The sequence below is a fragment of the Salmo salar genome, chromosome 02 (assembly GCF_965601325.2).
Source record: "Salmo salar chromosome 02, fSalSal1, whole genome shotgun sequence".
In the NCBI taxonomy this organism is placed as follows: domain Eukaryota; kingdom Metazoa; phylum Chordata; class Actinopteri; order Salmoniformes; family Salmonidae; genus Salmo; species Salmo salar.
In genome coordinates this window covers 27,280,649-27,424,827 of record NC_138292.1, presented here as the reverse complement: position 1 = coordinate 27,424,827, position 144,179 = coordinate 27,280,649, and the positions used below count along the sequence as shown (strand labels likewise).

The 144,179-nt window shown below is 43.4% G+C and overlaps 7 protein-coding genes across 9 annotated transcripts in view; 2 read left to right on the top strand and 5 right to left on the bottom strand.

The window, feature by feature from the left end:
• Positions 1-2,415, bottom strand: part of LOC106578513 (G protein-activated inward rectifier potassium channel 4) — a 21,040-nt gene extending 18,625 nt beyond the window's left edge. Inside the window, exons 1-2 of the mRNA XM_014157405.3 lie at positions 2,175-2,415; positions 1,902-2,027 (exon numbers count right to left, since the gene is read on the bottom strand). The gene's annotated coding sequence lies outside the window, so the exon portion shown is untranslated. The remainder of the gene's footprint in view (positions 1-1,901; positions 2,028-2,174) is intronic.
• Positions 2,416-23,500: 21,085 nt separating this feature from the next.
• ppox (protoporphyrinogen oxidase) lies at positions 23,501-31,219 on the bottom strand. Its single transcript, NM_001173888.1, is given in 13 exon segments — positions 23,501-24,649; positions 24,805-24,847; positions 25,908-26,057; positions 27,114-27,227; positions 27,344-27,462; positions 27,607-27,667; positions 27,815-28,008; positions 28,407-28,551; positions 28,642-28,774; positions 28,919-29,034; positions 29,122-29,256; positions 29,426-29,531; positions 31,163-31,219. Coding segments are annotated over 12 exon segments (1,431 nt in total). The 5' UTR covers positions 29,513-29,531; positions 31,163-31,219; the 3' UTR covers positions 23,501-24,515.
• Positions 31,220-31,429: 210 nt separating this feature from the next.
• zmp:0000000951 (uncharacterized) lies at positions 31,430-34,951 on the bottom strand. The gene is made up of 3 exons (XM_014157378.3): positions 34,781-34,951; positions 32,956-33,841; positions 31,430-32,713 (listed from the first exon to the last, which is right to left on the bottom strand). Exons 2-3 carry the CDS (start codon positions 33,822-33,824, stop codon positions 31,903-31,905), a joined length of 1,680 nt encoding a protein of 559 aa, XP_014012853.1. The 5' UTR covers positions 33,825-33,841; positions 34,781-34,951; the 3' UTR covers positions 31,430-31,902.
• A 1,486-nt stretch (positions 34,952-36,437) lies between these two features.
• On the top strand, positions 36,438-38,815 carry LOC106578597 (uroplakin-1a-like). The gene is made up of 7 exons (XM_014157594.3): positions 36,438-36,485; positions 36,760-36,960; positions 37,136-37,210; positions 37,344-37,451; positions 38,020-38,196; positions 38,491-38,574; positions 38,771-38,815. The coding sequence occupies exons 1-7, from the start codon at positions 36,438-36,440 to the stop codon at positions 38,813-38,815; spliced, it is 738 nt and encodes a 245-aa protein (XP_014013069.1).
• Positions 38,816-41,753: 2,938 nt separating this feature from the next.
• arhgap33 (Rho GTPase activating protein 33) lies at positions 41,754-87,249 on the bottom strand. Its single transcript, XM_082961460.1, has 23 exons — positions 86,735-87,249; positions 70,938-71,029; positions 69,770-69,854; positions 65,461-65,547; positions 65,055-65,192; positions 64,611-64,703; positions 63,989-64,111; positions 62,917-62,994; positions 62,353-62,419; positions 60,634-60,690; positions 59,241-59,390; positions 58,789-58,891; positions 58,490-58,634; positions 58,302-58,384; positions 57,904-58,011; positions 57,575-57,723; positions 53,662-53,818; positions 53,394-53,533; positions 53,118-53,192; positions 52,041-52,795; positions 51,735-51,921; positions 51,231-51,577; positions 41,754-50,819 (listed from the first exon to the last, which is right to left on the bottom strand). Exons 1-23 carry the CDS (start codon positions 86,738-86,740, stop codon positions 48,390-48,392), a joined length of 5,655 nt encoding a protein of 1,884 aa, XP_082817586.1. The 5' UTR covers positions 86,741-87,249; the 3' UTR covers positions 41,754-48,389.
• Positions 87,250-88,047: 798 nt separating this feature from the next.
• On the bottom strand, positions 88,048-99,334 carry rbm42 (RNA binding motif protein 42). The gene is made up of 11 exons (XM_014157419.3): positions 99,196-99,334; positions 98,880-98,940; positions 98,565-98,700; positions 98,343-98,412; positions 96,470-96,541; positions 96,167-96,333; positions 94,333-94,509; positions 93,989-94,135; positions 93,670-93,787; positions 90,136-90,330; positions 88,048-88,747 (listed from the first exon to the last, which is right to left on the bottom strand). The coding sequence occupies exons 2-11, from the start codon at positions 98,933-98,935 to the stop codon at positions 88,635-88,637; spliced, it is 1,251 nt and encodes a 416-aa protein (XP_014012894.1). The 5' UTR covers positions 98,936-98,940; positions 99,196-99,334; the 3' UTR covers positions 88,048-88,634.
• A 22,376-nt stretch (positions 99,335-121,710) lies between these two features.
• On the top strand, positions 121,711-125,125 carry LOC106578554 (V-set domain containing T-cell activation inhibitor 1). Of its 3 annotated transcripts, none has more exons than XM_014157534.3 (5): positions 121,711-121,794; positions 121,906-121,937; positions 123,433-123,774; positions 123,952-124,134; positions 124,493-125,125. In XM_014157534.3, exons 1-5 carry the CDS (start codon positions 121,772-121,774, stop codon positions 124,630-124,632), a joined length of 720 nt encoding a protein of 239 aa, XP_014013009.1. In that variant the 5' UTR covers positions 121,711-121,771; the 3' UTR covers positions 124,633-125,125. The 3 variants fall into 3 exon arrangements, with proteins under 3 accessions (XP_014013009.1, XP_014012988.1, XP_014012999.1); XM_014157513.3 differs by having other exon boundaries at positions 121,720-121,794; positions 123,862-124,134; XM_014157524.3 differs by lacking the exon at positions 121,906-121,937 and having other exon boundaries at positions 121,764-121,850; positions 123,862-124,134.
• Positions 125,126-144,179: the final 19,054 nt, after the last annotated feature.

The following is a 144,179-nucleotide window of genomic DNA, read 5'->3' as shown; positions in this document are numbered from 1 at the left end:
AGCTGCTTGTGAAAGCAAAGGTTGAAACGAAAATATTATTGGCATTGTTGAATTGGATTTTCATAATGGCAAGCTAGGGTTAGCTAAACCAGCAAGTCTATTTGTTTGGTCACTACTGTAGCTACCTAGTAGACTTGCTAGCTACTTCAGTGGATGGTGAAGGGATAATAAACTCGGGGCACTATATGTTCTCTGGAAAAGAATCCAACTCCACAGAAGGTCAGTTCCAGTCTGCTAGCGCGTCATGACTTGTGGAACACTTTCCACATCCTTCATTATTTTCCATAGAACGGCATAGCCCCTTAGGTGTAGGCATGCATGCCAAGTAATTTAATTAAATTAGCAAATAGAATACAAATCACAATGCTGTAAAACAAAGACACAAAAGAAAATTGATTGGAAAGGTATACATCCCTAGAATAAAACAGCGGCTATTTCTGCACTGGCCAGAAAATATTATGACTGAAATGGCCTTGAAGAAACAACAGAAACGTAACATGTTCAGAGCTCATATATACTTCTTGGGAGTTTCCTAATGCATTTAACCTTAAAGTTCTTGATAGAATTATTAAACACACATTCACTTTTGGAATATCATATTTTATGAACTAAAACAGTATATTAAACGTTGTTAAAACATACTGAAAATAAGTTATCCAATATGTTCAAGGTTAATTTCATCAACAATTACATCAAGGCTTTTAATTTCAACCCATTACAAAGCCTTGGTAGATGAACACCCCACTGACCTTAGAGTCATCTTCAGAGCCATGAATAGTGGTTAAGCTGGGTAGGCAGAAGCATGTCAATTGCTCTTGAGCAGCCATGCCCTCCTTTTACAATTTCAAGAATACTTTATGTAAAAAATATAACCAATTTGACAACGTGTGAATAGTTATAGAAAATCTATTCTAAACATCTTTGACATGGATTACAGGATGTGTTGAACACATAGTCGCAGTTGACTGTTAGTTCTGGAATTATGATTTATTCAGAACGTGAATCGTTGATGACAAACAGCAGCAAGGCGCGTTAATAATGGGGTAAGAAATAATGCACGAATACTTCACATGCTGTGCAGGTGGGAAGAGTGGGGCTGTTTTAAATTGTAGCTTACAAGTGGGTACTAGGTAGGCTAAAGAATTGGACTAGCTGTCAAAATTCTAGGTGAGCGTGAAACGCGTTGGAGCATAAGAGGAACATATGGGCACGTTTTCACTCGCTGAAAAACAACATGAAAACAGGGCGATAACGCAACACACTAAAAGCCGCCGAGAGAATAAAAACGGGAGTGGAGAAGAGAGAGAGAGCGGGGAAGAGAGTGAAAGAAAGAGCGTAGACACATTGAGGATGGATGAATGAGGATAAGAAAATAAATACACTATAAATGAACAATGTATTACAATATTTTAAATTGTTCATTGGCGTCAACATTGTATCTGTAATTAGTCAAATTTTATACCCAAATTTAAGTGGATTTCTTTCGCAATCATTTGTTGAAATGTTTTATGCTAGGCTTCTAGTTGCCTACTAGTTACTGTTCAAATGTATTCATTTTAAGATCCTAACTGGCTGACATGGTTAGGTTAGCTCACATTACCCGCTGATTTGAATTAAAACCACAAAAAATGGAAACCTCAATAAACGAAGTTGTCTGCATGTTGACTTTATCTAGTTTAATAGACACATAGCCTAACAACCCGGCGTCATAAAGGCTACGCAAAACTGAGGCAAATAAAGTTTCCCCCCCTAACAGACCCTGAGCATACATGAACCCAGTTTGGTTGTCTAATAGCCTTGTCTGTTCAGTCATATAGGCTACTACGGACATTTAAACAGCGTTGTCATGGTTACTAATGTATTAAGCGTTTAATAATTCGGTAGTTAATAAAATACCTCACCTCGGTTCTACAACGGTGCTTGGTTCGACGCGTTTGTGCGACCAGTACCTGTCGAAGGTAGGCTTCATCAGACACGGCAACCGAGCGCGCCGCCAGTGCGTGTCCACATATCAACACATGTTATTCCTGTAAATTGACAGAAAACGGAATTAATAAAACTAACAAGTTGCATTTACTATCACTATAGTAGTTTGGAATTAACACGTCTGGTTATTTTGGCTCGGTGGTTATCCATGAGTGGGGCAAGGCATCCTCTGTTTGCGCTGTGCTTACCTTCTTTCCGAACTGGATTTGAGAGTCCCATGATCGCTGCCATAGCAGATCAGGTGGCGGGTTTAAAACTGTAGGTAAGACCACCACAGTAAACTGCCACTTCTTTTGTTCCTCCTGTAGCCCAGCCTGGTCTCATAGACTAGACTATACGTAACAGCCAGCTGTAGCCTACAGTTCATTGTGCGCGAAGGAACGGACTAGACTTGCCACTCCTACGAGTAATGCAAAACTCCCCTCCCCCTCATCCGCCCCCTGTACTTTACAGACTACTAAGCTTTTCTCATTATGTACGATCTAATATATGCGCTTCCGTGCTGTGTTTAGTGCTCAGTATGATAACATTACTATTCGGCTTTGACTGCCCTCTGCACGGTGGCATCAGTAGTCCCATTTGATTCCGTGCAAACCATTCCCTCTGATCTACTGTTCAAATCAAATCAACGTTTATTTCTCACGTGCACCGAATACAACAGGTGTAGACCTTACAGTGAAATGCTTATTTACAGGCTCAAACCAATAGTGCAAAAAAGGTATGTGTGTGTGTAGGTAAGTAAAACAACAGTAAAAAGACATTTGAAAATAAGAGTAGCAAGGCTATATACAGACACCAGTTAGTCAGGCTGATTGAGGTAGTATGTACATGTACATATGGTTAAAGTGACTATGCATATATGATGAACAGAGAGTAGCAGTAGTGTAAAAAGAGAGGTTGGTGGGTGGTGGTGCAGATAGCCTGGTTTGCCAATATGCAGGAGCACTGGTTGGTCGGGACAATTGAGGTAGTATGTACATGAATGTATAGTTAAAGTGACTATGCATATAAGATAAACAGAGAGTAGCAGGGAGTAATCATTAAGAGATATCATTTTTTCTCAGTGGGAATGCTAAGATTGCCTTCTGAAAAATGGTATACAATAAGAAATGCAGAGGTAGGTGGCTGCATGACCTATCTATGAGTCATTATAAGATACATGACATTGTATCAGCCATAAATGTGTGAGCCACTCTTGCATGATGAAAAACCTTGGCTGAGACCAAAAACTTGCTTTAACTCCCCAAGCTACTGCCTATCCACTGGGCACAGACCTCAGTTCAACTTCTAGTTTTCATTTACATTTGGTTGAGTTGTCAACTAACCTGAATTCAACTTGAAGTCAACAAAAAAAGGTCACCATGTCATTAGATTTAGGTTAAACGTTGGGTGAAAAAATTAAGAAATTCCCTTACTTTGATTACTTTTTTCAAATCCAATCAGTTTTCCACATTGATTCAATGTAATCACATAGAATTTGTCTGTTGAAATGAAGTGGAAACAATGTTGATTCAACCAGTTCTTTAGCCAGTGGGTACGGCTTTAGTTCAGTGGGCTAACCCGTCTTGTGCCATACAGATGACCTGGGATGACTGTGGAGAGGAGGGGGTTAAAGGGGGGTTAAAGGGGGAGTGTATGAAGTTTGCTTGACTACATTGTCACATAACTATATCTAAAATCTGAAGATTAATGTTAGCTCCCTGACTGGATGCCTTGGGCTTTAGTTAACTCAGCTCAGATAGTCTCTGATGTTGCACAGACACCTTGGGTCGATACTGTCAGATTCACCTGTCTATCATGTAAAACATGGAATATACTGTATTTCAACTGTTATGTAAAAAATGAGTAAGTGGCTGGGGAAAGAAAGAAAACGATGTCAGTGTCTTTCTGTGTAGCCCAATGATTTAGAGAGAACGAAAGAGAGATGCCACTTTCCAATTCCATCTTGAATCACACGTGCAGACAAGTATCCACCCTGCACAGCCAGAAGAGGACTGGCCACCCCTCATAGCCTGGTTCCTCTCTAGGTTTCTTCCTAGGTTTTTGGCCTTTCTAGGGAGTTTTTCCCTAGGGAGTTTTTCCTAGCCACCGTGCTTCTTTCACATGCTTTGCTTGCTGTTTGGGGTTTTAGGCTGGGTTTCTGTACAGCACTTTGAGATATCAGCTGATGTACGAAGGGCTATATAAAAATAAATTTGATTTGATTTGATTTGATTTGAAGTAACTATTGACAATGAATCAAGGTCGGAACATAATTTTATTTGCTGGAAATTACACTTCTCTCTGTATATGAATGCCCCCCCCCCCCCCCCCACACATTCCTCTGTGAGCAATCGACCCACTCTCCCGCTCAAACTACCGTTGCTAATTGGCTCGCGGGGCTTTCATTGAAATCACATCTATTTTTTATGACTGCTGTGTAGTAGTGACTGAATTATTATTTTTCCCCAGAACAAAAAACATTACATCTTCAAATCTACATGCACCTTATTTGTGAATATACTTCAGAACAAAATTATAGCACCAGGGAGCTGACAGAATATAGATTTCATGATAATTATATGAAAGAGATGCCTGCTGCAGATATGGAATATGGAATTATACTCTCACAGAGGATTAAGAGGGCTTTAATGCTTATTCAGCCTCACAATGCTGTACACAGACAGTATTAAGCCTATCTATCCAATTGTACACTCCCAAACAAGTGTTCAAGTTGAATACCATCAGTCCTCCTATTATCCACAAGAGTAAATCAGTGATCTTGCTCACTCAAGGCTTACCATCTTATCCATTCCCAGTTGAAGTCATGCAGCACACGAGTCCCCAAAGCACTGTCACAATCTGTTTTACACACAGTATAGACCATGTCCTCAGAGGGCTGTTCACAGTAGTAGATACACAGTATAGACCATGTCCTCAGTGGGCTGTTCACAGTAGTAGATACACAGTATAGACCATGTCCTCAGTGGGCTGTTCACAGTAGTAGATACACAGTATAGACCATGTCCTCAGTGGGCTGTTCACAGTAGTAGATACACAGTGTAGACCATGTCCTCAGAGGGCTGTTGACAGTAGTAGATACACAGTATAGACCCATGTCCTCAGAGTAGGGAACAGAGTGGGGCTTGGGTGTAGAGAAATACGCTGAACTGATCTTCTAAAGGTCAAAGAGGTTACGGGGGGCGAGGAGACTTAATGATACATTCCTCCCATTGGTCGGTACTGATCCATGGCTTTATTTATACATCACCTGGCTGAGGGGAGAGAGTGAGAGAGTGACAGCCAGGGGAGGAGAGGAGGACGGTAATCCTGTGGCGCTCCGGGAAAAGGTAGTGCAGTGTGGTGTGGTCATTATCACTCCCTTCAGAACAAGCACTTCCTCAGGAGACCAGAGACGAGCAGCTAGTAGAACTCATATAGTTGGTAAATGATAACCTCACTGAATAAAGCCAGAGAGAGATGAAGAAAGAGATGGCAAGGGGGTCAATGAGAGAGCTATGGGGGGCAGTGGTGGAAAAAGTATTCAATTGTCATACTTGAGTAAAAGTAAAGATACCTTAATAGAAAATGACTCAAGTAAAAGTGAAACTCACCCAGTAAAATACTACTTGAGTAAAAGTCTAAAAGTATTTGGTCTACTCTAAATATACTTAAGTATCAAAAGTAAATGGAATTGCTCAAATGTATTTAAGTATCAAAAGTACAACTATAAATAATTTCAAATTCCTTATATTATGCAAACCAGACGGCTCAATTGTATTTATTTTATTTTATTTATGAGCGGATAGCCAGGGGCACACTCCAACACACAGACATAATTTACAAATGAAGCATTTGTGTTTAGTGAGTTCGCCAGATCAGAGCCAGTAGGGATGACCAGGGCTGTTCTCTTGATAAGTGTGTGTATTGGACCATTTTCCTGTCAAAATGTAACGAGTACTTTTGGGTGTCAGGGAAAATGTACATTATTTTCTTTAGGAATGTGGTGAAGTAATAGTTGGCAAAAATATAAATGGTAAAGTTCAGTACAGATACCCTAAAAAACGACTTAAAAAACGACTTAAATAGTACTTTAAAGTATTTTTACACCACTGATGGGGGGGGTGGAGAACATAGGATGGAGAGGGAGAAGGAGGGGAGAGAAGGAGAAAGAGGGAGAGAAGAGGAGTGGGGAGAGTGTGTGAGCGAGAACAGAGTGATGGAGAGAGACTGCTCATGAGAGGTAATGAATGTGATACATTACCAAACAATTGTGGAGTCAATTCTAGGCTAAGGAATATCAATTAGCATATGTGGTATGTTTATTTTTATTTTGAATCAAGCATATTTCCTAATGGTTAAGGAATAGATATTTGAGTGATAGACTGAATGACAGGGTAACCAATCAGGTGTCATATTTTATTAATCTCTAGTGCATAATTTACCCAGATTGGTAATTGACAAAGTCAGACATTTTACTCATGTCCTAAATTTCACATTGTTCAAACCTCCCTCATTCCTCCCTCCAACTTACCGCATCCACAATGACCTTGATGGTGAGGACAGTGCTCTCTGTGTGTGTCCGTAATTTGGAGCTTGAGTATTGTTAAGTAGTTTATGTGGGAATAAACCCTGTTTTTAAAGAGAAAAACTCTTAAGGTCCAGTGCTTCTGTGGCCTTTACATAGATGAATGTTCTGCTGTCTCTTACCATGAACATTATTTAGCCAAAGGATTTTCTAACACTTTATAGTGCAACAGACATTTCTGTCCTTGTACATAAACAAGCGAAGTGGTCCTTTTCATCTCTCTCTCTCTCTCTGAAAGGTTCTTGGGCTTTGAGGCCATCCCCCTTGAGACGCTTGTGGCGCTGTTTCTTCTTCTCAGCGCGTCTTCAAATGGCTCCCCTAATTATGAGCGACGAGGGCCTTTTGAAGAGCACTAAGAGGGCCCTCTGCCCGCTCCGGCTCCAACCTGAGAAGAATTAGGAAAATGGCATCTTAACGCAGTTTACAGAATACACACCTGCTTCTGCCTCCCTGTTACTGAGCCAAACACTCAACTCACAGTCAATGATGAAGCCATTAGCTACCATTCTCCATGGATGTCATCATTAGAGACCAGCTCCACACACAGAGGAACTATAATACCAGCAGGCTCACTTAGCTAGGATGCCTTTCTGCAGGGTATGATCCATGACCACAATCCATTCTTAATATCTCTATCGGATGGACTGAGACAGTAGTGCAGAGAATGTCCTTCAGAGTTACACACTAACGCTACATACAGTACTGTAGGTATAACCCTCCGCCCTACTTTGTTTTCAAGGCCAGTAAAAAAGCCTTGGCTACTGCCAATTATCCCTGCTAAAAATTCGGTGGGGAGGAGGGGGGGTAGCCCATTCTGCGAGGCACACGGCCCAGTGTAAATTACCACCAAATTACCCATCACAATGACTGTACAATGCCTAAATGGTGGGAATGATGCTGTTACAGGGCCTGCCTCCAGGAGGTTCCTGTGAAGGATATGCAGCGGTTGAAGATCCATAGTGTGAGGAGACATCATGAGGATGAGAGGGACAGAGAGATGGGGAGAGGGAGAGAGAGAGATGGGGAGAGGGACAGAGAGATGGGGAGAGGGAGAGAGAGATGGGGAGAGGGACAGAGAGATGGGGAGAGAGAGAGAGAGATGGGGAGAGGGAGAGAGAGATGGGAAGAGGGAGAGAGCGAGATGGGGAGAGGGACAGAGATGGGGAGAGGGACAGAGAGATGGGGAGAGGGACAGAGAGATGGGGAGAGGGACAGAGAGATGGGGAGAGGGAGAGAGAGATGGGGAGAGGGAGAGAGAGAGATGGGGAGAGGGAGAGAGAGAGAGATGGGGAGAGGGAGAGAGAGATGGGGAGAGGGAGAGATGAGGAGAGAGAGATGGGGAGAGGGAGAGAGAGAGATGGGGAGAGGGAGAGAGAGAGATGGGGAGAGGGAGAGAGTGAGGGAAGATGGCAATCAATGAAGAAGTTTGAGGGATGAATTTCATGTCTTTATGAAGCCGTCGTTTTATTGTATGATGGCCTTTGATGCAGCCTCAGAAGTTCTGGCATCATGTCACAGTGACATCACCTCTTTGATCCGAGATTATTAAGTGCAGAATCTGAAGCACATCGATGCATCATGCAAGTTAATGGAGGATGCAGTCGTAGTTTTCTCCAATATTATTGTATTCTATTTCACAGAGGAGCCGGTGCTTCTGGGAACTTGAAGTGCAGTCAGGCAGCTTAAGAGTACTTAAGTTTTTTTTCTCAGCCCAATCTTCTACTTGTTGTGACATGCTACACATTTTTGTTTTTGTTTGACTTAAGACCTACACTTTCAGAGTTCCATGTTGAGAATACCCTTGGTCTCATTTCATCCATCTCCTACCACTAAGCATTAGCATCTGTTCCTTTCCCTAAATGGATGATGAGTGTTGAAAGAACTTGTCTTGAGGTAGTTCATGCATTATCTAATCTGCAAAGTTGCATTGTGAAGGGAGAACACTTTGGTCAGTAATGAATGGGAAGAAATCTTGCCAGCGCTGGTGTGTGTGTGGAATTGCACCATTAAAATGACAGAGTGAAAGGGGGAAAAGGAGAGGAGGGGAGGAAAAAACAAAATGAACAGAAGACAGGCGGGGCAGGACAGAGCAGTGCAATAAAGATGAGAGGGAGAGAGAAAGAGAGAAAGAGAAGGGGGGAGGGAGAGAGAGAGTCAGAGTGTTTGAATTAAATAACTAATGTCAACAGTTCCGCACAAAATTAACTATGGCAGAGTGATAACATGAAATACCAAAACCTCTAGAGCCATGTATAGAGAAACACAGTATATTGCTCTGCAAAAAAGTATTGGTACTAGCAACACAGACAAACTTCCCTTGGAACACAAATGTCCTAGACACAGACAGTCTTACAATAGGTTCCAGTATACCATTGATTTACCTTCCATGACAACCTTGTAAAATGTGATATGTTAGCACTACAGCACTGACCTCAAACTGAGGTCCACTGTCCCATCCTCCCAGTCCCTCTCCTCTCTCTGTTCTCCTGCTCACGCTGCAGCTATTATGTGTTTCCTTTCAAGCTAGAATCCTTAGTTGCTACATCCATTTTTTGACTTATAAATGAATTATATACTGTATACCCATTGATTCTTCAAGAATATAACTTATACATGCCTCATGAGCTTAGTTCAACTGTACCCCATCAGAACATACAATATAAGCTTTTTTTTTACTCTAATGTTTGTAAATAACTATGACTGTATAGCCTCCAACATGGTTGAAACTATCATTTTTATACCATGGTTAATCAGTCCTTGCATCCATAGCTCCGTCTATGAACTTGAGAGTGGTTACATTTCTCCAAGACCATCCTTCAATGTTTACCAAAACCAAGGTGGGGTGGTAGCTTTGTTATTGTTTACACTGCAGATTCTAGGTTTAAAGCACCTTCAGCTCTTCCAGGAAGCCAGAGAGCTGGTTTTACACTGCAAATACAGTAGATATGATGTACAGCTCAATTATCCTCCCCTCTCCCATTCTTTAGGCTTGTCACCTAAAACCCTGACTAACTTTTACAGATGCACAATGAGAGCATCCTGTCAGGCTGTATCATCGCCTGGTACGGCAACTGCACTGCCCTCAACTGCAAGGCTTTCCAGAAGGTGGTGCGGTCTGCACAACGCATCACCGGGGGCAAACTGCATGCCCTCCAGGACACCTACAGCACCCGATGTCACAGGAAGGCCAAAAAGATCATCAAGGACAACAACCACCCAAGCCACTGCCTGTTCACCCCACTACCATCCAGAAGGTGAGGTCAGTACAGGTGCATCAAAGCGGGGACCGAGAGACTGAAAAATAGCTTCTATCTCAAGGTCATCAGACTGCTAAACAGCAATCACTAACTCAGAGAGGCTGCTGCCTACATAGAGACTCAAATCATTGGCCACTTGAATAAATGGATCACTAGTCACTTTAAATAACGGCACTTTAATAATGTTTACATATCCTACATTACTCATCTCATATGTATACACTGTATCTTATACCATCTATTGCATCTTACCTATGCCGCTCGGTCATCGCTCATCCATATATTTATATGTACATATTCTCATTCCATCCCTTTAGATTTGTGTGTATTAGGTAGTTGTTGGGGAATTGTTAGATTACTTGTTAGATATTACTGCACTGTTGGAACTAGAAGCACAAGCATTTCGTTACACTCGCATTAACATCTGCTAACCATGTGTATGTGACCAATAAAATTTGATTTGATTTTCACCACTACCTCCCAACTCTCTCTCCACCCCTCATCTTCCTACCCTCTGGTCTGTCTCGCTTGGTCCTCCTAAATGCCTGAAAATCAGCCATGTTAAAAGCACTTCATAAATTCCCAGTGCATGATTGGTCTCCATTTGTGCTGTGTTTTTATGCTCTGAAAAAAAAGAAAACATCTAACATGCACTCACACGGGTGGGAAATTGCCCACTCAGGATGTGTTTGTACATTCAGAGACCGAGCTGCCACCTCATGCCACAATGCTGCTGTTCTGAACTGTTCACTGGAAGCTAATGGGGAGCTACAAAATGACATCTCAGTCCTAAGATCCCCCACACAAATAAACTGTCATTCTACACTCTAATTTGCATTCACATGTTTGCTTGCATTAAGCACATTTATTCAATTTGAAAGAACAATCCGTTGGGGTAGAATGTGTTTTTCCTGCCTCCACCCAGCCCTGATAACTCACTTTTATTTCTTCTCCTGCTATATGCAAATATGAGACATATGTTTAACTTTGTGTGGCTGGCTATATGCACTTAAGCTTCAGAGCATTTACTTTGCACACTCAGGACTGGAGACACCACTGTCTTCAGTTATGCTCTTGTTTGCAGCAACATTATTCAGCCTGTACCTCTCCCTCTCTCTGTTTCATACACTTCACTGCCACTGGATCCAGACAGTCTGCTTAGTGCAGTACACACAAACACTCCACTGATATTTTATTTACTCTTTCCCTCCATTTTCCCCTTTCCTTCTCCTTACCATTTCCCCCCTCCCATCCCTTATTCAACGTCCCCTCCCCTGTATCTCAATTCTCATGAGAGCACATTCAGAGACTCCATTCCTCACCGTCCTCTCACAGAAATCATAAAAAATTCATACCGTGTGCTGCTGTGTAATCCTATGATGAAGGATGGTTGCAAAAAAAGTAGTTACCGTTTTTAACAATGTGGAACAGAAATACAGTGGTGTGTTGGTGTTGGTGTGTACATCACATTTACAGGCCTAATAGATGTAGAGAAACACCCCTGTCCTGTACCTAGGAGCTGGGGAGGAGATGAAGAGGAGCTGATGGTAGGACTCAGAGCCCCTGGGGATTCACTGGTGATCCTCCACACCTTTCTGCCTATCACAAACTCACTCACGACGCCTGCAAGGTAAACTGCTGCTTCTGAGCAGGGATCCAGCAGTGAGAGTCATGTAAATCTCCCTGGATTGTGGTAGACGGCAGGGGCGGGATTTATTCTTTCATAAATCATAAAAAGCATATATCTGAAGCCTATTGTGTGTGTGTGGTGTGTGTGTGTGTGTGTGTGTGTGTGTGTGTGTGTGTGTGTGTGTGTGTGTGTGTGTGTGTGTGTGTGTGTGTAATACCAAATTAAGTGACAAATATTTTGGCTTGTGGAGATAGAGGTACTATCATTAGTTGCTATTTGACAGAGATCAGACATTTAGAATACCACATGCAGGGAAGCGTTTCAAGAATTGGAAACGGTCCTGATGAGAGTTGGAAGCGGTCCAATTACTTCCGTTTTTAGACAAGTTTAATTAGGTGATTCTGAATACACAGTGGCACACAATCTAAACAACTCTGCCCTTTCACATGGATCTGAGAATCTACTTCTTCTGTATGTTACAAGCAAACTACTGACTCAGAACCTATAGGCAGGCAGTCGCACAAACATACACAGAATTACTAAAGCATTTTAGAAATAAGGGAATTATTTCAGAAAATCCCTCTTCAGAATGTTTCTGTGTCTCTGTGCATCTGTTTACTAACAAGCTGTTTGGAACGTGGGATTAATGCAGTGGTGCACTCATCTAATTGGGTGGTACATTCAGGTCTGTAGGAAGACACACTTCATACCAGGCGGATTAGTATTTCTTAGTAAAAGGCATGACGTTCATCAACCTTGTTAATCGAGTTGACAACAGTGTGGGTGGAAAGATGGGATCTAAACGCTGTTACTAACATTACTGAATACGTTAACCTTTGGAAATGAAGAGCAAACGTCCAATCGCAGCTAAGGGAATGGTTCATACCAAGAGTCCAGATGGTTGTATGAAATAGCACAGGAGTTAAACCCAGGAGTCAATCTAATAATGGATTCTCAGATAGTATGTCCTTCCGTATATAAAAAAAGAAGTAATCTAACCTTAACTAGACAGGTATACCCTACAGTCATTGGTTCTTACTAGGAAAAACACTGTCCTGGTGTTGCTACTGGTGTTAAATGAATGCCTCTCTCAGGACCTCATAGGGATCCTCTCTGATTAGATTTTAATTTCTCTCACATCCATCCTCTCCTACCCTCTGTCTTCTCAATAGACTCCTGACGTGACCAGTGAGAGAGAGCAGTAAAGGTCTCTGTGGTCTTGTTTAATGCCAGCCGCGTCCCAGTCACTTCAGAGAGACCTGGTTAAGTGTAAATGCCAATGACCAGTGATTACCAGGGAAAGAGCTGCTATTTATTCTTGTCAATGCCCCTCAAATGTTTAATCTCAAAATCAATGACAGACTAGTGGCAAATTATGCAAACATTTCTCCCCTTGAGTTTCTGCCCCCCCTCCCATTCCTGATTCTTTCGGATCCCCCAAATCCAAGTAACATATGTGATTTAACAACACCCCACTGTCACATACTACAAACTCTTTAGACCTGTTTGTAAAACATGACAGATTGAGTGCAGCTTAAACAAAACATGATGCCATGAAATTGAGCCATTGGTCTGAAAGCTAGCAGGACACAAATGAATTCACATAAACCCAGACAAACTCTCCAGTTTGTTACTTTGCACATGGGTACATAGTTCAATGTATTTGAAGAGGGGCTTTGGTGAGGCCCAAGTCCTCCTCATGATTTGGCTAAGGACATGTATAGCTGTTAAGCAACTCCAGCTCTCTAAGGAAGCAGGCAGGCTGGCAACATGCTGTACTGTTACTGCACTTCATCCATGAATTCCTCCTCAGAAAATGCCATTCATGGCAAAAGATACAGACCATAATATAACACGTCTTATGTTTATAACAATTCATACTCATAACAATTGTACAAAGTAATTACACGGATGAAAACACCCATAGGGCTACATTTCATTCAAGCAAATGAGACAGTAGAAGAGATCATCAGGAGGCTTGGTTTTGCCTTACTTTACCCCATTACAATACTTTGAATGAAGTAATGAAACTAGAATGGCCAGATATGAAAACAGAAAAAGTGGGTGTTATATAAAGCCTTTAAGTCAAAGTGAGTTTTATTAAAAATCCCTGGCTGACATCAGAGGTACTTAAAGATTAAGAATAGCCATTTTAACCTCATCCGCAAGCCAGACAGGAACTGAATTGAAGCCACAGAAGGGCTTAAGGAGAGGATGGGGGAGGCAGCCGCAGAACTGCACTTAAAGACTCCAGGCTAAGCACAAAGTCAACAGAAAACCCACTGCTAGCACAGCTTCTCAGGAGATACAGATTTAGGAGAGAGAGTATTTTCAGAAATATCCTCAAAGACTTGAAAGCTGGTCACTGCTTCAACTCAGAGGCTGTTTGATGTAGATTAGTCATGTTTGGGACGGTCCAGTTTGAGGAAAATACAAAACAGCATTAAATTTGACATTTTCTGACTTTTGAGTGAACATTGCAATAAAACGTAATAAATGTTTAATCCCATAGTAATATAATGCAGTGCTCCAGTGGGTGACTTGAAACAATTCTGCTGTAGTTCAAAATGAAAAGAATGAAATCTACAGCATTTGGTGGATCCAACAGGGAATTAATCATACCTCCATCCATGTGTGTGTCTGCATAGTGTCTGTGCGTGCACCTTTGTGTGTCTGTATACCTGTGTGTGTGTGTGTGTGTGTGTGTGTGTGTGTGTGTGTGTGTGCGTATACCTGTGTGTGTGTGTGTGTGTGTGTACCCGTGCTGTGCGTATACCTGTGTGTGTGTACTGCAAAATGTGTCCATCTATCTCGCTTAGCCTCACTCAGGGATAAACAAGTTGATTATCCTGTTAATGACACACAGAGATGGTGCAAACTGTGGTAGAAATGCGTTAATAAAGCTACACAAACACAGCTCTTATCTGCAATCACCAGTGTAGTTGGGGCTGGGGCGACGCTGCAGGGACTGCTACGGCAGTGTGGGGACTCCGGTCCGCTCTGTTATCTACGCTCCTTATTCTACCTGCATCAAATCCATCCCACGTCGCACCGAGTGTACAAAACATTTAGGAACACCTGCTCTTTCCATGACATAGACTGACCAGGTGAATCCAGGTGAAAGCTATGATCCATTATTGATTTCACTTGTTAAATCCACTTCAATCAGTGTAGATGAAGGGAAAAAGACAGATTAACAAAATATTTTTAAGCCCTGAGACATGGATTGTGTATGTGTGCCATTCAGAGAGTGAATGGGCAAGACAAAACATTTAAGTGACTTTGAACGGCGTATGATAGTAGGTGCAAGGTGCACCGGTTTGAGTGTGTCAAGAACTGCAACGCTGCTGGGTTTTTCACACTCAACAGTTTCCCATGTGTATCAAGAATGATCCACCGCCAAAAGGACATTCAGCCAACTTGACACAACTGTGGGAAGCATTGGAGTCAACATGGGCCTGCTTCCCTGTGGAACGCTTGACACCTTGATTGAGGCTGTTCTGAGGGCAAAATGGGGTGCAACTCAATATTAGGACGGTGTTCCTAATGTTTTGTACACTCAGTATAGTATCCATTTGGTACAGTGTGGAGCAAGATTACCATAGCAGCACTATGTAGGATACTCAGGGTCTCAGGATTCATTTAATGTGAGAAACATACACCACTCATTAACTATAATGCCTGCTATTGATGTCCTAGCTACTCCTATATTCCAACCACACGGCTGGAGTTATTATATGGCTGTTAAAAGCACTACTCTACAGTCCATGGAGTCTTACATGAAGACCATTACAGCCATGCTCAACAGGCGGACTGCGGACACTTTTGTCTTTTTTTTGGAACTCAGTTGAGCTTCGACCCCTGGTATATGAACACACATAAGGAATGGCAAAATGTGTAGAATTGCAGGAAATTTGCTTCTAAACGGCAACAATTTCTCTCTGCCAACAAGTGGGTGTGAACAGTTTGAGGTTGCATGGGTTGTGAGGTGGGGGCTTGTTACTATGCTGATAAATGACTATCCATTCGGATCTTTGCCACTTAGGACATTTGTGTGACCAGACCTTCTCAAATAGTACTTGAGTACCCCTGCCACACACACACACACACACACACACACACACACACACACACACTAGACCCTCTTACAGGCAGAATCCTGATTCAAAGGACATACAGGAGAGATAGTGAGTTAGTAATGTATAGTATCACGGTCTTCACCTCCACACCAGGGTTAAACTCCATGAGTCCTGATGGGGGCTGTTGGCTAGGGTGAGTGGCAGGCCGTCTAATTGAAACTGTCCATATCTTTTCCCCATTCCCTCTGAATACCCAGGGAAACATCCCGAATGTCTTTCCCTTCAATTAGTCTCCCTTTCCATCAGTCACTTACGGCCTCTAAAAGATAGATAAGATGAGTGGAGGAGAAGTTGAGTGGAGGAGAAGATGAGTGGAGGAGAAGATGAGTGGAGGAGGAGGGGAAAAGGAGTAATGATTCGGGACCAGTAGTAACGCGTGGTGGGAGGGGCGCTGGATGAGCGGATGAAGGGTGATGATAATACATTCATTAACGGGACTTAAAACCACGCGTTAAAGATGAGGGACATTCATTATTATTTCAGATCTACCAGAGTGAGTGTAGGCAGCTTGGGTAAAAGGCAGAAAGATTGTCACACATGAATGGCACCTCTCTCTCTCTGACAGATAATGAAATTAGCTGATTAATTAGACTCCTGTGGATCATGTTTATGAAGAGGTTGGCTGCAAACTCGACAGCGGTGTTTTTTTATGTTCCTCGCAGACGGCCGTGTAATTGCATGCAGCGGTAATAAGTGTGTTAGTATGATCCCTAACGTGAAAAGAAACAGGGAGAGTGATATATAACCCCACTAAACACACAACCCAACAGCACTCGACAGGGGTTTGAGGGTGATGTTGATGAGCCTAGCGCCTAGATACATTTACAACCGTCACAACCCACTGAGCACAGACATCAATTCAACATCTGTGCAATGCATTGCTTGCTGTTTGGGGTTTTAGGCTGGGTTTCTGTACAGCACTTTATGACATCAGCTGATGTAAGAAGGGCTTTATAAATACATTTGTTTGAAATCGAAACAACCAGTGTGTGCCGAGTGGGAATGCTCCATCTATACTTACCTGTCTTGAATGCATGTTAAACATTTTTTTTATTATTTTTTTTATTTTACCTTTATTTAACTAGGCAAGTCAGTTGAGAACAAATTCTTATTTTCAATGACGGCCTAGGAACAGTGGGTTAACTGCCTTGTTCAGGGGCAGAACGACAGATTTGTACCTTGTCAGCCCGGGGATTCGATCTTGCAAACTTTCGGTTCCAAGTCCAACGCTCTAACCACTAGGCTACCTGCCGACCCAACATGGATAAGATGGTAAGGGAATGTGGAAAAGGTAACCTCTTAGCTGCATTTCAAAGGAGTGGGACATTGTCTTTGGTCTTAATTGCTGAGAAACTTCATCTCATGTGCTGCACTGCAGACCATATCCACTCTAGTACTGCTAGGGCCCTTTTCTTCTTCCAGCAATCAGGCTCGGCTGCAGTTAGCTCCCCTGTATTTTACATAATCTAGCCCTAATGAGGCTCAGAGGGAGAGTTCTCGCGCTCTCCTCTCCTGTCCATGGTGTGGCATGACAGACTCTGTGTACTGCAGCAGAGCAGAGATCATTGTATAGTATTGGTCCGACTGAAACAGAAAGGGTGGGTTATGAGGGGAAGCCCAGATAAACTGGCTGTCCAGGGCACTGACAAACTAGTCCAACTGAATCCTCCTAGGAGACCTGCAGAGAGAGTTGGCTCAGCTGAAAACAAGGCTCCACACAAATGGCCATTTACAGTTTACAGCACTGATGTGTCTCTTAGTTCTGATTGATTGGGAAATACAATACAACCTCGGGGTAACAGAAAAGCAGCGGCCAAAATGGAAATCAAACCATCACTCAGAAAGCTAAACCATCTGGATTATCAGCTTAACAAAAATGTTATTGTACACACCACCATATTATATAATGCAATATATCTCCCCTTTCCAGTGTGGCAGCTGCAAATATTTTTGCACCCATAATTACTGGAGTACTCAGATCATCTTAAATGCACAACGCCTGACCGTTTTATGACATTTGACTTTCCTAGGAACACAGTGCAATACACCAGCTATCAATCACCTACGCAGACTTCATAATGATATCAACTCGAGCGCAATAACCTGGAGGTCGACAACCTTGGCCAACTGCTATCAATATTTGTATTGTAAATAAAAGGGAAGGAAAACTCATTTTGGATAAGGGCAGTAAATTTCAAATGTTCACCTTCACGCAGGGAGTCAGAATTAACAGCGTGATGACAATCTTCATTTGTTTTCCACTCCCACAGAAAGTCAATGATTCTCTCATAATGCGGAATGTGTTACAACAGGCTTTAGTAAAGAAATAGTAAATATACAGTATAAATCTCTCTTATTGAGACACAGTAAGGGAATATAGTCAGGCAAAGTGAAAGGATACATATTTGATTGACAGTCACAGAGGAGAGACAGTAGACCATTACATTTGCTCATTTAGCCGACGCCTCAGAAGATAGAGGGTTAGCGCTAAATTAATGTAAACAGGTGCTTCACTTCAATTTATTGAAAACGGCTGTAAAAAAACAAAAAAACAACAACAGTTAACCCCTCGAGGCGAAAGAAAACGCCTAACCACCAGATTGTGATAATGGAAAACAAAACTCTTCAAAGTGAGGCAAAACAACCAATTGACATAAAACTTGTGCAGAGTATCTGAAGCTGAAATCAACTAATAAAGTATAACCTTTCAAGTATCCTCATTTCAGTATAACCATTCAGATGAGGGAAGACAAACATTGAAGAGGCTGTTGATTTATGTAGACGGGGTCTGCTCCAATCACTTCACCTCTCAACGTTTCACAAGCGTAATTAAAGTTGCATTCAACGGCTGATTTTATATTCCAGAGGAGAGTCTGGAGTTGGCGGCCATGAGGCTCGCCGATATTGCCGTTTCTCTTTGCCAGACACGTTTAAGGAAAACTCCACCCAAAAACGATCTTTTGGTATTTGTTTCATTAGTCCCTTGTTGACATATACTCTTAGAAAGAAGGGTTCCAAAAGGGTTCTTCAGCTGTCCCCATATGAGAACCCTTTTTGGTTCCAGGTAGATCCCTTATAGATTCTCGGTAGAACTCTTCTGGGTTCCATGTAGAACCCTCTGAGAACCCTCTACCTGGAACCAAAAAAAGAGTTGTTCAAATGGTTCTCCTTTGGGGACAGCCGAAGAACCCTTTTAGGTTCTAGATAGCACTTTTTCTTCTAAGAGTGAAGTCCCAAAATGTTGCTTGTCATCAATCAAGTGTTCAAGATATGTAACTTTCAAAATACAGAAATCGTCCCCGTATTTTGATAGTTACATATCTTGAAAACTTGATTGATGACAAACAAAACATTTTGGGACTATGTCAACAATGAACTAATGAAACAAATACCAAAAGATAGTTTTGGGTGGAATTTTCCTTTAAGAGGGTGGTGGGGAGAGAATTAACCCTGTTTCTCAGTCTTCTCCCCTCTTGGCTTCCTGCTACTCCAACGTGTGAATTACAGAGCACTCAAAGGAGAGGACGAGGAAGAAGAGGGGTCAGAGGGAGAAAGAGTACAAACATATGACAAACACACTGGCTACAAAAATCAAGCCACCAACTTTAAACTTTCTAAACAAATTTAAAATGAAATCTTACTTTCTTGATAGCCTACATAATTTTAAATGCTGACACACTGCCCTAAGACTTATGGACAGGGAACAGAAAGCGAGGAAATTACCTTCAGCCTATTCTTGGAGAGCAATACAGTAGATAGATCGGAAAATCTCATTGTCTTCCTGACTTCCTCCTCAATAGATTTTTGAATCAAATACAAGCACAATCACTTCTCTCCTCCTCTTTGAGATGAGGGCCATCTGCTGTGGAAGAAGCCAGTGTCCAGAACCATTTAAAAGTTTTCAACAGCAGCAGCATCTGCCACTGCTGTCCATACAGTAGATGCCAGAAGCAGTAGGCTAGTTAAGCAGGTTTTGTCTGGAATCCAAGAGAGGACGGTCGGTCTGCCAAATGGTCCTGATGGAATTTGAAGACTGTCAAACATCAAACAACAATTCTAGGGCCCCTTTCATGCCATTCCACGTTCTACCCCGCCGCCATGTCACATTCCAACAGTGAATTGGCTGTGGCAATATGCTTGTCTCTTTTCATTCAGAAGCCAGCACCCCGGGGATGTTAAACAAGCAGGAATTATGGAACTGAAAAATTGTGTCACTGACCTGTAATACACTATATACAGTTGAAGTCGGAAGTTTACATACACTTAGGTTGGAGTCATTAAAACTCGTTTTTCAACCACTCCACAAATTTCTTGTTAACAAACTAAAGTTTTGGCAAGTCGGTTAGGACATCTACTTTGTGCATGACACAAGTAAGTTTTCCAACAGTTGTTTACAAACAGATTATTTCACTTATAATTCACTGTATCACAATTCCAGTGGGTCAGAAGTTTAAATACACGAAGTTGACTGTGCCTTTAAACAGCTTGGAAAATTCCAGAAAATGATGTCATGGCTTTAGAAGCTTCTGATAGGCTAATTAACATCATTTGAGTCAATTGGAGGTGTACCTCTGAATATATTTCAGGGCCTACCTTCAAACTCACTGACCACGCAGCCATCATACCGCTCAGGAAGGAGACGCGTTCTGTCTCCTAGAGATGAAGGTACTTTGGTGCGAAAAGTGCAAATCAATCCCAGAACAACAGCAAAGGACCTTGTGAAGATGCTGGAGGAAAAATGTACAAAAGTATCTATATCCACAGTAAAACGAGTCCTATATCGACATAACCTGAAAGGCCGCTCAGCAAGGAAGAAGCCACTGTTCCAAAACCGCCATAAAAAATCCAGACTACGGTCTGCAACTGCACATGGGGACAAAGACTGTACTTTTTGGAGAAATGTCTTCTGGTCTAATGAAACGAAATTAGAACTGTTTGGCCATAATGACCATCGTTATGTTTGGAGGAAAAAGGGGAAGGCTTGCAAGCCAAAGAACACCATCCCAACCGTGAAGCACGGGGGTTTCAGCATCATGTTGTGGGTGTGCTTTTCTGCCGGAGGGACTGGTGCACTTCACAAAATAGATTGCATCATGAGGGAGGAAAATTATGTGAATATATTGAAGCAACATCTCAAGACATCAGTCAGGAAGTTAAAGCTTGGTCGCAAATGGGTCATGACCCAAAGCATACAAAGTTGTGGTAAAATGGCTTAAGGACAACAAAGTCAAGGTACTGGAGTGGACATCACAAAGCCCTGACCTCAACCATATAGAACATTTGTGGGCAGAACTGAAAAAGTATGTGCGAGCAAGGAGGCCTACAAACCTGACTCAGTTACACCAACTCTGTCAGGAGGAATGGGCAAAAAGTCACAACTTATTGTGGGAAGCTTGTGGAAGGCTACCAGAAACATTTGACCCAAGTTAAACAATTTAAAGGCAATGCTACCAAATACTAATTGAGTGTATGTAAACTTCTGACCCACTGGGAATGTGATGAAATAAATAAAAGCTGAAATAAATCATTCTCTCTACTATTATGCTGACATTTCACATTCTTAAAATAAAGTGGTGATCCTAACTGACCTAAAACAGGGAATTTGTACTAGGATTAAATGTCAGGAATTGTGAAAAACTAAGTTTAAATGTATTTGGCTAAGGTGTATGTAAACTTCCGACTTCAACTGTGTGTATATATATATATATATTATATTATATATACACACACACAAGTATGTGGACACCCCTTCAAATTAGTACATTCGGTTATGACCGGTGTATAAAATCGAGCACACAGCCATGCAATCTCCATAGACAAACACCGGCAGAAGAATGACCTTACTGAAGAGCTCAGTGACTTTCAACGTGGCACCGTCATACATCAGGATGCCACCTTTCCAACAAGTCAGTTCATCAAATTTCCACCCTACTAGAGCTGCCCCGGTCAACTGTAAATGCTGTTCTTGTGAAGTGGAAACGTCTAGGTGCAAAGTCGTCTCAGCTGCAAAGTGGTAGGCCACACAAGCTCAAAGAACGGGACCCCCGAGTGCTGAAGCTCGTAAAAATTGTCTGTCCTTGGTTGCAACACTCACTATCGAGTTTCAAACTGCCTCTGGAAGCTACCTGCCCCAATGCAGTGCCAACTGTAAAGTTTGGTGGAGGAGGAATAATGGTCTAGGGCTGTTTTTCATGGTTCGGGCTAGGCCCCTTAGTTCCAGTGAAGAGAAATCTTAACGCTACAGCATACAATGACATTCTAGACAATTCTGTGCTTCCAATTTTGTGGCATGACAATGCCCTCATGCCCAGAGCGAGGTCCAAATGGAAATGGTTTGTCGTGATCGGTGAGGAAGAACTTGACTAGCCTGCACAGAGCCCTGACCTCAACCCCATCGAACACCTTTGGGATGAATTGGAACGCCAACTGCGAGCCAAGCCTAATCGCCCAACAGCAGTACCCAACCTCACTAATGCTCTTTTGGATGAATGAAATCAAGTCCCCACAGCAATGTTTCAACATCTAGTGGAAAGCCTTCCCAGAAGAGTTGAGGCTGTTATAGCAGCAAAGGCCTTCCATCATCCAATTATCAATAATCGTCAAAAACAATAATTCAAATGTCATTATCAAAATGCATTATTACTGCTACAGGAAGAACACTCATTTCATTGTTGTTCAACAAAGTAGAATTGGAAGAATAATGACGAGTTCAATAAATACTGATTCATTGGGGCATCAGCATAGACATACCAAGTGTTCGCTGGCCGAGAGTACTTAGCACCTCAGAACGTAATTTGAGCACCGATTTTTATACATAGAATCTCGTGAAAAATGTCAGCATTCAGACGTCTACAGCACGCTGAACGATCGGATTGATCCACATTCAGTGCGATGTGATTGGCCTTGGCGAGAAGGATCAAAAGGTGAGAACTCAATAAAAAAAAAACGAGGTCAAATCATGACGTCAGTGATTTTCACGTCGGAATGTCGGAGTTCTAGAAAGATGCCAGAGTTTCTGAAATGATTTTCCAAGTCGGAGCCCGTTTTGTTTTTGGAGGGGATCGGGGGGGGGGGGTTCACAATTGTCTTGAACGCACTGAAGTCGGAAGTCAGAGATTTTCAACTTCCCAATTGTTTATAATGCGGCATGCGTGCCGTCTGAAACCATTAAGTGCGCCTTGTCTGACTTTTAACGATAGTTCTTCAGCCTCTGCCGCTCTTTTGGCGGGGTGCTGGTGAAGCACGCCTCTTTTTCATGCAGTGCGCCAGAGCAGTTCTTCCACTGTAGGGAGAAATGGTATTGCATATTAATATATGTTAATTACATGCAAATAAACATTGCTTCGCTACCACACCCACAACGGGGGAAAAATAATGGTCTTGGATTCGCAGGTGGAGGACTTCTGTGAGGGGCCGCTGTTATGACTGAATTCGACCCAAAACCAACGAGGAAGTCTGCTCCAGTGTTGAGCGCGGTTGTATAAAACCAATTGGTATGTCAAGCAAAGCTCTAAACCGTGCCAGGCCGCTTTTAATTTCTATTCAGTTCGACTCGCCATAAGTTTAGCGTCTAAACTGTCCGTAAGAGAGCTTTAAGGAGAGGCAGCAGAGAGAAAAGCTCTCTCTCGCCTGCTTGCTCTCTCGTTTATGTGACTGACTTAAGGCCTCAAGTTGCTTTCTTATTTCATTCTGTGAAGTAGATCACAGAGGGAAGTGACTTGTGGCCTAAATCTGTCATCAGCTCACTGTTGTAAAGCTGTTTCTCTGCAGGATCTTTCCTCTGACCCTGGTTCTGGGCAGTAAAATATATTGATATTCACTGTCAGTTGAAAAGGACCTGAAGCAAGCCAAAAAATATCCCTTTTTTTTTTTTAACAGACACTTTGTCCTTCACTAAGACAGCCCATGACAGACAACAAGATGATAAAGCATCATATTTATTGCTCTGCAACATTCTTCAAATAATACAGTTTAATTTAATAAACTTGTATAAAAATACATTATCAAGCCATCCACTTGCCACTGTACGTACACGCTATAAATTAAAGTTTCCATTACTGTAATTAGATTCCAAATACATAATAGATCACCATATCGAGATCATCACATCAGTCTGTGCGGTTCTGTTACCACGGTGATGAAACATCAGCGCACATACTTTACCATAATATTAATAATAGATTTTTGTCTGCTATATTCACAGAGAGGATAGGGTAAAAAAATAGATGGCTGAGTAGGGAGAGTAGGGATATACACACCACTGATTATCACATCTTTAACATGTCTCCCACATCAAATATGCCTGTACATTCATGAAGGGGTGGTAATTTCTGTTAGCAAAAAGGCACCATAACTAAAAGATGAAATCTCATCCTGAATTTAAAATGTTACTCTACATTCTGAAAATTAAATCCTTGAAGTAAGCTTACGGGGACAGATCACCCAAAAACAGTTCAGATTGTGGTTCCCTTTTACATAGTGACTACATATAACTTCATCCAGCCCTTTAGTTCAAAAACAATATTTTATTAGAACGAGAACTGTTCTGTGGGTTACCTGTGATTTCCAGGCTAGTGGTGATGTCTCAGACAGAGTTTGTTTCTGATAGAATCATCTCTAGAGGTTTAAGCTGTACTTTGTCCAAATGAGATAGAAATGGAAAACTTCATAAATATGTTGCTTATAAATCAAGGATATTGCGTGACCTTTATTTAACTAGGCAAGTCAGTTAAGAACAAATTCTTATTTACAATGACGGCCAAACCCGGACGACGCTGGGCCAATTGTGCGCCGCCCTATGGGACTCCCAATCATGGCCGGTTGTGATACAGTTGTGTAAAAGCAAAAGTAAATGTAGAACGCAATGCGATGAGGAAAAAAAACAAGATCTCTTCACAATATAAGCTTATATCCATGGTTGGAACCTGAACGTCTGGTTAGACTTTTCCCACAAGGCCCTCTGCTGCCGTCCGTCCACTGAAGATGACATCATTGACCGAGACGCCGTCATAAGAGGACCCAGCCAGACTAAGGGGTAGATTGTGGTCTCTGATGTATTGTCTCATATTTTCTGTTAATAGAAAAACCAAGCCCAAATCAACAGATATGGTAGATAGGTATATTAAAAAACGACCCCCTCTTTTTCAATACAGGGCACAGAGACCAGAGATACCCAGCACAAAAGCAAAAGTCAAATCTATTAAATGAAGACTGTCCTCATCTTACCAAGTCGTTTCCAGTGTCCAAGGTAATATTGAGGAATGCAGTCCTAGAGGAGATAAATTACATATTAAGACAACAATTATATTAGCTATCCTGATCCCAGACCTGTATGAGCTAAAGCCGTCTCTTAACTATCATCGTAATGCCAAGGAGTTGGCTAAGCACATACAGACCTGGAACCAGCCTACAAATGGTTGAGGACGTTAAAACTAAGAGTGACTGGACAGGAAAGCTGGCACTCAGATCACATTTATGGAAGATAGCACTGAATGATGAATCCATCCTGTCAACAAATTAAAAAAATAGGACATTTGTTCCCCTACAGTGTCAATTCGGAAGTGATTATCGCGTCTGCTAGCTATACAGACCATTCATTCCAATTTAACTCTTTGTCTTGCTCAAAACTTCCTGCTATCTCTGCTGCCTGGTTGTTGGTTGACATGGGAGCGCAGAGAGATAACACAAATGGAAAAGGATTTGTTGGTGCTGATGAAATAAATGACAAGAGCATCTGAGCATACAACAGGGGGAATGACTTGGTGCAAGGGAAACATCAGGATTTGAGCTAGAATCAGATGCAGCACTATGAATACTGATGTAGCTGACTTGGGGTAGTGTGTGTCTGTGAAGATGTGTGTGTAGGAGTAGGGGAAGAGGATCTAACATCCCAGTGCCTCTCTCCATCCTGCCTATTTAGTTCCATAGAGGGAATGAGGGAGAAAGACCAATACAGAAACAGAGAGGAGCCATCTATCTGGTGAGATAGTGATCATCAACAGACGTGTTGATCTGTTTGCTCCAGGATTGCTCCCCTGGCACAGGGCTAAGTTATGACATAGTGGAGCTCAACTGAATACATTGTTGTTGGTTCAAATACTAACTGAATACAGGGCCCAATGAGGACCTCTGGTGACACATAGTGGTTAATGAATGAAATTGAACAAGAAGAGGCCTTTGTGCGTGTGTGTTTCAAGAGTCTCTTGAAACACACGCACACACACACACACACACACACACACACACACACACACACACACACACACACACACACACACACACACACACACACACACACACACACACACACACACACACACACGTCTTACCTTGAGTAGTGCAACGATGCTCCAGATAGGTGGTGTGGTAACGCCCAGGTGTGATGTCACGGCCTGGGTGGCCCTATCCAGGAGGAGCTGCTCAGTCACTTCATCTGGATTTCCAAACACTTCCTGGAACCAGGCCCCGCCCATCATCACCTAGGGAACACAGACAGTACACACACAGCGGATTCAAATCATCAAAGCTTGATGATTAGTTGGTTATTTTAATCAGCTAGGGCAAAAACCAAAGCGTACACCCAGGGGAGGCTCTGGGACTGGGTTTGGGAAACCCTGATTTAGAGAACTGCGTCTGCCTGCCTGCCAGACAGCTTAATATTAAATGAATCATCAAACATCCTTTGTCCTAAAGGACCTATAAGACCATCACTGAAGAAATGGAACTACATTCCACAACATCCTTGTTCAGGGCTACTGAGTTGTAGTCCCACGGATGGCTGCACCATATTTGCCTTGGCCAGCAGCTTGTCTGTTTGCATAAACTAACGTGTCTAGAGAAACAGGCATCTGCCCAGTAAACAAATAATGTCTTAAGAATGCGAGGAGGAACATCAATAATGGAGTGACATTTGTTGTAGAAGTCAAGTCACATGGCACCAGAGGCTATATGCAGTTAGTTACAGTGAGGGAAAAAAGTATTTGATCCCCTGCTGATTTTGTACGTTTGCCCACAGACAAAGAAATGAACAGCCTATAATTTTAATGGTAGGTTTATTTGAACAGTGAGAGACAGAATAACAACAAAAAAATCCAGAAAAACGCATGTCAAAAATGTTATAAATTGATTTGCATTTTAATGAGGGAAATAAGTATTCAGCAGGGGATCAGCAGGGGATCAAATACTTTTTTCCCTCACTGTATACAGTATGTCTTCCACACCAGGGTATTCCAAACAGAAACTCCCTCCACAACCTCCCTGTGACATGACCCCATAAGCCTGGCTGGGGCTGGACTGTGTAAGGGACTTGGGGATCTGTCATCCTCACGTCTAAAGCATGAATCATTTACGCTGAGCGTAATCCTGTATATCTTGATGGGTTCCACTGTGGTTTATACATGGTGGGTTGGTCCCTGCCATGCTGTGCATTATTAAAATAGGAAAGTATTCTTGCACGGCCTATAACACACACATTATGTAATTGTTTGTGTATGAGAGAGAGAATATAGTACATATACACATAATATATCTCTTACTGTTAGTCTGGTGGTGGGTCCTACAGTGCGGTTGTGCTGGGGGAAGGGCACAGAGTCATAGACCACCCCTAGGAGACCTCTGTCTTCTGAGGATGGCACCAGGTGGCCAAAGCCCTGAGGCCTCACAGACAACACTCACATTAGATACACACACATTCTGAAACACACCCATACAAAATAACAGAGAATCTTCCAAAACAAATTCCTTCATTCTCATTGAGAGTTCTCACCGTGACAGGCAGGACGGAACCCTCGTACTCCAGGTTTACCACGGCAACGGTCACTGTGGCGATCTCCAGTAGCTGCTGTGACAGGGGCTGTGCAGCAGAGGGCAGTGCTGAGGCCAGAGCTAAAACAACACACGCACAACTGAAGACCAACACCACACAGGCTTCCAGGTCCACAGGCAGAACGACAGGGACTGAATTTAGAATCACTGTTTGAACTTAAAAGATGTAGGTTCAGAGGTCAAGTTTAGTAAAAGTTAATTTACCTTTTGCGGGTAGAGCAGAAATGATATGATCAGCTTTGATGGTGCCGTCCTCCAGTTGAATCTATGTTCAAAAATCAATTCCACAGACATCAGTTGATTCATTTACTCAATTTAATAAACAACTTAAAAATGCATATACCACCACAACTCCAGTGCAATGGCAGTACACATACATGTGTCTCAACCCCCAGGTCTCCAGCAGTCTCACCTCCCAGCCGGTGCCATTAGTACTTAGCCCCGTCACAGGGGTGTCTCTGTGCACCTCTACACATCCCCCATTCCTCATCCTCTCCTCCAGGGCTTCTGGAAGGTTCTGTAAGCCCCTCTTCAGTGACCACTGGGCCCAGTTCTCCTGAGCGGCCCTCTTGGCCAGGGTAGAGGGGGGTACGTCTGGTCCAGGGCCTGGGGGGACAGTCACACTTGTTATTATTAATTGTTATTATTAATTGTTATTATTATTGCCTATTTATTGCATTTACCTCCCTTATCTCACCTTATTTGCTCACATTGTATATAGACTTATTTTTCTACTGTATTATTGACTGTATGTTTGTTTTACTCCATGTGTAACTCTGTGTTGTTATATGTGTCGAACTGCTTTGCTTTATCTTGGCCAGGTCGCAGTTGTAAATGAGAAGTTGTTCTCAACTTGCCTACCTGGTTAAATAAAGGTGAAATAAAAAATAATAAAAAAAAATCATCTACTCATTTAGACAGGTCAGCAATATGACCGTTATGGGGACATTCAAGACTCTCAGAATTCCTATGTAGCTTTGGTGTGGTGGCGGACTCTCTCTCACCTGAGCCCAGCAACATCCCCAGTACGATGGAACCTCTGGCCTTCTCTGCGTTGTAGAGTGGCGGGAGACAAGAGCGCACACTCAGCTTCCTGCAGTCCCCTGCAAACACTCCCCTGCACAGGCTGTCGATGGCAATGTCTGCAAGCTGCAGAGAGAAGAGGAGCATACTGTCACTCTGAACTGATGTGGAAGTTGTGTGGACATCATTTAGGGTCTGTTTTTAATGCCATCTCACCTCAGTGCCCAGCCTTCTCGACACGAAGGAATGAACAGACTCATCCTCCTCCTTTCCTCTGCTGATCAGTATCTCCTTCAGTACGCTCTGGATCAGAGGACGAGAGAACGGAGGGACTGTACGCACTACTCCACTGGATAGAGGGAGAGAGAGAGAGGGTGACTTGGATAGACAGACTACCTACAGTTGATTGATTTCACCATGTTGTGAACGCATGAACATAGCTGTTTGGGTCTAACGTGGTACTATTTTATCACTCATCCTTCCCCCCCCTTACCCTAAGCCAGAAGGCATCTTGTGTAGCTGGCCTCCCACGTAGAGGTAACGGTTCTTAGAGGCCACGTGATCATAGGTGACTGGGAGGACCTCGCTCTCCAGCCCCAACTCTTCCACCTGTAGAAAACAGACTTCGATTTTTACCTACTCTCTCTCTCTCACACACTCACACACACACACACACACACACTTTATAGTGCCTACCATGTTGAGTGTGTTTCGTCCCACGGCTCCTGCAGGTCGTATCCCTCTGGGTCCATGTTCAAACACAGCTCCATCCTCCCTACGAGTTGAGCTTAGCCAGCCTCCGAACCGTCCATCCCCCTCCAGCAGCACTATCTACACAGACAGACAGGGAGAGATATTAATCTACAGTTGTACCTGTGCAGGGCCTTGTGGGCATCTCATAATAGTGTAATAACAGCTTAATTACAGTATGTTTGGCCTTTCAGTAGAGCTGTAGCCTACCTGCAGCATATGTGGAGATAGTTGTGGTAATGATATTTACCTTGGAGACCTGGGGGCTCTTGCTGAGGTGGAAGCAGGCTGACAAGCCCCCGATCCCCCCTCCCAGGACAGCCACCGTCTTCTGCATTCAACCCTAGGATGCCCAGCTGTGTGCAATGGGACAGAACAGGGCTGTAGTGTCTATTCTGTACCACACAAATCCCTCAAGCATCAATGTGTAAATGGCATTAAGAGCAACTGAGCAAGCCAAGTAATGTTAGTAGAAACTTCAGTGAAGTGACCAAGCTTGGCTTTGGTTAACGTGGGGGGAAACAAGGACAGCTGCACACTGTCAGACCGGTAACTATCAAGAGGCCTGGCCAAGCCTATTTGACCCCATGATGAAGTATTTTTGAAGATGAGCTTCCCCATAGGGTGATGCAGTGACAAGGGTTTGTGGAATTCAGCTATGACTACATCGATTCGCTCAAGGTCAATACTTCAAAAACTGTAATAGTTAAACACTTACCTTGTACCTATGTTTGTGCTCTGTAGTTCTGTGCCTGTTTGCTGAAATCCATACTTTTTAATAAAACGTTCATCAAATACAACCACCAACCGTTTCCTAATTTCTGTTGCTCTAAAATGGTATGTCATGTGCCAATTGAATCTCAGATTAGGCAGGGTAATGTACGTTTTAGAGCAATCTTTGAACAATAGAAAATGTGGAAATGGTCAGTGGTTGTATTTGACAAACGTTTTGTTAAAAAGTATGGACAAAGGCACGCAACTACAGAGGACAAACATAGGTACAAGGTAAGTGTTTCATAATATACATTTTTGGGCGAATCGACGTAGTCAGAGACTGACTTCCACAAAGCCTGGTCCCTGCTCAACTCCGTTGGTGGAGTTAATCCGAAACTTCCTTCACCACGAGTTGAGTTTAGTTAGCTACAAGGGCCCGTTACTAAAACAATATGACGGTGTCTCTCACTCATCAAACAGATGACTGACAGAGAGTTGGAGCCTATGTCTCCCACTAATCTGAGTGGAGAAGGAGGGTTGGGTCTGGGTGGTGGCCCCTGATAAGATGACATAATGACAGCCACTTTTAATCTGCTGTCTGGAGACTCAGAGACACAAGAGAAATGTACTATTGAAATAAATACTTTCTTGTACAGTCAGTGACAGTTTTCACTCGGAAACAGTTGAGCATATGTCTAGCAGTAGCTGGATACAGCAATAGCCTAAACACAGCTAGCTTGAAGATTAGCTTTTTATTGTGAACACATCATTTTTTACTTTAGTTTATTTGGTAAATATTTTTTTTAACGCTTCTTGAACTGCACTTGGTTAAGTGCTTGTAAGTATGCATTTCACGGTAAGGTCTAGACTTGTATTCGGCGTATGTGACAAAGTTTGATTTGATTTGCTAGCTAGCTATCTAGTTTGATAAGTAAGGCCAGTGAACGTGCAAAGGCATGATGCCAAATTACGCTAGGGGCCAAAGGCAGTCATTCGGTTGTGTGCAGTTTTACTGTAAATGACAATACACCGGTATCATATCCAATTGAACAAAGTAACGTTAGTTGTTTTGAAGGAGTCTTCGCTCACAACACCTGTTGTCAGGTGTTATCCAATGCATTCAAAAGAACCGCAAACGCTGTTAGCCGGTTAGCAAGCAACACAACTGGGGAAAAGTGTAGCATACGTTGCAAAGGAAGGCACAACTTCACGAGAGGTAAACTGACATGTCGATGTGCTTATTGGAATAAATGTAGAAATGTCTAGAATTTACCTTTTACGGTCTAAAGTTGGAGTCACGACTCATATGAACCTCCGTGACATAACGTTGATGACAGAGGACTTCGTCGCTGCTTTGAACAACCAATTACAATCACCGATTTCCTCTTTTTTGCTGGAAATCCTTTGCTTGTTCTTTCTGTTTTCTGTATGGTTGCCATCTAGTGTACGGGAAAGCATTTACAACATGGCTGCTTTCTTTTATTGCTATGTGGAGTTCATAACCATTCAAAAATACAATGACTCATTTGCATACCGGTAATTGTATTTAATGTGTTTATTTTTATTTGCTTAAAATCACAATGACCCATAACTTCATAAACTGGATACAACTTTACCATACAATGATTATTTGTACATTTGTATTGTATTTGTGAGACATTCTACTGCACTGTTGGAGATAGCAAAACACTTATGTTACTGCACCTGCCATAACACCTGCAAATCTTGTAAGTAAACATTTCACTGTAAGGTCTTCACCTGTTGTATTCGGCACATGTGATAAATACAATTTGATTCGATTTGAAATCTGTGTACGCTACCAATAAACTTAGATTTTATGTAGATTTTAATATAGAACATGGACCCAGTCATTCAGATTATCCAGAGCCTCTGACGTCTCACATCATGGCTTTGATACAACAGGAGACAGACACAAATAATGTATCTAGCTATCTAGCTAGTTAATTAAAGGTTAAACAAAACAAAACAAATACAGTTTGTTGAAATGACATGTCACTGAAGCTTGCAAGGGTCTGCCTGGTCCTTTCCCCCCCACACCTCTGATTCCAAAAGTTCTACAACATAATGAACAAGGGCAGCCTTTCTGTGGGAAGCCAATGCACTACACAACAGCTCCTGCAGCCTGGGGAAGTCCAGCTCCCCTGGGTGGAGAGCTGACACCAGGAAAGTGGTATGTTTGAGGCCTAGTCGACCTAGGGCCTCCTCACTCCACCTTCTAACCTCTTCAACAGCCCCTTCCCCCATTAGGTCAGCCTTGGAGAGGACCAGGAAGCACATCCTCCCCTGAGCTGACAGACTCTGCAGCAGCTGGACACAGACCTGGCTAAGCCTGAGAGGTGAGACCAGGATATAGACATCACATAGTGGGTGCAGAGGAGTCAGCGACATCGGAGGGAATGGAGATGGAGGTTGCGGAGAAGATGAAAGAGCCTTCTGATCTGTCTTGGTCGACGAGGGAGCCAGATCCCCCACCCTGCCCATGCCTGGTAGATCCCATAGCCAGACATTAGGCAGCTCAGGGTGTGGGAACCCCAGAGCCTCCATGGTGGTTTCAGTGACTCCAGTGGGAGACGCCCTCTCGTCCTGGTTCTTCAAGCCCAGGAGGGAGTTGACTAGGCTGGAGCTGCCGCAACCCGTCTGCCCCAGGACCCCCAGGTCCAATCGGAGGTGCTCCAAGGCCGTGAGGGCGGAGAGAAGTCTGGATGGGGGGTTTGTCAGATCTCTGGACTGGAACAGGTGTCCATTCCGATCAATGTCCCCCGGACGCAGCTTATCCATTCTCAGACCAGCTGACAGCAGAGACCTGCAGGGAAGGATACGAGCAAAAGGATGCAATGATACAACGAAGTGTGATTTGGGTTAAAAAAAAATCCATATCACATGATATTACAAATTAATGGTTTGTTTTACATTATCTCCTCAAGGCACAAACTTCATTATTTACTCTGAATCTGGAAAATTGCCTTGTAGTTTCATTAATATGAGTTATCTGTACACACACTGTTTGCACAATTAACCATAACATGAGACTAAACACACACTCACTGTTCGTCATTCCTCAGCAGTTTTGGAACTCTGTTTTCTCTGAAAACATCCACCATGAACTGACAGAAGGCTTTCTTTCTCAGCTCAGGCAGAGCTGTAGTCATGGTCGCTCCAATCTCCCTTAACTCTAGTAATGTTTGCTTCACATCCTCTGGGACCTCAGCTTCTCCAGCTGTGGCTGCCAGCCTCTTTCTCTCAATCTCCATCTGACGGGCTCTCATTCTCTCCCAGGCACAGGTCTTACAGGGTCCTGTGAGCTTCTCCTGGATCAGGTCCCACTCCTGTTCAGCTCTGACTAAGAACAGCGGTTGGTCCCTGTCACGGAGCTCCATGATAGGCCCTGGGAGGTTGTCCTGGTGCTGCACTGAGGTGAGGACCACCAACACATCGAAGTGTTCAATAGGGTGGTTTTGGCCATCGAGGCTTGGAATTGTCCAAATCCGAATGTTGGGGATTTTAGGGTGCAGGACCATTAGTGAGTTGGGGACGATCGGTTGGTTGTCAGTGGGAGGGTCATCTCTCTTATTGTCGTCCTGCTCACTTTCCTTAACCTGTCCTTTTTCTTCTCTCTCAAACACTTTAGTTAGAGTCCCCGAAATCTCAATTTCATCATCATCACTAGCTTCCTCATCCTCACTTTTCTCCTCCTCCTCCTCCTGCTCCTCCTCATTTCCTAACCCACACAGTGCTCTGGCCAGCTGACTGTTGGCCTCCTGGGTTCCCCCAGTAACAGCCACATCTAAAGGGAAGTGGTCATACAGTTCCAACGCTGCCACCAGCGTGCCTTCCAGTCCCGTCGCCCGTGGAGACGATCGCCATGGTGCCAGCAGCAGCTCCACCATTTCTTCCCTCAGTTTCCCAGTCATCATGAGCTCAGTTCATCTCCCTGAGAAAAAACAAATGAGTATAAAGGTATTTGTCACAATTATGTGCTCCTAAGACTTGATATTGTACAAGATGCTCTTGTTACAAAACCAATAACTAGCCTACGAATATTTTTGCACTCTCTTTGTCTAGGGGTCCTATGCTCTTGACCTCTTGGTCGGCCAGTCCAAGCTTATTATATATGTTTTCAGTTGGTGACTAAACATAAATATGTACAAAAAGGAAAAATACCAAAGGCATGCCCAAACTAAAGGTAAAAAATAAATGAAAGGCCTCATGGCCACCAAACAAAACCCGCAGCCTTTAAGGCTTGCTAGCTGGGAAACTGACTGACGATCACCTTCTTCATATTATTCTTCTTCTTCTTCAATGAGGTTTAACGGCGGTTTGCATCCATAATGTGTTGCATTACCACCACCATAAACTATCAAAATGAAGAAAGTCGCACACTCCATATATAAACTCCCAGCATCTTAATGGGTATTTACCAACGTTTCGGCATCACTGTGCCTTCCTTAGTCAACAGCTCCACACAAACTTTTTTTCTGGGTGTGCGCCAGCTCATGTTTTTTAATCTAGCATTACCACCACCAACAAACTTTTTTGGCGGTTGGCATCCAACTTTATGTTCCATTCCTGACACCTACTGAACTGACGATCACCTTTACTGACAGCACCTGCTTATCATCCAGGCTCAGCACCTGCTGCCTCCTGGGGGAATGGAGTTTGGAAGTGTATCCATCCTGTCAATGTGTTGCATAACTGTGTGCTTACACTACACTACCTACTACATAACACTATGGAGAAAGAAATAATCAGATTTGAGGGTAGCACTTTACATTACAGCACTTTATCCCGTCTACTGTAATGTAAAGAGATACTGATTTAGTTGGACGGAGGATGGAGAATACTTAAGCATAAATAATGACAGACTACTTACCTGGCAGAGATAAAAGAAAAATTATATGCAGACTTGATTTTAAGGCTAATATCACTAGAGTGGTTTTTCCTCTTGTATCGAGTAATCCTTCTCTTCTGGAGGTTTGCCGAGGTAGTAAGTTCTTTAGGAATAACATCTGAACCCCATTCACTTCAATGTTGACCAAGTCAGTCACATGCTGCATTGTAAATAAACCACAGAACCTGCTTCCAGGATGTAGATTTTTTTCAGGTGGAACAAGGTGTGTGTGTAGTCTGGCTGGCCACGACCCACGGGACAACACAGCGAGCGAGAGGCTGGTGTTAGCAAGACTATGGTGTGTGAATACAGAGAGACAAACTGGTGACTTATTGGAAAACACAAGAACTGTCTAATTTTACGACATGAATATTACTTCATATGAAACATGGAAAAAAAATATGACAAGAATATTACTTGGTATGAAACAAGATAAAATTTGTTGTTTGATATTCAGATCATAATTATTACATTACAATTACAAATGCCACTTATTTTACTGTACATTTAAGACAATAACCTACGAGTTTCTTCATAGGCCAAATGTAATGTAGAGCCAAACAAAAGCATTATTATGACATGTGTGCAATGAAATTACTTTGTAGAGGTTTTTAATCATCCATTCACGAGAAACACCATTCTCAACAATGTAGCCTACTAACCTAATAAAATGGTCCTGTATCCTGTTTGAGTGTGAACAGCTAAGAAGAACAATGGCACTTCTCCCCAGCAGATGTCATCATTGCTTCTCATCTCAACCTACTAATAGTAACGCCACTCAGTCAACTGGAATAGTGTATTATTGGGCTATGTCAAATAGGCCTGTTGACAATAAATTCAATGTTGGAAACCCCCCAATTAGTCAATATACAGTACACACATACAAAACAATGAAGATGCATGTAAACATACTGTACAAAGATTTGTATAAATTCTATTTTTTAGGAACTTGGGATCAAGACATGTGCAGAAATGCCCCATGACGTCATGGAAGTAGACTACATTTAACAGCAAGCTGTGACAGGTGCTGAGCACAGCAGGTGCAACAGAAGGACAGGCGTTTGGTCAACAGAAGAAGATGCTCAGGGCCTGACATCACTGCAGGGGAGGTAATGTTTGTTGTGTGTAAAAATAGATGATGTGATGATTGCTCTAACTCTAACAGTCTTTAAACCTGCTAATTTAAGAGACTGCTGTAACATAAAAAGATCAAGAATGGTTAAATACCGGTTGCTATAGGTGTAACATTCTACAGCCTAGGGGTAGACTGAGGATTGATGGCTTCATGCAGAACTGCTCACTTTCTGTCTGGGCCAGATGTAGTCTAGGTTTATCATGAATCCATTTCTGTTGTCATATGTTGTAGTCAATATCTCAGTGTTTCCATTCAAAAGGACCACAATGCAATCTCTTGCTGAGCCAGACTGGTTGGACCACTTCTGTTGCTGCTAGTATGAATAAGATCAAGCCCCTTCCTGGACACGTTCCCATATCATCAATACATTACATCCAGCCAGACCCTACATTCTCTTGGATCTGTTAGGAACACTTGTACTTGGGTCTGTTATTTCTTCACTGTCTTCTTCTTCTCTGCTCAGGAGCAGTGGGTTTAGAAGAAGCTGACAGAAGGACTGCTACCATGGCTAATGGAAAGGGATTTCTCATCCTGGGGAATATATTTGGAGCTGTAAGAGTTGCACTTGATTTTATTCCTATAGTAGCTGTATTTTGAAAGCATTTGTTTAATCATATGTAATTATATGGTAGACAAATGGTGTGTAGATCTATGGTGTTGTCCTTAACATTAAAATCCAGAAGTGTACTACAGAACATTAGATTTCTGGTCCTTTTCAGCACTATACTGTACGGGTTATTGACACTTTCAATTGTAATGTAGGATCCTGTTATGTTTACAATTTGTTATAACAACTTTTAATATACATGTTATTACCTTATTATAGGCAGCAGGTCTTGCCCTTTGCGCTCTGGCCATCTGGGTTGCAGTAGAGCAATACAAACTCTACCCTATAGCTGGTGTGTCGGGGAAAGATGACATCTTTGCCGGGGCCTGGATCGCCATTTTCACAGGCTTTGCTTTCTTCTGCATATGTGTCTTTGGTATCTTGGCTGCTACGAAGAAGAGCCGTGCCTTAATGCTAACAGTAAGACTTTGATACTAAATTCATCCCAATCTATTTGGTCACCGAAGTTCTTCATTTGTTCATCTGAACACTGATTCAAAATATATAATTCAAGTGGAATATATGGTATGTCTATATCTCTTTCCCTGTTGTTCTTTTCAAGTAAAGGAAAATATTTATTTTGGGATTTTGACAGTATCTGATCCTGATGTTGATCATCTACATATTTGAGTGTGCCTCGTGTATCACTGCAGTCACCCACAGAGACTATGTGAGTACATGGGAAATGGGCAACTTGGGGTACCTTCAGATCTTCACATTGTTTGAACAGCACAATTCTAGAAACATCACTTTGAAACGTATTCTCCTGTTTTGTCTCATCCTCTCCTATGTGCTGTTTGTAGCTGGTTGGGAACAGTAATCTGGTGAAGAAGCAGATGCTGAAGTATTATGCAGCCGAAGGTGACTCTGGCAGTCGGATCACACTGACATGGAACAAAGTGATGAATGAGGTGACTGGTCACCAAATCAAAGGAATCTGTCATAGGATAATCTGACTAATCAGAGCCACACCACACATTCCAAACAGATGACTAGCACAAAGACCGACTCAACCTAGGTTATTGTGTGGAGTATCTGTTAGGGAAAGGTATCACATTCCACTAACACACACACACGCAGTCACACACTCACATGCACACACCCTTGGGAGTAGCAGATGAATTGTCAGCTCTGACATGACACAGCATGTCCCTCTCTCTCCATCATCAATGCCAGAGTCCCGATGTGTCTCTGCTGGTTGGACAGCCCCATAGTGTGGCAAAGACAAGGGATGGGATCAGTTTGCTTTACAGGGACAGAAACGACCTCTGCAGGCTATGTTGATGTAGCTAGGATAAAGAATGTAGAGCTGCACGTTCTACAAATACTTATACAGTAGCTCACTCCGTTTGAGTGAAGTGAGTTCAGTCAGTCAGTGGACAAACTGATGTTGTGACTAACTAAACTATTCCTGTTTGATTGAAGAATATTCCTCACCCATGTATTGTTTCTACAACATCCTCTCCTCCCCTATTTCAGGTGGAGTGTTGTGGAACGGATGGCCCAGTGGACTGGATACAGTACAACTCCACCTTCAGGGAGAAGTTTGGTACAGACTACCCCTGGCCCATCCACTGCTGCAAGAGGAAGAACAACTACCAGGTGGTGAATGTGAAGGCCTGCAAGAACGGCCAGAACACCACCATGTTCACTAAGGTGAGAAAATACATTCCCATTGCCTAACCCCAAAGACATTCTCTGGTTCTCTGATTCTCACTTGAAGGCTCAAGATTTAAGTAGCTCATAACCACAGATCTAGGATCTGATTATACAGTACCTGCCATGAATTATAACTGTACTGTAATAACAGTATGGAAAATATCTGACCCTGTACAGTATCAGTGGTTAGGGGTCATTTTTACCTCCCACTTGAAGTAAGCACATTGTTGCTTGTCCTTGAACCACCTTGGCACAGGCTATCCTGTTTATACCCTCTATCTTTCTATCCAGGGCTGCTTCAACCACATTGAGTCTGTGTTCAGTCTATATACATGGGCTATCAGCTGGTATGGTTTCGCTGTGCTAATGTTTATGGTGAGTTTTCAGTTGGTTTACTTAGGTTGGTAAATAGTTAAGTATTCAGTTGCAACAGTTTCATTACCCAAAAACGATTTATCGGACACTTTTGTATACTACACAACATACAGTAGAGACTTTATAAGATAAAGTCTAACAACACTTGCACTTTCTTGCTGTAAGTCTAACATTCCCTTGTCTTTATTTGATTCAGTTCTGTCTGTTGATCCTGGCCATGGGGCACTACCTGATGCTATGAGAAGTCTGGAGGTGATGTCTCGAACCATGTTTTATACTTTCTGCTGAAGCCACACCAACCCTCACTTCAGCAACTACCTCATTTCTTAAATAACAAATGACTGTGGGAATGATAAAAGTTTTCTGATATATAGAGAATGAACACTGTGTAGGGATGTTCCATCTTTTTAGGTAAATGGTCTCAAATGTGTATATTTTATGTTTATTTTTTTAATGGTTTATTGCACTGTAAATGCTAGATGAACAAATGGTGATTGGCCTGAGAATTGCAATGTCCTAACTGCTTTGGTAATGGGATAGATAGATAGATATAGTTCTTGTCATTAATTGTACAGTACCAGTCAAAAGTTGGGACACACCTACTCATTCCAGGGTGTTTATTTGTACCATTTTCTACATTGTAAAATAACAATGAAGACATCAAAACAATGAAATAACACATATGGAATCATGTATAAAAAAAACAACACTTTTTTGGTTACTACATGACTCCATATGTGTTATTTCATAGTTTTGATGTCTTCACTGTTATTCTACAATGTAGAAAATAGTACAAAATAAACAAAAACCCTTGAATGAGTACGTGTGTCCAAACTTTTGACTGGTACTGTAAGAGAAAATATATTAAAAACTTTCAAGAACATGATTTACATGGCTATTGTACATTTCAGATTTGTATACCCTGTTCTATTTCTTGATGAGTTGTGTTATATTATTAACAGAGATCAAAGCGATTCTTGAAAGTCAGGGCAATCCTTGTCTGGGAAGGGAAACGTAATTTCTATTGTTGTTTTTATTTGTTCATTATTTAACCTTTAAAGATTTAATTTAGGTGTAAATATGTTTTTTTTTTAATTTTCTAAATATTTTCAATATTATTCATTTCCATGTTGGAAATGGCCCTGTCCAGAGCAAACTCCCCCAAAAAGTGTCAAAGAAAAAACAAACAGGCAAAAATTTATTAATTAGGTTTTAGAGTCATAAAACAACTGAGGAAAAACTAAATTGCTGTTAAGTATACCACTTGAAGGTTGAAGAAAAATGTGCAAATTGTCAACTCCGTAAAACATCAACTCCATCAGATTTGACTAATGTCAACTATTCCAGAGTGCTGAAAGATCTGATAGAACAGTTATGTTTTTATTGGGGAATTTCTAATGAATTATTTTCCATTATTTAGAGAATGTTTGTATTGAACTTAAAAATATGTCTTTTTTAAGTATCTGTACTCCATTAGAGGCATTTCAACTCTGTCACTGATGGGTAACCCCCTTAAAAAATCTGTTTTTGTCAATATTTGGGAATAAATATTAATATGCTTAAACTGTTGAAGTATTTGCTGTGATATACCTAAGTGATAATTTTAATAACTGTTGTTTTATGTTCTGAATCTATATAGTGCAATAAATATAAAAAAGTTGGGAGATTTGTATTACATATTTGAATAATCTCATGTTAGAATGAAACAAGCAAGGCCTTTAAACAGTTGTTGGACAATACACGTAAAAATAACATGCCTTTTATGGTGTCTGACTGAGTTGACATGAATCCAGTTTATTGCATTTTCTAAAAATTTTACAAAAATGGTTGATCCTCTACAATATTTAAACAAATATATTATTTGTGAAAAAGAAGTTGAGATTGTTCCGTCTTTCAAGAATTTCTGAGCTACAGTGCCTTGCAGAAGTATTCAGACTCCTTGGATTTCTTCACTTTTTATTGTGCTATAAAATGGGATTAAAATGTATTTGTCATTTTTTGTCAACAATCTACACAACATATTCTGTAATGTCAAAGTGGAAGAAAAAGTATACATATTTTTTAAGATGAACAAAATGTAAATAACAGCTCCCTGATTAAATACATGTTAGAAACACCTTTGGCATCAATTACAGCTGTAAGTCTTATTGGGTAAGTCTCTAAGAGCTTTGTACAAAACCTTGATTGTACAATACTTACACATTACTCTTTTAAAAATTATTCTAGCTCTGTCAAGTTGGTTGTTTATCATTGCTAAACAGCCCTTTTCAAGTCTTGCCCTAGACTTTCAAGCTGATTAAGTCAAAACTGTAACTAGGCCACTCAGAAACATTCAATGTCATCTTGGTAAGCAACTCCAGTGTATATATGGCTTTGTATTTTAGGTTATTGTCCTGCTGAAAGGTGAATTTGTCTCCCAGTGTCTGTTGGAAAGCAGACTGAATAAGGTTTTCCTCTATGATTTTGCCTGTGCTTAGCTATATTCTGTTTCTAAAAATAAAAAAAATCCCTTGCCAATGACAAGCATACCCATAACATGATGAACCCACCACCATACTTGAACATATGAAGAAGAGTGGTACTTAGGATTTTCCCAAAACATAACTCTTTGTATTCAGGAGATCCTTATCGCAAACAGGATGCATTTTTTGGAATATTTGTATTCTGTATAGGCTTCCTTCTTTTCACTCTTTAATTTAGATTAGTATTGTGGAGTAACTACAATGTTGTTGATCCCTCCTCAGTTTTCTCCAGTCACAGCCATTAAAAACTCTAACTGTTTTAAAGTCACCATTGGCCTCATGGTGAAATCCCTGAGCAGTTTCCTTCCTCTTCGGCAACTGAGTTAGGAAGGACACCTCTATCTTTGTAGTGACTGAGTGTATTGATACATCATCCAAAGTGTAATTAAGAACTTTGTCTTTTTACCCATCTACCAAATCAGTGCCCTCCTTTGCGAGGCATTGGAAAACCTCCCTGGTCTTCGTGGTTGACTCTGTTTTAAATTCACTGCTTGACTGAGGGACCTTACAGATAATTGTATGTGTGGGGTACATGTTAAACACTATTATAGCACACAGAGTCCAAGCAATTTCTGTGACTTGTTTAGCAAATTTTTACACCTGAACGTATTTAGGCTTGCCATAACAAAGGGGGTGAATACTTATTGACTCAAGACATTTCAGCTTTTCATTTTTTATTCATTTGTAAACATTTCTAAAAACATAATTCATCTTTGACATTATGGGGTATTGTGTTTAGGCCAGTGACACAAAATCTCAATTTAATCCATTTTGATTTCACATCAAAATGTGGAAAAAGTCAAGGGGTGTGAATATTTTCTGAAGTCAGAGGAAGGGTAAATCATTCAAAAATCATGTCAAACCCTATTATTTCACACAGAATGAGTCCATATAACTTATGTGATTTGTTAAACCAAATTGTACTCCTGAAATCATTTAGGATTTCCTAAACAAAGATTCTGAATACTTACGCAACAACTACATTTTAGTTATGAATTTTGTATTCATCTTTAAAAGAATATAGAATTTTTCTTCCACTTTAACAGAGCATTTTGTGTAGATTTTTACAATAAAGACAACTAAATCCATTTTAAATCACACTTTATAACACAGAAATCCAAGGGGTCTGAATACTTTGCTAGGCACTGCATAACTGATGTACTCAAACGATCCTAAATGGTCTAACCCTTCCTTTTGAAATTGTACTTATATTTTTACAGTATATGACATAAAAGGATGACAAAATATAAACATTTTGCAATATCAGGTCTTCTTTTCTGGTTTTACCAGTATTTGCATGGACATGGCTTTACCTGCACACCTATAGAATACATCACACCCAAACCTAATTTGATAAACCCTTTATCAAAAGTAGGAGTGCCTTTTGGTCAGGATGTACAACGAACTTTAGGCGACATCACAGGTATATGCAAGAGACAAACAACTACACAAACACACCCTGTATATTGAAGATAGCCCCACTGTTCACATTTCATATGAAGAAATATCAGGACAAGGGACCAAAGACAACAAAATGCGTCTCCTGGTATAAAGAATAACTGTTTGAAGGACATCTATGCAGCTGAAGGATAATGTTACCTTGGTTTTCCGCTATTCTACTCTCTGGGTTACAGCTAGAATGCAGAACCAGTTTAGCTTCAGTCAAACGAAGGTAGAAGGTGAAATCTCAAGGCTGCATAATGGTAAAGTAAATATATGGATGAAGAATACATTTAATTTAAAATCGCTGATGAAACTGCAACTTTAAATGTTTTAATCTTCAGAAATGTCCATTGTATGTTTATACAATTCTTATTTTAGTATTCTATTCAATGACAAAATCTGCAGTTCAGGAAAAAAACAAAGGACAAATTGTTCCATCTTTGAGTAACCATCAGGTTTTTAATTCACACCTTGGAAAATATTACAAAATAAGATGAACTGCCTTTTGCCAAGTGCTATAAGGCTGAAAGGGATAGTATTGGACTGAAAATTCAGGTTCCACCCAAACACACACATAGGTAGTATAGCCATTTTAAGCCTTTCCAACTTATATGGACTTTAATGTACTTGGTCACTGCATAGATATAAAGAGAAGAGGGAGGGAGGGATGCATGCTTGCTCACACAACAGGACCATACTCACACACGCCCACACACACACACACACACACACACCGCACACACACACACACACACACACACACACACACACACACACACAAACAATTATCCTTCAAAAAGCCCAAGTCCAGAGTCATTAGGGAGTTCAATGAAAAATGTGCAATTTTCTTTCATCTAATGTAAGGAGTTTAGGGACACTAAGAGTACCAGGTCCTGTATGCTGCCTTGTACCGTCATAGTAAAGAGCTATAGTGCACGTGGCAAGATACCATTCACAATGTTACCAGCCCGGACCTAGAGAGAAAGTTACCACCTTAACATGCTTTATGGAACCAAATGATTGTTCATCAAAAAGGCACGTTGAACAAAAACCAAAGTACATCTCAGAAGTGGCACCATATTTCACATTCTCACCTCCGTTACAAAACAACTCTTCCTTCCCTCTCACTTCACTACAGTGGTATCACAGCATTACAACACAGTTGAGGAAACACCCCTGAAAGACGTATAGTTCCCAATGTTCAATGGACAGCACTGCTAAGCTAGCCTAATACAACCTTGTCCTTTGTTTAGCTCTCCTACAATACAACTACACTGGGACATTTGTCTATCTGTGATGGAAAAGTATCCACAAAAGACATTAGCAGGACATATCAACGACTGGGAAAGGATTTAACCAGTTTTGTAACCGACACAGTCATAGGGACAGAAGTGAAGTGATATACATGTGCACGCGCACACACACCCACCCAGTTCAATATAGTGGAAGTCTGTGCAAAAACCATTACAGTACAGGTAATGATCTACCAAGATGAAGTGTCTCCCCCTGCTGTCCAATACCAGTATTGCAGTCCCAATGCCAGAATGGGGGAGAGACATGAAATAAGACATGGTGGTTTGTTAATGGAATGATATTAACACATACAGTATGTGGTTTCTGCCTCTACTGAATCATCACATCTTTAGTAATGTGTTGTATGTGTCAGGGATATGTTGCATAGGGGCAGGCAGTGAGTACAACTCCCAAAATGGAGGTAAGGATATCTGGGGTGCTTCTGTTGTATTCAACCAACACGGATACAGAAAAACAACCGAGGACCAGTGTGTGGTGTTGTATTATCAGCGCAGTACATTGCTTTGGATAAAAGCATCAGTTAGACTTTTTAACATGTACAAAAACATCCTTCAAGGATAATAAGTACATTAGATGAGACGCACAGTACAAACTTTCTGCAGTCAGACAGGCAGACAGAAAGCCACACAGCATTCAGAATGAAAGCGCAAACTAGTGTAGTACCACAAATCCTAAAACGACAAAGTACTGTCTGTAAAAACAGATTCCCTAAAACAGAAGGCAATGTTTTGTTTCAGTTTTTCATTTGCTGAATGATGTGCTTTTTAGCTCACCATGAGAGACAGTCGTCATTGGTTACATGGACACATTTAGACATGGCTACATACATTCACACACACCTCACATTCTGTCCAGGGATAAAAATTAAAACAATCAAATTCTACTTGGGTCGTTCCACGAAATAAGCGCCTTTTGCGTCCTTTTGATATTTTAAGTACAAAATTGTGCACCAATACGGAATTTTAAAAGCGTTATATTTAATGAAGTGCCCTTTAATATAGATCACATGGAGAATTCGATAAATATATTTTTTTAATATGAATAAAGACTTGCTAAAGTGCCAAAATTCTGCATTTGATATGTCTCTGTGACTTCAAGAAGATTAACATTTCTCCATCATTGTAAAGCCCTAGTAATTTTGTTGTTTTGACAGTCATTTCTGATTATTATTCATTTAAAATGTGATTAGTCATTCATATAAGCGCAACCCGGTTATGTGAACTGAACTCGTTTTAATATGGTGAAACTTTTGAAATAATATTCCTTTTTAAATAATAATAAAAAACATTGGACATCTACTAGCCAAATAATTGAGTAAGAGCAGTTGAGCTGGTTCTTCTGAAAACATTTCTGGTGTTTTGTGGTGGAAAACTGAGCAGGCCGAGCATAACCCTGTTAACCACAGAAACTCAGGCTAGATAATTGGATTATTTTGTGAAGCGTGCATTCAATTGCCCCTCCCTGTTGCACACAACAAGCGTACATTTCCTCTGCCACTAGGGGATTTATGGCTGATTTAAGATGAACTTGTCAACCTTGTTACTTTATTTGGCACTTAGTCTTTTTTTTTTTATTTAACCTTGAGATGGGAAAGTTGAACATGTGCTCTTTATGACTGTCTAAAGTAGGTGAAATCAACAAACATACCCATCTCAAAAGGCACCGAATTGGTGGAACGACACTTATTATTTCAAACAAATTATATATTACATGCATTCCTCGAAACTAAAACTAAAATAAATACAACATGTCAAATCAAGCTTCTGAAAACCACTAAACCAACTCAGCAGCTTTTGAGGTTATTTCCCTGTGCAGTCCTATTTCAGTACTACAACACTGTAAAAAACAAAGGCAAACCTAACCCACAGCCAGTCTAACAGCCACTGTGCAGAAGACCTAATACTCTGTTAAAAAGTACAGCAGCCAGGGTTTTTTTCTGCATAGAAAAGTCTTGGGCGGGCTGCCTAAGTGCTTTTCCAGGCCACTTATGTAAAAACGAAAAAGGACTATATATTATGATATATACAGTACCAGTCAAAAGTTTGGACACACCTACTCATTCAAGGTTTTTATTTTTATTATTTTCTACATTGTAGAATAATAGTGAAGACATCAAAACTATGAAATAACACATATGGAATCAAGTAGTAACCAAAAATGTGTTAATCAAATCAAAATAATTTTAGATTCTTCAAAGTAGTCACCCTTTGCCTTGATGACAGCTTTGCACACTCTTGGCATTCTATCAACCAGCTTCATGAGGTAGTCACCTGGAATGTATTTCAATGAACAGGTGTGCCTTGTTAAAAAGTTAATTTGTGGAATTTCTTTCCTTCTTAATGCATTTGAGCCAATCAGTTGTGTTGTGACAAGGTAGGGGTGGTATACAGAAGATAGCCCTATTTGGTAAAAGACCAAGTCCATGTTATGGCAAGAACAGCTCAAATAAGCAAAGAGAAACAGTCCATCATTAGTTTAAGACATGAAGGTCAGTCAATCCGGAAAATGTCAAGAACTTTCAAAGTTTCTTCAAGTGCAGTCGCAAAAACCATCAAGCGCTATGATGAAACTGGCTCTCATGAGGACCACCACAGGAAAGGAAGACCCCGAGTTACCTCTGCTGTAGAGGATAAGTTCATTAGAGTTAACTGCACCTCAGACTGCAGCCCAAATAAATGCTTCAGAGTTCAAGTAACAGACAACATCAACTGTTCAGAGGAGACTGCGTGAATCCGGCCTTCATGGTCGAATTGCTGCAAATAAACCACTACTAAAGGACACCAATAAGAAGAAGAGACTTGTTTGGGCCAAGAAACAAGCAATGGACACACTGTATATAGTTTTTTCTATTGTGTTATTGACTGTACGTTTGTTTATTCCATGTGTAACTCTGTGTTGTCGTTTGCTTTGCTTTATCTTGGCCAGGTCGCCGTTGTAAATGAGAACTTGTTCTCAACTGGCCTACCTGGATAAATAAAGGTAGGAAAAAAATAAAAAATAAAATAGACATTAGACCAGTGGAAATCTGTCCTTCGGTCTGATGAGTCCAAATTTGAGATTGTCTTTGTGAGACACAGAACAGGTGAACGGATGATTTCCGCATGTGTGGCTCGCACAGTGATGGTGTGTTGCTGGTGACACTAAGTGCTTTATTTAGAATTCAAGGCACACTTAACCAGCATGGCTACCACAGCATTCTGCAGCGATACGCCATCTCATCAGGTTTGCGCTTAGTGGGACTATTCTTTGTTTTTCAACAGGACAATGACCCAACACACCTCCAGGCTGTTTAAGGGCAATTTGACCAAGAAGGAGAGTGATGCATCAGATGACCTGGCCTCCACAATCACCCGACCTCAACCCAACTGAGATTGTTTAGGATGAGTTGGACCGCAGAGTGAAGGAAAAGCAGCCAACAAGTGCTCAGCATATGTTGGAACTCCTTCAAGACTGTTGGAAAAGCATTCCATGTGAAGCAGGTTGAGAGAATACCAAAGCTGTCACCAAGGCAAGGGGTGGCTACTTTGAAATAACACATGGAATAATGTAGGAACCAATTTTTTTTTACAGATTTTAGGTTCTTCAAAGTTTCGATGTCTTCACTATTATTACACAATGTAGAACATAAGAAAAACCCTTGAATGAGTAGCTGTCAAAACTTTTGACTGGTACTGTATGTATATGTATATATTCTATATAATAAATAATTTTCGGGATGGAAAACATTTTCAATGTGTAAACTTAAATTACTAAAAAGAGATGTAAAGTATGTAGAAAAGATAATGAACCTATATATTTTTTAAATAAGATCATCTTTGAGAACTAACCATCACCTAAATAAAAGCTAAATAATCAGGGAGAATCTAAAATTCCAAAAATGATGCATTCAGGAGTTTTTGTCATAGCATGGGGCCACCAGATTTTTTGGAATTGCAGAAAATGTGCTTTAAAACTGTCAAATTGTATCTCCGTCACATGGCAAAATGTGTAGAATTGCAAAAATGTGCTTGAAAACCGCTACATTTTGTCACTGCGGCCAACAGAAGGGCCTCTAAAATTGTCGCTCGGCCACCGCACCATTGGCCACGCCCACCATGTAAGCCCCATTTTGATCCAGAAAAGACCCTGGCAGCTATTCGCCATTCTTTCTCAACGCTCACAACAACAGTCTGCTCTGGAATGTTTTCAAATCTAAGCCACTTTTCGGTTCATCTCTTTGATCTCTTCATCGCCTTCCATCATTGTTCCCTTCTTTCTCATTGGTCCAGTGGTTGCAGGTGTGAAGTGGTGATAGGCCCCAGGGAATGTTCAAACAGGAAACTGGACAGTATGTCTAGCTACCCCAGAATGCCTTGCCCTTGGTCCCATTTCTAGACATGACCTGTTGTCTCACGTTTCCAGGAAGGCTTTCTATCGTCCTGTTCCCTTTCTCTGTGGACCATGAGAGTTTTACATGGTCTCTTCCTAGCTCCTTCTCTCTCTTTCACTTTCAGTCTGATAGGGTACAGTGTGTAAAAGTCTACTTTTTGCTCCTCCTCAGCAGTAGCTGCGCGTCTGACCCTCAGTATGGATGGTCCAGTTGGGTGATGGTGCAGGTAAGCTGCCCTGCCGTGCCAGCCCTCTCTGGTTCCTCAGACCCTGCGGCCGCAGCACCGGCTCGTGGACCACATCTCTGCGGGGGGGAGTGTTGGGGTATTGGCCCAGCATCGGGCCAGGCTGGAAGGGGTACTGGCTGTACTGGAGGCCTCCTGGCTGGCCGGGGTAGGGCCTGGGGGCTCCCAGCGTCAGGTTGGAGAAGGTTGCAGACGGGGTGTCTGAGGGCTCCAAGAGGGGCTGGCTGGGGTAGCCGGAGGAGCAGGGGTCCTGGGGGCTCTGGATGGGGTAGGGGGGCTCCTGGTAGTGCTGCCGAGGGGGGTAGGGGTTAGCGCCAGAGCTCTGGTGCTCTCCCTGGGTAAAGTTTTGGGTCCGGTAGTATTTGAGCACCTGATCGCCTGAGGGCATGACGTCAAAGGCCTGCCTGTACTGGCCCCCGGGCGAGGACCTCCGGAGCGGGTCTTGGCGTTGGAAGCCCCCTGCCCCGGCCCTCTGAGGAGCCCTGATCCGTGAGGGGCCCGGGGTGTAGACATTATAGGCAGGCGGGGACTGGTTGTGCTGCTGGCTGGGGTAGGGGTTGGCAGGGTGCTCCATGGCAGGGGAGGAGCTGGTGGAGGCAGAGGAGGAGGTGACTGTGGAGGGACCCTCAGCCCTTTCCTCCTCAGCCAGCTTCTCTATCAGCAGGGAGGCGATCTCCTTCCCCGACAGGCCCTGGATGGGCTCCGTACTGCACCTGGAGCTCTGGGGGTCTGAGCGGCTGCGGTAGTGGATCCCTGTCGATGTAGACGCTGGGAGGAAGTCGCTCTCCTGGATGCTCCCTGGGCTCGTTGCGGCCGAGTCGTTGTGGGCGGATGGGCTGTCTGGAGTGGAGGGGGTGAGGCTGACGCTGGTGGAGCCTGCCTGGTCAGGGACCAGGCGGGGGGAGGACTGTCTCTGGTCCTCTGGGGGAGGGGGGTCGTTTGGAGTGGCAAGAGGTTCAGAATCCTGTGGAGAGTCTCCATCCAGGTCTGTGCTGGTCCAGCTCTTCGTGTTTTGGGCCCCAGTAGAGGGGCTGGGGAAAGGGAAGTTGACGTAGATGGGCTCAGACAGGTCCTTGGAGGTCGGTCTGTGGGCCTGGGGAGGGGAAGGCTGGGATGGCTGGAGAGACTTGCCCTGGGGAGGCTGGCTCAGACTCAGAGGAGCATCCTCTGGCTTACGATAGCACACCTTCCCGTTTTCAAAATAGGGGTGTAGCTGGGAGGCGGTGAGGTCTGTGGAGGCTGACCTATTGGAGCGGTGGAGGTTGCGTTGGTGCTGGTGGAGCGCCAGGGGAACCATGGAGGAGGAGGGGAGGGGGTGCATCTCACTACGGGCCAGCCGGACTGAGGAGGAGGTCTGGCGCTGGGGCCGGGGGTGGTGGTGAGAGGGGTGATGGTGGTGGGTGGAGCCGTCCTGGGAGTGGTGGTGAGAGTGGGAGTGTCCGTGGGAGAATGAATGGGACTGGGAGTGGGCGGCTGCCCAAGCCCGCGTGACCTCTTTGGACCAGAGCTGGGGCCCACTCTCCCTGGGTCCACCCTGGTTGTGGTGGAGAGGCTGGGGTTGGTGTTGGTGATGTCCCCGAGAGATGGGCCTTTTGTTGGCCTCTAGGTGGGGGGCCGGGCGGAAGTTACCCTCCAGGTCCAGCCTCATGTTCTGGTAGCTGTGGCGGGCGTAGCTGGGGGGGCCCTGCGAGTTCTCAGGCCCGGCGATCTCATAGTAGAAGTTTTCCATCCTTCCCTGGTCCTCTGAGGTGGAGGAGAGGGGCACGGGCCGGATCTGGGCCTGCTGAGGAGGCTGCTGACCCGGGGATGGTTGGCTGGCTGCGTGGTAGCGGGCGAGGTGGTCTGGAGCTCCACTCAGACGCTCTGAGAAGGCCCTGGCCAGAGGAGGGTTCCCCTGCTGACCAAAGATCCGCCTGATGCGCCCTGAGTCCAGGGAGCGACGCATCTCAGTCTGGGCCAGTGGTGCTCTGTGGGGACGCTCCAGATCCAGGGGCTTAGGAGGTACTTTGGGGCGGGTGGGCTGGAAGGCACGGACCTGAGTCAGAGGGGACTCTGACTTGGAGTGCAGGAGCTGGGCCGAGGACGGCTTGGACTGGGTGGAGGTGGATTTCTGTTGGAGGTGAGGGGCAGAGAACTGGCGTGAGTAGGCTGGGGGCTTCCTCTGAGACTGGGACTCAGTGGGGCTAGGTCTCTCCCCAGACTGGCCTGGGTTGGGAGGCTGTGACTGGGGCAGCTGCTTCTGGTTCTTGTAGATGGGGCTGGGGGTCTGGTCGTCTCCAGAGGCGCTCCCACCAGACAGCTCCGAGTTGGACGCCACAGAGTCAGACGTCTCAGAGGACAGGGTCCCCATATCCTGCAATAAAAAAAAGTTGAACTTTTGTACCGCCATACAGTAAGTTACAGTACTGGTTAGTCATGCGGACATACTTTACTGTTCTCTAAGCCTGATTAACCAGCTGGGAAAACAGAACATGGGCGTTGTCATAGTCTCCTCATAATGAGAGTTAAAAAAAGGAATCTAATTTTGCCCAGGCAACTGTAAACATGGTGCTTGTTGTGGTTAGGAAATGAAGGCTCTGCTGAAAATGACCTGACAGCACTGTTGTTGCTCTTCATATGGAGCCTAAAACTAGAACATCTCCAGCACAGTCAAAACAACATATCCACCACTTAGAATTTACCACAGTACAAACGGACACAGTTTACACAAAGTTACACCCATACAGTGCCACTTACAGACACGTGCACACTCCCACATACACACCTGTCCTGGAGTCCTCTCTCCCTGGCCGTGTCCTGTATCTGCTGCAGTCTCTGTCGTGTTTCCCTCTCCCTCGGTCATCCACACAGACAGGGGGCGCACTGTGGAGTAGAGCTGATTGGGGTCAGAGGACAGCAGCTCTCCTGCATCGGCAGACAGAGACCTCTGGTAGCGGGTGTCGGCTGCGTCCTGGGACCGGGACTGAGGGGGGCGGTAGGGGGGCGAGGCGCCCTGTCTCAGGGCCTTGTTGGCACTCTCAGCCAGGGCCAGGGCCATGAGGCGTGCTGGGTTTTTAGGAGGGGGAGGGGGAGGCTGAGAGAGCAGGGGGGGACCGGTGGGTTCTGTTATACCTGTAGAGGGGAGAGGAGGGTTAAATTACATGACTAGGGTCTGCAGTAAAACCACAAATCATCATTAAAAACAAACTCATTTCTGATGATGATTATAAATCAATCAACTAATACATTCAATCAAACTTCTTGGCCGAGTCCACTCCTGTCTACTCACCCTGTCCTCTGATCTTGGCCTCGGGGCCCAGTTTGCTGCGGATCTCCTGCTGGCAGCTCTCCGTCAGCTGGAAGTCACATGACCTCAGCAGCATGGAGATCATCTGAGGAGGCTGCGACTGGGAGGGGCCGCTGCTCGGGATGCCAGGCTGTAATTCGCCAGCTCGCCCGCCAATCATGTCCAACACCTACGAGGGAGAAAGTCAAGTTTGGTGAAGCAAATTTATCATACAGACTATATAGGCAAGTAAACTCCAATCCTGAGATACAGAAATACAGGGACAGCAGTGACAGAGGGAGGAATTACCTTGGCAGGGACGCTGATGGAGACAGGGTCAGAGATGTCCAGTGTAGGGGACTTGGGGGATTTTTGTGAGAAGGCATTCACCATCTTCCGGGTGAAAGATCTTCTCTCTGGTGGGGGCTGAGCAGAGGGGGCAGAGGTCACAGGTGTAGTGGGCTGGCCCTGGCCTTGACTGTGTGAGGTACTCAGGTTGGCACCCTCCCCTGATTGGCCGGCAGATGGGCTGGTATTGGCCGGTCTGTGTTGACAGAACACCTGAAGGGGCGGGGCTGTGGCGGCGATGATCAGACTTCTCCTGACGGCCGCATCCGATTGGTTGAGCACCGAGTCGGGGTCCTCTGTGATTGAGCGCTGGCTGCTGGAGTGAGAGTGTCCTTGGTGGCTGAGGCAGCGGTAGGGAGGGGGCGTGGCAGTGGGCGGGGACTCTCTGCCGCCCGCGGTGACTACGCTGCTGCCCAAGCCGATTGGTCCGTCCTCCAGGAAGGTCGGACTGAAGTCAATGACGTCCTCGGCCATCCAGGAAGCAGCCGGGTCCTGGTTGGAGAAGTCAGGCAGCATGTAGATGCCTTCCTCGTCTTCATCCTCCTCATTGTCTCCATCGTCCCTGGGCCGGCGGTCCTCAGGCAGCAGGCTGTCATACGAGCGGCTGGAAGGCAGGCGGGACGGGGGGCGCTGGGGCAGGTGCTGGGGGTCCATGGAGGCAGCCAAAGACAGACCATCACTGCTGGAGCGGGGCCGCCGCAGACGGTTCAACTGTCCTGAGAGAGCGAGAAGGAGAGGTAGGGAAAAAAAGAAGGAATAGTCAGGGTTTAAAATAAGCGTCTCTGTAGTGCTCAGTGACTAACACACAGCTCCACCAGCTCCCAAAGGACCCATTCTACTCCGAATGTCCCAAAATCACTCAAACTATCATCACTGCTTCCAGACATATTCCTTCTCTTGCACAGCCTCCCCTGAAAGAGACATCTCATACTCTATACTTAAAGGATGAGAAGAGAGAGGCTCTGCTATCGATCAGTCTGCAAGGACTTAACCTGCTGAGATGAGTAGCAGTACTAGCGTCAGTGAGTTATGGCCTACCTGCTCCACTGTGCTGGGACGATAAGGATTCCTCACTCTTAGCTGAACGCATGGTCACACTGTCCACATGGCAGCCTGCAGGGGGAAAAGAAAGAAAGAAAGAGAGAGAGAGAGAGAAAGAGAGAGAGAGAGAGATCTGTCATACAAAGAGAGGATCAAAAGGGGCGATAAACTGTGGAGTTGGTATTTATTTTCCTTTCCACCTCCATCCATCCAGGTAAATTGACTGAACATACCCCTGGTGTATGCGTGGTCCAAATCAGACATGATATCTACCTGCGTGTGAGGTGGCGGGCTGGAACAGGGAGCTGATCCTCATTGGTTTACGTTGCCCCGCCCCCAGGGGCTTCCCGATCGCAAAGAACGTCTTCCAGCTCCCTCCAGCTGCCTTCCGTACCTTCAGCCCTCTCTTCCTCCTGTAGGAGGAGGAGAGAGAGCAAGACAGAGAAGGAGAGAGATTTAGGTGGGTGAGACTGCTAAATCAACTGCATGCGATAGTGAAACTACAGAAACTTGCATTAAATAAGCCTGGCCTCCCACTCACCTGTCGACAGGGTGGTCCAGCACGGTGTGGAACTGGCCCTGAAACTGGACTGGCGCCCCCTGGAGGAGCAGAGGAGCCTGTGTCCTGGCCTGGGCCTCTTCTAGGGAGAGGAGCCTGGTGGACACAAAGGACTTGGGCCTGGTCAGAGAGTGCCGCCCTGCAGGCAGAGAGAGGACCTACAGTTAGTAATAGATAGAAGGCGGGAGAGTGAGGAGGCGTCGGTGACGGTGGCCAAAAGCTTTGTTCCAAATGAGATCCTATTCCCTGTATAGTAGTGCATTACCTTTGGCCAAAGCCCCTAAGTGGCATAAAAATAAAAAGTGCACTATACGGGAAATAGTGTGTCATTTCAGATTTACCCAACGAGAGCGAATAAGACACAGACATGCTTGCAAATCAGAAATCACATGGAGTAAACAACACAAAGGGAGGGAAGGCTGAGGTATGCAGAGGAAGTTGGACCTTTTCATTTGAAACTCCCAGTTAAAGAGCAACCAAAGTAAAAACAGGACACCCGCCAGGGGAGAGCACAGCATGGGTCATCAGACAGGACTGACATCTAAACAAATATGTATTATAATGCAATTAACAGAGTACTGTAACAGTGTCTTATAGGGCAATTCCATGCCAGCAAAGCCCAAAAATATTTTTCTCACATTAAATTTACTGCAATACAATTTTTCACATTAAAATTATTCAACATTAAAGTATTAATATTAATATTTCAAAACTACCCTTTTTGATTTAGCATATTTTTTTGACATATTGTTTAGAACAACAAGTCAAACACTCCGTGCTCTGCTACTTTTGAAGACGTGACCATTTTATACATAAAAATTGACAGGTCATTAAGCAATCACATTCAGCAAATCACCAGCAGAGGGAGTTCCATTTGAATTCATTTTCCCATTCACTGGTGGGGCTCACATAATTTATCCTAACTTCAAAAGTAGCAGAACGTTGGAAAGTGTATGTACTTGTATAGTATATAGTTTAAAACAATGTCAAAAAAATTTTATGTACAAAATCTAAATGGTATGAGATATTCTCTAATATATTTTATGTTGAATAAATAATATGTTAATATAATATGTTGAATTAAAAAAAATCATAAACTAGACATAATCCATTTTGTAAGTCGCTCTGGATAAGAGCGTCTGCTAAATGACTTAAATGTAAATGTAAATGTTTTAGAGCACACCATCATGTACAGTTCACAGATCATAGGGTCTTTTTCTTTCTCACAAATGGTTTGTGATACAAATGTAAAAATCATATCAAACAGTCATCCTCCCAATTAAGTTTCTGTGAGAATAGCTAGAACAATCAGACACCCAAAATATTTGTTTGACTTTCCTGGCCTGGATCTGAGTCTGAGACACAAAGCAAGCATCTGACTGAGCCCTGGCTGGGACGCTGACAGAAACGCTTCAGCTGGAGAAGCACACAGATACTGCTGATCTGTAGACAATACTGAGGTTAAACGTTTTAGCTATAGGGCCTATTGATTATTTAGCTAGCTGACAAGACAAAACAGATCATGGAAGCTGGGAATAATCAATTCAACATTGTTGTTTTACCTGGTGGTTCTGGCTCAATGTAATCCTCTTAAAAGAAACATCCACAGCATTTGTGACACATTGATCCAAACAACGTCTATTCTTTAATATTTTGAGCATTACAGCGCAAAACAACCTAAAAGTTACTTTAATAACTATTTAAAATGACAAAAACAAATATTGGAGTAGACACAAAATGTAACGGACCACATTTACTTCAGGATGGAAGTTTATTGCCTATTCAACTGTTAATACAACCAAAACATCATGTGAGAGTTTACAGTTGACCAGGGACTCAAACCATGGAGACACTGGGCTTATACAAACATATGTCAGCATGTGCGCACAAAACTTGGCTATATTAAATGCTTGTTTTTTTTTGTTTTTTTTACCCCTTTTTCTCCCCAATTTCGTGGTATCCAATTGGTAGTTACAGTCTTGTCTCATCACTGCAACTCCCGTACGGACTCGGGAGAGGCGAAGGTTGAGAGCCGTGCGTCCTCCGAAACACAACCCAACCAAGTCATACTGCTTCTTGACACAATTCCCATTTAACCCGGAAGCCAGCCGCACCAATGTGTCAGAGGAAACACCGTACACTTGGCGACCGTGTCAGCATGCATTGCGCCCGGCCCACCACAGGAGTCGCTAGAGAACGATGGGACAAGGACATCCCTGCCGGCCAAACCCTTCCCTAACCCGGACGACACTTGTGTGCCGCCCCATGGGTCTCCCGGTCGCGGCCGGCTGCGACAGAACCTGGACTCGAACCCAGAATCTCTAGCGGCACAGCTAGCACTGTGATGCAGTGCCTTAGACCACTGCACCACTCGGGAGGCTATACTTACTATCTACTGGAAAACAACAGACAAAAGCCCAATAGGATGAGACACATTCATCATGAACTCGTTCTTGTGCACATTGTACAGAGATCTCAGGACAAATGGGTCACACAGAAGCCAAAAGTAGACCAAGCCTAAACTAAACCAATCAACGCTATAGAGCGCTTGTAAGCATCCTGCATTGAGAGAGAAGGCCCGGACGGTCAGAACATGGAGTAGTGTCGCCTCTCTATGGTGACTTCCAAAAGAGGGTGCCTGGGGGCCTTAGGGACCTCCTCACCCCTGACCTCCTGCAGACTCACCAGCCTGGTTCTCTGGTGCTGCCGAGAGACCTTACACTCCAGCTTGCCTGTTGCTACGGAGACACAGCTTTCGCTCACTATCTGCTGCTGCTTCCATCCCACTGGGGACACACTGGTTGAATCAACGTTGTTTCCACATCATTTCAATGAAATTACATTGAACCAATGTGGAATAGACGTTGAATTGAAGTCTGTGCCCAGTGGGATGGCTACAGCATCAGTGTGGCTGAGGGCTCACTTTAAGGCAAGTTTTCAGTTTTATTCCATATTTAATACGGATGTTTATCAAGAGTAAAGAACAAAATGTTGCCAAATATTGTACTACTTTTTGGAGCAAATGGATGCAGTGGAAAAATCTTTCCATGCTTAAATCACTTATATTACTGCCATTTTAGACTATTCATACACGTGTTCTACTGTGCTGCGAGGCAAGACAAAGAGTGCAATGAAATAATAGTGTCAGAGTCATTCAAGTAGAGTTGCTTTCATAGACTTACAGCATTTGCGGGGTAAAAAGCGGAGGACAGCAGGCGGTGGTGACAGTTGTAATGGCGGTAGAAGTGTCATTCGTTATAAACAGGGCTTTAACCAAAGCTCTCTGTTTAACCAGACAACTAAAAGCATTAAGTAGAGGATAGAGGAAGCCTGGCTGGCTGAGTCGTAAAGCTAGTTACTGCAGGTACTAAAGAGAGGCTTTGAGGCTCTGAGGTAAATGCTCTGTGTGTGGCATTGATAACACAAAACCACAGAGCTGATACAGAGGGAGAGAGGACAGAGGGAGCACTCTGAAGGAGAGAGGACATTTTCAGTCGAATCCTAACTTGAAATCAACACGTCACTGCCGATTGCCGATTGATTCAAATCATGCATCGATTTCAAATGGGAAATGTGTGTTTTTCCACACAGATGGAACTCAAGTTAGGAGGATTGTGTCCAGTGAGCGTTAGAGAAGCCAGCGTTGGGGTTATGGTGATGTGAGCGTTAGAGAAGCCAGCGTTGGGGTTATGGTGATGTGAGCGTTAGAGAAGCCAGCGTTGGGGTTATGGTGATGTGAGCGTTAGAGAAGCCAGCGTTGGGGTTATGGTGATGTGAGCGTTAGAGAAGCCAGCGTTGGGGTTATGGTGATGTGAGCGTTAGAGAAGCCAGCGTTGGGGTTATGGTGATGTGAGCGTTAGAGAAGCCAGCGTTGGGGTTATGGTAATGTGCGTACCTGTGCCTCTGAAGCGTCCTACAGAGGTGAAGGAGTCACTGAAGAGCACGTCCACGTGACCGAGGAGAAACTCCACCACCACAGACTGGATCCGCACCTCCTTAAACGGGTCAGCACCACTCAGACCCACTGCCTCGATCGCCATAGATCTGCCACAGAGACAACACACAGCCACACCAGGGTCAACTCCAGGAAGGTGTTGCAGACAGAAATGTCATGAATAGAGCTGACATGTTTCCTCACTGTACATGTCAGAGGCACACCTGTTCTAAACAACATATTTCTATGTGAACAATCCACACATGCAGGTACAGCAGGTAGACACAGACCTGAGCAGGTTGGGGGCCCAGACGATGGCCAGGTTCTTGATGTGCATGTTGGTCTCTCCGCTGCAGGTGGCCAGACCAGCCAGGTGTCTAATGAGGTACTCCAGGGTCCTGACAGTGAGAGAAAGACAACATCAGTCGACAATCTGGGATCTGTCTCCATGGCTATGTATACCTGTAGTCTTTCTCTCCATGGCTGTGTTGTGTGTATACCTGTAGTCTTTCTCTCCATGGCTGTGTTGTGTGTATACCTGTAGTCTCTGTCTCCATGGCTGTGTTGTGTGTATACCTGTAGTCTCTGTCTCCATGGCTGTGTTGTGTGTATACCTGTAGTCTCTGTCTCCATGGCTGTGTTGTGTGTAAACCTGTAGTCTCTGTCTCCATGGCTGTGTTGTGTATACCTGTAGTGCGGTGGTGGAAGCTGCTGGATGACATCATGTACTTTCACCATGCGCTCATCGTCCGTCATCTCTCCCATACAGTCCTACGGAGGAAGACCAGGGAAAAAACACATGGCAAGTTTAGCCTTTGACAATGGACAGCACTTTCAGTTGGAGGGAGTTGTGTTGGGTTATGGCCATGTACTCACAGCAAACTTGTCGTAGAGCTGGTAGGTGAGCAGGGGGTTGGGCAGCTCTCTGAAGTAGAGCTTACACAGGGACCCCACACAGTGGATGTCCTGCATGTACATATCCTTGGTCAGGTCTGGAACGTTCTCACTGTCAAACTCATGTCTGGTGGAGAGAGTGCCAAATAGGGTTGAATGCCAAGGAAGTATAGCATATTTGCCTATGTGCATTTCATGCATGCAGTCAATGATCTACGTAGTCCTTTTAGGTCTGTACAGGTTCAGGGCCTGACATGCAGGGTTAGCATGAGGAGTGGTACCGGAGTTTCTGAATGTTGGAGGAGACTCCAGAGTGCCTGTAGATGCCGTCCACCACACCATGCTTCTCTATGAACTCTGAGCAGCTCTTCAGAACCTGTGGAACTGGAGAAGCACACAAAAGATCCAGGTCACACGTTACAGTAGTACACCAAACCATACCAGGCTCTCAAGGACGCACAGAGATGACTCTGAGACTCTAGAATTAGAACTGTAGAACTCTAACTAGGGCAATGGGCCCCTTTCATCAACTCCGTAGCACTAATGTGATCCTAAAATGGCATGATTGATTTTAATATTGTTCCGAGTTCACTTGACACACCAAAACCGCTCACTCTCTGCAGCCAGCAACTCACTCTTACGTTACTATGAAAAAAATCACAAGCCCAAAGATACTGACAACTACTTTACATCCCCGAAAGGTTACGTGAGGATAAGTGTGTGTTTTATGTACCGTCCAGTCCTGAGTTGAGGAGGTGCTCTCCCAGGTCGCAGCCGAACACCCTCTCCTTAAGAATGCCTCTCTGTTTGAGCTTCTGCTTGGTGGGCCGGGACTTCATAAAGGTGCGCAGGAATCCCATCAGCTTGCCGTGCTTCTTAGAAACTGTCAGAGGGGGGCGACAGAGAGCTGCTGAGTATTGACACTACAGTGGGAAAGAGAGACTATTGTGGTGGGTGAGGGGCATGTCTTTGTGTGTGTATGTACATGTGCCTGCAAACATGTGTGAGTGTGTGTATCCACATGTGAATGTTTAACATAAATGTCATCATCATCAAATATAAAACAGGTGAAAAGACAGAAAATAGGAGAGTTTAGTGGGAGCTAGAGCATGGAAACTAGTAGGAGGCTGCGTCGTGTTCTGGACCAATGAGTCACAACCACCAACATCATTAGAACAATAAGCAGCAGATTACTTGGACGCATCGTGAAGATGAGGACGATTAGGAGGATAACAAACCGGTATCGTCTTCCTCTAAAACAACAACTTGCTTCTCATTTATACAACAAGCTCCATTGTGTTCCTATGATTTATGGGTCTCTAAAATACATGTACACTAATTCTACTCTAAAAACATCCTGACCACTCCTGCATGTGAACAGCCCAGGGCTTGGCTTGTTGTAGAAATGGCTAGTGTACGTTTCCTGGCTGGCTTAAGGGGAAATGTGTTATACAGGCCCTGCATTAAGGGGAGAGATGAGGCGTTAGGAAAGATAAGGACGGTGGAGGGGGGACTCTGATTAGATGACAAATAGATTAATGAGAGTAATTCCATTTCAGTTGTTGTTACCAGCAAGTCTTAGGTACCAAGGCTGAGGAACTGAGAGAGAGAGAAAGAGAGAAAGGCAATAGATACAACAGGAAAGCGGTTGGAACACCAGCTAAATACATTTTTGGGGGAGTGCGAAGAACAGAACAGAGATATACTGTGGTCAGAGATACAAATATGAACATTGCAAAGATGTTGTGGTGACCACATTTAGCAAGCAAAACAACCTACTGGCTGAGTAATTGTTAAACTATGTAATGTCACGTGATCCGCTGTGTGTATCTGGTTAACACCACAAGGTCATGTATCCTTAAATAAAAAATTGTCTAGAGAAAGATATCATTTTAGAATGTTTACAAGACGAAGATACAAGGGAGAGGGAGGAAAAGTGGCTGTTATATACGGTTCACTTAAATATAATAAGCGATAAATGCTGCATGCCAGAAAGAAAACAAGTAACCGTGACAGTTAGTACTGCATGTTGTCCTCATTTCAAGCCAGCCCCTGCAAAACCTTCGACACGCTCTGTGGAGACTGAATACTCATACAGTAGTGATTGATTGATTGCGTCTGTTTACCGGATGTAGGAGAGGGAGGTCCTGGTGCGCTGGTGTTAGAGCTGGCTGGATCGCCATCTGGAAACACAAACGTCACTCAATACATCTGACATTGATCTGGTGACACAGTGCAGGTGTACAGGACATTCGGAAAGTATTCATACCCCTTGACTTTTTCCACATTGTTACGTTACGTTTAAAAAAAAATATATATATATATATATATATCCCTCAAACTACACACAGTACCCCATAATAACAAAGCAAAAACAGCTTTTCATACATGTTGTAAACATTTATATATATATATATATAAAAAAAAAATGAAATATGACATTCACATAACTATTCAGACCCTTTACTCTGTACATTGTTGAAGCACCTTTGTCAGTGATTACAGCCGAGTCTTCTTGGGTATGACGCTACAAGCGTGGCACACCTGTATTTGGGGAGTTTCTCCCGTTCTTCTCTGCAGATCTTCTCAAGCTCTGTCAGGTTGGATGGGGAGCGTCGCTGCACAGCTATTTTCAGGTCTCTCCAGAGATGTTTGATCGGGTTCAAGGTCGGGCTTTGGCTGGGCCACTCAAGGACATTCAGAGACTAGTCCCGAAGCCACTCCTGCGTTGTCTTGGCTGTGTGCTTAGGGTTGTTGTCCTGTTGGAAGGTGAACCGTCGCTCCAGTCTGAGGTCCTGAGCGCTCTGGAGCAGGTTTTCATCAAGGTTCTCTCTGTACATTGCTCCATTCATCTTCCCCTCGATCCTGACTTGTCTCCCAGTCACCGCCACCGAAAAACATCCCCACAGCAAGATGCTGCCACCACCATGCTTCACCGTAGGGATGTTGCCAGGTTTCCTCCAGAAGTGATGCTTGGCATTCAGGCCAAAGAGTTCAGTCGTGGTTTTATCAGACCAGAAAATCTTGTTTCTCATGGTCGAGAGTCTTCAGGTGCCTTTTGGCAAACTCCAAGCGGGCTGTCATGTGCCTTTTACTGAGGAGTGGCTTCCATCTGGCCACTTTACCATAAAGGCCTGATTGATGGAGTGCTGTAGAGATGGGAGAACCTTCCAGAAGGACAACCATCTCCACAGAGGAACTGTAGAGCCCTGTCAAAGTGACCATCGGGTTCTTGGTCACCTCCCTGACGAAGGCCCTTCTCCACCGATTGCTCAGTTTGGCCGGGTGGGCCAGCTCTAGGAAGAGTCTTGGTGGTGCCAAACCTCTTCCATTTAAGAATGATGAAGGCCACTGTGTTCTTTTGGTACCCTTTCACAGATCTGTGCCTCGACACAATCCTGTCTCAGAGCTCTATGGACAATTCCTTTGACCTCATGGCTTGGTTTTTGCTCTGACATGCACTGTGGGACCTTTATATAGACAGGTGTGTGCCTTTCCAAATCAAGTTGTAGAAACATCGCAAGGATGATTCATGGAAACAGGATGCACCTGAGCTCAATTTCAAGTCTCATAGCAAAGGGTCTGAATACTTATGTAAATAATGTCTTTCTGTATTTTTTTCTCTTTATTTTTTTACCTGTTTTTGCTTTGTCATTATGGGGTATTGTCTATAGATGGATGAGGAAAAACATGTATTTAATACATTTTTGAATAATGTAACAAAATGTGGGAAAAGACAAGGCGTCTGAGTACTTTCCGAAGGCACTGTATGTGATAATGTACAGTAAGTGGGATTCAGTATGGTGGTGTCATAACGAGTGTGTGTGTGTGTGTGTGTAAGCCACCTATTTTAGCGGCGGACTGAGGCTTCTCGTTGATGAGCTCCACACACTCACTGGGGAAGAAGCCCACCTAAAGTGGGGAAAGACCATCAAAGTAACTGAGGATGACAAGCATGGACACACACACACACACACACACACACACACACACACACACACACACACACACACACACACACACACACACACACACACACACACACACACACACACACACACACACACACACACACACACACACACACACACACACACACACACACACACACACACACAAATAGCTTACACATGATATAGGTTAGAAAACAAGAGCAAATGAGTTAAAAGAAAAGTAAAAGTTCAGTGAAAATAGAGAACAGTGAAAGAAAGAAATAGAGGGAACAAACGAGAAGGGAAAAGGAAGTACAGAAACATGGAGACGTGAGATAGTGAATGTAGCCATCAACTGTTGTTCTGCAGCGGGACTCTTTAGAGTGGGTGAGGGAGACAGGCGTGTGCGTGGGGAGACAGGCGTGTGCATGGGGGAGACAGGCAGTGGTGGAAGTCTCCAGTAATTGTGTCGTGTACCTGGAAGCCATGCTTCCCCCTCCACCAGTTGGAGTCCTCTTTGGGTGGCATATCAATTACAGACAGGATGTCTCCCACCTGGAGAGACACACACATTAGACAAAGACATTAAACAACCTCCGACTTCAGACAAAGTCTACAGGCAAACGAGCCAGATGACTTCATTTAACATCACATACACCATCCCCCCCCCAAAAGTACATCAACACACATAATACAGCCTCGGCAGTCAAAACACCAGCCCCAAAACTAAACATTATCCAGACACAACAAGCTGGATCAGGGCATAATGTAGTCCTGCCTGATTTGGCTTTACTCCACTCACACTTATTTCAGATAACAGATAAGGAGAACAGATGAGAAACAGTTGCCATTGCTCACCGGAAGGAGGACAGGACAGAGAGGAGATAAGAGACAAAATGAGAGTGAGATGGAAAGAGAGAGAGAGAAAGAGAGAGATGGAAAGAGAGAGAGAGAGAGAGAGAGATGGAAAGAGAGAGATGGAAAGAGAGAGAGAGAGAGAGAGAGGGAAAGAGAGAGAGAGAGAGAGAGAGATGGAAAGAGAGAGAGAGAGAGAGAGAGATGGAAAGAGAGAGAGAGAGAGAGAGATGGAAAGAGAGAGAGAGAGAGAGATGGAAAGAGAGAGAGAGAGAGAGAGATGGAAAGAGAGAGAGAGAGATGGAAAGAGAGAGAGAGAGAGAGAGAGAGATGGAAAGAGAGAGAGAGAGAGGAGAGAGAGAGAGAGAGAGAGAGAGAGAGAAAGAGAAAGAAAGAGAGAGAGAAAGAGAGAGAGAGAGAGAGAAGCGCTAAAATGTGCCTCAGTGTTTGGGTCACCCCATTCCAGGGTGCTCTGGCCCAGAAACAGAAAGAGGAGCAGTATGTAGAGCAGTAGGAGAAGAGGACAGGAATAGACAGAACAGGAAGATGGAGGAGGGAAAGAGAAGGAAAAGGAAGGTGACAGCCAAACAGAGAGACCAAGGCCCAGACAGAGGTGACATAGAAATCTGAAAACTATGATTGCCACTAATGTAAATCTCATTTGGTTCTGTGTATCCCTGCAGCAGCTCCATACCTCAATGGAGATCTCGTCGCTGGCCTGCGCCGTGTAGCGCTTGATGACATGAGCAGCGGCGATGGCGGGAACGTTGAGCGAAGCTTCCTCTTTCAGGAGGAACCGATTCCCACGGTTGTCAATCTGGGAGGAACAGCAAACACAAACCTCTGTTGTTTTACGGAATAGACAGGCAAATAATTACACCCCTTTCTCAATATCCCTTAATTATAGTAGTAGGGCTAAAGCACAGGTGGTAAGACAAAGCCTGTCTCTCTCTCTCTCCCACTCTTCTTTGGTCTTCCCCAACAATTGTCTTCTTTCTCTGGCCAATTTCTTATGTTTCCATGTTTTTACAGCTTATTCTCACCTTCACTCTTTCTTACAACATCTTTGGGGGAGGGGCAGCCCCACTCCTTTAAAGAAAACATTTAAAAAGCAGTCCCACTATGTTTTATTTTTAGCTTTATTGAAGAGATAGTACCACCTTGTGAAAGATGGGGGAGGGAGAATCAAAAGGCAGTGGGCCAGATTCGAACCCATGCTGACTCTGGCATATACGTGAGCCGGGGTCAGCGGCTGTAACCACTGGACCACACAGTCCACTCTCTTACGTTTTCTAAAGATACTTTAATAGTCTCACCTCCATCCAGGTGAGCACAGGCCCACAGTTGAGCTTGTTGTCCACGATCATGGAGAGGCGGCTCAGGTACTCCGACAGCAGCGGGGTGAAGATCTGATAAACAACAAAAGCAACTGACACAGGACTTTTAACACACAGCTACTGTAGGAGCCGACAGCCATTTACAGACATCTACTCCCAGATACCATAGATGAAGACAGGTGACCCAAATATCAACACCTGCTAGAATCAGAGAACAAATGTGTAGAGACAGACAGGTCACAGACAACGATGACTACATAACCTCGATGAAGGTAATTTCATGTCATTCTCAGAGGTCTTCATGCTAACCCACATCGGTACCATCGACCTCCATTCAGTACAGAAAAAAATTCTACAGCTAATTCAGCCAGAATGCTACATAGCCCCCCCCTCAACAAATAAGCTCTCCCAGTCCCCACTCACCTCTACCCTGTCCCCGATCTCGCTGAGGGGTGGCAGGGGCAGCAGCTGGGAGTAACGCCGGTCGTAGATACACTGGTGGAGGTGAGCGTCCAGAGTACGGAACTCCTCATAGGAGCGCCGAACCATCCACGTCTTAGCCTACATCACACAGACAGACAGAGAGAGACAGAGCACGCGAGAGGGAAAGAAGAGGGGACAGAAATATTCATGTGAGGAGGAGAGCAAGGAAGGGGGGGGGGATAAGTCAGTCAGGAGGAGAGAGGAAGAGAGAGGGGGTAATATATTCCCACTCTGTCAAAGTGTACGTGTTGGTGTGAATATGTCTGGGTTAAATATAGCCCTGGCAAGGAGATGTGCGAGCGTGTGCGCGTGTGTTTGGCGAGGGTATGTGGCCGTGGCCACTCACCTGGCAGGACACCTGCACCAGGAAAACCAGGTCTTTGGCAGAGCCCGAGTTCCAGCTGGCATCGCTCTGCTCGTTCGCAAACTGCAACTGAGGAACAGAAACACACACATACTCAAGCATGGGTCATGTGTGTAGGTATAGGATACTGCAAAACACCCTCCTATACCTACACACACGATCAGGATACATTATATCCAGGGAAATCTCAATCCTTGCCTGGTACCTTTTACACAACCTCCCTCCTAGTCACCCAGATTCTGCATCTTCTAATAAAGTAGCCAACTAAATCAGAGATCTTTCAAAATGGCCGACAACATCTCAGCCAACAAACAGTATTAACGTTTAATGGACAACGCAGAGAAAGCTGTGAAAAGACATGCCTGCTAAACTAGTGACATCAGAGCCATGTGTAGCTAATAGAAAGCCTCGGGTGGAGCCGTAGGACCCCCATGGGGTTCTGGTGGCCCGGATTTACAAACAAGTGGGCTTCTACAAAGAAGCACAAAAGGAAAAACGGTCATGTGTTTTTTTTGTCTTCTCTCTTTTTTGGGGAAGAGGAGGAAGAAGTGAGGGTGGTGTTGAGGCTCCAGGCGGATTAAAAGAGAAAATACTTTCATCTGAAATGAGACCGGCAGTGTTGTGGACCTCGGACCTTCACATCACATTCACTATGACTAACGCCTCAGAGAGAGATACACAGAGAGAGAGATACACAGAGAGACAGAGAGAGAGAGGGATAAAGAGGAGAGACTCAGTGGAAAGAGGTAGAAAGAGGGGGAAAGGAATAAAGAGGAGAGACTCAGTGGAGAGAGGTAGAAAGATGGGGAGAGGGATAAAGAGGAGAGACTCAGCCCTGGAGATGTTGCTACTCTCATCTCTCCACTGTGCCCACCCCCTTCCACATCTAGCCCACAGTCCCGACGCATTCTAACAGGAACACCCACAGTCCCGACGCATTCTGAAAGGAACACCCACAGTCCCGACGCATTCTGAAAGGAACACCCACAGTCCCGACGCATTCTGAAAGGAACACCCACAGTCCCGACGCATTCTGACAGGAACACCCACAGTTCCGACTAGAGGTCAACCGATTAATCGGAATGGCCGATTAATTAGGGCCGATTTCAAGTTTTCATAACAAATCGGTAATCGGTATTTTTTGGCCACCGATTTGCCGATTTTTTTAATATTTTTTTTATTTACACCTTTATTTAACTAGGCAAGTCAGATTAAGAACACATTCTTATTTACAATGACGGCCTAGAAACGGGGGTTAACTGCCTTGTTCAGGGGGATTTGTTTTTGCAACCTTCGGTTACCAGTCCAACGCTCTAACCACCTGCCTTACATTACACTCCACAAGGATTAACAGGCTGACTACCTGTAACGCGAGGGCAGCAAGAAGCAAAGGTAAGTTGCTAGCTAGCATTAAACTTATAAAAAACTATCAATCTTAACATAATCACTAGTTAACTACACATGGTTGATGATATTACTAGTTTATCTAGCGTGTCCTGCGTTGCATATAATCGATGCGGTGCCTGTTAATTTTCATTGAATCACAGCCTACTTCGACAAACGGGTGTTGATTTAACAAGCGCATTTGCGAAAAAAGTACTGTCGTTGCACCAATGTACCTAACCATAAACATCAATGCCTAACAGGAATATTTAGACTTAGTCACCTGTTAGATAAAATACGGAACGGTTCCGTATGTCACTGAAAGAAAAAAACTTTTGTTTTTGAGATGATAGTTTCCAGATTCGACCATATTAATGACCCAAGGCTCGTATTTCTGTGTGTTTATTATATTATAATTAAGTCTATGATTTGATAGAGCAGTCTGACTGAGCGATGGTAGGCAGCAGCAGGCTCGTAAGCATTCATTCAAACAGCCCTTCGCTGTGCTTCAAGCATTGCGCTGTTTATGACTTCAACCTGGGTGGGTATAATTTGTGGAACGTTCCAACAGGAATCTATTCCAAAAACTTCGTAAATAACAAGGTTTCCAAAAAACAACGCATACAAAGTTGTATAGCGGCAGAATAAGATACCGGGTAGTGAGTGGTCTATTTCATTGCGTTTTTCACTCATCACGTTTATTCTGAAAAATGTCTGTTTGCCTATGGACAAACATTAAGAATAAGCTACGTGGTGAGTTGATGCCTATTCGGCAGCTAGTTGGCTAGGTTTGTATGCGTTGCTACTTTGTATGCATTGTTGGTTGGCAACTTTTTACTTTACGTTTTTTTGGAACAGATTCCTGTTGGAACGTTCCACAAATTATACCCACCCCTTCAAGCCTATCAACTCCCAAGATTAGGCTGGTGTAACCGATGTGAAATGGCTAGCTAGTTAGCGGGGTGCGCGCTAATAGCGTTTCAAACGTCACTCGCTCTGAGACTTGGAGGAGTAGTTTTTTCCCTTCCTCTGCATGGGTAATGCTGCTTCGAGGGTGGCTGTTGTCGATGTGTTCCTGGTTCAAGCCCAGGTAGGAGCGAGGAGAGGGACGGAAGCTATACTGTTACACTGGCAATACTAAAGTGCCTATAAGAACATCCAATAGTCAAAGGTATATGAAATACAAATCGTAGAGAGAGAAATAGTCCTATAATTCCTATAGTAATATAATAACTACAACCTAAAACTTACCTGGGAATATTGAAGACTCATGTTAAAAGAAACCGCTAGCTTTCATATGTTCCCATGTTCTGAGCAAGGCACTTAAACATTAGCTTTCTTACATGGCACATATTGCACTTCTACTTTCTTCTCCAACACTTTGTTTTGCATTATTTAAACCAAATTGAACATGTTTCATTATTTATTTGAGGCTAAATTGATTTTATTGATGTTTTATATTAAGTTAATATAAGTGTTCATTCAGTATTATTGTAATTGTCATTATATATAAAAAATAAAATCGGCCGATTAATCGGTATCGGCTCTTCCGGTCCTCCAATAATTGGTATCGGCGTTGAAAAATCATAATCGGTCGACCTCTAGTTCCGACGCATTCTGACAGGAACACCCACAGTATAGACATGCGGTAACACACACACACCCACAGTACAGACATGCGGTCATACACACACACACACACACACACACACACACACACACACACACACACACACACAGTACAGACATGCAGTAACACACACACCCACAGTACAGACATGCAGTAACACACACACACCCACAGTAACCCACAGTGAGACCTGTATTGTGAGGTCATTAGGAGAGTCTGTCAGTCCAGTTCACATGTGATCATCACTACAGTAACATTACAACATGAGGCTGGGGTTACCGTCACTAGTAACATTACAGCATGAGGCTGGGGTTACCATCACTACAGTAACATTACAACATGAGGCTGGGGTTACCATCACTACAGTAACATTACAGCATAAGGCTGGGGTTACCATCACTACAGTAACATTACAGCATGAGGCTGGGGTTACCATCACTACAGTAACATTACAGCATAAGGCTGGGGTTACCATCACTACAGTAACATTACAGCATGAGGCTGGGGTTACCATCACTACAGTAACATTACAGCATGAGGCTGGGGTTACCATCACTACAGTAACATTACAGCATAAGGCTGGGGTTACCATCACTACAGTAACATTACAGCATGAGGCTGGGGTTACCATCACTACAGTAACATTACAGCATAAGGCTGGGGTTCTAATACAGGCCTCTGGAACATCCATAAGGACCTACGACGTTAGTAATAGACATGGCTAAAACACACTTCATTTACAGTCAGCCAAGCAGGACATCTTTGTAGTTTACATTTCTAAAATGGGCATTTTAGCCCACACGCACAGTCTTGTGTCCAGTCTAGCTACCTGTCCCAGACCTGCTGTTTTCAACTCTCTAGAGACAGCAGGAGCGGTAGAGATACTCTGAATGATCGGCTATGAAAAGCCAACTGACATTTACTCCTGAGGTGCTGACCTGTTGCACCCTCAATAACCACTGTGATTATTATTATTATTATTATTATTTGACCCTGCTGGTCATCTATGAACATTTGAACATCTTGGCCATGTTCTGTTATAATCTCCACCCGGCACAGCCAGAAGAGGACTGGCCACCCCTCATAGCCTGGTTCCTCTCTAGGTTTCTTCCTAGGTTTTGGCCTTTCTAGGGAGTTTTTCCTATCCACCGTGCTTCTACACTTGTATTGCTGGCTGTTTAGGGTTTTAGGCTGGGTTTCTGTACAGCACTTTGAGATATCAGCTGACGTAAGAAGGGCTTTATAAATACATTTTATTGATTGATTGTCAAAACCTACCTCGATGGAGCCAAACTCCACATTGTCATAGTGGAAGTGGGCACAGTCAACGAGCTTAGGGAAGTGGCCTTTCACAACAGACAGCCTGAGATAGAAACACACACAGCAGTCAGATTAGATTAAATAACAGCATTATACAGTCACAGAGTGTCACAATACAGAGAATCTATTTGTCTTGAACAGCAGCAGACCAACACTGTTCTAACATTATTGCAGTAGTAGAAGCCCTGTATACAGTCTGTCTGTTTGGGTGAATTAGTAGGCCTACACTTAGGTTAGCAGTGAAGTTCCAGGACAAACAAAGCTGTAGCTATGGGAGCTTGACAGTGACCGTTGGTTCTCGTTTGAACAGAAACCACCCTGAGCAGACTGCTTTGCATGTCCCTACTCTCAAAACGCACACACTGGCTGTGGCAGTTCCATTGCATGGTGATTTTTGCAGCTCGATGTTTGTCATGAATCTTGCCCTGCAGGCAGAAGAGAGCGATTTCTGCTAGATGGGCCAGCTGCAATGTCAAATTTGGCTATATTGTAAAAATGTATGAAAAAAAAAAATGCGCTTTTGGTCTTAAATTTAAAGGTTAGGCATTAGGTTTAGCGGTGTGGTTAAGGTTAGGTTTTATGCCAACCTGCGGTGACCAGGGCCAGACTTTATCAGTGACATCACTCACTCCTCTAAGCTTCACATCACATAAACCTCACCACAGCCAGAGGGAAATGAAACTGGGGAACTTCCTGTTTCACAGCACTGCGTGGTCTGTAAGGGCAGTTCTGAGGTTCCCTGTATGTGTATAAACTTCTCTCCGACCCGGGTCTCCACAGAAATGGTTTAATACCTGACAGGTATGTCCATACAAGGGCATTCATCACAGAGCACAGCTACAAAGTATAGTGACCCTGAAATACTACAGTATATAAAATATACACCCTTCCTCTCAGTCTATGCTTGGCATCCCTTGTCTGGCACCAAAGTTCCATCGGTGCCTAATGGTTCACATTTCACACCACTTCTGCGTCCTGTAACTACACTGCAGTCACATTTCCCTCGTGCAGGTCAGCAGTGTACTTGTTCCACCCTCTTTAAAATGATCTTTATCTGTTCCAATCCACCCTCAGTGAAATGATTAAGACCCAGAGGGCAGTGTGCCAGTCTTAGTGGCAGTATCACCTCTTGCTCATCTTCCCCTTCAAGTTGGCAGTGGTGCCCACGGAGCGGGTAGCGGGCTCCCCGGAAGTGTCCAGATTATCGGTGCTCCAAGCCTTAGGGAGGGAGATGAGGAAAGAGGAAAAAAACACAGTTAGTAAAACACAACAGTCAGCAGGCCACGTTACATGGTGTCTGTCTGTCTGTCTGTCTGTCTGTCTGTCTGTCTGTCTGTCTGTCTGTCTGTCTGTCTACAGGGGTGGTGGTCAAGACTGTACCTCAAAGGGAGATGGGGAGGAGACGAGTCTTAAGACATCAACCAGGAGATATCGAGATATCTACTATAGTCAAAGTATGGTTTATAGGCTACACCATCTACAAAATCTCTTCCTTCTTGACGGTGATTTGACTCGGTCAAAGCAACTTCCTCAGCCCCATGACGTCCCTCCTGACTACAGTACGTAACATGCAGAAGATACTTACACAAACCCAGCACAACTAACACCACTGCAGAGGACAGAGCAAACTGTAGTAGTGGTAGCTGTGTGATTCTACTTCACATGCTGTAGCCTATATAAGCTGTTAGTTAGTAAATCCCTGTCCCCCTGCGCGTATCCAGTCCTTCCTGTCACTGACTCAACAGCAGGTGGAAAGACAGCTCTTACTGTCACACGGTTCACACCTTCACAGGCCTTACGGCAAGCCAGATACACACCCCTCCTCTCCCTCTGGCTTTAGGGCTACCTTCACTCATCTCTAAAACCAGCATACAGCCATGTAATCGTCATCACAAATGAACGAAAGACAAATATTTGTCCCTCTTTCCCTCCTTACCTCTTTCTCTCAATGTCATTATCCACCTCCTTTCCATATTATCCAGCTGATGAATGCAAACACACAACACACCCACTCCTACACAAACAGGTAGCAGCACTGATGAGCTGTCAACCACCAGAGGGAACGAACATCAATCACTCACTGTGTGTGTGTACGTAAACATGCCATTTTTCACACATGACCAGTGTATATTACACCCATAAGGCTTTGGTAGAGGCTAACTGAAGTCATTTGTCTGTGGTCAGGGAAATATGTCCCAAATAGACTCAAGAGGCAGCAGGTAGCCTAGTGGCTAGAGCGTTGTTACCGAAAGGTTGCTGGATCGAATCCCCGAGCTGACAAGGTAAAACCCTGAACAAGGCAGTTAACCCACTGTTCCCTGGTAGGCCGTCATTGTAAATAAGAATTTGTTCATAACTGACTTGCCTAGTTAAATAAAAATAAATAAAATAGGCAGGGTTGTCACCCCCATGAGATGAATTGGTGACAACCATCTCCATTCACAACATAGACAGTGAGAAATGGTTTTGCCCAGATGGGGGGAGGATGAGATGGGAATTAGGCTAAAAGTATGTGGATGAGTGACTCCTGATTCTCCTTCAAATACTCAAAATGGGATCAAAAATCAAAGCCCCATGTTCAGAAGCTAAAGGCCTCTACCTGAACAAGTGTAATAGAATCTACCGCTTTCTCAGAGAGTTGGCCTATCTTACAACGTCTCACTCTCACATGCCAACAGCAACTGTGACAATAACAGACTGGATACAGTTTGGAAGGGTGCAAGCCAGGTTCAAAATCAGATTCTCCACTACTCGGCCTGTCATGGGCTCCTGCAACACCTTTAAAAGGTGATGGAAATAAATGTAGTGATGGAAATTTCACAATTCTTTACCTAGACCAGCAATGAAAACACCTGGGCTTTTAAAACCTTCCCAGTTGTGAATCACTGTGATTGGGGACAGTGTGTCTGTTCACTGGTTATTCCTCAGCAGAAGCAGAGGATGCAGAGCTGGATAGAGTACTGCAGCTCCAGGGGAAAACATCACTCCTCAGAGTACTGGCCTAGGATCAGTACTACTCCTCCCGGGACTGACCTTACCCACACAAACTGGTCCTGGTCAATCGCTTAGGGACAACCGACACCCTCACCGTTCCTGGGAGAGTGAGTGGGAGAGTGGGCGAGCGAGCACCTGGCATAGGCTTGCTGTGGTAAATTGAGCCTGGACAGCCCTGCTTCCACCTGGTGTGTGTGTGTGTGTGTGTGTGTGTGTGTGTACGTGCTCAGCGGGGCCCTTAGAGGCTGAAAGCACTGGGGCTAAACTGGGCACAGCTAGGCTTCATCAGAATACATCAGAGCTGCATCACTCCAGCATTGAGTGTATCACACACCAAGATGTGTCTGTTCAGCCCTCAGTACAGCCCGGCCCCTCAGCCTCGACTCAATCCCTCTGACAACGTGGCAACAGCAGAGAAACTCAACGAGCTGAGAGTCCATCATTACAAAGCAGGGGATAATGTATTTATAGACAAGAACCCTGGCCTGTATCCAGTCTGCACTGACTGTCTGCAACATGCATTCATTCCATCTCCAACATTCTAAAACCTTAGTTCACCACCCGACTGGTACATTAATGGATGCTAAAGGTCCTTAGCGGAGCACGTAGAGGACCCCGTCATGTCGTTGCTCTTCCAGTAACTTCATACCCCTCTTCACTCTACACCAGGCTAGAGTTTCACGGGCAGCCGGTACGGAACAATAGGCACCTGAAACTGGATCTGCCATGGAAGCCACCGCTCCCAAACAACAGTTAGCTAGTCGGTCAGAGACACAGGCAGGCGGTCAGAGCAGAGCAGGATCCACACACAGCCTTCAGGGACAATACCAGCCGTTAATCCTAAGAGACTAGGCTCTAGTAGGTATTGTTGTACAGCAACAACACAGAGAGGTCTTCTTCAGACCAAATCCACAGACATGAGAATCCTAATGGCATTCAGGCAGGGTAATAACACCTGCAGGCATTCACTCTCACACCCCCTCATTGCTTCCACAGCAGCCCTCTTTCTCTCCACCTCCTGTTCTCTACCTTCTGCATCCTCCTCTTCTTGAACATATTGAGGACCCTTCCTAACCCTTTCAAGGGGGGCGGGGGTTATTTTTAGATGTTGGTGTAGTCCATCTCCAGTGCTATGTATCTCCTCTGTCCATCACCGTCGGTCTCCCATGGTTACCTCCACCCAGCCATCACTGTCCCTTCTCAGTGCATTCTGCTCCGAGGGACAGGTAAGTGGACCTAGCAGACCTGGCGGTTACGTCTGTGTGCACAGACACATACTGGACTGTTGAATATTTCATGGTGTGAACACACACAGCGATCTGAACCCTGGGCCATTGCCAGAGCTCAGGCTTCTCAGCTGTTCTGTGACAGGGGCAGGAGCCGGACTGACGGGTGGTCGGGCGCTTTATAGAAACGCTTGGTTTCCTTCCTAATCTATCCGGCGACAACTGCCAGTTACACAGGCAACAACCTCCACATCATAGCAAAACCACATAAGGGGGCTATAAGAAGGTGTCATGTTTAATGCTTCGACAAGGCCAAGAGGAGGGAGTCTTGGTGGTACGGAGAAGAACTGTATAGTAGGCTGACCTAGAAACCGTGTTGTGTTGAGTCTAGAGGATCCAGCATGCTATAGAAACCCCCTCTCAGTTTAGACATCTTTAAATGATAAGCCCTGGTTCTCTCAGTAAGGCCGCTGTCATCACATCTCACCTCATAGTTTGAATGTTTGTGCCCTGATCCAACAGCAACAGTCCATGTAATGCATGCCTGGTATTCCAGCCTCTCTTTAGGGACCGGGAAAACAGGAACTCTGATCTCGTTTGGGAAGAGCGGCTGCAGTTGTTCAGCACCGTGTCCACCCAGTGTCCACCCAGTGTCCACCCAGTGTCCACCCAGTGTCCACCCAGTGCCAAGCAGTGTTGGGGAGTAGTGAACTACATGTAGTTCAACAAGTAACTGAAACTACCACCAACTTCAAAATGTAGTTAACTAAATTCCAATCTTGGTAGTGTTTTAGTACATAGTTAATTACTTTTTTTGTTGCCATGTAGCGGTGTAGCTAACTACTGGAACTATACACTACTCTTCTTGCAAATAGAAAAGAAGATATGGCTGAAGTAGACAAGAATTTCCTTTCTTTTTTGGCATCAGCCCTTCCCCTAATTCTCATTTGAAAGACAGTTTTTGTGTTTAATATGCACATTCTGTTATCTTACTTCAGAGAGATCTGTTTTAACAAATTGTAGTCAATGACATTTCAGATTTTGATATGATAATTTATCACAAAGTAGTTTGGATCTAGTGAACTACTTTTTCAAAGTAACTCTAGTGTAGTTTTTCATCCTCCAGTGTGAAGTAATTGGTAGCTTCGTAATCAATATTTTCAGAGGATCTTCCCCAACACTGGTACAAAGTCATCCATTGCTGGGTAGTTTCTGGTCCATAACTATGTGCCATAATGAACATTTCCCATTGTTCTGTGGCAAACAGTGCCACAGAGACATGACCACCATGGAGACATTCAGGGGAACAAGACAAAACAAGCATGCATACTGTACAGGCCACAGAGATAACATAGATAGAATGTCTCCCCAGAATAGCAGATCACTCACACCACACTGGGTAAAGCCACACACACACAGACGTTATCGTGCTGACGACATACAGAGGTTGACAATACTTGTAATAATTGTTAACCGCATGCACAAATATGTATATTTACACACATGTGCAGACAGACCACCACACCACACATAGACAGGCACAATACGTACCCACAGACATGAAGAGGTGCATACAGACAGTTTGGGTAGACGGAGACTTACCAGACATGACTGTCCGGCTCATAGCGCGTATAAACATGGTGCATTTCCCAACCCACTGGGGTCACGACACTTCACACAGAAAAAGAAAACGAAGGAAGCACGTTTCATTTCCGTCCCTTCATACAAGAGGCTTATTGTGTGTAGACAAGAGACAATACACTCTAGACTGCTTCCTTGAGGGATTTGAGTAAGTTGAGTTCAAAGTTGATTCCGGAGAGAAAGTCAGACTTTTGTTTAGCCTAATTGTTTGAGGGTAAAAAATCAAATCAAAACATAAATAAATAAAAACAATTCTATTGAGCTTTGCTGTAACACCAAGTGGCCTGTGTTGAGAGCTGGAGCGAGAGGACTTGGCTGACTGTTCACGCTCCATCAGAAAGAGTCAAACCTTAACCAACCAGCCCTGATTTAACGTAACAAGGCCATGCATCAACACCACTGCTCTGAAAGCCTTCTCCACTCTGACACAATTAAAAGATCACTTGATTCCCACACAGAATCATCCCTCTAATAGTACCATCTAACCCATAACCCAGAGAGAAACGCATCTCAAATGCCTATGCTGGTTTTGAATACTCCTCTATGCTGACAACAACCCTTGGTATTTCGATAAGTCAGTCACATACCATTTCTAACAGGCTAACCTGTGAGGCTGTCAACACGGACAGCATCATTGTGCTTGGGCTTTCCAGTATTACAACAGAGTGAAGTGTTGTCACACTGTCTGTGTCTCAGGGGAGTTGGCTCATCTAGTTAGTTGGAGGTGGGAGAGGCGCAGACAGACATGGGTCACACACAGGGGTCAACATGCTGAGGAAATGGGTTAAATGTGACAGTTTTGTTCCTTCTTTACTAGGCCTAAGTCATGTGTGTATATAAGATTTGGCGTGGCTATGCTGTGTGTTTGAGTGTGTAGGGGGGTGGGCTTGAGGTTCAAGGCACATTAGAAAAGTATCAAAGAGTATCAGTGAAGCTTTCTCTGGGAGGGGGAGTATTCTGCTGCTATGTAACAATGCCCCTAAAAAAACGTACAAAAAACAATGCCATTGATTTGAATGTGTGTGTAGGAGGGAATTCTCTGCAAGTGAATCTGCCCAATGATCATTCCATTATAGCCTCTGCCATTCAACTCCTACAACGGTCCCAAGTCACATGGTTAGGCTTAGTAAATGTAGGGAGTTGGGCTAGGCCTACTCTACCCTATGAATCACACGAGTGAGGTTGTTCCATGAACCTTACTAAGTCACAGGCATGGAGTGTGTTTAAAATGTTCACTAGAGTCAGTGGGCAGCCTGTTGGTCTGTGCAGAGCAGACGTTGGTGTTTGTGATGTGGGAAGTGAGGCTCCATGCTTTCTAGTCAGCCAGAGCCTTACCAACAGTTGCCGAGATCTTCCGTCATGTGGGCAGCATCGCTATGGTAACGCAGCGTGTTTTTGCATGTCAGGCCGTGAGAGGGAGATTGTGTGCTTTCTCGCGCTTATAAAAGGACTGCATGGATAAGATTTAGGTGGACAGGATGTCAGAGTAGGATAAGAGATTGTGTGTGGATGTGCATGCTAGAGTGTGTGTGGATGTGCATGCTAGAGTGTGTCACAGGGAAAGAAAAATAATGGTGTGAGAGCCTGATTCAACTACTTCTATCCTTGTGCGATTGAGAGGGTTTAAGCAGGATCAAATGTGCTTGACTGTGTGGGGTGAACTGGACGGTGTGTGTGCAGGGGTATGTGAGCAACATGAGTGTGCGTTTCTCTCATTCCTCTACTGACTCTGAACTTGACACAGAAGTTGGTATAGCGACAGTGGCCAGCAACTCTCTCATGCCTGTAGGTGTGTTGAGTGAAGTGGGTCTCACACACACACACACACAACACATATGCACCATATACTTATTAGAGGTCGACCGATTAATCGGAATGGCCGATTTCAAGTTTTCATAACAATCGGTAATCGGTATTTTTGGCCACCAATTTGCCGTTTTTTTTGTTGTCACACCTTTATTTAACTAGGCAAGTCAGATTAAGAACACATTCTTATTTTCAATGATAGCCTAGGAACGAGGGTTAACTGCCTTGTTCAGGGGGCGGGATTCGTTTTTGCAACCTTCCGGTTACTAGTCCAACGCTCTAACCACCTGCCTTACATTGCACTCCACGAGGAGCCTGCATGGCAGGCTGACTACCTGTTACGCGAGGGCAGCAAGAAGCCAAGGTAAGTTGCTAGCTAGCATTAAACTTATCTTATAAAAAACGATCAACCTTAACAATCACTAGTTAACTACACATGGTTGATGATATTACTAGTTTATCTAGCATGTCCTGCGTTGCATATAATCGATGCGGTGCCTGTTAATTTCTCATCGAATCACAGCCTACTTCGACAAACGGGTGATGATTTAACTAGCGCATTTGCACCAATGTACCTAAGCATAAACATCAATGCCTTTCTTTAAAATCAATACACAAGTATATATTTTTAAACCTGCATATTTAGTTAATATTACCTGCTAACATGAATTTGTGTCACTTCTCTAGCGTTCCATGCAAGCAGTCAGGGTATATACAGCAGTTTGGGCCGCCTGGCTCATTGCAGACTGTGTGAAGTCCATTTATTCCTAAAAGGCCGTAATTAATTTGCCAGAATTGTACATAATTATGACATAACATTGAAGGTTGTGCAATGTAACAGGAATATTTAGACTTAGGGATGCCACCCCTTAGATATAATACGGAACGGTTCCGTATTTCATTAAAATAATAAACGTTTCGTTTTTGAAAAGATAGTTTACGGATTCGACCATATTAATGACCAAAGGCTCGTATTTCTGTGTGTTATTATGTTATAATTAAGTCTATGATTTGATATTTGATAGAGCAGTCTGACTGAGCGATGGTATGCAGCAGCAGGCTCGTAAGCATTCATTCAAACAGCACCTTTGTGCGTTTTGCCAGCAGCTCTTCGCAATTCTTCAAGCATTGCGCTGTTTATGACGTCAAGCCTATCAACTCTCAAGATTAGGCTGGAGTAACCGATGTGAAATGGCTAGCTAGTTAGCGGGTGCGCGCTAGTAGCGTTTCAAATGTCACTCGCTCTGAGACTTGGAGTAGTTGTTCCCCTTGCTCTACATGGGTAACGCTGCTTCGAGGGTGGCTGTTGTCGATGTGTTCCTGGTTCGAGCCCAGGTAGAAGCGAGGAGAGGGACGGAAGCTATTCTGTTACACTGGCAATACTAAAGTGCCTATAAGAACATCCAATAGTCAAAGGTATATGAAATACAATTCGTATAGAGAGAAATAGCCCTATAATAACTACAACCTAAAACTTCTTACCTGGGAATACTGAAGACTCATGTTAAAAGGAACCACCAGCTTTCATATGTTCTCATGTTCTGAGCAAGGAACTTAAACGTTAGCTTTTTTACATGGCACTTATTGCACTTTCACTTCTCCAACACTTTGTTTTTGCATTATTTAAACCAAATTGAACATGTTTCATTATTTATTTGAGGCTAAATTGTTAGTATTTATGTATTATATTAAGTTAAAATAAGTGTTCATTCATTATCGTAATTGTCATTATTACAAATAAATAAATCAACGGTTTAAAAAAAACAAAAAAAAAAATAAAATATATAAAAAAAATAATAATAATAAATACAAAATAAATACAAAATAAATAAATAAATTAAAAATAAATAATTTAAAAATAATAATTATAATAAAAAAAAAATAATAATAATAATAATAAAAAAATCTGCCCAGTAATCGGTATCGGAAAAATCATAAAATCGGTCGACCTCTAATACTTATGACGACTGAAAAACAACAAGCTCAAAACCACTCTGCATAAATCAATCCTGACAAATCTCTCATAACTAAATCCCTGGCAAGCTATTATTACGATGATTGTTTTGTCTCTGCCTCTCTGCTCAGCAGGTGTCCTGGATCTTGACCCCAAAAGAAGACAATAGGATAGAGGGTCAGTCAAGCAGAAGAAGAGCCATTTGTTATTGTCCCCTTTCTCCCACGGTCAGTAAACCGCCCACTCCAAGCGTCGCTGTCTTCACAGTCAAGGAGTCTTGGGTCTGTCCTCTTCTCGTTTGGCTTGGGTTGGTTGTGTGGGGTGGGTTTGGCTTGGTTTGGTTGGGTGGGTTTGGCTTGGGTTGGTTGGGTGGGTCCGGCTTGGGTTGGGTTTGGCTTGGGTTGGTTGTGTGGGGTGGGTTTGGCTTGGGTTGGTTGTGTGGGGTGGGTTTGGCTTGGGTTGGGTTGAATGGGATGATGATAACGGGAAAACCCAGAGGAAAAAGCCTGGCCGCATGTTCCATCAAACATAGATAAGAGGAAGACTTCTTCTGTCTTCTGAGTGACAACCTTGCCAACAGAGAATACTACAGCCCAAAAGGTGAATGTCTGTTTGCGTAACCCAGCTGCTCCAACAGTTTGGCTTGTTGTCTAAAACTTCCCCTGCTACTCCTCCATGCTCCATCCCCTGCTTCTCTCACTCCTCCATTTCACTCACTTTCTGTATGAAAGAGGACAATGAGAATCCCCCACACTTTTCCACCCTTCTTTCCTTCCTTCCTTCCCTCCCTCTTTCTCCAGGGGGAAGAATAGGTTCAAAGAGTGTCCTTTCATGCTCACTCTCTCCCTCCTCCTCTCTTTCGTTGCGACCCAGTGTAATAGAAGTGTCAGCCCCTCTTTCTCTGAGGACTGAATAAGTGGGTAATGTTGGAAGACGGATCTTGGGAAGAATTCGGGGGAGGCGGGGTGAGGAGGAACGGCATCACAAATCTGCTCTTTTCGTTATTGTCATCATCTGCAAGTGGTCGCGGCTGGGCTAATGTGACGTGAATGGGCCAGTGTGGGCCAAGTACAGTCGTGGCTACAAGTGGTGATCTGTCACGCCAGACACACTGCACAGGTGGAGGGAGGGGGTGACAGAGACAGACAGGGACTGTGTTGTTCAAATCCAGGGGCTACTACGGTGACAGGAGCTTGGGGACTGGACATGGGGGAGAAGCATCAGCCTGGATCCAGACACGAGAGGTCAGGGGTCAAGTCATTCAGCAGTCACAACACAACGCTAGACTGCACATGATTACTTTTCATGTTTCACGCAACATTAGGCCCCTTGGTTATTGATGTGGTATGCCATCACTAACACTGTAGAGGTGTACCATAGGGGTGCTTCCTCTGTCTCTGAGCCTCAATACAACTTTACTGGGAGTGTGTTTATAAGGCATGAGCTCCGTTAGCGCCCCCCACTGCCCTTTAACCTTCCACAGAACAAAACAGGCCTTCCCATTCAGCCATGCCCCACCATCCCCTCACCTCCTATAGATCCCACCCAACCCCCAACGACACCCCAAAAAAGGAACCGGATTCACCCATCCATCCCTCCCTCCCTCCCTCCCTCTCTCTACGTACTCCTTCAGGCTAATGCAGCAAACACTGCCCCACAAATCTTCTTCCATCTCCCCGAGTTGGCATGGGAAGCCATAGCGAAGGCTAGCTGAGATGGAAGGCTGGGGAGGGTCAGGGCTGTGTAAGAATGGAGCAAGGTGGGCTCTATCATGGACATTCCAGAAGAGGGTCCCTGGGAAACAGACAGTCCCCCTGTCACCCCCCACTGCCCGTTACCCAAAAAACGCCTCTCTGGGAGCCCCGTCCTCTTTCTCCCACGCGACAGGAAAGACACGGAGCCACCGGCAGCATACTAAACACCAAACACTGCCCTCATCCCAGCTGCAGCCACGTGAGATAGAGAGACACAAGAGAGGGAGAGAAAAGACTAAAAAATAAAAAAGTGGGGGAAGAAAGAAGTAGAGGAAAGAAAAAAATAAGAGGGTGAATTCGTCAGAAGCCTCACTATTGTAAACAAGTGTGTGGTGTGTGTGTAGCGAGACGTGAGGGACAGTGGACGAGGGGGCCGTTTGTGTTGGTACGGAACAATGTGGGCATGGCTTCAGAACAGATGTTTCTATAGGGGCAGACAGCTGGCACCCAGAGCATCTGACTGCAGCGGAGAGAGAGAGAGAAAAACCATAGAGGAATGAGGGAAAGAGATAATGGCTGAATGAAAACACTAACAGGAAAAAACCTATCCATGGAGCCGAGGTCTGGTGGGGGAAACAAGGTCACCAGCCACGGTAAAGGGGAGGGGTTCTGAAGACATGCTTCAGCAGTGTGGAGGATGTCAAGGCAACATGAAAGATTTTAAACTATAGAGCTAGTATGTATAGTATATGGACAGACAGAGGGCTACACTCCATGATAGTGACTTGGTGGCTGTACTGCATAGGCAGGTATGCAGTCTGTTTAGTCAGTGTCTCTTCAAGCTGCTGTATATGGGCTTGGACAACCAGGATATGAATCATAATGCAAAACCGGTTTGTAGGCACTAACTGTACTGTAAGTCATGGATACAAGGGTGAACCCATGAGGCAAACAGATATTGGCAGAGCACACATTCCAGCCTCCAGGCCAAAACAGACAGAGAGGAGTAGTGAGAAGGGAAGAACGTCGTAGGTTTGTAAACATATTAATGTACTGTAAATAAACCATATATGATCGTACACAGTATTAGCACAGAGATCTAGAGTTAAGCACCCATTAAAGAGTCTTTTTCCATTTCCAGGGTGAGTAGTGTGTGTGTACGCATGTTGGGCGTGGCTGGTGCTGGCTGGCTTCTCCTCTATGAGGGCGTTAGAGGAGATGATGGGTGACAGGGCGTGAGGCAGTGCCCTCGCCCAGACCAGCCCTTCTCCGGCCTGAGGCGGGACTCTGTGACGCCCCTTGGCCCCAAGCTGTCAGCAGCAGCCCTGTGAGCCTAGTTCCAGCTCTCTAGCTCCAGCCGTTCAAGCTTTAGGCCCTGGGAAAGGGGTCAGGGACAGTGTCCCCAGTCAGGCCTCTTTAGCTCTGCTCACAGCTCACCTCTCTAGACCTACCAGGGATCGAAGATCCCTTTACTATTCACATGGCATGAGGAACAGCAGTAAGTGCCTGGTAATATCATAGTGATGGCTCACATGAGACGCAGCACCTCTCTAAAGGGCCGGCTTTGAGAGCAGCTTGAAAGATGCTCAACATGTTATCATGCTCAGCTAAACAGCCCCCAGGCTGTAGCCTAGCGGTAATTCAATTCACCATTATCACTGTAGGAAAAAATCATTTTCATCGAATAAATAAAACTAGCAGACAGCTAGTTGAGGTGATGATCTGCGTTGCGTGTCGGTTAGGGTTATGAGTCCATAACAAAGCCTACACTAGACTACATGCAGCCCGCACATTTTGGCGATCTGCTTGAATAATATCCCACAGAATAAAGCACACAGGACAAACAATAGGCGTAGTAGTGCTCCGAGGTGGTCAAACTAGATCTTTCTAAACATCTGTCCTCACGGTGAGTCCACATGCAAGGGGAAGTAGAGACGAGCAGAGAGCAGCACTGAGCACACAGGACTGTCTGACCGTCACCCCTGACAACGAGCTGTGCGCTGCCTAAACCAGTCCCCCCCCGCCTCTCTCCACATCCTCATTTCAGCTCAAACATAAACCGCTTGCTTTGTGACTGAACGTTGTTGTTAATGCAGCCAGGCTTGTTTCGTTTCTCAGTATACGGTATGTGATAAAATAATGATCGGTCAGTGAAGAACCAAACCAGTGGCTAATGACAGAGGTGGTGTGGCCAGTGTTACAGAGTCCGTAAGCAGCCATTGATTTGTGTGTGTATTGTGTTTGTGCTCCATTACAGGCAGATCCACACAGGTGTCTATCTCTAGGGAAGAGAGAGAGCGAGCAAGAGATGAGGGTAGAGAGAGGAAGGGAGTAGGAGGGCCTCACAGTAAACAGGAAGCGATGGAGAGGATTATTGGTGGGCGTGGCCCTGCTGTGCCAACTCTCTTTTGCTTTTTACCTTTCTCTCCATCTTCCTGTCTAGGGTCTCTTTCTATCCCTACCCAATTTGTACATTGAGGACATCTTTATGTAATTTGTGCAGCCCAAGTGGCAGGGGGGGAAGGGAATAGTGGAATACAATGTGAGGTTATGTAACAACAGCAGTGCAGATTCTGACAAACATCAAAATCAACCATTCCTCTCATGTTTTCTTGCGATAATAACGCTGGTGCACCGAGGACAGGGAGGGAGTGTGTGTGTGTGTACTGAGGCACTTCCCTTACCACTCCAACTCCTCAGATCATCAATGGTAGCAAGAAGGGACAACAGCTGGGAACAATCTTCAATAGGATTAAATTAGCCAGAGCACACCAGAGCAACACAACTAACATGGGACATGATGCATAAATAAAAAGGATGTATTCTTAGAGAGTTCCTTTCTGTACAGTATGAGCCCACTATCATTCAGCTGTTGGCAGCTACAGGCCAAGCACTTCGTTCTCCTGTTGGCAAGTGAGCATCCTTGGGGAGCATTTACATTAAATCAAGTGTGTTGAAAACAACTAGCATTTGAGTTCAGTTGGGGCTGGGATAGGCTAATTTGTGCTGCAACGGAAGTCTAATCTTTATAATAGTCTTACTACAAATCCAAATGCGTACAGAAAAACTACATATACACACACACACATTGCGCCAACAACCCAAAGGAAGCAGAATAACTCTTGTTCAGCAAATGTAATGTCCAACCGTAAAAGGCTCTTAACACAACATTACCATCAGTCTGCATTGATTTTCCTCTTACTGAACATTGCAAGTGACCGTACATGAGACGATTAAACGGAAATCAATTAGGTATGTAGCCAGTGAGTCCATCCAACAGCTGTAAATAAACAGTCTGTCCGAAACAAAGACACAAACACAGTATTTTTTCTGTCTCGGTCTCAGTCGCTCAGTATGGTATACACACACACACACACACACACACACACACACACACACACACACACACACACACACACACACACACACACACACACACACACACACACACACACACACACACACACACACACACACACACACACACACACACACACACACACACACACACACACACACACACACACGGTCTCAGGCCCTCAGTCTTAGTCTCATTCAATCTCTGAAACACACAGCTCCTGCCAGACAGAGTTATGAAGATGCTGGGTTTGTAATTAAACACCTTGATCGCCCACTGCTGCTCACACTGGAGGCAGAGCTAATCCTCAAACTGACTATTGGGGAGAGCAGGCCAAGATAAACTACACCAGCTGGACATGGAATCAGAATGACAACATTCTTGGATACTGGAAAGGGTTCAGACTAGGGAGGTCAACGTAACCAATGGGTCTTGAGATTGTGAGATGGAGGCTAAACTATAGCCTTGAGCGAAGATTTAGACTCAGGACTGACAACACAGTAATGCTTCTCTAGAACATGGAACCAACTATCTATCTATCTGAAGCCAGTGAGTCTATCCAACAGAGCCACAATGAAGACCATAAGATTTAGTTCCATAAAGGAAAAAGCAGTAATGACACACATGCCTTGTTTGGCCAGGCATTAGAGAATACAGAAACATAAAATAGGCCTGGCTATTCCTAGTTTTCCAGAGGAAAATGTAATGTACAGTCTGAGAATAAACATAGGTGACATAATCTGAAGCTAAGCACCAGTTCAGCCTGTTTCAGCTGTAACATACTGGGTCCACTGCGGTTGGGTAGATTAATGACGGACTGATCATTAATGACAGAAATACCCTGTGCTGTGGCAAAGAGCCAGTCTTGGGACCTAACCCAAATTACTAATTGTCAGTCTTGAGAGCAGGATACTCGTGGATGGAGGGGGATTTGTATCCTCTTATCATAAACCACCATATTCTCTGGTAGAACGACCTGTTCCACTGGTATGCAAAACCCATGTCTATTGCAAACACAGCTGTATGTAAGAATAATGACACGTTCACGTGCTAGTCGGATATAGGATGTCGGACATTTCCGAGTTTCCTAGTTCTGACTAGCACGTGAACGCGGCATAACTCCAGGGGAGTAGACAATATATCAAAATGGAGTTGGCAGGCCAATCACTCCATTCAATCAAAGACAATTTCAAGTTGCACAGCTATGACTAACCATCAAGACTAAAGCGCTTTTACCTTAGGAAAACATGAAGTCAGTGAAGTGATGTTATATTGCGAGACGACAACACAGCGTTGGAACGGTTTGAAGTGTTACTTCATCACGCTGACGCACAGTTACCTGGAACCGATTGTTTTCCCATTGGACTAACGGTATCTACACGCCGAGAGGGACATTAACAATGTTATATCTGAAAACGTTGCAACTAACATAATACAACGTTAATTGTATTATGTTGCGCATATAACATTCGTTTCTTTAGTACTAATTTAAAATCATATTAGCTACATGAGTATGCCGTGCCGTTATGAGAATAACGTTAGTTGGAAAAGAGCTGCACGCTGTTCATCACTGTGGCTTGCGCGCAATTAATGAAATGGAAGCCCCGGCCGGAGTAGACAAAAGATGGTCAGTTTTCAAAACTGTTTTGAGCTGGCAATCTAGCAACTAACAAGGCAATCATAATAATATTAGCTAGCCTTGCTAGATTGTGTTAAACGATGACACGTTGTAGACAGCACGTAAATATTCGAATTAAAGCAAGTGATGATGCCCAGTAAAACCGAATCACCCTTTCTGGCTGACAGACAACACCGCCATTCATGCTTGCGTTTCAAGGGAGGGGCGCGCGATGTGGCTAACTGGAGCTAACAAGCAAACTAGATGAAATAAATAACGTAACTAACGTTAGTTAGCTAAATTGAGCTAATAAACGGCATAGCCACACGGGATCTGGCTTTATAGCATTAGCTATAAGATTTAGTTCGTTGGTCAGATAAAGACAACAATATCAAATGACTTGAGCGAAACAGTGACAGGCCAGGGTTCAGCAGTGTCCCTGTAACTAATGGCAACAACGGACTGGACAGCATCTTCCGTTCAGTTTGCCACACAGACTAGCCATATGTGACAGACATGGTATGACAAACTAGCTAGCACATGTTTTGTGGCCAAACAAAAAAACCCACTTTTTTCCCACTTGCCTCATGTCTACTGACATATGCAGCCTGAACTAAAACAAAATGACTTACCACCATTCCGATATCCAGGTTCGGGGAAAGGATCGGATGGGCTCCGTCTTCAAACTCCAATCTCACTGGCTTAAATTAATGTTTGATTGATGCATTCGTTAGTGGCCCTCCGCTTCTTACATTTGATATGTAACGTTAGCAACAGTTTACCTCACATTTAGAAAATGTCGAAGCATCATTGCTAGTTGTGAATCTAACACGAAAAATGACCTCCTAACCAGCCCTCCAAGACAGGACTGTGAGGAGTGACTGGAACCACGAGGGGGTGGCGAAATCTAGTTCGTTGCCTTGGCAAAAAACAAATTTTCAGCGAGATCCTGATGAAAATGTAGACAACTGTCTCCATATTATAGACGACATAATTTGCTAGTTAGAAATCTGAAGAAGTTCTCGGTTCATGCAAAATCGTCCTTTCTACATTGTTAGTAGGCTGCATTCATTGCCTCAGTTCAGGCAATAAGATGTTTCTACACACGTGTGGTTGAAATGTGGATAAGCAGTGTCTATCCGCCGATACCAAAACTCAAAGGGATATGTGTATTTTATGGAAGCGTACAGATTGAGTGTAAGGCTCTAGTTAATCGTAAATAAGATAACATTTTAACCCCAACAATGATACAAACAATAATTTTTATATCTTAATTGATCAGCCAAAAATACTCGTTTAGATAGAGCTCCCCTATTTTGTGTAAATGCTGACGTCCAGTTGATGCCCCTGATCGGACAAAGGCGTAAGAAGCAGACTGGCTATCCTTTATTTATGCTTTCAAGTTAAATCTAAATCTATTCAGCTAGCTGTCTCTTTCCTCGCATTATATTTAGATTGGTGAGACTTAATACAATCATTCTTTATCATCCAATTACTTCCCAAGACCGACATCCTAATCTGCTTTAACACATTGCTATTTCCTAGAAATTGTGCACTGTGAGAGCAAAAGGTTTTAGTTCCACAATACTTCAAGTCTCAAATCGAATCCAACAGTATTATCCTATATTCTCCCCAATGTATGGCACAATTGAGGATGCCTTATCCCTCAGGCTATTGTAACGTTGAATACTCCAAATGGTAGTTGGACAAAATATTCAATATCAGTTATAATAAAAGCTAACCTTCTCGTCCATTTTGTATACCGTTACAATTTAAAGCAAGGTATGTATATCAACCCTACCTTTCAACGGTCGGTTTATTAAAGAATCAAGATGGTATTGGAGCCCCATCTTGTGACCAATTTATGAACTATCCCACCTCACCTCAGTTAACGCTTTCATTGCCTGGGCTGGAGGAGACAGGAAAGTTGAGTGCCAGGCAAATATGTCAAGCCATTTGGTTTATTTAAAAAACTTTGCATTGTTTTGAATCCACTGTCAAAATAAACCACTTTAATGTACAAACATTTAGATTTTATATTTTAAAAAAATGGTTTGCTGTAAGAATACGAGGCTATCCGGAAATACATAATTGCCATTGGAAGTAGTTTCCACAATAGCATATACATAAATGAGATCACCAATCTCACATTTCAGACATCTGAGATGCATGGGAGCCATACCAACTACACAAATCTGAGTGACGGTCAGAATTTTTTTACAAATTAAAATGTTAAAATAAAAAACTGGAGATAAGTACAATCTAAACTTCATAAGGGCATGGTTCATTAGGAAAGGTTCAAGTCTAACCATTGCAACCAGGGCCAGTGCCATGTACAGTGTTTTGTAGCCTAGTTTAACCATGTTCCATGAGTAAAATGACATCCCTACTCTGTGTTAATTGAAAACATGTCAGATAGTTGGATGAGTGGCCTTCCAACTGGGCAATGGCAACTGTATTATGCCATCAGTGTGATTCTCACACACTCCAGTCAAAAAACACTTGCACATACATACACAAGGGAAACATTGTCTATCTCAGTCCCAGTTTCTTTTTCTCCTTCTGTTTCTTGCGTACAACTTCCATGTTCCTGTCCTTCCACATGCTCTTTCTCAGTTTGATGGGTCTGCTGCCCACATACTTCCCTGTGGAGAAAAAAAGTTTAAGATCAGTTGAGAATTGGACTGGCGCCACCACACAGGTACAGTGAGGGAAGAAAGTATTTGATCCCCTGCTGATTTTGTACGTTTGCCCACTGACAAAGAAATGATCAGTCTATAATTTTAATGGTAGGTTTATTTGAACAGTGAGAGACAGAATAACAACAACAAAAAATCCAGAAAAATACATGTCAAAAATGTTATAAATTGATTTGCGTTTTAATGAGAGAAATAAGTATTTGACTCCTCTGCAAAACACGACTTAGTACTTGGTGGCAAAACCCTTGTTGGCAATCAGAGGTCAGACGTTTCTTGTAGTTGGCCACCAGGTTTGCACACATCTCAGGAGGGATTTTGTCCCACTCCTCTTTGCAGATCTTCTCCAAGTCATTAAGGTTTCGAGGCTGACGTTTGGCAACCTGAACCTTCAGCTCCCTCCACAGATTTTCTATGGGATTAAGGTCTGGAGACTGGCTAGGCCACTCCAGGACCTTAACGTGCATCTTCTTGAGCCACTCCTTTGTTGCCTTGGCCGTGTGTTTTGGATCATTGTCATGCTGGAATACCCATCCACAACCCATTTTCAATGCCCTGGCTGAGGGAAGGAGGTTCTCACCCAAGATTTGACGCTACATGGCCCCGTCCATCATCCCTTTGATGCGGTGAAGTTGTCCTGTCCCCTTAGCAGAAAAACACCCCCAAAGCATAATGTTTCCACCTCCATGTTTGACGGTGAAGATGGTGTTCTTGGGGTCATAGGCAGCAAACACGGCGAGTTGAGTTGATGACAAATAGCTCCATTTTGGTCTCATCTGACCACAACACATTCACCCAGTTGTCCTCTGAATCATTCAGATGTTCATTGGCAAACTTCAGACAGGCATGTATATGATTTTTTTTTTGTTATTCTGTCTCTCACTGTTCAAATAAACCTACCATTAAAATTATAGACTGATCATTTCTTTGTCAGTGGGCAAACGTACAAAATCAGCATGGGATCAAATACTTTTTTCCCCTCACTGTAGGTGTTAGGAAAGGAGAAGTCATTCCCAACACACATAACTGCTCACCATTAATCTCTCTCATGGTGCGGATGTAATCGTTAGGGTCCTTGAAGCTGACAAAGCTGTAGCCCATGGCCGTGCATTTGTCACCTACCTTCCTTAGCTTTCTACCTATGCTTTCTTGCTAAATTATGCAGCTAATCCTGTGTTTGCATGAAAAAAAGAAAAGTCCATGTTCCTGCGAGATATTACTTACTACGGAGCCTCAGAATGAAAAGATCCAGATCAGGAGTTACTCCCCATTTTAAAATGACATCTTGGGGTTGGATACAAAACTTGTTGGGCCATTTCACACATACTATTGCTCACCGTTCATCTCCCTCATGGCGCGGACGTAGTCATTGGGGTCCTTGAAGCTGACAAAGCCGTAGCCCTTGGTCTTGCCTGTGCGTTTGTCCCGCACCACCTTGGCTTTCAGATAGGAGGGGTAGCGGCTGAATGCCCTTGCCAGGATGTCGTCGTTCACCTCATTGCCAAGGTCTCCACAGAAGATTCTGAAATCATCTGGATGGAGGAGGGAAAGTCAGATGAGGTGTGATGCTGAGCAAAGAGGGAGGGACAAAAAGGGAATGGGACAGTCGCCTGTTTGTAGTGAAAACAAAAATTATACTATTCTCAATACAGATAAGTAGGTAGCTGCTTTTAGCAATGCTAGTATTTTACACACTAGTGTTGCTGGGAATTAGCTTGCGAAAAAAATACAATTCAACGTACTCTGTTTATTGTCCTTATGCAGGGGGGAATTTGAAGAAAAAAAATCAACAACTTGTGCGGGACTTTTATTTAACTGATCCACCTTTCGAAATTCTGTCGAACTATACATTCCTTTAGATATTAATGGAAGATATAATTAAACAGGATTTCCAAACGTGGGTCTGTTGTAGACCCTGCAGTTCCTCAGAGGCCTCATTGCCTGCATCCGTAATGGGTCTGTGGTCAAACGACCACCCCTCATCACTGTCAAACGCTCCCTAAAACACTTCAGCGAGCAGTCCTTTCTAATCGACCTGGCCCGGGTATCCTGGAAGGATATTGACCTCATCCCGTCAGTAGAGGATGCCTGGTTATTTTTAAAAGTGCCTTCCTCACCATCTTAAATAAGCATGCCCCATTCAAAAAATGTAGAACCAGGAACAGATATAGCCCTTGGTTCTCTCCAGACCTGACTGCCCTCGACCAGCACAAAAACATCCTGTGGTGTTCTGCATTAGCATCGAATAGCCCCCGTGATATGCAACTTTTCAGGTAAGTTAGGAAACAATATATACAGGCAGTTGAAAAAGCTAGCCTTAGATTTCCTAAGCAGAAATTTTCATCCTGTAGCACAAACTCCAAAAAGTTCTGGGACACTGTAAAGTCCATGGAGAATAAGAGCAGCTGCCCATTGCACTGAGGCTAGGAAACACTGTCACCACCGATAAATCTACTATAATTGAGAATTTCAATAAGCATTTCTCTACGGCTGACCATGCTTTCCACCTGGCTACCCCTACCCCGATCAACAGCCCTGCACCCCCCACAGCAACTCGCCCAAGCCTCCCCATTTCTCCTTCACCCAAATCCAGATAGCTGATGTTCTAAAAGAGCTGCAAAATCTGGACCCCTACAAATCAGCCGGGCTAGACAATCTGGACCCTCTCTTTCTAAAATTATCTGCCGAAATTGTTGCAACCCCCATTACTAGCCTGTTCAACCGCTCTTTCGTATCGTCTGAGATCCCCAAAGATTGGAAAGCTGCCACGGTCATCCCCCTCTTCAAAGGGGGAGACACTCTAGAACCAAACTGCTATTGACATATATCCTACCCTGCCTTTCTAAGGTCTTCGAAAGCCAAGTTAACAAACAGATGACCGACCATTTCGAATCCCACCGTACCTTCTCCGCTATGCAATCTGGTTTCAGAGCTGGTCATGGGTGCACCTCAGCCACGCACAAGGTCCTAAACGATATAACCGCCATCGATAAGAGACATTACTGTGCAGCCGTATTCATCGACCTGGTCAAGGCTTTCGACTCTGTCAATCACCACACTCTTATCGGCAGACTCAACAGCCTTGGTTTCTCAAATGATTGCCTCGCCTGGTTCACCAACTACTTCTCTGATAGAGTTCAGTGTGTCAAATCGGAGGGCCTGTTGTTCGGACCTCTGGCAGTCTCTATGGGGGTGCCACAGGGTTCAATTCTCGGGCCGACTCTCTTCTCTGTATACATCAATGATGTCGCTCTTGCTGCTGGTGATTCTCTGATCCATCTCTACGCAGACGACACCATTCTGTATACTTCTGGCCCTTCTTTGGACACTGTGTTAACAACCCTCCAGACGAGCTTCAATGCCATACAACTCTCCTTCCGTGGCCTCCAACTGTTCTTAAATCCAAGTAACACTAAATGCATGCTATTCAATCGATCGCTGCCCGCACCTGCCCGCCTGTCCAGCATCACTACTCTGGACGGTTCTGACTTAGAATATGTGGACAACTACAAATACCTAGGTGTCTGGTTAGACTGTAAACTCTCCTTCCAGACTCACATTAAGCATCTCCAATCGAAAATTAAATCTAGAATCGGCTTCCTATATTGCAACAAAGCATCCTTCACTCATGCTGCCAAACATACCCTCGTAAAACTGACCATCCTTCCGATCCTCGACTTTGGCGATGTCATTTACAAAATAGCCTCCCACACTCTACTCAACAAATTGGATGCAGTCTATCACAGTGCCATCCGTTTTGTCACCAAAGCCCCATATACTACCCACCACTGCAACCTGTACGCTCTCGTTGGCTGGCCCTCGCTTCATACTCGCCGTCAAACCCATTGGCTCCAGGTCATCTACAAGTCTCTGCTAGGTAAAGCCCCGCCTTATCTCAGCTCACTGGTCACCATAGCAGCACCCACCCGTAGCACGCGCTCCAGCAGGTATATCTCACTGGTCACTCCCAAAGCCAATTCTTCCTTTGCCGCCTTTCCTTCCAGTTCTCTGCTGCCAATGACTGGAACGAACTGCAAAAATCACTGAAGCTGGAGACTCATATCTCCCTCACTAGCTTTAAGCACCAGCTGTCAGAGCAGCTCACAGATCACTGCACCTGCACATCTGTTAATAGCCCATCCAACTACCTCATCCCCATACTGTATTTATTTATCTAGCTCCTTTGCACCCCAGTATCTCTACTTGCACATTCATCTCCTGCACATCTACCATTCCAGTGTTTAATTGCTATATTGTAATTACTTCGCCACCATGGCCTATTTATTGCCTTACCTCCCTTATCCTACCTCATTTGCACACACTGTATATAGACTTTTTCTACTGTATGTTTGTTTATTCCATGTGTAACTCTGTTGTTGTATGTGTCGAACTGCTTTGCTTTATCTTGGCCAGGTCGCCATTGTAAATGAGAACTTGTTCTCAACTAGCCTACCTGATTAAATAAAGGCGGGGGAAAAAAATTAAGAGGTCAGTTCCTCTGCTTACCTCATGTCAAAATAAGTCCCCCACAAGATCTTGCTTTTTTCTGTTGCAGGTATGGCGCACGTGCAGGACTTTTATTTTGACATGAAGTAAGCGGGTCTACAACAGACCAACGTTTGGAAAGTCTTTAATTTATGTTCTATTAGATGTTTTTTCTCAATTTCCCCCTTGCATAAGGACCAACCCTATGGACAATTGGCAGAGTAAGTTGAAGTTGATTGAACTTCTGGAATCCGGCGGGCTATTCAGTTTTTTTGCACACTAATTCCCAGCAACGCTAGTGTGTAAATACTAGAGTTGCAAAAATGTTTTTTTTTTAACTAGGAATTAATCGTCTCAGTGTAATCTGAAGTCATTAGCCATCTTACCGGAGTCCCACTCCAGTAGACTCTGGTCCTCCCAGCTGGTGCCTGCGGCTGTACGGATACACTTCTTCGCCTTCTCTTGCTTACCCTTCTTCTTCTCCTCTGCTGTGCTATCCACTGGCTGCAGAGAAACACAAGATTCTACAGTCAGACATATTCTAGAGATTGCTGCACTACTGGCCCTTTATAGGGTTTGGGTCAAGTCTCTACCAACTAAATTGTACAATACACCAACTGAATTGTACAAGCATTTTGAATGCATAAAAGTTTAAACCCTTTAACTAGGGCCAGGGCTGATAAACAAGGCAGAGTGTTTCTGTACCTCAGTGTGGACGGGCTCGGGCTCTGGCATACTGGGTCCGATAACATTGTCATCTGAGGCGGCCAGGCTGGCCTCCTTCTTAGCCTCCAGCAGTCCGGCGGCCATCACCGCTGCCTGCTGCTCTGCTACAGACGCTGCCAGCTCCTCCTGATGAAGTCAGAGGGAGAACAGAGAGAGAAAAAAATTTAATCAGAGATATGATGATAGATGAGATTCAGTGTGAATTTGCAGCAAACAGCAGCAGACTTGGAAAGTATGTAGAATGCACATTTTAAGTAGTCGCTGAATTTTTTTTGGAATGCAAAAGGCATTCAACTAAAAAGAGTAGAAGTGAGTGTGCTTACCATGCGAGCCTTTCTCTGGGCATGGATGTCTGGTATCTTGGGTCCGGAGGGAGCTGTGTAAACAGTGGGGGCTGCAGAGATGATCGAGGGGGTGAGTTTGGGAGGGGCCTGGGTCACAGACCTGGAGGGTGCAGACACCATGGAGTGTCCCATGGGTGTACCATGGGTCGATCCCACCTGTAGATGGTAAGATATGGTAACAGCATATAGAGAAATGGAGATAATGAAGCACAACAGAACGGGGTAAGATTGACCAAGCTTGTTCACATTCCTAATTGAAGACACAGTTAACGCTGAATTTCCTTAAAGGCCTTCCCACACTGTACGTCGGATTCAGTCGTCTCCGATTATTACATGTCACACTTTGCGATCTTACCAAATTGAAATCTTTATCAACCTGGCCAGATTGTACGATTTGCTTCAGTACTGTCGACACATTCTGTGATTGGCTTGCGAGGCTACGTCAGCCGATGTATGCTACGTCAACTGCAGCGGTGTATTAGATCTGCACCTGAGCCAGCACTAGCAGCACAAGCCTCCCTCTGCTTATGTGTGAGTGTAGTGAGTTCGGACAAAACTGAAGGTATGCATCTTAGAAATAGTTTTACTTACAAACTTGATATGTCTGAACTCAGAATCAAACACACTTCCCAAAAATAACATGGTCACTGTGGTAGAACGTTTATTTTGATTGCCGATTGTGCATTTATCAAAATCCCATCAGGTAGCCTGATTTCAGATGTCAACATTTTCAGATGTAGCCTAAACAAGATTAGGGAAATTGTTCTTGCAAAGCATTTACATTTTTAAATCAAACTATTACATGGACAGTGAAGCATGTTTTCTTCTTTTGGTTCTAAAATCCAAAAGTTTGGATTTGAAATCGAACAATGACTATGGAGGTTAAAGTGCAGACTGCCAGCTTTAATTTGAAGTTATTGGGTGAACCATTTAGAAATTACCACTTTTTGTACATAGTCCCCCCATTTTAGGGGAGCAATAGTATTGGGACAAATTCACTTGCGTGTTAAAGTAGCAAAAGTTACGTATTTGTTCCCATATTCATATCACGCAATGACTACATCAAGCGTCTGACAAAAATTTGTTGAATGCATTTGCTCTTTGTTTTGGTTGTTTCAGATTATGTTGTGCCCAATAAACAATAATGGTAAATATGTAGTGTCATTTTAGAGTCACGTTTATTATAAATAAGAATATAATGTTTCTACATACTTTAATGTGGATGCTACCATGATTACGAATCATCCTGAATGAATCGTGAATAATGAGTGAGAAAGTTAGACACACAAATACCATACCTCCAAGACTAACCTCTCACCTTTACAATAACGGGAGGTTAGCATTTCTCTCTAACTTCTTATTCACAATTCAGGATTATCTGTAATCATGGTAGCATCCACATTCATTGGCACTTACTGTATATTCATCTGACTATTCACAATAATCGTACTGTTGTGTGTATACTCAGTGCCGGCCGTGTTCCTATTGGTAAGTCACCGGGATCGGCTCGTGACACCAGCCACACTACACGATAAAGGCTCAACATTTCTGACACTGCCAGAACTTTGTCTGAGCCTACGACTGCATGTAGTGGTACTCAAATCGGCAGACCTAGACCATGTCACACTGAACGAGCAAAGCAAATCGTCTACGACCTAAGAATTTTCCAACAACGTGGAAATGTTGTCTGGGAGGGTCAAATTGTGGCATAAGATGGCTAAAATCGTACAGTCTGTGTGGGCCTTTAGGGAGAACATTCATATAAGTTGTCCTAGGAGCTTCGGAGGGAAAAAAAGGCACTGTAGCAACTAACCGGGGGTCCTCCTGAGCTCATATGCCCCATTGGGTCCATGGGATGCTGAGGGGGTCCTTGCATGGGGGGTGCCATCATCATGGGCGGGGGAGGAGGGGGGCGTGGCAGTGGGGGAGCCATCATACCCTGGGGAGGGGGACCACGCATCATAGGCATTCTTGGACCCCCTGACAGAGAGATTTCAAATTAGCTTCCAAATACAATGTTTTTAATTTGAAGACAATCGCTGTAGAGATTTGATCCTATTTCTTATTTCATTTAGCTAGTACTGAGGTGAAGTCAACAACAGTAGAGATAGATGACCTGGTCTCTGCAGGATGTGCGGCATAAACGCTGGTCTCATCATTGGCGGTAGTCTGACACCTGGGGTTATAGCTGAAGAGCAGGAAAAAAAAGACCAGCATAAACTGAAGCGACCTGTAGACGTGGTGGTGTAAATTATCATTGTTTTTGGGTAAAATAGGGATTTTAAGTATGTCTAGTAATGTACTATGTGGTCCTCTGTAGCTCAGTTGGTAGAGCATGGTGCTGACAATGCCAGGATAGTGGGTTTGATTCCCGGGACCACCCATAATGAAAAATGTATTCACGCATGACTAAGTCACTTTGGATAAATGCGTCTGCTAAATGGCACATTCGGAAAGTATTCAGACCCCTTGACTTTTTCCACATTTTGTTACGTTACAGCCTTATTCTAAAATGGATTTAAAAAGAAATCCTCAATCTACACACAATACCCCATAATGACAAAGGAAAAATCAGTTACACATTTTTTGCAAATGTATATAAAAAAAACTTAACTGAAATATCACATTTACATAAGTATTCCGACCGTTCACTCAGTACTTTGTTGAAGCACCTTTGGCAGTGATTACAGCCTTGAGTCTTCTTGGGTATGACACTACAAGCCTGGCACACCTGTATTTGGGGAGTTTCTCCTGTTCTTCTCTGCAGATCCTCTCAAGCTCTGTCAGGTTGGATGGGGAGCGTCGCTGCACAGCTATTTTCAGGTCTCTCCAGAGATGTTCGATCGGGTTCAAGTTTGGGCTCTGGCTGGGCCACTCAAGGACATTCAGAGACTTGTCCCGAAGCTACTTCTGCATTGTTGTGTGCTTAGGATCGTTGTCCTGTTGGAAGGTGAACCTTCGCCCCAGTCTGAAGTCCTGAGCTCTCTGGAGCAGGTTTTCATCAAGGATCTCTACTTTGCGCCATTCATCTTTCCTCAATCCCGACTAGTCTCCCTGCTGCTGAAAAGCCTTCCCACAGCATGATGCTGCCACCACCATGCTTCACCGTAGGGATGTTGCCAGGTTTCCTCCAGAAGTGATGCTTGGCATTCAGGCCAAAGAGTTCAGTCTTGGTTTTATCAGACCAGATAATCTTGTTTCTCATGGTCTGAGAGTCTTTAGGTGCCTTTTGGCAAACTTCAAGTGGGCTGTCATGTGCCTTTTTACTGAGGAGTGGCTTCCATCTGGCCACTTTACCATAAAGGCCTGATGGGTGGAGTGCTGCAAAGATGGTTATCCTTCTGGAAGGTTCTCCCATCTCCATAGAGACACTGGAGCTCTGTCAGAGTGACCATCGGGTTCTTTGTGACCTCCCTGACCAAGGCCCTTCTCCCCCGATTTAAGAATGATGGAGGCCATTGTGTTCTTGGACCTTCAATGCTGCAGAAATGTTTTCGTACCCTTCCCCAGACATGTTCCTTGACACAATCCTGTCTCGGAGCTCTACGGACAATTCCGTCAACCTCATGGCTTGGTTTTTGCTCTGACATGCACTCAACTGTGGGACCTTATATAGACAAGTGTGTGCCTTTCCAAATCATGTCCAATCAATTGAATTTACCACAGGTGAACTCCAATAAAGTTGTAGAAACATCAAGGACGATCAATGGAAACAGGACGCACCTGAGCTAAATTTCGAGGCTCATAGCAAAGGGTCTGAATGCTTATATAAATAAGGTACCAGTTTTTTTTTCTACTTAAATTTGCAAAACTTACAAACCTGTTTTCATTTTGTCATTATGGGGTGTTGTGTGTATATTGATGAGGGGCAAAAAGTATGAAATACATTTTAGAATAAGGCTGTAACAAAATGTGGAAAAAGGGAAGGGGTCTGAATACATTCCGAATGCAAAGTATTATGTTAATAAACCTGAATCAAACCATGTCACCTGGGCCTACAAATGCAGGGGGTGGAGGTCCCACGAAAGTGGCAGCCCTTGCATCCAAGGTTTGCTGGACCTGAGAGAGAAAGGGGATTTGAAGGAGTTGGATGCATCCAGATAACACCACATTCTGTTTGCTTTTAGCAGAAGATAGGTTTGAGTTCGTTCATTCTACGATTGATCTTTCCTATATAATGTTCAATCTATCTTTCCTCAAGATCTCAGTACCTGTCGGTAGGTGTTGGTGCCGATGATGGGCCGGATCATAGGAACAGCCATAGGAACACCCATAGGGAGCACCTCCATCACTACAGGGTCTCCTGCAGTCATTGCCACTTGACCCCCCAGGACCTCCTGCTCAAACCTGGATCAGAACCAACACAAGAGTTACCCATAGATGACGATTGTCATGAGCTATTGTTTGCCTGTCCTGATAGAGAAGAAAGACCATTTCGTAGGGGTTGTTTTGGTATAGTCACCACACACGTCATTGCAATCTTATTGAAGGTAACCGAAGTGTCATGCCTGAACTCTTGTACTCACAGAGCCATTTCAGCCTCCATCTCCTTCAACCGCTCCTCTCCGGATTTCAACGCCATACTTACTGCAAAGACAAACGTTTTGTTAGTAGTCCATTCTTTGGTGTTCAACACATCTAGAGAGCTACTGAAAATGTGTACAGTCAACGTTTGGCTAACACCAAAGGCATTGATAGTTGGCTTGTTTACGTTATAACTACTGTATTGGCTAGTAACGTGAACTGTTTGCTAATAGTTATCGCTAAGTTAGTTGTCAAGCTAACGTTAACCAGGAAGTTAAAATAAAAAATTCAGCAAGTTAGTACAGAACGTATACGTACCAAACGTTATTACCCTAAATCGTGATGTTACAAAACTCTTGAATCTTAACTAGCTATTTAAATAAAGCATGAATTGTTGTATTTGTCCGCCCCTGCAAACCGAGGCCAACGTTGTCCAAAATAGCTAGTCGCATTATTATGACGTCGAATCTTGGTTTCGTTCCATTTCGACTGTGTGGTTGGGTCTGTTCCAGGGGGTCTGATCTTCTTCGTGTGGTTTTCCGGCAGACAAGACACTGTTGAATATTGTTGCCTTTCACAGTTCGGAAAGTGCATTGCACATTTGTTCACAAAAAAAGGGAAATTGCACCACCATCTAACCCTATTTATAAACTTGGTGGTTCGAGGCCTGAATGCTGATTGACTGACAGCCGTGGTATATCAGACCGTATACCACGGGTATGACAAAACATTTATTTTTACTGTTCTAATAACGTTGGTAACCAGTTTAAAATAGCACTAAGGCACCTCAGGGGTTTGTGGTATATGGCCATATCCAAGAACATCCCTTAGCTGTGGTATATTGGCCAAATACCACAGCCCCTCGTGCCTTATTGCTTAAATCCCACTTCTGACACCAATGTAATGAAACAGGCAGGGAGCAGGTCTCGAACCCTCGACCTTCAAGCCCGAAGTCCGGCACGCTATCGACTGTGCCGCAAAAGCATGCTCGAGCGGCAGAGTCGATTTCCGCGCTTATAAACCCAGGGTCGTTACACTACTCCCTCCTTTCAAAGAGCGCGTCCTCGCGCTAGCTTGCGACTCAACGTCTTACAGGAACGCGCTCACCGGCCAAGCACACGCACTGTCGCGGATGCAAGGTCCGATCCCACTTCTGACACCAATGTAATGAAACAGCAGGGAGCAGGTCTCGAACCCTCGACCTTCAAGCCCGAAGTCCGGCGCGCTATCGACTGTGCCGCAAAAGCATGCTCGTCCGGCAGAGTCAATTTCCGCGCTTATAAACCCAGGGTCGTTACACTATATATCCCTATCCTCAACGTACCCCACCACCCCTCCCCACTACTTTGGCCCTCACAGATCCTACACCATGTCGTTGGCCAGGGAGCCTGTGTCCCCTTCTCTCAAAACCCCCTGTAGTTCTTCTGCAGTAAAATCTCTGACACCCAAAAACTTTTCTGCTGGTGCAGAGAACTGTTCAAGTCACTCTGTACAGGCCTACTACTCACAGGGATCCTCTCCCTCACGCTTTGTCCACCATCCTCTACTTTACTCACTGCCTCAGCATGACGCTTTCTGCACTGCTCTTGTAACAGTATAGCTTCCGTCCCTCTCCTCGCCCCTACCTGGGCTCGAACCAGGGACCCTCTGCACACATAGACAACTGCCACCCTCAAAGCATCATTACCCATCGCTCCACAAAAGCCACGGCCCTTGCAGAGCAAGGGGAACAACTACTTCAAGGTCTCAGAGCGAGTGACGTCGCCGATTGAAACGCTATTAGCACGCACCCCGCTAACCATTTCACATCGGTTACACTCACCCCCCTTTCCGCAGCAACCAGTGATCCGAGTCACGGCACCAATGTAACAGTATAGCTTCCATCCCTCTCCTCGCCCCTACCTGAGCTCAAACCAGGGACCCTCTGCACACATAGACAACGGTCATCATCGAAGCATCATTACCCATCGCTCCACAAAAGCAACTACTTCAAGGTCTCAGAGCGAGTGACGTCACCAATTGAAACGATATTAGCGCTCCTTTCAGTGGCGCTTTGTTCCGGAGAGCAAAGCAGGACACAGCTCACATCCTGAGTCGCGAAGCGCACAGCGCCTTCTCCCTCTGGGGAGCAGACACAAAAAAATCAACACAAGTCCACTTCTGGATATTTTGACTTCTTCACCCAGCCAGATACCACAAACTGATCGGCAAAAAGGCATAGATCCACTTTCTAAATGAATCATACTACCACTGGGCCAGAGTCATCTTAGGCATTTTCCTGATCATTGGGGTGAGTCTCAAAAGCCTTCACCTAACGGTGCAGGTTCTTCCTCTTCTCTTCTGTCAGGTTCAATTCAACTGCTCAGGGTTTCAGGAGTGTAACATGTAATTATCTCTCCTGTACTTGAGTCAAAGGAGAAAGTACTTGGCTTGTATTTAGCAGATGCCGTCTTGGTTTTGAACCTCGCCCCCTTCTTTCTGCCTCACGTCATCTTACCCTTTGTTATGCCTCGTGTCATCTCGCCATCCTCCATCTTGCCGCAAGTTCACTAGCTAGCTTGCTCCAACTCCACCTCAAGCTGTCCACGTCTAGACAAATCTTTTTCCAGGGGGTCTGATAATCACACAGAAAGCTGTCAAGTTCATGATGTATTGATATCCACATGGCAATCAATGAAACATAAAACTGAAATACATGTTGCGGGTGTATACATATACTAACATTGCTCCCTATTGTATTGGGTTGCACAAAAACAGTCCTTGGGAAGCCAGAAGTTAAATACATTCCTATACAGGCTCCGGGGCCTGTGAGGATGGAGCATTCATCGCCACGATTCCTTCAGTAAAATCCCACAAAACGTTCAGCCACACTCACAACAATGTCTATTTCCTCAGATTTCCTCTCTGTTTGTGCAGCTGTGCAGTTGATGATAACCAATGCAATCAACATTACTAACTCCATCTTCTTAACATGCAACATGTCAGGATCTCTCTATTGACAAATAATATTCTCTGGTGTCAGTACTCCTACTACCATTATTTCTTCAACATCACTCCTTTCTTCTACTTTTCTCACCGCCTCCGGATAGGAGACATGCTGGACAGCCCTTATTCTTGCCACCTCCGTCTCCTTCACACTAACAGGGAACTTCAGGAATTCGGGCGCATGATCATCACCACAATTGCAGCATTTAGGCTCAGCTGGCATACGATATTCCTCCTGTCTACATACAATTGACACATGGACAAATATTTTGCATTTATCACACAGCATGGGTTTGGGTACAAAAGCTCTCACATGGTATCTCATAAAACCCAAATACACGTGAGAAGAGATAATGGATGGAGTGGGATTCCTCTCTCCTTCTACCATGCGGGTCAATCAGTGTGCACCAACCACCTGATCCAATTTTTCACATACACTACTGTTCAAAAGTTTGGGGTCACTTAGAAATGTCCTTGTTTTTGAAAGAAGAGCACATTTTTTGTCCATTAAAATAACATAAAATTGATCAGAAATAGAGTGTAGATATTGTTAATGTTGTTTGTAGCTGGAAACGGCTGATTTTTAAAGGAATATCTACATAGGCGTACAGAGGCCCATTATCAGCAACCATCACACTTGTGTTCCAATGGCACGTTGGATTAAAACGTATATCTTATGCTTCACGGATTCGTGGCTGAACGACGACACTATCAACATACAGCTGGCTGGTTATACGCTGTACAATGTGTCACGTCATTCGTGCTATTTGAAGGGAACTAGCCCCTGTCCCCCTATATACCTCAAGTTTGCTCTTTCAGGCCCACAAAGGCAACAAGAAAAATGTTGCTGTCACGTTCTGACCATTGTTACAGGCCGGCTCATAGCCTGTGGCAAAAATGAGGGGACATGAACAACAGGTATAGGCCAATCAAAAGGTTCTTTATTGTAAACCAAAAAACTATTAACTTTAAACAAAGAAAAAGGAATGAGGTGTGGAAATGTCATAATGTAGGGTGTATGTAAAGTGCATGGATGCATGAATCTGTGTGTGTAAACATGACTGAATGGAAACTAAGTAAACCTACAAAGGAACAAACAAAACCGGATCATACCTGGAGGAGCAGAGAGAGGAGTGGTTAGTGAAGTATTTTAATACCCTGAGCCCAGGTGGCTCCAATCACACCAGCTCCAATCACTAACAACCCTCCTCTGCCTGCAGGAGGAACCGCCCCTGCACTGCAGAGGAGGGGCCGTGACACCATAGAAAGCTTTTATTTTCTATGTTAGAGTAGGTCAGGGCGTGACAGGGGTTTTTGTCTAGTTTCTGTATTTCTATGTGGGGTTCTAGTTTCTGTATTTCTATGTTGTTTTTTGGGGATGATCTCCAATTAGAGGCAGCTGGTCATCATTGTCTCTAATTGGGGATCATATTTAAGTTGTTGGTTTTCGCACTAGGTTTTGTGGGAGACTATTTTGAGTAAGTGTATGTTGCACCTCTTCGTCACGGTTTGTTGTTTTATTAAAGAGAGTGCTCCTAACCGCAGCTTGTTACCTGTAAAAAAGACACCTGTCCACAGAAGCAAGCAATCAATCAATCAGATTCCAAACTCTCCACCATGGCCAAGACCAAAGAGCTCTCCAAGGATGTCAGGGACAAGATTGTAGACCTACACAAGGCTGGAATGTGCTACAAGACCATCGCCAAGCAGCTTGGTGAGAAGGTGACAACATTTGGTGCGATTATTCGCAAACGGAAGAAACACAAAAGAACTGTCAATATCCCTCGGCCTGGGGCTCCATGCAAGATCTCACCCCGTGGGGTTTCAATGATCATGAGAACGGTGAGGAATCAGCCCAGAACTACACGGGAGGATCTTGTCAATGATCTCAAGGCAGCTGGGACCATAGTCACCAAGAAAACAATTGGTAACACACTACGCCGTGAAGGACTGAAATCCTGCAGTGCACGCAAGGTCCCCCTGCTCAAGAAAGCACATATACATGCCCGTCTGAAGTTTGCCAATGAACATCTGAATGATTCAGAGGACAACTGGGTGAAAGTGTTGTGGTCAGATGAGACCAAAATGGAGCTCTTTGGCATCAACTCAACTTGCCGTGTTTGGAGGAGGAATGCTGCCTATGACCCCAAGAACACCATCTCCACCGTCAAACATGGAGGTGGAAACATTATGCTTTGGGGGTGTTTTTCTGCTAAGGGGACAGGACAACTTCACCGCATCAAAGGGACGATGGACGGGGCCATGTACCATCAAATCTTGGGTGAGAACATCCTTCCCTCAGCCAGGGCATTGAAAATGGGTTGTGGATGGGTATTCCAGCATGACAATGACCCAAAACACACGGCCAAGGCAACAAAGGAGTGGCTCAAGAAGAAGCACATTAAGGTCCTGGAGTGGCCTAGCCAGTCTCCAGACCTTAATCCCATAGAAAATCTGTGGAAGGAGCTGAAGGTTCGAGTTGCCAAACGTCAGCCTCGAAACCTTAATGACTTGGAGAAGATCTGCAAAAAGGAGTGGGACAAAATCCCTCCTGTGATTGCCAACAAGGGTTTTGCCACCAAGTACTAAGTCATGTTTTGCAGAGGGGTCAAATACTTATTTCCCTCATTAAAATGCTAATCATTTTATAACATTTTTGACATGTGTTTTTCTGGATTTTTTGTTATTCTGTCTCTCACTGTTCAAATAAACCTACCATTAAAATGATAGACTGATCATTTCTTTATAAGTGGGCAAACGTACAAAATCAGCAGGGGATCAAATACTTTTTTCCCCCACTGTACAAGCTGAAGCTAAACTTAAATTCTGAACTGGGCCTGTGACTGACTGCCTGATAGATGCTCTGACCTGTTGGTGGTAGACTGGGTCCTTGTGAAGTTTGACCACACTGACTCTGACTAGCCTCATGTAGGGAGCTGCTCTGGAGTCTGGTGGTGATGCAAGGCCTGGGGTCTGTTTGCACCTGATATGCCTGTTTATGCTTCTTTATAAAGAAGTCTGATATCTCTCCCTTTCTTTTCATGTTTAATTGACCCTATGCAAAAATAATACAGTCTATGCATCCAATTACCCTCATTTTAGTCCAATCTCAATCTTAATTACAAATCCCCATTATCATAACTGTACCTTAAAATCAACTACCAGCCTAAGTTACTAGTTAGATCATGGCTAGCCCTACTCTGCAGTAAGTAACTTAGCTAGCTATAATTTTTTACACCTTTACGATAGCAAACAGGCTATCTGCAAATTGTGGTAATCTTTTGAGTAACATTAACAGATTGATAACAATTGTTCGTTTTGAGTTCAAGTTGAGTTCAATTGTTCGTTTTGAGTTCAACTGAGTTAATGGATTTCAAATTGCTGAATGTTAACTGCTGAACACTGACAGCTGTAGCCTACTAGTTACCCCACATTAGCTAAACATTCATATACTGTAACTTACGACACTGCACTGTATATTCGTGTATTACTAGGATAGATGTAAACATAATGTGAGGCTAAATTGTGAACCGATCTCTCTTATCTGATTAACTGTCTGTTAATGGAGTCAAAGGTTTAACATTAAATTACACGGCAACTCAACTTTCGTAAAAGTTGTTCAGGAAACCTAAACCCGATACTAAACCTTAAAACTTACTTGAAATATGATGCTTTTGCCAATCGCGAAAAGAGCTTGTGGAGCTGTGGAAATATTCTCTCTTCTTCTTCTGTATGTTCTTATTATTCTTCTGTATCTCGCAACCAACGTTAATATTCTCTCTTCCTCGTCCTCAATTTGAAAAATGCGCCGCCGAACGTCAAAATAAATTCTTCTTTCAAAAAGAGGTGAAATAAGATGTCAATCAGCATCAAACCGCCAGTAGTGAATGAAATGGCAAATAAGATGTCAGGGGTGTTCAGTGCCACTCCGGACACCCCTCAGGCTCCGCCCCTGGTTCCAGCCAGAACCCGGACTTGAAGCCGATCAAACATCTCTGGAGAGACCTGAAAATAACTGTGCAGCCACACTCCCCATAGAACTTGACAGAGCTTGAGAGGATCGACAGAGAAGAATGGGAGAAACTCCCCAAATACAGGTGTGCCAAGGTTGTAGCGTCAGAGTTTTATGCAATAAAATTTGCAATAATTTCTAATCCTGTTTTTGCTTTGTCATTGTGGGCTATTGTTTGTAGATTGATGAGAGAGAAACAATGTAATCAATTGTACAAATAAGGCTGTAATGTAACAAAATGTGGAAAAAGTCAAAGGGTCTGAATACTTTCCAAATGCACTGTATATTGATAAGTCACTTTGTACGAAATATTTTTTAAATCATATAGTTACATTCTGGAATGGTAAGTTGAGACTAATACAGTCAGGATAGTATAAAGTATCCTATCATACCTAAGACTTAAGGCATTTAGCAAATTGTTCCAATACATTAGATTAATCAAGAGTCATTGACTTTATACCATTATGGTAATTGAAACTGCCATTACCCACCAGGAAAAGTTGCAGAGTAAGGCTTTTTAATGCCACCGATAAACACCAACTTCGTGTCCAAATTCCTTTTTCATCAATATAATGGTTAACATTCTCTGTAGAAGTTGCAGAAACTAAAATAGCTACTGTAGCTATGCAGGCTACCTATTGTCACTCAAAAGAAAAAAACAGAATACGTACACTTCCGTTCAAAAGTTTGAGGTCACTTAGAAATGCCCTTGTTTTCCATGAAAACATACATGAAATGAGTTGCAAAATAATAGGAAATATAGTCAAGACGTTGACAAGGTTCTAAATAATTATTTTTAATTGAAATAATAATTGTTTCCTTCAAACTATGCTTTCGTCAAATAATCCTCCATTTGCAGCAATTCTAACTTTGCAGACCTTTGGCATTCTAGTTGTCAATTTGTTGAGGTAATCTTAAGAGATTTCACCCAATGCTTCCTGAAGTACCCCCCACAAGTTGGATTGACTTGATGGGCACTTCTTACATACCGTACGGTCAAGCTGCTCCCACACAGCCCAATAGGTTTGAGATCCGGTGACTGTGCTGGCCACTCCATTATAGACAGAATACCAGCTGGCTGCTTCTTCCCTAATTAGTTCTTGCATAGTTTGGAGCTGTGCTTTGGGTCATTGTCCTGTTGTAGGAGGAAATTGACTCCAATTAAGCGCCGTCCACAGGGTATGGCATGGTGTTGCAAAACGGAGTGATAGCCTTCCTTCTTCAAGATCCCTTTTAGCCTGTACAAATGTCCCACTTTACCATCACATTGCCTCCATCATGTTTGACAGATGGCGTTCTTCTTTGTAATTGAATTGAATTGAATTTATTTTGGGCAACAGACAGATCCGAACACCTCAAACATAGATTTGTCTGTCCATAACACTTTTTCCCAATCTTCCTCTGTCTAATGTCTGTGTTCTTTTGCCCATCTTAATATTTTCTTTTTATTGGCCAGTCTGAGATATGGCTTTTTCTTTGCATCTCTGCCTAGAAGGCCAGCATCCCTGATTCACTGTTGACGTTGAGACTGGTGTTTTGCGGGTACTATTTAATGAAGCTGCCAGTTGAGGAATTGTGAGGTGTCTGTCTCTCAAACTAGACACTCTAATGTACTTGTCCTCTTGCTCAGTTGTGCACCGGGGCTTCCCACTCGTTTCTATTCTGGTTAGAGACAGTTTGCGCTGTTCTGTACACAGCATTGTACGAGATCTTCAGTTTCTTGGCAATTTCTCACATGGAATAGCCTTCATTTCTCAGAACAAGAATAGACTGACAAGTTTCAGAAGAAAGTGCTTTGTTTCTGGCCATTTTGAGCCTGTAATCAAAACCACAAATGCTAATGCTCAAGATACTCAACTAGTCTAAAGAAGGCCAGTTTTATTGCTTCTTTAATCAGGACAACAGTTTTCAGCTGTGCTAACATAATTGCAAAAAGGTTTTCTAATGATCAATTAGCCTTTTAAAATGATAAACTTGGATTAGCTAACACAATGTGCTATTGGAACACAGGAGTGATGGTTGCTGATAATGGGCCTCTGTACGCCTACGTAGATATTCCGTAAAAAATCTGCCGTTTCCAGCTACAATAGTCATTTACAACATTAACAATGTCTACACTGTATTTCTGATCAATTTGATGTTATTGTAATGGACAAAAAAAAGTTTTCTTTCAAAAACAAGGACATTTCTAAGTGACCCCAAACTTTTGAACGGTAGTGTAGTTTAAAATCCAAATTAAACTAGCATATTATGCATTTCTCTAAGAACCTGGAGGTCAATTTCAGTGAGACAACTTAAAACGAAACCACTGAAATCCACAATCGTTCGCTGAGGCCAGCTCAACCATAAACCATCTATACAGTGGAGTATTGCAATATTATGACATTATCGGCGTACTGTTACTTTAATTACATTTTACTGTAGTAAAAAAAGAAACTACAAGTAAAAGTGGAAACTATCTCATTTACAAAAGTAATGAGTAAAAATAGTTACTTTATAAAATCACACATGGACATTGATATTTTCCCACTTTTTCTGTTACCTGAACGTTGTCACACATGACCTTTTCCACACATAAAATTTAAGGGACAAGTAACAAATGTGCTGTAGGAAGTAATTAAATTTGTTGCAACAAAGACACATCTGTGTGTCCAAAAAACTCTGGATTTGTCAAATGCACTATTAACATTAAAAGCAATACCATTTCAATTGCATGAACAACAAAGTTGAACTTCACCAGATTCCCAAGTTATTTTTCCCTTCTAGCCGTGAAGATCAAAAAATACTTCAGGCTTCCATCATAAGTATTAATTAAAAAATATTAAAATACTAATTAAAGGGGGCAGTTTGGAAAAAAAACGAATCCAGTCCCAATCATCATCTGGAATAAGGGACATTTTGGGGTGATAATTACATAACTAACGTTCTCTAGTAATACTAGTCCTGTGCCAACAGGGCTAAGCCTAATTCTCTAAGAAAATTGAGGAGAGCGCAAACCAACTTAATTAGTTATATAATCAATAGCCTAACTGTTACATCTCCCTGGCTTAATAAATCATCTATATATCTACAGAAAGACAGTTCCGGCTTCTGTTGGCTGTTTGAGTGTTTAATAGCCTACTGATTCCGTGAGTGCCAAGCCTCATGCAACAGCCAAATTATTTAATGAAACAGTGTTCTTAAGCATCAGACAAGCTCAAAGCATATGTAGTGGGTTTCTTCAAACACATAGGGCGTGTTTAAATAGATTTAAACATTGCGACCAATCGATTGGTCGAAAGAACAGGACTCAGTCGACCAATAATTTTTTCTGTTGGTGACAGCCCTAAAACATCAAACGTATTTATAAAGCCCTTTTTACATCAGCCAATGTCACAAAGAGCTATACAGAAACCCAACCTAAAACCCAAAACAGCAAGCAATGCAGATGTAGAAGCACGGTGGCTAGGAAAAACTCCCTAGAAAGGCAGGAACCTAGGAAGAAACCTAGAGAGGAACCAGGCTCTGAGGGGTGGCCAGTCCTCTTCTGGCTGTGCCGGGTGGAGATTATAACAGTACATAGCCAAGATGTTCAAACGTTCATAGATGACCAGCAGGGTCAAATAATAATAATCACAGTGGTTGTAGAGAGTGTAACAGGTCAGCACCTCAGGGGTAAATGTCAGTTGGCTTTTATAGCCAAGCATTCAGAGTCAGCAGGTGCGGTAAAGAGAGAGAATCAAAAACAGCAGGTCCGGGACAAGGTAGAACGTCCGGTGAACAGGTCAGGGTTCCATAGCCACAGGCAGAACAGATGAAACTGGAGCAGCAGCACAACCAGGTGGACTGGGGACAGCATAGAGTCATCAGGCCAGGTAGTCCTGAGGCATGGTCCCAGGGCTCAGGTCCTCTGGGAGGGGAGGGAGGGAGAGAGAGAGAATTAGAGGGATCATACTTAAAGTCACACAGGACACCGGATAAGACAGGAGAAATACTCCAGATATAACAGACTGACCCTAGCCCCCTCGACACAAACTATTGCAGCATAAATACTGGAGGCTGACATACGAGGGTTCGGGAGACACTGTGGCCCAGTCCGACGATACCCCCGGACGATTTGACACAGTATCAACGCAATAGTAGTCTTGGTGTGCAGGTCTCCAGTGATGGCAGGGTGGGCACATCCATTGTAAGGCAGGATTATCTCTGGGTTGATGGTAAATGGTGATGGATACCCCAGCACAGGAGGTGTGATACCAACTGGAGCATGTGGAGCACTCCATCTGTGAAAGTAAATGTCAATTAGGCCATTGATTCCATTATGATGTCACAGTTAAAAGGATAGCTCAACAATCCACAATTGAGTTTTGTTTAACTAGCCATTGCCATTAAATTATAGCTGAAATCATTGACCAACAATCCACGCAAGAGATGATTTGGCCATGAATGTGGCAAAGAGGGGAGATTGACAGTTTGGTGAAGAAATTACAATTAGCATTTGTTGGCAGTGGCTAGTTAAAAAACCTGAAGATTGAAGTCACTACCTGTTTTAAATGTAAGAAAATGTTTAAACGAGTGAAATTAAGGTTTATAACCTTAATTACCCTTTAAGGTTATAAACATATAATTACTGCATAACTCAACACCCCTCAGACCACAGTAATAGACAGACCACAGCAATTGCCTACACTCCGGCCATTGTTCATAGAGCAACGGACACGTTTGGGCCCTGTTCAAACATTGAAAGGTCAAAGCCTTATGAATTGTCATGTCAACTGTGTGACAAGAAGTTGGCATGCCAACTGATGGGCACTCAGGCTTGCTTTTGCCTAGCTTACGTCAATGTGTAAAATCATACTCACCCAGTCTCCCCCCTCATCTGTTGCACAGAATCTGCAGTAGAGTTTCCTGTCAATTTCTGATAGAAAAAGGGAAACATGTCAGCTATATCACCTAATGCCTTAGGATGATATACTATATACAGTTCTGGACAAATATGGTCGCCCTTACAATTTTCTTTAATTATTCCCCATTTCTTCTAAAATAAAATGTTTAGGTGGGTGTAGGAAGTTCAGTCGGGCTTTGCGTCTCTTTCAGCAGTGGGGTCTTTCTATGTTTACCAACAACAAAATGAATAATTCTAACAAAATAACAACCTCCCTACAATCAAACATGGGGGATGTTATGTTGGTTATATGCCACTTAGGATTTTTAATGTAGTCTGTCAGCTACTTTCACCTCCATTTAGGCTAAAATTACAAAACGTTGCCAACCTCAAATATGGTAGGTAAAACAATAGTGCTATCGAACACTATTAATCGTCTATTAAAGTGGGGTCAGGACAATATAGCAACAGTAAATGAGATAAGGCAGCAGTGACAGTGTATGATGTAGACTAGGCTACAATCCTTCAACTTTACATTGTCAGATTTTTTAAGTGATAGACAATCTCACCTTTGTCCAGGATCTCTTTTGCCACCTCCATTCTGGCCACACCGATGTTAACATGCATTGGGACAGTTGGGTCATTTAGTGCCTTCTTCCTCTGCATTAACTCTCTGGCCATCTAGGTAGTACATAAACAGACAATGGGATAAATCATGTCTACCATCTATACAGCCACAATAGTAACCAGCTGACAATAGTAATCAGCTGATTCATTGTGATAGTCTAACACTTTAGAAAACCTTTTTTGCTTGACTGTAATCGTGAAAACAAGCCAGCACACTGGTGATATTGAAGCTCCACTGATTTGACGATATTACACCAACATTTCATATAGTTTGTCACATAGCAACCAGGTTCTCCATTGACCTGGGTCAAATGATTTAGTGCACACCATAGCACATCGGTTACCAACATAATACATTTTTTCTCCTTGAACACGTGCACATGGGTCCCTTCCCATTTCAGACCATTTTCTTAGGTGTGCACATGACAGGTGTGAAATTTTGACTAATTTGTTACGCTAATCTAATCCTTTCAATGGAATGATTTTGGCTAAACCCTCAGAAAGATCTATGCATATGAACATTGGGTGCATTTGCTTTCGACCCGCTTTGGGTGGCCTACCTTTAAAGGTTACCCACAGATTTCTAACATAACACATTTGCCTACTGAATTATCCTTGGAACTAATAAGCATATGAACTCACCAGCAGCACATAAACACCACAATTGTAGCTGTCTCTTTGCTTGGTGTGTGGTATTGTTGTTGCCTGCCAGGGAACATTGCTGAACACAGATTGTGTGCCGGTTCTGTGGGTTCATTCGTCAAACCAGTATCTGTTTGGGGAGAAAAATATTATTTGTTTATACATAGGCTACGACATTCTCTTCTCATTGTTATAGTTCCAACAACATTCATACACCTGCATAGAGTCGCTTAACACACGAATGGCTGCTCAGGATTGAGACGGCATGCTTGAACGGAAATCAATATTGCTTCATAATTATCTCTTCATAGCCTACAACATTCCTAACATGAATACACAGGTTAATTACACAGGCTAATTAATATGCATAAATGCATAAAATACTACTTGAGTAAAAGTCTAAAAGTGTTTGGTTTTAAATATACTTAAGTATCAAAAGCAAATGTAATTGGTAAAATATACTTAAGTAACAAATGTAAAAGTTAAAGGATAAATAATTTCAATTTTTTTAGATTAAGCAAACCAGAAGGAAAGATTCTTGGTTTTTTAACTTACAGATTGCCAGAAGCACATTCAACACTCAGACATAATTTACAAACAAAGAATTTGTGTGTATTGAGTCCCCCAGATCAGAGGCAGCAGCGATGACCAGGGATGTTCTCTTGATAAGTGAATGCTAACATTTTCCTGTCCTGCTAAGCATTCAAAATGTAACCACTACTTTTGGGTGTCAAGGAAAATGTATGGAGTAAAAATGGCATTATTATCTTTAGGAATGTAGTAAAAGTAAAAGTTGTCAAAAAATATAAATAGTAAAGTAAAGTACAAATACTCCATAAACTACTTTCAAGTATTTTTACACAACTGGATTTACCAAACCTGATGTGCTTGACCAGGTTCTCGCTCATATAGCGCTCTGCGTTAGGGGAACCAATAGGGTCCAGGACAATGGCAGAGTGGGTCCTGTGATTGACATACTAAACGCAAGCGGTAATACCAAGTCAGTATATCAAAATGGCCTCAATCCTAACATATTCAAGTATAGTACTGTCCAATCTCTCACAGTACAGTAGATGGTCCATATTGTGCAGCTTACCAAGAGTATCCAGTGGTAGTTTGCCACGTTGCAAGCTCCAATCAAGCAACTGTGCTGCTCCAGACTGGTCTACAGGAAGAGGAATGAAGATACATTTATATGGTGTGGCAGGCCATTTTTTGTCAGGAAGGTGGCACCTCTCCACACATTGACCCCTCTAGCCTCTTATTTAGAACCATGACACAAAAGCAAGTCTGCGGACATGCATTTACATTTGACAAGGTGTTCTTGCGCATCACCACCTTATCCTCATGCAGGATATTCCCTGCCAGAAGGTGATCCACAATAAAAACATCCCTCTCCACTTGAAAGTCATACCTCTTCAGTTGGAGGTAGAAGTCAATGACCTAAAGCAGAATGGCATATGGTTGGTCAAAGTTGACATGATTCCCAGGCAATACAGTCTAATTGTACTTCCCCGCCCCGGAAATGTCATACAATTCAACCATAACATGTGGGCAACCTGAACATACCTCCCCAATAAACCACTCATTGGGCTTCAACGTAAGGAAGTCATGAAGGTGCAGGATGGCAATGGATCCTTCCAACAAAATCCTTGCGGTTGCCCTGTCCACGCCATCTGACGACATTGCCCACAGTTTCTTCACCTATACAAACAGATTATGGTCATAAAAATGGTGTCCAAACTGCCTGACTGTACAGATGCAATCAACATGCACAAGCAAAACATGCAGAATGTAACAAAAACAGTCACATTCCACTTACTCTATTCTCCAATTCGTCATCCCTGCTGGGGTGTTTCAGAGACTGTTGGAATTGGTCACCCTATTGAATAATGACAGTTCAGTTTGGGGCATGCCTGCATTTTGTGTTCATGGATATACATAAAACCCATGAGGACCACATGGCTTAGTAAAATGGTCAACATTTTGTGACGTACCCAAATAAGACAAAATTTAGGAACAAGTAAGACAGACCTGTTGATCAACGGTTGATTGTTCTTCCTGGCGTTTGGCGGCCATCTGGACATGCTCCTTGGTGGCACACTTATGGCTAGAGCGTTTTGCGCTCAGATGCCTTGTCCTTAGCTTTATTGGCATAGGTCTGTCCACACTTCCGCCAATGGCCAGTACAGCTGCCAGTCGGTGGACACACCTCTGGGCACTATCTGATGCAGAGCAGGAGCACGTCTCCATTGGTAACAGAGTAACGCTGTGCTGCTTGTCTGAGAAGCCCTGGTAGAGGAATGATTGGGTGCTTGGCACCAGGAGGAGTTGTCCCTTTGCCACAATCATCCTGGCCAAGGCCTCCGCTCCAGTTTCTGCCACGTCATACTCTTCCTGTGCCACACAGGACTGGATGCCTTCAGCAAAGGACACCATGTCGTCCTCCGACATGTGGTAGGGGGAACTGGTGGTGGGCATCCATCTGGAAAATTGTTCATGGCACTCAGAGGTCAGATGGAAATTCCCTAGGTTACAGTAGCCCCGCAGCACTTCCCTCAAGGCATTGGTTAGGAGTTGGTAGAGTAGATAAACCAATTTATCTACTCTGACCTTCTTCCATCCAACCTTTGCCTTGAGGACAGCATTGAAGCTCTCTGAGCAGTTGTTTGTAATTCCGTCTGACTGGATGCCCAAGCTGTTTAGCACATATTGTGCGCTCTTGTCCATGGCGTCGGACAGCGACTGATTGAAATAAGCCCTGAGATCAGGGCTCCAGTGGACACACACACTCTCCAGTGTGCATTCGTAGTCAGTCCTTGATTTCGAGGCCAAAAGCTTTTTGATGGCCTGCTGGTAATCGGCCACAGCTTCGGCACCCTCTGACCCCATCTTGTGCTTCACATTGTTTGAGATGTGGTTCCAGCAATTGACAATCCTGGCTTGCGGCAGCACAGACTGGATTACTCCCTCAATAGCCGCCTCACGGTCTGTGCAGAAGATTGCTGTTGATAGTTGGGGAAGGAGTGAAACGATGGTGCGAAAGAACTGTTTGTGGTTTTCCATGTGCCGGGTGGTGTGAATGAGGAAGGCCAGGGGAAGGACAGGTGCCTCTTGAAACGGTACATGATGAAAAACAAGAGGTGAAACATAAATTGGCCAGGTAAAACGTGGTGTCGTAGTGAAAAATGTGTGCTCCTTGGTGTTTGCTTTTAATGACTGCCTTGGCCTCTTCAACCATTTCTGGTGCTGCCACCACCAGAAGGGTTGCGGGTCGAGTCTCCATATGGGTGACAAATCCGAGGAGAATGTCACCCATCATATGTATTTCCACCGACTCATCCCGGTCCAAAACAGTGACGTCCCTTGCACGACGAATTGTGTTCTTCACTTGTGCCAAGTTGAGTGGTTGGTACTCTGGCATGAATGATACATTTGGGGGTGGTGGTGGTGGGTTATTGGTCATGACTGAGTGTACTTTGCCAGGTGTTTCTGTCTTTCGCCTGGACATTTCATAATTGAGGGAGCCGATCAGATGGAATCCCTTGCTTGCTGCTGTTGGCCGTTGCCGTGGGGGTGGGGGACAGCGGAGTGTGCCTCCTCACCAAAGTAGTGAATTAGCACAGTATGAGGCTGATGCAGTAACTCGTACTCCCTTTATGAAGCCCTGGTGCTTCCTTCCCTACATAGTACCGCACCCTTAGTTTTGGTGAACGGCGAGGAAGGCTGTGGGATCCCTTCTGAATCCATCGCTTTTGGTCCGCCTTCCGGTACTCACATGACGAGGAACTACCCGCAAACATAAAAATGTCTCCAGGCTTGGGGTGGAGTGGTGGAAGGTGGGATACGTTAGCGAGATCAACCCGTTTCAAACATTTCAGCTGCTTGTGCTGGTGTTAAAGGCAGCAGGTGTGTGGTGTATACTTGCTGGGGTATTGATTGGGGGACCTGGGGTAGAGATGGGGCAATCTGGGAGATGGAGGGGGGTTGTGCATTGGCTATCCTTCCCTTACTCCACACGTCGTAGAGTTGACGATGATAGCTGAGGGTGTTCGACCTTTCCAGTTCAATGACCAGCACAGAAAATAATAAATGTTCTTGATGGTAGCCTGCTGCTGTAACTTTGTCTGGTGAGAGGCCTAGCCTTTTAACAACTGAGGCAATGTCATCAACAGTTGGGGCCCTCTTTCGTTTTGGCATTCTGATAAGGGAAATTACATTGGGATAAGTATGGAGAGGACACATTTTCCAGACAGTTACAGGCTAACTATATGGAATGTTACAGTACATTGAAAAATGTCCCCTAGTGCTTCAAATAGTTTACCAAGCCAGATTGGGGTCCATTCAGAATTAAATTGAAACCTGTTACATTCTACATCAGTTACTTAATTTTGAATGGAAATAATCAGTGTGCAGAATTTGTAAAGAACATGGATTGAAAGTGAATTACATTAGTTCAAAAGAAAAACATATCCCCCCCCTGTAATCAATGATCATTTCTAAATACATGACTTGCCCAATCATGTCTAAGCAATGATTACTTCCAGGGAGGATGGAATTGCGCTATGACACATAACCACAGCGGGCTGCAGGCATAATCCACATAAACAGTAGCTAGGTGGCCACTGACCATTATTATCATTTTTAACAGTCAGTTACTGTTGTGTTACAATAGTAAAATACACAAGGTGAAATTTCGAGATTTGGTTGTGCATCAGCAGTTGGTTAGCAAATAAAAGTTTGTCACATACACATATGTTATCGCAGGTGCAGCAAAATGTTGGTTTCTAGCTCCAATGTTACAATGTTACACTACGATGTTTTGCCAGTGACGTGGGGAGCCCCCAAACCAAATATCGGTTAGGGCCCCCAAAAGGCATGTTAAGATCCAAATGAACAACATAACATGGACAGAGGGGGACCTGGGACATCATCCACAAATCATATCAGAGTCAGTGCTGATCTAGGATGTGTCTATAATGTTGTTCTTGTTGTAAACTGCAAAACGGATCCGAGAGGAACACTCCTACTCTGAGACACTTGATACGTAAGGCACCAGGTTAGATTGAATGTTGACACTTGGCCCCTGGGGTTGAGTGAGGTCATATGGGTATCAAACTTCATGCTAATGAATTTACCTGGAGTAGGAGTGATGAGTTATTGCTGACGTGGACGAGGCAGAGGCTCAAGTGTTTCCACTGTACGAGATATCTGTGGAATGTTTACAGACAGTATACAGGTCAGAAGTCAAAAGTATATTACATGCAAATAACAGGATTGGTTTGTGCATCTGACAATAGTGGCATGCTCAATCTTTTACATCTTTTCCCTCATTTCTTCCTCCCTAGAAGTAATCACTGATTAGAAATGACTAGACAGGTTAAAGCCATGTAGTGGAGGCCTTGGTTTTACTTCAAGGAGGGAGGAAGGAGTTGCGCAGTAATTTGTACCAAACATCTCAGTTCTTCCAAAGTGCCCCCTTTCAATTCTCTGCATGAACAGGAAATATGGTGGAAACTCCTTGCACATGCAAATCTAATGCTTTTACATTCGTGGTGAATAGTGAATCATATTATGTGCGCCCTTCAGGAGAGATGTCATTCAATTTAGTGTAAATAATGATAATCATAAGTGATTTCTTACAGACATCCCACCAAATGATGTTAAAATATTTGCAGGCCACTCAAAACGACAAATTAATAAAGACTACAAATGAAATGCTTCACCCACATATTAAACATATTCAAAGTATGTCTACATGAACAAATATAGCGATGTGCAGAATAAATTAGCAATTTCAATTGTCATTTCCCCTCATCCCAAATCACATGTCATGTCTAAGTCATGTAGCACCTTTCCATTTAACTGCATAGAAGGCTAGACAACATGGGACAAGTGCTGGGGGAAAAAAAGTCACACACACTAGATCAAACAATGAAATGTGATCGTGGACTACAGGAAAAGGAGGGCCAAACAGGCCACCATTAACATCAACGGGGCTGAAGTGGAGCAAGTCGAGAGTTTCAAGTTCCTTGGTGTCCACATCACCAACAAACTATCATGGTCAAAACACACCAACACAGTTGTGAAGAGGGCACGACAAAATCTTTTCCCCCCAGGAGACTGACAATATTTAGCATAGGTCCCCAGATCCTCAAAAGCTTCTACAGCTGCACCATCGAGAGCATCCTGAGAGGTTGTATCACTGCCTGGTATGGCAACTGCTTGTCTTCTGACCATAAGGCGCGACAGAGGGTAGTGTGTACGGCCCAGTACATCACTGGGGCCAAGCTTCCTGCCTTCCAGGACCTATATAATAGGCGGTGTCAGAGGAAAGACTCCAGTCGCGCCAAGTCTAGGAACAAAAGGCACCTTAACAGCTTCTACCGCCAAGCCATAAGACTGCTGAACAATTAATAAAATGGCAACCCACACTATTGACATTAATATCTATGCATATCTATCACTTTACAAATTACCTCAACTAACCTGTACCCCCGCACATTGACTCAGTACCGGTACCCCATGTATATAGCCTCGTTATTGTTGTCATTATGTGTTACTTATGGATAAAAAAAAAAAAAAAATTACTATTTTTTTTACATATTATGTCGTGGAGTAACAATATAACCCTTCTCTGCAAAAGCCTACTTTTACCTGGGGGCATGCTTTGTAGACCATTGAAAGGCGTTCCGATTCCTGGTCCCCGTGAAGAAACCCACATGTTATGATAGCAAACAGTAGTAGGCAAATGAAGGGGAAAAAGTACAATAATATGATGATGGTATAATATTTCTTGCGTCTATTTGCTGGTTATTGGAAACATGTAACTTTCGAATTGCGTCCCCCATTCCTAAACACATCCATCCTATAGTGTAGGTTTTGAAGGTTCATAATATACGCTTCTAGTCATCAGAGGAAGACTGAGGAATGGTTGATGGATTTCTATACCCAGAAATGCTAAACAGACCCTAGTTCAGCACTCCTACTTCAAGCCACCTAGTGAACATTGGGTCTGGGGTGCTAAATGTCTTGAACAGTGGTTGAAAAAGTACCCAATTGTCATACTTGAGTAAAAGTAAAGATACCTTAATAGAAAATGACTCAAGTAAAAGTCACCCAGTAAAATACTACATTAGAAAAAGTCTAAAAGTATTTGTTTTAAATATACTTAAGTATCAAAAGTAAACATCATTGCTAAAATATACTTAAGTATCAGTGGTAAAAGTATAAATTATTTGACATTCCTTATATTAAGCAAACCAGACAGTACGATTTTCTTGTTTTTTTATTTAAGAAATAGCATTTGGAACACTCCAACACTCAGACATAATTTACAAACGAAGCATGTGTTTAGTGAGTCCGCTAGATCAGAGGCAGTAGGGATGACCAGGCATGTTCTCTTGATAAGTGTGTGAATTGGAACATTTTCCTGTCCGGCTAAGCAATCGAAATGTAACGAAATGTAAGCACTTCGAAATGTAAGTGCTTTTGGGTGTCAGGGAAACTGTATGGAGTAAAAAATACATTATTTTCTTTAGAAATGTAGTGAAGTAAAATTAAAAGTTGTAAAAAAATAGAGAGTAAAGTACAGATACAACAAAAAACTAGTACTTTCAAGTATTATTACGTCATGGAAACTGTATGGCGTAAAAAGTAAATTTTCTTTAGTGGAGTCCCAAGGTCAGTAGTTGAGAAGCATTTCCCTCTAGAAATGTAAAAATGTTCATGTCCTTGAATGTACATGACCCATCTGAATATAATATATATGCATGCAGTTTTCATTTCACAAATATTTAATCTACATTTCTTGGTTTACATGGTTTTTATATATACACACACACTGTATGAAATTATTTGATATTGTAAACCATGAAATGTAGATGAAATATTTGTGAAATGAAAACTGCAGAAAAATACAGTATGTATGTATACATATTACATTCAGATAGGTCATGTACATTCAAGGACATGAACATTATATATACATACACACTATTTTTCTACATTATATATATTTGCCTCGCTATTGTTATTTTACTGCTGCTCTTTAATTACTTCTTCCTTTTATTTCTTATTTTTAATTAACACGCATTTTTCTTAAATCTCAATTGTTGGTTAAAATTAAGGGCTTGTAAGTAAGCGTTTCACTGTAAGGTCTACACCTGTAGAATTCGGCGCATGCGACAAATACAATTTGATTTGTTACACGTGGAAACATGGGAACCTGGTGTGGCATTATTGAAACTGTGCTGACACCTAGTGGACATCAAGAGAAACTACACCCCACACACTAACCTTAAAACAGAGGGGATGCTTTACATTGCTATTTTTTATTAGACACTGATATATATGTTCAATAATCAGATATTAAAAATTCGGAATGTAAAGCTCAAACGACCTCAACGTTCTTCAAAAGCAGCTGTAGTGAGTCAAGCATCTTGAGGGCAGAGACACAAGTTACCTGCTATATGGGCAACAGGATTAACACAGAGAGAATTTGGCAAAATACAATGTATGTTTCTGTATTACGAGTAGGCTGATATATACAGTATCATCGGTAACCTAACTAATAAAATATTGGCGCCAGCAGTCATTAGATAAGTTACATGTTAACCATAGCGATAGCCTAATTGAGGCGCAGTGGAGTTCACCTACACACCGGAAATAACTAAAACAACGAACGAGAAATGGTGGAGGCTACCAGAATGAAGACAGATATCTTTCGGAATAAACACGGTGAAACTGAATTACATCGCCCACTCCCTACCCGGAATCTCATTCTACTGCTATGCGACTTTGTATGCGTTGTTTGTTGGCAACCTTGTTATTTCCGAAGTTTTTGGAACGGATTCCTGTTGGAACGTTCCACAAATTATACCCACCCCCCTTTTAAATGCATTAATATCGGTTTAAATCTTGACTGTCCCTTTTAGCTTGCCTTCAACTCCAATGTCGCAGCTTTTTCGTCACTCATCTCGAGGCTTGCCTTCAACTCCTTTATATATTTACTGATTAATTCAAGTATGCCCAGTTTGTCATGTATTGATTTTAACAGATCGAGTTCGACCTTTACCATTCCCAGTGGTGAAAATAATACATCGTCTGTGTCTGTAGAAGAGTCACGTTTTAGTTTTGGGATTGGTTCCACTGTTTTACTCCGTCATGTTTGGGTGTTGCTTGTTTTTGTAATATTTGTCGATACATTTCTCTAGTCTTATTATTTGTGTTGTTATCCAGATTTAAGGTTATAACCCACCAGTTTGTGAAGTGCTACTATTTAGTCTAATTTACCGATATTCAATATTGCGTTTTTATCTTGAGGTGATCTACACAACTGTTCAGTCCGCCATCTATTGCATCCAGCAGCGAGTTTGCACATTGTGTAGTGAGTCCACCAGATCAGACAGAGGCAGTGATGACCAGGGATGTTTTCTTGATAACTGTGTGAATTAGACCATTTTCCTGACCTGCTAAGAATTCAAAATGTAACGAGTACTTTTTGGTGTCAGGGAAAATGTATGGAGTAAAAAGTACATTTTATTTAGGAATGTAGTAAAGTAAAAGTTGTCAAAAACTACTTATTTAGTACTTTAAAGTATTTTTACTTGAGTACTTTACACTACTGGCTGTTCACGGTATATAGGTTTATGGTTCAGTTCCTCTCGCTTGAGATTTCACATAAGGGCCAATGGAATGGTTTAAAATGTGAAAAACCCGTTCACCCGGAATAAAACGAACTCACCCACTGCAGTACTTCCTTTATGCTTCCTTCTCGGCACATGGGGTATGCGCTAAAATGTCATTCCTTCACCACAAAGTTGAAAGAAAATAAAGGATAAAGTCAGTACATGGATTATTAGAAGCCAATTTTAAACAGTATATATTTGTTTTTCAGGCTGCATGTGGTCTCAGTACTGTTTATTACCAGTAAGTAAAAACGACGTATTGTTGTTATGTGTTGGTAGGACAGGACAACAGATATCATGGATTGTTTAATTTAATCCATTTTGTCCTTTCTTGGTTACACATCAAAGAAGTAGGGATACAATATTGGAACAATGATTGATTTTCTGAAATTATTACTGTAATAAGTTAGAATGGCTGTGCAAAAAGTAATATTGTGATAAATGTAACTATAATGTAACTATTATAACAATAAATGGCCTACAATGATGAAATAATTTTTTAATGGACAGTTACTTTACATTATTAGCGGCAAGGCTCTAGACATTTTTTTTCCAGTGCCAAGTACAGTAGGCTAAATCAACTGAGATGGTAGTCTGGTATTTATAAAGTAATCTGTTTCATCTAACATATCCAGGGAGTGCATGATATTTTGATGTTCAACCTGCCAAAATAGTATCCAGAATCATCAGATAAATGTTTTGCTCATCATAGAATTTGCTGACATTTTTGTGCATATGTACTATAGGCTATATATTATTCACCACCTGAGGAAGTGGGACCTCAAAAAACTTAGCTAGATTGCTAACTCACAATATATTGTTGCTATACATGTAGGATAATTGATCTATCAGTCCTACAACAACTTTCCAGTGCTAGGCCTAGGCTATTTGATGTACAAGAGCTCACGGTTTTACCAATTTGCATGTTAGGTAATGTGCAAAGTGTGAGGGAGTTTAGTGGCTCAGGACAGCAGCCGACAGCCTCCTGGGCAAATACTTTTAATAGCAGGAGTCACTGCCACTCACCAAGTAGGCCTATAGACCGGGGTTTCCCAAACTTGGTCTCTAGAGATTGAAATAAATTGTGTTTCTTAAAATAGAAAAGGACATTTAATGCCTTCTGAATTGACTCAGAAAAGTAACATAAGTAGGCCTACAGTTTATAGTCCCAGCTCTATTAAGAGCGAGAATTGTAGGTAAGAAACATTTAATTAGTAGGCTAATGCCTAGCATTTGTCTATGAATTCTTGTCTTTCACCGAAATTATTGAGATGGTGGTTGCTTCTAGAGAATAAGACCCATTTTGTAGAGCTCCTGGTCTTAATTGAGTCAATTAAACTCAACTCCATGATATACGATGGAGTTGAGTTGAGACTAATGTGGGAAGACTGGAGCTCCGATGTCACATAAAATTACGTTTTTATCAAAAGACTGATTTCAGGACCCCCAAAACATGCCACAATTACACACAACATTTGTCTGTGTAATTGTGGGCTATTCTTTGGGTACTGAAATCAGTCGTTTTTTTTAATTAAAAAAATCAATATTATGTGTCGGCGGCGCTCCAGTCTGCCCACACTAGTTGCCGCTCAACTCCATCGAGTTTAGTCGGCTAGATAGCTAGTCTTAACTTATTATAGTTGACCTTCCACTCTGAATCCTCCAAACAGCGCATTACATTACCAATATCACTCTCCCTCTCTCAAACCTCTCTTTCCACCTATTCCATATATCAGTGGTAACTACAACAAGTCTACAACCCCGAGGAGTGGCAGCTCCGGGCAGTGACTTCACCCTTAACTGCTCTTTCCGTTCGTCTAAAAACCTGAACCACCTGGTCATCAACTGGCAGCGTGGAGAATCAGTGGTGGTCCACAGCTATTACCATGGGAAAGATCAGCTGGAAAGACAGAGTGGTGTTTACAAGGGACGCACTCATCTGTTTGAAGACCAGCTCGCTGTGGGAAATGCCTCACTTAGACTGAGTGGTGTGCAGCCGAGTGACCATGGCCCATACACCTGTGATGTGACAGATGAACAGGGAAGCACCCAGGAAAAGCTACTACTTTTAGTGGCAGGTAAGTTCCATTGGTGCTGCATATATATTGTATAGTTTAAATTATGATAACTGCTGCTACAAAAGTATTTCTAATATTTCAAACCAGCCCCTTATCATGAGCCCAGGATATCCGCCCAAGCCACTTGTGATGGCTTCATTGTCACCCTCAATGCCTCCCATGGGTTTCCCCAGCCAGAGTTAGTGTGGAAAGGTGTGATGGACAGTAACACCACTATGGAATTGGACAGCAGGGGGCGCTATGAGCTGAAGAGTGAGGTGAACCTGTGGTTGAACAGCACTCTGACTGTTACAGCCGAGCTAAGACTGAGGGTTCTGGACCAGAGTTTCACCAAGTCTCTCACACTCCACCCACCACCAGGTAAAATATCAGGGTTCCAGAGTTTGTTCCTTGACTCAGTGTTGTTTTCAGATACTTTTAACATTTGTTTACAGTTCTTTTGGAATTGGGTATTTTGGATTATTGATCATACAGTACATGTGTTCTTATTATAATTTTTCTGGTGTAGTTTGTACCTAGTCCATTTGGATGTGATGAGTGATGATACCATACTTGCACAATGGCCTTTGACCATGTGGGCTTCTCTGAAGCAACCTGTGAGTGGTGTTCACAATACTTTGTTACAGTTCATGATAAAACCCTTGTCAGATATAGAGGGGAATGTTGCTTATTTGCGTGACTGAGGTTGAGTGTTCCTTTCTTCTCCTACCTTCCACAGTGTGCTGTGTGATGCCTGCTGAGCAGAGGAGCAGATTTTTTATGTATCCCCTGCTGCTAATGCTGCTGGGATTGGTGCTCCTGTTGTCCTGGAAGAGGTCTGAGCAGGAGACCAAAAAGGATAAGAAGACACAAGAATAGAATGACCTTCAGTCCATGGTCACTCAACAGGCTTTATGCCAGAGCAACTATCATTGCTTGTTTACAGAGAAAACATAAAGGGAGGACAGCCTTTACACTAAAGTCAATTTTCATGGGAAGTCATTTTGTAAAATCTGAACTACACTATAATACTTTATACACAAAGTTCAACTAAAGATAGACAATGGGAGTTGCACACCACACCACTAGATGGTCATATGTACCTCTACTCCGAATCTACTTCCTCTTAAGGTTTCTTCCATTTAGCGAGTTTTTGCTTACTGCTACTTGCTCAGGGATTTAGCCCAGGTTACTGTGTAAATCACCTTTTACATCCGCAGTTGTCTTACTGGGCTTTATAAATTACATGTGTTTATTGATTGAAATGATGGCAGCTATAGCGTCTAATGAAAGTTGTTACATGTGTGTTCCAGTCAGTGTATCATACTTGCCAGAATTTGTTATTTTGTAATAAAAGGAGATGAAACCCCAATTGTGATGTCTTTTTGCTAAATCTATTTTACAGGAAAGAACTGGCATGTTGGCAGTATACCAGCAGTACAGGGAGAGTGTCATTTTCTCCTGTAACATTTCTTATTTTAGTAGAATCCTCTTGGTCAAATAATGACATGAAACTCTATAGTTTTATTTCATTACACCCAGAGCAAATTATTTGTTTTGGTGTTCCAGTGGGATGCATGGGGCAACATTGATCTAAGCCAGAGGATTTCTCATTCTCATGTGCTTAGACTGCACAGGGGATAATTCCAATTCATGTAGGGATGCCTGGATTTGTTTTCCACTGTAGCAGCATGATCTACAGTACCCATCATCTAAAAAGCAGAAAGATAGTCCAACATTGCCTCCAACAGCTACTCTTGTTGAACAGGCTACCAATTACTTCTCACTGGAAGAAGTTAAGCTACACCAGTATTTCCAATGTTTAGTTTTTTGCCCTAGCACTACAGAGCTGGTTCAGATAATCAAAGCTTGATTAGTTGATTATTATCCCCAGGACTGTCACGTGTGCTCCCTCTCCAGCCTCTAGGTCACCAGGCTGCTGATTATTATTGCGCACACCTGTCACCTTCGTAACGCGCATCAGCACCTAATGACACATACCTGGACTTCATCACCTCCTTGATTACCTGCCCTATTTATGTAAATCCCTTTGGTTCCTTCCACCGGTGTTATTGTTTCTGGTTTGTGCGTTGTTCATGGTTTGTATTATGTTTCGTTCATTTATTAAATTATTCACTCCCTGAACTTGCTTCCCAGCGCACACGTTAGAGAATAACGCCTCACCTAAGGGAAGCATCAGGGAGTGTTTTTTTGTGTTGGAAGGGATGTTGGATCTGGGTGTCAGTACCAGAGCTACCGGGGAGTCCTCAGCCGGCTCGTTGGACTCTCAAGCCTCAGTTGGTTCATCGGACTGTCACGCCGCAGTTGGTTCGTCGGATTCTCACGCCTCAGCCGGTTCGTCTGGTTTCCGGGCCTCAGCGGAGACAACCGGTCCACTCCTGATCCCCGGGATCGTCCTCTTGGTCGGCGTCCTGTGGCTGGAGCCGCATGCCAGGGAGAGGTACTGTCACGTATGCTCCCTCTCCGGCGCTCTAGGTCGCCATGCTCCTGCGCCTCAGCCGGTTCGACTGTTTCCCGAGCCTCAGCAGAAGTGACCGGTCCGCTCCTGATCCCCGGGATCGTCCCTTTGGTCGCCGCCCTGCGGCTGGAGCCATGCGTTGGGGAGGGGGTACTGTCACATGCTCCCTTTCCGGCGCTCTCGGTCACCAGGCTGCTGATTATTGCGCACACCTGTCACGCACATCAGCGCCTCATCTGGACTCCAACACCCATAGTACACAGCCCGAACATTGTGGACTACAAATGTTCGGATATGTGTATCACGTCATTGCTCTCTCTGCTGTGTCAACTGAGCCATTGGGCCAGCCCTATAACCTCATTGGATAACGCTGGGCAGCCCTCTTGCTAGTTGTCACTCAAATGCGAGGGGCTAGAACTCGAATTGCTGGGGGTGGCCCACATGCGGAGATATGTAGGGAAAATAGCGCAGCACAGCTTCAAGAAAACAGTCGCTTTCAAACTAGGGATTTCGGGCTAATTGAAGTTAGACAGTAAGTCTGCTCATAGATTATGCATGTATGAACTACACATTGACACATCCAGCCCAAAACGGCAGGTTTAAAAAATACTTTCTTAGTCGCCAAAGTACCAGAGCAAGTCTTTAAGAAAAAGAAAGTTTACTTAACTAGATACTTTGAAAAAGTAGTTCACAACATCAAAACTACCTCATGAAAAATGATATCTGAAATGTCATAAGCTAGGTTTCCATGAATTTATCCAGTGATGTTTATCGACATTTAGAAAGTTTGCATGGCTAGTAGATGCGAGAATTGCCTGTTCACGTGCATTTCCATTGAACTGTCTTCTCTATAAGAACAGTTGGATGTAAATTGCATTACACCCCCCAAAATAAATTGTGCATTGATAAATGTCAACAGCCTGTTTGACCTGCCCGCCAATAGGTAACTGCCAAAATAAAGGAAACACCAACATAAAGTGACATGATAGGGCGTTGCGTCACCACGAGCCAGGGCGTTGCACCTCCAGGACAGAGCAGGATGCAGGTTGGGCGTGATGTAGTGAGCAGAATGTGGGATATCACAAAAATGGTAGATATGTGAAAGGTTGTTACATTTGTAACAGCAGCTATCAATTGCACAGAAAAGGGCCATCTAAGACTGAGATACAGATCATTGTGGATGAGGCTGTGAACTATCTTGTGATCACAGGACTGACATGGGAAAATGTACAGGATGACCTCAATGAGATTGAGAATCAGTCCACCCAGGAATCATGTCTTGGTTAGTTTTATAATGGTGTTATCCTCCAATCGAATGTGAGAAGTTTGATAGCCAATGGGCAAGATTTCAAACAGTTTCTTGAGGATTTACCAGATAAACCATATGTGATATGTCTCCTGTAGACAGGGATTAAACCGACCCTAGATTTTGTAATTCAAGGTTAAATTGCAGTCCATAGAGATGGGGTGGCAGCGGGAGGGGCAGGGTGTGCTACCTTTTATAAAGTGGGCGATCCCATATAGGCTTGTGGGAGAAAGAGTTGAGCAGGAGTATGTAGTGGTAGAAGTGTGGTCGGGAGAGGGAAATCTGGTAATAGTGAACTTTTACAACCCATGTAAGAGTTGATGGCCCTTGGGAGTGTAAAAGGTCAAGATATGAGATGGGTGATGTGGTGTGGGGATTTCGGACTGATGTAAATGGACAAGTGTTTGAGGAACTCCTGGATGAGAAAGGGCTTATGTGCCTTAATGATGGCTGGGGAACCAGGATTGACCCAGTAACTGGAATTGAATCTGCTCTGGATCTTACTCTGATCTCGAGTTCAATGGCAGGCAGATGTAGCTGGGCGGTACGGGAGGAATCTACAGGGAGTATTGATCACTACCCTATCATTAATGAACTGTAGGAATGAGGGTGGGAGATACAACAGGAAATTGATTAAGGAGATGGATATTTGGCAAAAAGTGGAGTGTGGTCAGTTTCAGGAGTTGAGCGAACAGGGGCTGTCTCGGGTTGATCTCTGTGCAGTTATAGAAACAGTGAATGATGTAGTAAGACGAGCAATAGTAGAGGCCTCAAGGCAGGTGATACCCACAGGTACAGGGGGAGAAGGAGAAAGGCAGTTCCTGGTGGACTGAAGAGTGCAGAGAAGCTGCAAAGAGTAGGAATGGGTCTTTCAAGATATTGAAAAGGTCCAATAACTACTAGCACCTGATACAGCAAGCACAAGCAGTAGTAAGGGGGACCATTAGGACAGAAAAGAGGGAGTATTGGCACCGGTTCTGATTAAACATAGGCAGGACTACCCCAGTGGGAGAGGTATTGGGGATGATTAAGAGTGGGGAGAGGGGACAGACGATATTGGAATCTTCCTGTGCTGACAAGTGGGGAAAACTGTAGCATTGAGAAACATAGAGAAGGCAGAGATTTTAGCCCAGGCATTTGTGAAGGTGCACAGATCAAATAATTTGGCAGAGAAGGGACAGTTTGTGAGAGAGAGAGGGTCAGAAGAGAACATCTGGGGGTCCTGGATCAGAGAGGTGGTGGAGGAGGCATTGCCTGCTCCTTTTACATTAGCTGAGATGAAGAGAGCGATAGCTAAAGCTGGGCTATCATCTCCTGGGAAGGATGAGATCTGTTACATCATGATGGCTCAACTCAGTGACACTGTAATTGGGGAAAATATTGTGCCCTTAACAATAAGGTGTGTCAGGAACGGACCAGGCTGTGGTGGTGCCGATACGGACACCAGGGAAAGACTCTACTAATCCATCAAGCTATAGCCTGATAGTGTTAACATCTCTTGTCTGTAAATGTATGGAAAGGATGATAACAGAAAGGCTTACTTACTTCCGGGAGAGTAGAGGCCTATTGTCACCAGACCAAAGTTGGTTCAGAAAAGGCAGGGGAACGATGGATCCTGTACTGTCCCTAGAGTCGGACATATGGAAGGACTATGATATGATGTGGAAGGAAGGTCTGCTTATCAAATTGGAAATCATGGGGTCTTGGAGGGAGAGTTTTAACTGGATAAAGGCCTTTCTTTTTGGACAATCAATACAAGTGAGGGTGGGGAGCTCTACGTCAGAAAGGTATGAGGTGGATAATGGTATCCCCCAGGGAAGTGTCATTAGGCCTTTTTTGTTCTCCATTATGATAGACAATGTATTCTCCAAGGTTAGACCAAATAATGGGAGGTCTTTGTTTGCCGATGATGGGGCACTGTGGAAGAGAGGGATTCCTGATATAGCCGGGAGAGTTCAAGAAGTGATAAGACAAGTTGATCAGTGGTGCCTCAGGTGGGTCTTCAAGTTCTCCATTGAGAAAGCACAATGAAGACTTACTAGAAGGAAGTTTGGGGAGGAAATATGCCTGAAACTGTACGGGCATTTAGGTTCCTGGGGGGTCTGGTTTGACACTTGAATGACGTGGGTGGAGCATATTAACAGAGTAGTTGTCAAAGGAAATAAAACATTGAATGTGATGCATTGCCTGTCAGGAATGGAGTGGGGCATTGAAAATGCGATATATAGCGCTGAATACAATATTGATGGGAAAGGTAGGTGCTGTTATGGTGAGAGAGATGGGACTGTTTGAGGAGGAGTTCAGCCCCTCTGTGGTGCTTCCTGCTATCCCACCTTGGTTGATCCCTCAGCCAATGCTAGACCTAGGGTTGCTTGAGAGGGTAAAGGTTGGTGAGGAAGGAGTAGATCCAGTAAATATTGTAAGTGAACACTTTAGAACACAGTACTATGCTTTCTTGAATATACTGTGTTCGCTGATGGCTCTAAGGACCCTAAAACAGGGAGGATAGGTGCATCTTTTAGTGTTCCTGGGTTTAAGGTTGCAGTGACAAAAAGGATAATTTATCTCAAATCAATCAAAATCAAATCAAATTGTATTTGTCACAGGCGCCGAATACAACTGGTGTAGACCTTACAGTGAAATGCTTACTTACAAGCCCTTAACTAATAATGCAGTTTTAAGAAGAAAAAAATATATAGAAATATAACAAATAATTAAGGAGCAACAATGAATTATAGCGAGGCTATATACAGGCAGTTCCGGTACAGAGTCAATGTGCGGGGGCACCGGTTAGTCGAGGTAATTGAGGTAAAACGTACATGTCGGTAGAGGTAAAGTGACTATACATTGATAATAAACAGAGAGTAGCAGCAGTGTAAAAATGGGGGGTGGGTGGGGACAATACAAATTGTTCGGATAGCCATTTGATAACTTGTTCAAGAGTCTTATGGCTTGGGGGTAGAAGCTGTTAAGAAGCCTTTTTGACATAGACTTAGCGCTCCGGTACCACTTGCCGTGCGGTAGCAGAGAGAACAGTCTATGACTAGGGTGGCTGGAGTCCTTGACAATTTTTTGGGCATTCCACTGACACCGCCTGGTATAGAGGTCCTGGATGTCAGGAAGCTTGGACCCAGTGATGTACTGAGCCGTACGCACTACCCTCTGTAGTGCCTTGATGGTGCCGCTGTAGAAGTTTTGAGGATCTGGGGACCCATGCCAAATATTTTCAGACTCCTGTGGGGGAATAAACGGTGTCGTGCCCTCTTCACGACTGTCTTTGGACCATGATAGTTTGTTGGGGATGTGAACACCAACATGAAGCTCTCAATCTGCTACACTACAGCCCCGTCGATGAGAATGGGGGCGTGCTCGGTCCTCCTTTTTCTGTAGTCCACAATCATCTCCTTTGTTGAGGGAGAGGCTGTTATCCTGGCACCACACTGCCAGGTCTTTGACCTCCTCCATATTGGCTGTCTCATCGTTGTCAGTGATCAGGCCTACCACTGTTGTGTCGTTGGAAAACTTAATGATGGTGTTGGAGTCGTGCTTGGCCATGCAGTCATGGGTGAACAGAGAGTACAGGAGGGGACTGAGCTTGGGCCCCTGTGTTGAAGATCAGTGTGGCAGATATGATGTTACATACACTTACCACCTTGGGGCGGCATGTCAGGAAGTCCAGGATCCAGTTGCAGAGGGAGGAATTTAGTCCCAGGGTCCTTAGTTTAGTGATGAGCTTTGATGGCAATATGGTGTTGAACGCTGAGCTGTTGTCAATGAATAGCATTCTCACGTAGGTGTTCCTTTTGTCCAGGTAGGAAAGGGCAGTGTGGAGTGCAATAGAGATTGCATCATCTGTGGATCTGTTGGGGCGGTATGCAAATTGGTGTGGGTCTAGGGTTTCTGGGATAATGGTGTTGATGTGAGCCATGACCAGCCTTTCAAAGCACTTCATGGCTACAGACGTGAGTGCTACGGGCCGGTAGTAATTTAGGCAGGTTACCTTGGCGTTCTTGGGCACAGGGACTATGGTGGTCTGCTTGAAACATGTTGATATTACGGATTTGGTCAGGTTGAAAATGTCAGTGAAGACAATTGCCAGTTGGTCAGCGCATGCTCGGAGTACACGTCCTGGTAATCCGTCTGGCCCTGCAACCTGTTTAAAGGTCTTAATTACATTGGCTATGGAGAGCGTGATCACACAGCCGTCCGGAACAGCTGATGCTCTCATGAATGCTTAAGTGTTGCTTGTCTCGAAGTGAGCATAGAAGTTATTTAGCTCGTCTGGTAAGCTCGTGTCACTGGGCAGCTTGTGGCTGTGCTTCCCTTTGTAGTCCATAATAGTTTGCAAGCCCTGCCACATCCGATGAGCGTCGGAGCAGTACAATTCAATCTTAGTCCTGTATTGATGCTTTGCCTGTTTAGCTTTGTACTCGTCTCTGTGTGTGGAGTAAAGGTGGTCTAGATGTTTTTTCTTCTCTGGTTGCACATTGAACATGCTGGTAGAAATGATGTAAAGTGGATTTAAGTTTCCCTGCATTAAAGTCCCCGGCCACTAGGAGTGCTGCCTCTGGATGAGCATTTTCCTGTTTGCTTATGGCCCTATACAGCTCGTTGAGTGCCGTCTTAGTGCCAGCATCGGTTTGTGGTGGTAAATAGGCAGCCAAGAAAAATATAGATAAAAACTCTCTTGGTAAATAGTGTATACACAATGGAGTTGCTGGCCATACTCTTGGCTACAGAGTGGGTGGAGGATGTGAGGACACAGCAATATGCTACTGTTATTTTTCACTGTCTATTTACTGTTGTTTTTTATTTCTTTACTTATCTATTGTTCACCTAATACCTATTTTTTTTACTTAAATTGCACTGTTGGTGAGGGCCTGTAAGTAAGCATTTCACAGTAAGGTCTACACCTGTTGTATTCAGTGCACGTGACAAATACACTTTGATTTGATTTGACAGACAGGTGGGGGAAGAGGTGAGGCCAGACAGGGTAGTCATCTTTTCTGACTTCTGTGCAGCACTGATGAGCTTAAATTAATTTATGTCTCAGAGCAGACAAGATGTCTTGTATGAGATTTTGCAGTGCCTGTTTAGATTGAAACACATGGGGGGTATTTGTGAGGTTCCTCTGGGTGTCAGCTCATGTGGGAGTAGAGGGGAATGAAGAGGTGGATGTTCTTCCCAAGCAGGCTCTCAAACATCCTAATGTTGACAGGGAAATGTCAATTAGAAAAGCAGAAGCCAAGGGACTAATAATAACAGTAGTCAAAAACAAATGGAACAGGGAGGGAAAGGGAAGACACCTGTGTAAGATCCAGGAAAAGGTGGGGGAAGGGAGGTCCTCAGGTCAAGAGAGAACTTTTTAAAAGATTAGTTCCTTGTTTATTTCACTTTTGTATATTATCTACTTCACTTGCTTTGGCAATGTTGACGTATGTTTCCCATGCCAATAAAGCCCCTTGAATTGAATTAATGACAAATAAAACTCTAATATACCTTGATTAGATAAGTATTCACCCACCTCAATACATGTCAATACATGGTAGAAACACATTTGGCAGTGATTGCAGCTGTGAGTCTTCCTGGTTAAGTCTCATAAGAGCAGATTTAGTATGTCAAAAATGTAATTTGGCCACTCAGGAACATTCATTGTTTTTTTGGTAAGCAACTCCAGTTTAGATTTGGCTTTGTGTTGCAGGTTATAGACCTGCTGAAAGGTGAATTCCTCTCCCAGAGTCTGGTGTGAAGCATTACTTAAGCAGGTTTTCTTCTAGGATTTTGCCTGTGCTAGTGCCATCACGTTTATTTTCATCCTGAAAAACTCCCCAGTCTTTGCTGATGTAAAGCATACCCATACCATGCTTTTACATATCTACACTGCTTGCTGTTTGGGGTTTTAGGCTGGGTTTCTGTATAGCACTTTGTGACATATGCTGATGTAAAAAGGGCTTTATAAATAAATGTGATTGATGATGCAGCCACCACCATCCTTGAAAATAAGGAGGCAGTTACTCAGTGATGTGTTTTGTTTGCTTCAAACATAAAGCTTTGCATTTAGGCCAAAAAGTGTATTCCCTTGCCGTGCTTTTTTTCTCTCCCAGTATTACTTTAGTGCCTTGTTGCAAAGATATGCATGTTTTGGAAGACTTTTATTCTGTATATTTGTATTCTTCTTTTCACTGACATCTGTCGTGGAAATTCTAACCTAGTGGGAGAGACACAGTGATTTCTTCAAACAATTAATCATTATTTAATTATTGCAATAATGAAGCTGGTCAGCAGCACACTGAGGTGGGTGGGTGAGAGCTCGACAATACAGAGAACGCAAGGGGTTTATATAGAAACCCCAAAACTGCTTAGTCATGGTTGATTCCGGCCTTCCCTGGCGCTCCTGGGCTCCACAATCCCTTTGTGTCAATCTTGTGGTCTAATGCACCGGGTGTTGATCACCCCACCCTGGCTTAGTTTCACAGGAAGAGGATGCTTTAGAACAATAACGAATCTGTTTCTGCTCCTTGAGCTATCTATGGTTGCCAGATGTGTCCTTGTCTGTACCCTCAGAATGGCTGTGGTGAGTGAAAGTGGGACAAAGGAACCAACCCTGAGGCAGGGAAAGTGGTGATACTATCTTGTAGTTACACCCCTCCATATGTGCACAGCAATATGCCTTATTTATTCCTTTAAGCAGAGAGCTTTTTACGATTACTAAGCTCCAATACTAAGCTCCTATTATAAATGTCATGACGTTGCCCTCTTTGGACACAGCGAGCACCATCCCCCTACCTCTGCACCATCCCCCTCTCTCTCTCTCCTACACTCAGGCTGCTGTGGTCAGAGGTCGTAAATTCCTGGAGGAGATTCTTCCTCATGGCCAGACAGTATAGAGAGAAAGTGAGTTTTCATAGAGAGAACAAAGGAATTTATTCCACCTCACAGAACTTGACAACCAAACAATATTCATGTTCTGGAGAATGTATAAAAGATCGGTGAAGTAACGAGCTACGAACTGGTCCGTTTGGTACAATTTTGTGAAACTTATGAGAGACAATACAGCCACATTACCATAACCCTGTTTATACAAGAGTCTCAGTTGTGAGGCTTACATCTAATTGTTGTATAAAATGAATGAGTAAAGATGAAACTATTTGTGAAATTATGTAATGTGATTTTAGACTGTTTAATGAAGGGAACTCCAATTCCCTTTGGAGTTTCACTAAATCAGAGGCCCGCCCATGAGCGCAGACATTGAGCTGGCTTCATGGGACCGGCCCTTTCTGCTCCTCCGAATAAAACCCCCACCTTGGGAATTTATCTTCAGACCAGCTTACCTCGATAACCACGACAGGGCTAAGGTTTGAGTAGAAACCAGCTTACCTCGATAACCACAAGAGGGCTAAGGTTGCAGACCATGCATTTCTCTTGCTGAATTCTTAACCATACCACGTGGTTAAACTCTTAGACTATCGATACCGACAGAATAAGAACAAATCTTTGATACTAATTACAGGTCTGCAGCTAGGAATTATGTACCCGTGAATGCGAGGACCGACAACCGCCGAAACATCTATTCTATAATGACATTAATGAATGTTGCTCTGAACTATCCATTCTAACCACGGCAGAGAGAGAGAGAGAGAGAGGGCGGACAAACTCTCCAACAGAAACAAACTTTTCAACAGAGATCCCGACGACCCACTGAGCGTAAATATGTTGATTGATTGCATTTATTCCCAAATGAGTGAGCGTTCATGTGCAAAGGATTAGCATTTCAATTGTTATAATTATCAACTTTGTAGTGTTTTATCTCAGTCGACCCCCACTTCCCTTTTGTCCACCAAGCCGCGATACCGGTTTATCCCACTAGGGAAACTCCGCTATCATTTCCTTGTAACTATCTACTGTTTGTTTATGCATTTCTGTGAATGACTTAGTAAATAAATGATTTAAGACAATTGATGTATGGATGACTCATGGTGAAGACTGGGTTCGTCCAGATAACCAACAATTTACGATGTTTGGAATGAGACTAACGTGAGGTAAAGAATAATTAATTAATTCGAAGACTAATTGATCAGATATTAAAATATCTGAAAGTTATATTAGGAAAATTATAACTTTGTAATCTGAATATTTTCCTTGGTGCCCTGACTTCCTTGTTAATTACAGTTACATGATTAATTAGTTTTATCGTGTAATAATAATTACAGAGAGTTATTTGATAAAAATAAGTCTTCAGTTTTAATGATGCCAAAGACATTGTCACGTTCTGACCAGTAAAGGGGTTATTTGTTATTGTAGTTTGGTCAGGACGTGGCGGGGGGTATTTGTTTTATGTGGTTCGGGGTGTGTTAGAGTATGTGTTTATGTAGAGGGGTGTTTGATTAGATTAGTCTGGGGTTTTTGGTCTATGTTCTATGTTAGTGTATTTCTATGTCTAGTCTGTCTATTTCTATGTTTAGTTAATTGGGATTGGGCCTTCAATTGGAGGCAGCTGTTTCTCGTTGCCTCTGATTGAAGGTCCTATATATAGGGGTGTATTTGTTTTGGGTTTTGTGGGAGGTTCTTTGTGCATTACTGTGCGTTCGTGTGTTTTCTTGTTTTGTATTTTCAGTGTTCTTTATTAAAAGTTAAAATGAGCACTCAACCCGCTGCGCCTTGGTCCACTTCCTACGACGGCCGTTACAGACATGACATAAAGCTACAAATAATTATATAGGTACATCTACTAGATCCTGCAAACACTTAATTTTTCCCTCACACATCCCTAAGCAGTTTCCTTCCTGTCCTGCAGCTCAGTTCAGAAGGACGACTGTATCTTTTGATGTGTCTGGGTGGTTTAATGCATCCTCCACAGCATAATTATTAATTTGACCATGTTTAAAGAGATATTAAATGTCTGATTTGTTATTGTTACCCATCTACCAATCACTGCACTTCTTTATCAGGCTTTTGAAAATCTCCCTGGTCTTTCCAGTTGAATCTGTGCTTTAAATGTAATACCTGACTGAGGGACCTTACAGATTTTCTACGTGGGACAGAGGAAGGGGTAGTCATTCAAAAATCATGTCAACCCCTATTATTTGACAGGGAGTCCATATACAGTTGAAGTCGGAAGTTTACATACACCTTAGCCAAATACATTTAAACTCAGTTTTTCATAATTCCGGACATTTAATCCAAGTAAAAATTCCCGGTCTTTGGTCAGTTATGATCACTACTTTATTTTCAGAATGTGAAATGTCAGAATAATAGTAGAGAGAATGATTTATTTCAGCTTTTATTTCTTTTATCACATTCCCAGTGGGTCAGAAGTTTACATACACTCAATTAGTATTTGGTAGCATTGTCTTTAAATTGTTTACCTTGGGTCAAATGTTTCGGGTAACCTTCCACAAGCTTCCCAGAATAAGTTGGGTGACTTTTGGCCCATTCTTCCTGACAGAGCTGGTGTAACTGAGTCAGGTTTGAAGGCCTCCTTGCTCACACACACTTTTTCAGTTCTGCCCACACATTTTCTATGGGATTGAGGTCAGGGATTGTGATGGCCACTCCAATACCTTGACTTTGTTGTTAAGCCATTTTGCCACTACTTTGGAAGTATGCTTGGGGTCATTGTCCGTTTGGAAGACCCATTTGCGACCAAGCTTTAACTTCCTGACTGATGTCTTGAGATGTTGCTTCAATATATCCACATAATCTTCCATCCTCATGTTGCCATCTATTTTGTGAAGTGCACCAGTCTTTCCTGCAGCAAAGCACCCCCACAACATGATGCTGCCATCCCCGTGCTTCACGGTTGGGATGGTGTTCTTCGGCTTGCAAGCCTCTCCCTTTTTCCTCCAAATGATGGTCATTATGGCCAAACAGTTCTATTTTTGTTTCATCAGACCAGAGGACATTTCTCCAAAAAGTATGATCTTTGTTCCCGTGTGCAGTTGCAAACCGCAGTCTGGCTTTTTTTATGGCGGTTTTAGAGCAGTGGCTTCTTCCTTGCTGAGCGGCCTTTCAGGTTATGTCGATATAGGACTCGTTTTACTGTGGATATAGATACTGTACTTTTGTACCTGTTTCCTCCAGCATCTTCACAAGGTCCTTTGCTGTTGTTCTGGGATTGATTTGCACTTTTCGCAGCAAAGTATGTTCATCTCTAGGAGACAGAACGCGTCTCCTTCCTGAGTGGTATGACGGCTGCGTGGTCCCATGGTGTTTATACTTGCATACTATTGTTTGTACAGATGAACGTGGTACCTTCAGGCATTTGGAAATTGCTCCAAAGGATGAATCAGACTTGTGGAGGTCTACAATTTGTTTTCTGAGTTCTGATTTCTTTTGATTTTCACATGATGTCAAGCAAAGAGGCACTGAGTTTGAAGGTAGGCCTTGAAATACATCCACATGTACACCTTCAATTGACTCAAATGATGTCAATGAGCCTATCAGAAGCGTCTAAAGCCATGACATGATTTTCTGGAATTTTCCAAGCTGTTTAAAGGCACAGTCAACTTAGTGTATGTAAATGTTTCACCCACTGGAATTGTGATACAGTGAATTATAAGTGATACAATCTGTCTGTAAACAATTGTTGGAAATGATGTCTTAACCGACTTGCCAAAACTATAGTTTGTTAACAAGAAATTTATGGAGTGGTTGAAAAAAAGAAGTTTTAAATACGCCAACCTAAGTGTATGTAAACTTCCGACTTCAACTGTACGTAAGATTATTGAATGTATTATTACGGAGAAGCTAAATTTCTTCCTGGAGAGCAGGGTGCTAGTATCGGCACATCAGAGTCGGTTCAGGAAAGGTAGGGGGCAAATGGACCCAGTGCTCTGCTTAGAAGCAGAGGTCAGGAAGGCTCAGGTGAACAAAGAGACTGTTGTTGCTTTATTTTTTGATGTGGAGAAGGCGTATGATATGATGTGGAATAAGGGGTTGTTAATCAAGCTTGATATTATGGGGGTAGGAGGAAAAACGTACAACTGGATAAAGGATTTCTGTTTGGAAGGTCTATCCAGGTGAGGGTGGGGAAGTCTAATCAGGCAGCTACCTCATGGATAACGGTACACCACAGGGGGCGTGATTAGTCCTCTGTTGTTCTCAATCATGATCAATGATGTTTACTCTCCAGTACAGCCGGATATTGGGATATTGTTATTTGCAGATGATGGGGCCTTGTGGAAGAGGGGAAGAAGACTAGATGTCATGCAGGGGCAAGGACTCAGAATATGCAGTGGAGCGTTTTGGACGTCCCCTGTGGCTGCACTACAGGTGGAGATGGGGGATATGCCGTTGCAGATTAGGAGACAGCAGCTGGCAATTAATTATTGGGTCAACCTACAGGGACATGTTGTGTCTCATCCTGCAAAATGGATTTTACAGGCTTGCTGGGAACTTGAGAAAAGACTGAACATGAGCTTGGGTGGGTGCGTAATACCCAGGCAAAGGAGATGGGACTGTATGGAAGAAGTTTAGTCCAACAGTCGCTATTCCTGTAAATCCAGCATGGCTACTCCCGCCTCCAGTAGTTGATCTAGAAGTGTTGGAGAGACTACAGAAAGATAGGGAGGGTGTTGATCCATCTGATTTGTTTAAGAGACGCCTGTATACATTGTATCAGGATTTTGTGGCAATTTACACAGATGGTTCAAAAGATCCAAGGATAAGACATACTGGGTCAGCATTTGTAGCGCAAGAATTTGGGGTTTATATCTGGAAACGTATTACAGATCATCTGGCTGTATATACGGCAGAGCTGATGGCCATACTGTTGGCCTTTCAGTGGGTGGAGGAAGTCAAGCCAGACACATTAGTTATTTGCTTTGATTCATGTGCAGTGTTAATGAGTCTACAGTCATTTAGCTCAAGTAGCAGACAAGGCCTGCTGTTTGAGGTGTTACAAACCCATGGCAGGATTGGACAGATGGGTATACAGATAAGATTTACTTGGGTCCCAGCCCATGTGGGGGTAGAGGGGAATGTGGCAGTTGATGTACTGGCTAAATAAGCACTTAGTAGTGAGGATGTTGATGTTGTTGTTTTTCTCAAAATTCACCAGTCCTTGGTGTCATACATAATCCATCTAGTTAATATTGTCTTAATCGACCTGTGAGTCTACGAAACGTAAGTAGTATACAGTAACAGATGGACTGGATGATGTAGTCTATGCGCGTATGAAATGCATTAAAATGTAAACCGTGATCATTTTCACCTTTATTGGGGATTCTTCTTCTTGTAGTTAGTTTAGCCAATCTCTTCGTAACACTATTACATTTCACCCACAACGCAAACTAATACTTTAGCAATGAAATTAAGTTATCATGAAATTGATGTCTGCCTGAGACAAGTAGTCATGTTTAACTCAAAGCATATAAACTCAGCAAAAGAAGAAACGTCAGCAAACTTAACATGTGCAAATATTTGTATGAACATAACAAGATTCAACAACTGAGACATAAACTGAACAAGTTCCACAGACATGTGACTAACAGAAATGGAATAATGTGTCCCTGAACAAAGGGGGGGGGTCAAAATCAAAAGTTACAGTCCGTATGTGGTGTGGCCACTAGCTGCATTAAGTACTGCAGTGCATCTCCTCCTCATGGACTGCACCAGATTTGCCATTTCTTGCTGTGAGATGTTAACCCACTCTTCCACCAAGGCACCTGCAAGTTCCCAGACATTTCTGTAGGGAATGGCCCTCACCCTCACCCTCACCCAACAGGTCGCAGACATGCTCAATGGGATTGAGATCCGGGGTCTTCGCTGGCCATGGCAGAACATTGACAATCCTGTCTTGCAGGGTATCACGCACAGAACGAGCAGTATGGCTGGTGGCATTGTCATGCTGGAGGGTCATGTCAGGATGAGCCTGCAGGAAGGGTACCACATGAGGGAGGGGGATGTCATCCTTGTAACGTACAGCGTTGAGATTGCCTTCAATGACAACAAGCTCAGTTCGATGATGCATTGACACACCGCCCCAGACCATGATGGACCCTCCACCTCCAAATCGATCCCGCTCCAGTGTACAGGCCTCGGTGTAACGATCGTTCCTTCGACGATAAACGCGAATCCGACCATCACCCCTGGTGAGACAAAACCGCGGCTCTTCAGTGAAGAGCACTTTTTGCCAGTCCTGTCTGGTCCAGCAACGGTGGGTTTGTGCCCATAGGCGACGTTGTTGCCGGTGATGTCTGGTGAGAACCTGCCTTACAACAGGCCTACAAGCCCTCAGTCCAGCCTCTCTCAGCCTATTGTGGACAGTCTGAGAACTGATGGAGGGATTGTGCATTCCTGGTGTAACTCGGGCAGTTGTTTTTGCCATCCAGTACCTGTCCTGCAGGTGTGATGTTCTGATGTACCGATCCTGTGCAGGTGATGTTACACGTGGTCTGCCACAGCGAGGACGATCAGCTGTCCGTCCTGTCTCCCTGTAGCGCTGTCTAAGGCGTCTCAAAGTACGGACATTGCAATTTATTGCCCTGGTCACATCTGCAGTCCTCATGCCTCCTTGCAGCATGACTAAGGCACGTTCACGCAGATGAGCAGGGACCCTGGGCATCTTTCTTTTGGTGTTTTTCAGAGTCAGTAGAAAGGCCTCTTTGGTGTCCTAAGTTTTCATAACTGTGACCTTAATTGCCTACCGTCTGCAAGCTGTTAGTGTCTTAACGACCGTTCCACAGGTGCATGTTCATAAATTGTTTATGGTTCATTGAACAAGCATGAGTAACAGTGTTTAAATCCTTTACAATGAAGATCTGTGAAGTTATGTGGATTTTTACGAATTATCATTTAAAAGACAGGGTCCTGAAAAAGGGACGTTTCTTTTTTTGCTGAGTGTAGTATTTAGTTGAAAATATGGATGTGATCCCTTCCATTGTTTTTCACATTGAAGCTTTCTTTTTACAGGTCTACTGTCACAGCTGTCGTGGAAGATAGAATGGGACCAAGGCGCAGCGGGTTGCGTGCTCAACATCTTTATTATAAAAATGAGAACACCACCAAAAAACAATAAACAAACTAACGACAGGAACAGAGTAGCAGGCTCAACAAAAGCAGTGCTAACAAATAACTACCCACAAGTGACAAACAAAACACACACCTACTTATAGGACTCCCAATCAGAGGCAACTAGAAACACCTGCCTCCAATTGAGAGTCCAGCACCCAACCTACACATAGAAAAACTAACCTACAACATACCCATAGAAATACAAACAAACCAGTGACCAACAAACCCCGTAATACATAAATCAACTACCCTCTGCCACGTCCTGACCAAACTACAATAACAAAATATCCTCTATACTGGTCAGGACGTGACAGTGGGTGTAGCTGGTGCACTGTCCGATTTCAAAAAGGCTTTACAGCGAAAGCAAAACATTAGATTATGTCAGCAGAGTACCCAGCCAGAAATAATCACACACCCATTTTTCAAGCTAGCATATAATGTCACAAAAAACAAAACCACAGCTAAATGCAGCACTAACCTTTGATGATCTTCATCAGATGACACGACTAGGACATTATGTTATACAATACATGCATGTTTTGTTCAATCAAGTTCATATTTATATCAAAAACCAGCTTTTTACATTAGCATGTGACGTTCAGAACTAGCATTCCCACCGAACACTTCCGGTGAATTTACTAAATTACTCACGATAAACGTTCACAAAAAACATAACAAATATTTTAAGAATTATAGATACAGAACTCCTTTGTGCAATCGAGGTGTCCGATTTTAAAATAGCTTTTCGGTGAAAGCACATTTTGCAATATTCTGAGTAGATAGCCCAGCCATCACGGCTAGCTATTTTGACACACACCAAGTTTGACCCTCACCAAACTCCGATTTACTATTAGAAAAGTTTGATTACCTTTGGTGTTCTTCGTCAGAATGCACTCCCAGGACTGCTACTTCAATAACAAATGTTGGTTTGGTTCAAAATAATACATAGTTATATCCAAATAGCGGCGTTTTGTTCGTGCGTTCAAGACACTATCCAAGGGTGACGAAGGGTTACGCGCCCGACGAGTTTCGTGACAAAAAAATTCTAAATATTCCATTACCGTACTTCGAAGCATGTCAACCGCTGTTTAAAATCAATTTTTATGCCATTTTTCTCGTAAAAAAGCGATAATATTCCAACCGGGAGTCGTTGTTTTCGTTCAAAGAGAGAGAAAGTAAACATGGAGTCGACTCGTGCCCGCGCCTCAGTCTCATAGTACTCTGACCGGCCGCCTTCTGAGAGCCCATGGGAGCCGTAGGAAGTGTCACGTAACAGCAGAGATCCCCTGTTTTGGATAGAGATAATCAAGAAGGCCAAGAAATGGTCAGACAGGGTACTTCCTGTACAGAATCTTCTCAGGTTTTGGCCTGCCAAATGAGTTCTGTTATACGCACAGACACCATTCAAACAGTTTTAGAAACTTTGGAGTGTTTTCTATCCAAAGCTAATAATTATATGCATATTCTAGTTTCTGGGCAGGAGTAATAATCAGATTAAATCGGGTACGTTTTTTATCCGGTCGTGAAAATACTGCCCCCTATCCATAACAAGTTATCTTTCAAATGGTGTAAAATAGTCGTATGTTTGAAAAACTGAAATTATTGGATTTTTTAGGTTTTTGTATTTCGCGCCATGCGATCCCATTGGCTGTTTGCTAGGGGTTCCGCTGGCGGAACGGGGTTCCGCTAGCGGAACGCCTAGATGTAAGAGAAGCGCGGTTTGGCGGGTCATGTTTCGGGGGACACATTACTCGACCATCGCCTCTCCCGAGCCCGTTGGGGAGTTGCAGCGATGAGACAAGATCGTAATTGGATTGCAATTGGATATCATGAAATTGGGGAGAAAAAGGGGGTTAAACAAAAAAGAAGATGTAGGTAGGCTAGAAGCTATTGCAATGCTCTATTTCAAGTCGGATGGCCAGGAATCAGATTTGTATCTGACTTCAAACCATCTATGATGGTGGTTTGAAATGTGGCTTGACATATCTGATTCCATGTGCTTTTTGACTGTTCAGACGGAAGAAAAAAAGCACAGTTTCTAATCGGATATGCAAAAAAATGGATTTGAGTCACTTCAAACTGCCAATGTGATAAAGGCTATAGTTAGCCAACCCCTTGACATGTTTCACCAACATATAACTGATAAAGTTGAAATAGGCCTACTTCATCAGTTATCGTGACTAGAGGTTGACCGATTATGATTTTTCAACGCCGATACGAATACAGATTATTGGAGAACCAAAAAAAGCTAATACAGATTAATCGGCCGATTTATATGTATATATATTTGTAATAATTACACTTACAACAATACTGAATGAACAATCACATTTTTATTTTAACTTAATATAATACATAAATAAAATCTATTTAGTCTCAAATAAATTATGAAACATGATCAATTTGGTTTAAATAATGCAAAAACACAGTGTTGGAGAAGAAAGTAAAAGTGCAATATGTGCCATGTAAAAAAAGCTAACGTTTAAGTTCCTAGCTCAGAACATATGAAAGCTGGTGGTTCAATATTCCCAGTTGTTCAATATTCCCAGTTAAGAAGTTTTAGGTTGTATTTATTATAGGAATTATGATGCGTCGACTATTTCTCTCTATTCCATTTGTATTTCATAT

What these genes read in the sequence shown, in the direction of transcription:
- zmp:0000000951 (XM_014157378.3), bottom strand. Translation starts at nt 33,824, where the DNA reads ATGATGACTGGGAAACTGAGGGAAGAAATGGTGGAGCTGCTGCTGGCA. An exon ending in CTGCTGAGGAATGACGAACA is followed by an intron (nt 32,714 to 32,955) that starts GTGAGTGTGTGT and finishes CCTTCCCTGCAG; the next exon opens with GTCTCTGCTGTCAGCTGGTC.
- LOC106578597 (XM_014157594.3), top strand. Translation starts at nt 36,438, where the DNA reads ATGGCTAATGGAAAGGGATTTCTCATCCTGGGGAATATATTTGGAGCT. An exon ending in GCCGTGCCTTAATGCTAACA is followed by an intron (nt 36,961 to 37,135) that starts GTAAGACTTTGA and finishes GGATTTTGACAG; the next exon opens with TATCTGATCCTGATGTTGAT. An exon ending in TCGCTGTGCTAATGTTTATG is followed by an intron (nt 38,575 to 38,770) that starts GTGAGTTTTCAG and finishes TATTTGATTCAG; the next exon opens with TTCTGTCTGTTGATCCTGGC.
- arhgap33 (XM_082961460.1), bottom strand. An exon ending in AGGACGCTTCAGAGGCACAG is followed by an intron (nt 53,819 to 57,574) that starts GTACGCACATTA and finishes CTCTGCCTGCAG; the next exon opens with GGCGGCACTCTCTGACCAGG. An exon ending in GAGAGAGGACTCCAGGACAG is followed by an intron (nt 50,820 to 51,230) that starts GTGTGTATGTGG and finishes TTTTTATTGCAG; the next exon opens with GATATGGGGACCCTGTCCTC.
- rbm42 (XM_014157419.3), bottom strand. Translation starts at nt 98,935, where the DNA reads ATGGCGTTGAAATCCGGAGAGGAGCGGTTGAAGGAGATGGAGGCTGAA. An exon ending in GCACATCCTGCAGAGACCAG is followed by an intron (nt 96,334 to 96,469) that starts GTCATCTATCTC and finishes TCTCTCTGTCAG; the next exon opens with GGGGTCCAAGAATGCCTATG. An exon ending in TCTACTGGAGTGGGACTCCG is followed by an intron (nt 90,331 to 93,669) that starts GTAAGATGGCTA and finishes TCCTCCATCCAG; the next exon opens with ATGATTTCAGAATCTTCTGT.
- LOC106578554 (XM_014157513.3), top strand. Translation starts at nt 121,772, where the DNA reads ATGCTTCCTTCTCGGCACATGGG. An exon ending in CTTCCTTCTCGGCACATGGG is followed by an intron (nt 121,795 to 121,905) that starts GTATGCGCTAAA and finishes TTTGTTTTTCAG; the next exon opens with GCTGCATGTGGTCTCAGTAC. An exon ending in GCTACTACTTTTAGTGGCAG is followed by an intron (nt 123,775 to 123,861) that starts GTAAGTTCCATT and finishes ATTTCAAACCAG; the next exon opens with CCCCTTATCATGAGCCCAGG.